Source organism: Schistocerca gregaria, chromosome 9 (assembly GCF_023897955.1).
Source record: "Schistocerca gregaria isolate iqSchGreg1 chromosome 9, iqSchGreg1.2, whole genome shotgun sequence".
Classification (NCBI taxonomy): domain Eukaryota; kingdom Metazoa; phylum Arthropoda; class Insecta; order Orthoptera; family Acrididae; genus Schistocerca; species Schistocerca gregaria.
The window spans coordinates 196,767,409-196,905,686 of NC_064928.1; the positions used below are offsets into that span (position 1 = coordinate 196,767,409).

A 138,278-nucleotide genomic window follows, 5' to 3' on the forward strand; every position below is an offset into this window, starting at 1 on the left:
GATGTCGCATTTTCTACCAATAACTTATAACGGAATTTCGTTTGTTTCAGCAATAACGATTATAATAAGCTATTGCAATCAGGCTTTTATATATTGAAATGTAATTACAGCCCTATGTAATATGCCGTCCTCTGACAGTGGTAAAAGCTTTCTTATGAACTGCTCATTACTGCGATTTCCTCGTGTGCCCGACGTCTTCAAGTGGAAGAGTCAGCGTGCTTTAACAGTTTGTGGTAGACTCCCGCAACCCAAGAAACATTTACTCTGGAGAGGTTGGTTGCAATTATCTACGTCGCAATATAAAACAATCAATCGATCACAGCACGTAATTCTACTGAGGAGAGAATTATGTACGTCACGTATGAAATTCGGTCTTGTCGACCAAGGAGTTCATGTTCTTCAGTATTAAACTAAAGGAACTTTCACACTGATGTCTGAGGACTAGCCTATCACAAACAACTACGTACCACAGGTCTATAAACGGAAGACCATCTAGAAAGACTCGTTGGGACAACTTACAAGATCTCTTCGTAGCTGAGAGTGAGAGTGTTGTAGACGTATTAACTCCCACTGTTGATGGAAAAATTAAGAAATTAGCTTTTTTTCCTAAATCAGCCGTTATTCGCCAACAGCAGACAGTTACTGACAACTGAACAAGTCATCTCGCCAAGAATAAAAGATGTGGATTGATTTAGAACAAGTTGGATAATGAACGTATGTCTGGAACAGAAGGAAGTTAATTGTCTAATATGAAAATGCCTTGCGAATAACTTCAGATAGAAATCCTACATCGTACAAAATGTGTAATACATCCCGTGAGAACGAGAAGAGAATGAATGTCTTAACGCTACTGTAGCAAATCGGTAAGTGAAACACAGGTAGTACAGTCGAAATTTAGCATTTTACCTTATAACGGAGAAACCTGAAACTAGCAATGAAGTAGCTAGAGCAAAGGTGAGGTAAAATTTTGTTTCTTTAGAGGAAAAACCCCTTGCGCAGGAACCTGTAGCAAGATATCGCAATTAAAAAATGGTGTAGGATGAGGCTATTTACAAAATCGATTATGGGCAATGTGAAAAGTTCCGTCTAGGTCGAACCGTCAGATCTTTTAGTGCATGGTGTAGAGCACTCATCCAGAAACGACGGGATAAACGTCTTGTCACACAGATCACCTGAGAAACTCATGATGCTCCAAGTGTCGATAACTGAACGCCTGTCTTTCACAAAGTGAACGAAGGGAAATTTATTTACAGCCTTGCCGAGATCCATAGCTTTCTCTGACAACCCCATGAACAGACCGAACTAAAAGATTCCCCACGAAATTTATCGGATACTCCACGCCTTGCACACTTTGCAGTTGACATGAAGAGAAAAATTAAACCGAATTTCCTGTTCAGCTTCACCACAGTTCAGTGTCATGACACGTGACCTAGGGTTCCGCGTTCTTTACCATTTCCCGTGCTGCCTCTTTGCTAAACAATGATAGTAATGGTTGGTTGGTTTGTTTGTTTGTTTAAAAGAGGGAAGAAAGGGACCGAATTACGAGGTCATTGATCCCTTGTTCCTAATGAAACAATGCCACAAGTGTGAGAATAAACCAGACGAGGCACATAACAGAAAGAAAGGAAAGACCACAAGAACGAAGGAAAGGCAACGGACACTAAAAGGAACAGAAGAGGACAAGAGAACAACCGATATGCAAGAAACTGTAAAAAGAGAGTAAAACAAGGAAGCAGATTACAGTGGCTGGCCGATCACGAAAGTGAAAAGGAAAGGCCAGCCACCCTGAAACACATTAAAACCTTCACCCTAAAAGCACTAGGGTGGAGGACACAGAGGGACAAAGGACACGTGCTAAAACTCAGATTGAATGATAAAACCCACCCTCACGCATGAAACGTAAAACCAGATCAGAAAATTGTCTGCTAAAATCAATGATAACGAGTCCAGCAACAGAAGATGAAGTCACAGGGCAGCCAAAGAAGGACATAGCAGAAGAATATGGGTCACTGTCAACCGGGTGCCACACCGACATTGAGGTGGGTCTTCAAGGCGCAGGAGGTAGCCGTGGGTTGCCCATGCATGGCCAATGTGGAGCCTGCAGAGAACTACAGGGTTCCTGCGAGACACACTCATCGAGGACTTCCACACATTCATGGTCCCCTTAATGACTCGCAGTTTGTTGTGCGTACTGAGATTTTGCCATTCTGTCTCCCAATGCTGAAAAACCTTGCAGCATAATAATGAAACCAGGTCAGTTGCAGGGATGCCCATCACCATAAGTGGTTTCCATGTAGCCTGTTTGGCCAGCCTGTCAGAAAGTTCATTTCCTGGAATTCCGATGTGACCAGAGGTCCAGACGAACACAACTGAATGACTGTACTGTTCCAGAGCATAGATGGACTCCTGGATGGACGCTACCATGAGTGTAGCACTGGTCAATAGTTTTCAGGTTGTTCAAGGAATCAGTACATAAAAGAAACGATTCCCCAGTGCATGAACGGAGATACTGAAGTGCACAAGAAATGGCCACCAGCTCTGCAGTGAACACACTGCGGCCATCGGGTAAGGAATGCTTTTCAGTATGGCCGCCGTGAACGTATGCAAAACCAACGCGGCCATCAGCCATTGAGCCGTCGGTGAAAACCACTTCAGAGCCCCAGAACATCTCAAGAGTCGAGAGAAAGTGGCAGCAGAGAGCTGTAGGGTTCATGGTGTCCTTTAGGGACACATGAAAGGTCCAGACGAGGCTGCGGCGTACACCATGGAGGCGTACGTGAATGCACCGCAAGTAGAGGTGATAAAGCAAAGGACTCTAGTTCAGTGAGTACATATGTATCCCCAAAAGAACTGTGGGTGTTGGGAATGCAGAAAGACAGAGGACAGTGTACATAATGTTCAGTCAGAAAGATTCCCAACACTCATCAATAAAATGATATTTATTAAATATGAAGATATCCTCAATTTAAATGATGCTTCTTCTTGTGAAATGTGCAGCACAATCAGATGTTTGAAATTATTACAAGTCATCGAAGATATTAAAGTCCTGTCACTGTGCCTCTGAGTGACACCTACATAAACTCCAGAGCTGGCCTACGATGCCTACAGAGCGAAAGTCTCAGAGGCAATAGACGAACACTGCAGTTTGTAAACTCGTCATTAACTGGAGACTGCACAAAAATTGGTACACTGAAGAGAACTGCCCACCATAGCTCAGTGAACCTGTAATTAACGACGAGTCGTTTGATCACTACCCACACACGTGATACCCACAGGTTGGCAGCTGCTGCTCCTGGTGGACCTCAGTGTAGTTCATACTGCCAACCCAAACAACTGCTGCGCTATGCGACTTTCTAGCACAGTTTATCGATTGTAGTGCAGTACTCTCCAGAGTCACGAGTATCATCAACACATCGGTCCCCTGGGGGATCACCAACCTTAAGGGCTTCCACAATGAGGAGAAGTAGAACAGCTGCTGGGCAGAGGGGAGAAGGCAGACAGCCAGAGATTAACGCAATGCATATGGGCTGGAAAAGTCTTCCAGAAAAGCCCTACAGCTACGAAGCATGGTCTCCAATGAGACAACCAATGATTTTTCGTAAGAAGGCATCCAAATTATTATTATTGTTGTAAAAAGTAGCTGTTTTACTCATAACATACATTTATGAAGTAATCTAGAAGCAGTTAGCATAAAATGCTGTTACAGTGTAGATATGAACCTGCAGCTGCAAGGGGATATGCTTGCAAGCAGTAAGAGTGGCTGTTCAAAGGGTAGCATGGAAGACAAATGTAATATGGCTAGTCATATGTAATGCTGTGGCAGCACACAAGCAGAGCAGAAAGATATGTTTAAAATGTTATATGTTCAATAGAAGGCAAATGATCACAAAAATTGCTAACACTGGATGTTGGATTTAATTCAAAAAACATCTGTTTGGCATGATGCATTCAGAGTAATTAAAAAACCAGGGCTTTTCTGCATGACATGGAAACAACAACTCAGCTGAACTCGCAGAAATACACCACTTATCAATCAAGCAGAGAAAACCTGAGAGATCAGACAAATGGAGCGACTACATTTAATGATTATTGATGGGATTGATGCGTAAAGCTAGATGCAGTTAATGTTTCACTTCCTACCATTCAATAATTTTAAATGTGTTGCAAATAATTTATCATTTTTGAGTAAATGGCAATTGCGGTAAAATTCTGTATAGATTCAAACTTTGTGAACAATAACAACACGAGTGTTCCAATTTTCACCCTTTAACACTGTTACTTTGAACCACTTCCTTATGGCCTGTGCCCCACTTTTTTAGATTCCCAGCTTTGTTTTACATTTACTTGTACTTATGAGGTGGCCACATATCTTACATGAGGCACAGAGTAGTTCCTTCAGTGTTCTATTTCGTGTACTCTGCAAATACAGTTCGGTCTTTATGTTACACATTGTCAATGTGCTACCCTTTTCTCACACCAACAACAAAAGTCCTGGAACGTCTTTGCCTGTTCCATAGAGTAAGCAATTTTTTTCCCACCTTATTTTCTGCTCCCTTTTTTACCTATTATACACTGACATTGTATGCCCAATTAACACACACTGTATCTCTCTGTTTACTTTGGGCCTGCCTTCTTGTATCCCACTATGCTGACAGTTCCCAGTATTCATCTACATACATACTCAGCAGCCACCATATAGTGTATGGTGGATGATTCCTTACACTACCACTAATCATGTCATTTTCACTCCTGTTCCACTCACAAATGGAGCAACTGTTTATACACCTCTGTAGGAGCCCTAATTTTGTGGTCATTGTGTAGTCAACCTCAAATGCCAGTTCTCTATACTTCACCAATAGTGCCTAGCACAAAGAAAGTGGTCTTCCTCCGAGGATACCCATTTGAATTCACGGAGCATCTCTGCGATACTTTCATCCTGACTGAACCAAATAAATCTAGCACATCTCTCAATTGCTTCAATGTCTTCCTTTAATCTGACATGGTCTTTTCCCTTGTGGACAAATCCACTCTTTCCTCTATTAATACAAAAATCTATTGCTTGATGGGAACTTATTTCTTTGGCTTGACTCTGTACCAGACTCTGAATTCGATCACTGTGCAATCCTTGTATGAAATGTGTTTATCCTACAACATATAATAATTGCAGCACATCTAGTATTAGCTAGGATTTCATAACTTTGGGTTAATGCTTCTTGAAAGGATCTTGATGCTTCATCTATTCCATTTTCCCATGATGCTATTTATTCCTGGTGACCCACCATTGATGAAAACTTATGGTATATGTAAAAATCAAACTCTCAGGACTCTGGGCTGGCCAGCCCATTACAGGGATGTTATTGTCATGTAACTACTCCGCCACAGGCCATGCATTAAGAACAGATGCTTTACCATGTTGAAAGATGCAATCGCTGCCCCAAATATCTCTTCAGCAGTGGGAAGCAAGAAACTCCTTAAAACATCGATGTAGGCCTGTGCAGTGATAGTGCCATGCAAAACAAGTGGTGCAACCCCCCTCCATGAAAAAGACGACCACACCATAATACCACCACCTCCAAAATTTGCCGTTGGCAATACACACGCTGGCAGATGACGTTAACCATGTATTCGCCATGCCCACACCTGGCCATCGGATCACCACATTGTGTACTGTGATTCGCCACTCCACACTTTCCACTGTTCAATCGTCCAATGTTTACACTCCTTACACCAAGCGAAGCATTGTTTGGCATTTATCGGCATGATATGTGGCTCATGAGCAGCCGCTCGACCATGAAATCCAAGTTTTCTCACCTCCCGTCTAATTGTCATAGTACTTGCAGTGGAGCCTAATGCAGTTTGGAATTTCTGTGTGATGGTCTGGATAGATGTCTACCTATTACACATTATGACCATCTTCAACTGTCAATGGTCTCTGTCAGTCGACAGAGACAAGGTCGGTCTGTACGCTTTTGTGCTGTTCATGTCCCTTCACATTTCCACTTCACTGTCAGATTGGAAACAGTGGACCTATGGATGTTTAGGAGTGTGGAAATCTTGCATACAGATATATGACACAAGTGACGCCCAATCACCTGACCACGTTTGAAGTCTGCGAGTTCTGCGGAGTGCTCCATTCTGCTCTCTCACGATGTTTAATGACTACTGATGTCACTGATATGGAGTACCATTTCAGTCAGTGCTTCAGATATAGGGCTGCCACAATGGTCCTCCTGATAACAACTCTTAACATATTTATAGGAGATGGGCGTGCTTTATTCTTATTCCTATGTTGAGCAGGAACTACGTTTTATGGCACTGAAGGAGACAAAAACTTCTCTTGCAGCTTGTTCTCCAGCTATATAAATACGGTGCAAACTACTGCAAAGTGCACAGCGGAAGCCTGGTACCACACGGTAGGGTTTGCAGGCAGAACACAGGAAGAATGACTATTTTAGTGCTTCTGTGTGAGCTGTAATTAGTTTAATTTCGCCTTCACAGTCCCCATGGGAGTGATACATATTGAGCTGAAGAAAATCTCTAGACTTCTCATCTAATACTGAAATTTTGTGAGTAGGCTTTCATGGGATAATTTGCATATATCTTCAAAACCTACCAATTCAGGTTTTTAAGCATTTTTGCGATGCTCTCCTGAGTCAAACCAACCTGTTACACTCCGTGCTGCCCTGCTTTGTGTATGGTCAATATCCCCCACACACTTCAGCAATATTCTAAGATGGGTTGAATAAGTGATCTGTAAGCTGTCTCATTTGTAAACTGACTGCATTTCCACAGTATCCTGCCAATGAACGACAGTCTGCCACCTGCCTTAGCCACAACTACGGCTGTGTGTTCATTCTGTGTCATTTCTCTACAAATTGTTACACCCATTTAGTGAATCACCGATATATTGTAGTCACGGAATACAATTTTGTTTTGTTTTGTAAAATGCGTAATTTTACACTGCTGCTCATTTGAAGCAATCTGCTACTCTGTATACCACTTTGGAATCTTAAGAAAATTCAACTGAATATTTGTGCAGCTTTTTTGAAAAAACAGATACCTGCATCTTTTGCGAAAAGTTTGAGGTTACTATTAATACTGTCTGCCGGATCATAACATACTATATAAAAAATAGGGTAGTTACTTCTACTTCTGTCAGTGACTCTCCACCTAAGAAAACATGCTGTGTGCTGCAGACCGAGATATCCTCAACCCATTCAATTACTAACACTTTTAGATTCTACCTACAGAATGTGTGAGAAGTGTTCAGTTAGACTTGTTCCAACAGGCAATTTAAGTCGAGCCAAGTAAAAAGCTAAATCATCAGGTACCTATCAGTACTGGCTAAGTCAGATCTGCCTTCTACGGTCACACTGTTGGGAACAGTTGTCTGTCACCGGCTGGACCTCTTGGGACTGTATCTGTCCTCTAAGCAACACAATCTGCCTTTCCAGGGTTGAGATGGTCCATTTCACATGTGTGTCTCGTGTTATGTTTAAAATGTGTGCCTGGCTCAGCTTTGAGAGTCATCACAGAAGAGGAAACTATCAACATACTGGCCCCTCTCACAAAATTTCCACTAGCATCTTGCACTCTCGACAGCAGAAGATTCTACGATTCCTTGTGTATGTCAGGTTCTGCTCGCCATTTTGTGCATCTGATCAATTCTCAGTTTGAGGAACATAATTGTAATTAATGACTAATGTTATCTTACGGCTACTGTTACTCGTTTATGGACTCCTCTAGTATATAATGGATACCTTTCCATTCTCAAAAATTTAAAATTTGTTCATTGCTTTACTACTGGGGATCACTCATTTTTTTCTCTTTTTTTCCAGTTTTGGTGAAGTTAGATGGGGCCACTGCATTGACTTGTTTGATTCTCCATTGGCAATGGATGTCCAAGATTTGTTTTCTATAACATGCAAAAAACTGATGAAACTGCATGGTGACTGTCTATATGATTGACTCTAACAGGAGAGATGTCTTTCCACCTCCTCCTACATTTAGGTAGGTTCCTCTCACCATGTTATCTGAGAGATCAGCCTCTCCATTGCAACCCTATCCAATTTCCCCCCCCCCCCCCCCCTTTCTTGTTTTTCCCGTCTTAATCAGGAATATATCAGGTATATATCAGGAGTCAGTATGTAAAGTGTCTGAGATGTCTAACATCACATTTACCAACAGTTAAACTAAATACTCATTGTACCTTGCAAGCCATCTCAAAATATCCTGGCAGAGACTTTTGTCATTTAAACATTTTAACTCGCAGTCAGCGAAATGGCAGATGTACCTAGACAGGATAGAAGAGGCAAGCATTCTAGCAGACCTCATGCCATTGATAATGAGAGAGAAATAAAATTATAAATCACATCGAAATTTTTCCATGGTACACATCACAATATAGTAGAATGAAGAATCTGAACAAGTCTTACATAAGCTCTGTTCACTCGATTGCTGGAATGTATCATTTGTACTGTGAATATCTTAAAAATACAGATGAAGTCCCAGTGAAACAACATGTGCGGGCAACCATTCTCAACACAGAATATAATACTGGTTTTAAATTGCTGTTGAGTGATACTTGTCATATTTGCGATTTTGCTAAGGCACATAACACCACCGAATCCACAGATATCAAACTACACCTTCAGAAAGCTGAAGCTGCATATAGTGCTCTGAAAATTGACTCAAATGACTCAGAACAGGATGTAAGTGATGCACTCATTTTGTGCATGGACTTAACAACAAGCATTGCCAACACCATATATTTTGACGGAAACAGTTTTTTATGAGAGACAACTTTGGGCATAAAATTTCTGTATTCACCGTTTTAGTGATGAGAAGGTACTGATGTGTTGCATCTAGACGGGCCAATGAAGTAGCTAGCTGCATTTTAGAGGCTTGAGAGATGGTGAAAGAAGAACGTCATGGAAGGCTCATCATTTATTCTGATTCATGGTTGAACAAAATAAAAACTATATTATCCTAGGTCTGTGGTTGTACCTCCTAGATAAAAAAATGTTTTGATGTGGCTGAGCACAAATTTCTCTGCCCTGATCACACATTCCTGCCACATGACAGAGACTTGGAGTTATTGAGAAGCTGAAAAAAAAGACACAGGCTGTGTACGCTCCAGCAAAATGGGCTGAACTTATAAGAAAGAGCAAGCAAAAGAACCCATTCATTGTGGTTGAAGAAAGACAACTTCGTGTCTTTGTCATCTATAATGAACAGTATCATCGAACATAATGTTTCTGTTGACAAAAAGCCTGCAGATATCAGAAACGGAATGGTGTATGGATTAGTGAGAAGTGAACATTCTGTATATATATCAGATATTCACACACACAAACTGAGAAACCTGTCCAAGTTAGTTTACAGAAGTGTCACGAATGATTTACAAAGCTTGCAGACTGACAGTTAGTTCCTCCGTATCCAAATGGATGTCAAAGTAAGTCAGCAAAGTTCAAGGATCTTCAAAGCTTACTGCAATTTGTGCCTCCAATATAGTTAAGTTTTTAACAGTCACTGATAAGTGATGGTAGTGACGATACAGTGGAACAGGAAAACATTGATGAAGAGAGTGACTATTAATGGCGTGCAATGTAACAAGTCTACATGTCAAGGATTTCATTTTCTGTACTTTAAATTATAATAAAGTGGGCTAATATTAATAGTATTTGCAAAACACCAACTAGTTACTGTAACAACTGTTGGTATCACAGCAGGAGTTCACATTACTATACAAAATCGTATTTCCTTCATTCCCATTTCCTGACACAACATGCTCTGGTGGCATGTGCCACTATCCCACCGGGGCCTTCAAGTATTATGAACATTACCTTCTCTGAAACATGTGAGAAAAGTGTTGATAGGGAAAGTAGGCAATAGTTTTAATATGCACCATGCACAAAATTAGTCCAACAATGGTATACTTTAGTCTTTCTGGGAAAATACATTATGAAGTATGAAGCATTACATACACGACTGGACACAACAGTTATACGGTGGGAACATAGTTTGAACAGAAACTTCTTGGCAATTAAAACTACAGTCCAGACTGGGACTTGAACCTGGGACCTTTGCCTTTCAAGGGCAGGTGCTCTAACAACTGAGCTATCCACGTGTATGACTCACAACCAACCCTCACAGCTTTACTTTAGCCAGTACCTTATATCCTACCTTTCAAATTTTGCAGTTCTCCTGTATACCTTGTTGGGCTAGCTCTCTGGAAGAAGGGATACTGTGGAGATATAACTTAGCCGCAGCCTGTGGTATGTTTACAGGAAGAATTTTCACTCTGTAGCAAACATTTCAAATCAGCACACATTCCAATACAGAGTGAAAATTCATTGTGGCTTCAATCTATTGCAGCTTTTCTGCTACGTTGAAGTTTAATGTCTTATGTTACTGCAGATTCCTTCATAGTGTCTGTTGTTGTATCACTAATACTGAACTAAGTATCAAAAGAAATTCTGTTTCAGATGTGAAAATGCCTTCAAATTAGATTTGGTGCACTACTACATCAAAAACAAGGTCAGGTAAAAATCACAGTTCAAAACTTACAGAACTGCTGTCTCTTACTTGTGTCGGTTTATGTCTTTCTTATTATAAAATGATGTTTGCCATAGGAGAATGTATTGGATCATCCCTTGAAAACAAGAGACCTATTATTATTTGTGCTCATGAACTTCACTGGTTGATGCTTATTAAGTCCCCTAAGGAAATCACCACGTCTAATTTTATCTTAAGTTATTGTCTCTGTATGTTGTTCTTCTTCTTCCATATCCGGATGCACCAATTATATCTTCCCTTCCCAGTAATTAGCAACGTAGTTTGCTTTGTCTCTGACTTTCAAAATATCATCTTTAGTGCATGTTATAGACATATCTGGGCAAATCAGTAGGTGGTCTAAGTCCTGTATTGCTCCGCATTCACACCTATCGCTATCACTGTAACCCCATTTAAATAGGTTTGATTTGCACCCAGTTACTCCAGTACGCAGCCGGTTTAATGACCTCCAAGTTGTAAAAGGTAATTGAAATCCTGCAGATCCCTCCTCAAGTAGTTCCATTGTGGAGTGTGGCACCATTTCTTCCCAAAGAGATAGCCGCCTTGCGGCGGGCTTGGTGGCGAGCTCTTCAGTAGTTTCAATGAAACTCCTGCGGGATTTCAGCCGGACACGTTGTTTTCGGTGCATATGCAATGGGTGTCGGGGATCATTCATTTGTTTTGATCTTTCTATCTCGGCGGCTACTTGTCTGCGGATAGTGGGTGGTGCTATGCCTATGATGGGATAAATGATGTCTGTGGGAGTTGGTTTGAGGCATCCTGTGGCAATACGTACAGTTTCGTTTACGGCGACATCAACTTGCTTATGTATGTTGTAAAATCTAATTATTCATGTCTCTAACCTTCTCCTATTATGTTGGACTATGTCCACGTCTCACTTCTGTACAACAGAGCAGGTTTTGAGATGATGTGTGTTTTGATTTAAAGATCTTTTACGTTTCCCAGGAGCCTACTGATGCAGTCATTCAATTTGTTGCATTTACGGGTATTGTTTTCTACATCAGTACTAAACTTGTCAACAGATAAACCCAAAAAGTGCTTGCTACCTCGTATGAGTGTCAAAATCTTCAATGCTTGGTTCTCTGCAGCTTTCAGATATTTATTAAAAGACATCATCTATGCAACATAAACCTCGTATAAGGTTTTGTAAACACACTCAGTAAACAGCAAAATTTTCTGTCTTTTTCGTGTGCCTCTCCACTGCCTTGACTACATGGTGAGTGATTATCTTGATTGTTTCCATTATTTGTAATCCACAAAGGACTATTCAGTATCATATAAGTCATCTAACAGAAAAAGACAGACTTAGATTTAGTATTATCACTGAAAAACAAAACACAAGAAATATACAAACACACAATGAAATATTTGATCATGTTTTATATGGTTGTAAATGTTTTATCTTGAACATGCATACAGGTCAGTTAAGTACCTATTATAAATACAATGTGGTGTAAAAATAACTCCTCCTGGGGCTATCAAAATTTTCTGATTTCTCTTGCTGTCTACAAGATGATATACACAAGTCTATTATAAGAAAAATGAGTAAAATACTTTAATATATGATACTCCAGTCTGTACATACGTACAAAATAGCTGCTCTTGAAAACAATACTGTCAACAATATTAACAGACAACTTTCATTTCTACAAATGCTTAAAGCTATACCACAATAAACGTAACTGAGGCTAAACAAATACATAAAATATACAGCCAATGCGACAAACTTCACAGTCACAAATAATATAAAGTTACTCTGGCCCACAACTCAACAAATATCTACTCAATGATTTGGCAGGGATGATTCTTGTTTTCAGTTAAAAATCACTGCCAGCTTATTACACAAGGAACCTGCACATAGACACTACTTATTGCTGCTCACTGAACAGTAATCGTGGGAAAAAATTATGGAAGTAGTTTGATTCTATCTTTCACTTGTAATCTGGAGCACTGAATCATAGCAGTAATTTACACAATTTAAAACCTTATATTGGTACAATGATTACTTTCTCTTCTGCTCTTCACGGGATGTTCACCGTGTCGATCACCTGTGACACTAAAAACTATCTGCCAGACCAGTAGTCAGAGGGGTGGGGGGCCTTCAACTTAAAATTGTAACTTCCTATTCCACCCTCAGTGGCAACACTGGGCCTGTATTAAAAGGAAACTATCCACTGCATCCATTGCCTGGGTGTGATGTCCACTACAATGTGAGAAAGCAACAATACGGAGTTTAACAAGACTGAAAAAAGTTAGAGACAAGTTAAAACTTATGATTCATGAGTAGTGGGAAGGGGAGCAAAGGGGTGTGTAATCAAAATGCAAGTACATTGCCAGCACGTGAGTGGAAAATATCACAGGTTTGAGTGTCAGTGCAACACACAGTTACACAGTTTCAATTAATTGCAACCATTATGATTAAGGAGGTACATTTAAGGTATTGTAAAGCTTAATGAGTTATTCTGGTAATCATTTAATAAATAATTATATAAGGTGAGGGTGGAAGTATCCTGGAGGAGGTGAGTAGCTCTATCTAGAGCTACAATATCTTCCTCTTCACAAACAGGAAGAATAAATGTTTGACAAATTAGTATACTAAACCTGCACACGTTTGTGGTCATTGTCGTTAATGGTAAAATATTTTGTGTCATCAGGCTGCATCATATTCCTCCCCAAACTTCTCTAATGCTTTATGTTTTGGTAAATTTGCTGGGATCTTCTTCAGGATTCCACTGGTGTCCTAGGATATCTGAATATTTTTAAAAAAGTGTTGTATTCACTTATAAAAGGCTACTTTCCTGCAGTTTTGAAAGAAGTGGAGTTACAGAGTAAAACTCTTCAGTGGTCAAAATATTGAAGAATAAGTACAGTTTTAAAAGAGATAGCAGTTACAGGTTTCCATATTTGTGGCTACCTGCTATCACAGGAGTAAACAAACAACAAAGGTGAATGGGGAACAACCTAGGCAGCACAACAACATTATTTTAGATTCTCACCCCCCACCCCTTTTCCTCAGTATTTTCTCAATGACTGCACGGCAATAGCAACCTGAAGATTTTTATTGGTTAACCCCCATTTCTAAAAATAAAATTAAATAAATAAAACAGAAAGAACTTCCACATGGGAAAAATATATTAAAAACAAAGATTCCAAGACTTACCAAGCGGGAAAGCGCCGGCAGACAGGCACATGAACAAAACACACAAACACACACACAGAATTACGAGCTTTCGCAACTGGCAGTTGCTTCGTCAGGAAGGAAGGAAGGAGAGGGAAAAATGAAAGGGTGTGGGTTTTAAGGGAGAGGGTAAGGAGTCATTCCAATCCCGGGAGCGGAAAGACTTCCCTTAGGGGAAAAAAAGGACAGGTGTACACTCGCACACACACACACATATCCATCCGCACATACACAGACACAAGCAGACATCAATGCTGTGTCTGTGCTTGTGTCTGTGTATGTGCGGATGGATATGTGTGTGTGTGTGTGTGTGTGCGAGTGTACACCTGTCCTTTTTTTCCCCTAAGGGAAGTCTTTCCGCTCCCGGGATTGGAATGACTCCTTACCCTCTCCCTTAAAACCCACACCCTTTCATTTTTCCCTCTCCTTCCTTCCTTCCTGACGAAGCAACTGCCAGTTGCGAAAGCTCGTAATTCTGTGTGTGTGTTTGTGTGTTTTGTTCATGTGCCTGTCTGCCGGCGCTTTCCCGCTTGGTAAGTCTTGGAATCTTTGTTTTTAAATTAAATAAATAAGTAAATAAAATAAAATAAGGGAACACAACACTATCAACAGTGTTCAGCCATCCAGAGACAGCAGTGGAATCCTGAAGAAGATAACACCAGAGAGATAAAAATATTAAGAACAGAGAAGTTTGAAGAGGTGGCATAATGACACAGAAGATTTTATCATCAAACTTGCATACTGGTTGGCATGGTATGAGTATGGAAGATTGAAATTTATAACAAATGTGACTTTTTATGAGTGGCACAGTACTCAGTGAGAACTGCAGAGAAATAGAATAGTTCATCCATCTCCTATTGTGTGGCTCGATGGATTAAGTACTATTTGTAAACACCTCCTTAAATGTTCAGCTTGTTAATCTTTGCCTGCTACAAGTTTGACAACTTTGGGACAGTCATGTCTTGCTGCAGCCACATCCAAGCTTTGTTATACAAAATTTCTATATGTAGTAGCATTGTAGTATCCATTAGCAACTGCCACAATTTTGAGAACCAAATGTAATTTGTAGCAATAAGTACAGTAAGTGAACAGGTCAATAACACAATTTCAATTATGATGAATGTTTAAGCATTTGCAACATCTGAGTGTCACTTCTACTTTCATAAAAGGCCTGCACAAAGCACAGGTATAATAACTGCAGTGCACAAGGATGGTGGAGTTTGCTCCTTTGGCACAGCACTTCTCCAGCTGAAGTCTACATGCTGAACAGAGTTTGTTACCACCACTCACTCATCCTGACCCATAAATATGTGTGAAAAAGTTTACATGGAGTAGTTATCAAGTGGCAGGAAAAAAGAGTGGGAGTCAATATTAGACATTCATTGACACCCTCACATACTTTCTAAGTGAACTTACAGCTCCTGTTTTGATAAATATTTCTGCACCGGAAAATAGTCATGAGGCAGGCCCATTAAACTAGCACACCTCCCTTGCTCCGTCAATACGCAAAGTGCAATGACGTCCACTGTGCCCCACATTAATCATAAGGAGGACCTAATGGATGATAATCAGTCAATAGACAGTGTCTGCTAGGAGAACTGAGCTGGCAGAGGAAGTGATATTGAACTTTTGCCAGAATACAAATTTCGATCAAAGCCTAAATAAAGACTGGCAATGCAGTAAAGAGCTCAGAAGATGAGCTGAGTGTGCTTGAAACATCTTCAATAATATGAAGAATCTCCTTCACAATGATATCTTCAATTTGGATGTAAAGCTCTGTTCGTCAGGTGCTAAAAGTATCCCACATTCAAGCATAGGATGGGAGGGTAGGCCTTGACCCAGATCAAGTGCAAGATGTTGTGTGCATCATTTGTAGTGCATTTCTTGGAAAGAGAGGGTCAAGGACGCACAGGTGTTATATAGATAAACTACACAGGAAAGATGTCACATTTTCCTATATACAGTGGTAAGTGCAGTATTACAGTTGTTCAATGCAACACAGAATTGTACAGAATCTCAAACTTGACAGTGCAGAGGAAAAAAGAAGGGCAAAGATGGTGTGATTTCAAGGCTGAGGAAGTCTAAAGGAATGATACAGAATGAAAATATAGTCCCTGTCACATCCCATATCTTCAGAAAGTGTGATAGTTATACATGTCAGAAATTACTGCTAGGAGATTGCATAAGAAGACAGAAGAAATAGTTCAGCCTCCAACCACTACAGAAGAGTTGCAGCAATCTCTCAAAGCTTTCAATTTCTTGTCAATAATGCATACGCTCAGTCACACAATTATAAATTACATTAATGTGACACACACATTTCAAAACACAAGGTCTTACCACAATTGCCTTACACTTAAAGCCAAACAATAGGTTTTAAAATTGTCTGTTATCTTATTAATCAATTGCTTGTGGCCTACCAGAGGATAAGACATCAGAATACACTACTTTTGTATGCAAAATTAATCACTTAAAGTGACAATTACAGAGTTAATGTCCAATGCATTACTCAATAAGAACCTCATGTGCTTCATCTGAAGGGTTTAATGTAAAATTATACATGTGCTGAATGTCATCCTGCATGTGGTGTTCAGGTTTTCAGGTACAGTTCTGGTCTACCACAAAATCATTGACTGAGAATAATAATTACAGCACTACTCATATGCATTATTGCTAGTACAATTACATAATTAAGACATGTATCTCATGCTACAATACCTAATACATAGGATGTTACTGAGAAATGTGTAGGATGTTGACTACTATCTACTGTTATCACTTTTGTCATTGAAGTTACTAATGTGGCATGTAACACAGTTCACTCTGTTGCCTTCCTACTTAGTAGAAAACAGTATTTATTTGCGTAACAAATTTGGCTGAAATCAGTGTGTCCACCACTGAAACATTGACCACTATATCTGCAAGTGTTTGATTACTGGCACAACATAAACTGAACACATACCATATTCCAGTGTTACATGTGAGGCTTACAAGAATATTGTATGAAAAACTTGGATAGTAGTTGTGTGTACTGCTGGGATATACACTGCTTGATGGTGGAAGTATGTATCTTAAAACTAGTCATATAAATTAACCTACTTTCAAATGGTCTCAATGAACAGGTGTATTTATGGATAATAAACTTAGATTGTTGATGAACAGGAAAACTCACTTGAGGAAAATATAAAAATTTTTAGTTCAGCCAAAACCGTGCATATCCAAGCATTTTGAACTATTAAATCCTTCCTTGGGTAGAGAAGAGGGATAGTTTGGGGAAAGTTAAAAAGGAGGACCAGGACACTCAGAAGCACCCACCTCCGCACGAAAGGTGGATCCTCATCACTCAGTGGTCTAACTGCCCTGGCCTTTGTTTTTAACTTTCCCCAATCTATACCTATTCTCTCACAACGGATCATTCAGTCTCAGTCCTCTTAACCAACTCTTAATTAGACTGAGTCACTGGGTTACAAAAAATGGCTAAAGTGAGGTCAAAAAATTGATCACAAGAATGATTACTGGTAAAATGCTAACAAATTCTGAATAACAAACGGCCACACTGAATAAATAAGGAATATTTTATGTTACACTTCATCTTCTAATTTCCATAGTAATTACAAGATTCAAAAACCTAGTCAAATACAAAGCCATAAATAAGTAACAGCTTACAAATGCTGACAATATGTTCTTTCTTCTGGGCAAGACTCATCAGGCAAAAAGCAATTGGCAAGTAGTGTAGTAGATAATAATGTGTGTTTATGTACTATACAACCTACCTTCGAAACAAATGCAAACGTGTTAACAAAAAAGGGAGAGAGAAAGAAGACAGGTGGACGGCAGGGTTCTCTTCATTTAGGTAAGGTACTAAAAAATGGACAAGTTGAGTATTATGAGACATCACCAATGTAACATTAATTAACACACAAAACTGTGACAAGTTTCTTCCGGACACTTGTTACAAACATTAAATTTCTCTCGCCAATAATTAAAATAGAGGCAACTGCTACAACATGAATAATAAATACAAGAATATATTAACTTCTGAATAAACTATACAAAGTCCATAGTGAATACTGTTAGAAATTTAAGAAATAACAGTTAAAACATTTAAATCTCTTCTAATTCTCAAACAGCTCCTCTGAAGAGAAAGACCTACTAAATATGCAGCAACTTCACAAAAAATATGCCTTGCATGTTTACCTGTACCAAAACTAATCTACAATAAGAGCACTTCATTCACTATTCACTTCAATTTCCTGTTCACAATTTTGCTAACACACTTTCAACATTATGCATATGGCGATCAGTAAATTAAAATGGTAAACAGGAGGCAGAATGTAATTTATAATCATAGCCTGCATGTCAGACAAAGTGTCACTTGAACAAGGTATCAAAGCTTTATCCATTTTATACTGAACAGACAGGATTAAAATACCACGCCCACTTCACAGTTTTGAAATAAGGCAAAAACATTATAATCAACTTAATAAATACTTTTGGCTAAAGAAGACCACTCATCAAAAAGCTGGAGTGTTGAGTTTTTGATAGGTACACAGAAAAGAAAGAAAACTTGCTGCTTATGGAGTTATTCTTTGATGAGCTAGAGTACACACACACACACACACACACACACACACACACACACACACACACACACACACACAGAGAGAGAGAGAGAGAGAGAGAGAGAGAGGCCAGTACCGTGTATTTTACACTAGCTTCTGCTTTCCAGTGAGTGGTCTCATTCAATCCACAAGTGTTTACATTCTACAAGAACTTTCCTATAGTATCCAATGAACTTTGCACCAAAACAAAAATTCTAGAGCAAATAAATTGAGGAGACCAGAAACAACACTTCTACTTTGTAGAGTGGAAAAAATCCACATGGAAACCTTGTAACAATTATAGACAAAACCAAATAATTTTATTTTAATAATAATACACCCCCCCCCCCCCCCCCTCCTTTGCAAAGGCATTAAAACTATGAAATGACACATCATCTTCAAGTGAGCATTCTGAGGTTGGAATATTTACACTCAAACCTTTCTGTTACTCAAAATGTTAAATCAATCATACCATTCTAAAATCCATGCTGCATAAAACATGCAGACAGCTGTTCTGTAAAAAAAACATTCAGTGTTCACTTTTTATAAATAAATTAAAGAACATTACGACTAGCAAAATTATTTTCTTTCATATATACATCCGGACTCTTCGCATGACATACAGTATTACTGATGAGTGCAAACATGTGGATATTCAATTAAAAACTGACTTGAATCCACTTTTGTAGAAATGTCTATAACATTATTATCTATGGGAAATGCAATTCAGAAGGAATTGCATGAACAAGTTAATGTGCAGATTATCTTTTACAAAACATTTAGCCAATAAAATCACAGAAAACTAAAATAAAGAGTACTGAACAATCTGAAGAAAAACTGTCATATTACCTTTTGAGAGTTAGTAGATTTTTCCATTTTATGTGACACAGCAAGCAAATACAGTACATCTACATACTCCAAAGAGGGATATTTAACAATAAAATTTCACCACTCTCCTGTTGCCTGCTCTACATTTTAAAATGTATTTAAAATGATTATTCATATAAAATAACTGGATACATGTGTGTTGAAGACAAGAGCAACAACTAAACGATTCTCCCTCAGAAACATTAATGAGAGAGAACAGCACAATATCTTAGCAAATATCTCATAACACCACCTTCATTTACAAATATATTTCATTACTTTTGTAAATAATTTTTTTTTGTCCAAACAACCTCTTGTAAAAGGATGCATCAAAAGTGTAGCCAGTCATCCAGAAAAGCTTAGTTTTGTCACAGTGGATCAAGAGGGAATCCATCACAGGAAAATTCATGACTGTTGCTTATGGATGCAGGCAGGAGGTGCACATGCCTGAAATTTGCTGACTATGAGGTGAATCATCACAGCACATGGATAATGGCACATGGGAACAAACTGATCTTTTTTCCGTTTTTAGAACATAACATGCTCAGCTTTTAGTAACAGTGGAGAACTGAACCACTTTCCCACAAAATTTTACCCCCCCCCCCCCCCCCCCCCCCCAGAAGGTGCTTGTATAAAAACTGGCGATTCAAAATCTAGGCAAGGTTCTTGTAACAAAACAAGATAGTTCTGTACAAATGCATCAAATCACAGAGAAAGGGAATAAAATGTTATGGGAATACACTACAAGTGGACGCATAATTACAGCTCTGAGATTAATATATGTTGTGTGGCAGGTACACTGTATTAGAGAAACTTGCATAGAATGAAAGGCATTGAAAGACTAAATGTAATATATTGAAATGGTAATCACAATGCAACAACAACAACACAACTGTTATTAACATAATAACAGGATCAAGTGCACTGTCAAATTTTGCTGCCAAAGAAAATGCTTCAAATACATAATCAAGATCGCCAAATTACTTCTGTTAAGTATGACAAAAATTAACTCTTGTTAATATACACAATGTCTGAGATAATATAATTTATCATGGCCAAACCTAAATGAATCAGTGTCTGAAGAATTCAACATCAAGTAAATTTAATTTTAAAATTAAACAGCTCTCTCTCTCTCTCTCTCTCTCTCTCTCTCTCTCTCTCTCTCACACACACACACACACACACACACACACACACACACACACCTGTATGGCTACACTGTACCAGCAAAATACACAATGCCAAGACTGCAGTTCAGCAGACACACCATGGTAGGGGGTGGTGATTGTTGACGGCTGGCGTGGGTGAGGTGAGAAAAGTGGCGGGTAGCAGGAGGAAGGATTGGCAAGAGTGACTAATGGCTCGAGGGGTGATAACAGTTGTGCAAGATAGTAATGTGGGGGAGAGAGGTAGCAGCTGCACAGAATAGGAAAGCAACACACAGGAATTGGAACTGTTGAGTTTGTGCACTGCATGATGATACGGGGGAGAGGATTTCAGGGAGGAGGAGGTTGGGGGGGGGGGGGAGGGTGACAGGACAGAGGAAGATGAGGCTTTGGGAAAGAGGGTATGGGTGCAGGCACCTGTTACTTCTCTCTCCCACATTTCTATGCCATATGCCTGCTGTCACCCTCCCAGCCACCAGCCCCCACACGCCCTCCTCCTCCTCCTCCTCTCAATCATTTTCTCGGCTGTATACGTGTGAGTGTGTGTGAGGGGAGGGGGGAAGATGGGAGGGGGGAGGGGGAAGGGGGAGGCGGAGAGGGGAGGCAGTGTGCACAGGGGTATGTATGTATTTGTCCGAAAGCTTCAGTCTTCCTTATGTGCCTGTCAGCAAATATGACACCATCCAGATGCAATGAGAACAGCCCATATAAGCTAAATTCAAAAATAACCAATCAACTGACATGCTGCAACATGAAGACAACAATACATTTACATGAATGGCTAACAACTAACCCCCAGTCTCTCTCATCTTACGCTTTCTGTGACTTCCCTAAACCATTCTATGGGAACATAAGGAAGGTTTCCTTCTGCCAGGGCAGTGCTTAACTGCTACAAAAATACTGTCTTAACTCATTGTATGCAAAGGCCACTGAGATACTTCATTTTATCCTTTCATTAGGAAACACACATTTTGTTTACCATACACCTTAAAGACTGCACAACTATACAAAGATAGATGAGTTGCAACAAATTTCAATCAATTAATTACTAAATGGGAAGAATTTACTGTACCACATACAAATCATTGTAAATGCACTTCTAGTAGTTAAAAGAACTCTGTCACAGCTGCCTTAGAGCATTGTTTCCTATTTGCTGCACACAACTTGATAAATAAACCTTTCAATCAAGCAAAGATGATGAACACATGAAAATTTCCACATGGGTTTTTCACCTAATGAACATATATTTCCAGTCCAGCATACATCTTTCACTCTACACTCGAGTGTACGCTGCAATGAAACTTCCCGAGAGAATAAAAGTGTGTGCTGGACCAGATCTTTTCACAAAGATCATTGGTTTTCACAGGAATTCTTCTATTGAAGTCTGTAAAATGCAAAGCTTGCACACAGTTTTAGTCCCTTGGGAAGTTCCATATCAGTATTACTGCTTAATGTTGAATGTTCTTGAAGCGAGATAAACTTAACTATTTTCTTGTAAATACGTTCAAGAACTTGCACTAGATACCAGCAAACAGAAATACATTTTTATTTCCATCCTTTGATCCAATCTTTGGAAAGCTTTAATAACACGTACATACATGAAGGTAGATTCTTGCTGTTACTAATGCAGTATCCTATTTACTTCTCAAAAAGTCTCATTTACTGCTACTCACTAATAAAAATATTATATAAAATTCCGGGTGCTACAGTACACAATAAGTACATTTTCAACATCTGTATCTAGAAATTTTGCCCACATAATTCCACATTTACTGGGCAATAATCATTAGCTGAGGTAAATACAAGCTCAATACCCTTAACAACAACATATGGAAACTGACCACTATACACAGGCAGATCTCACCACAGTATCAATAAGTTCTTCAAAATGACGATGAAGAGATAAACGCACAAGCTGCCAAATCCACGAATATAGTTTCCCACTTTGTGTTCAACCAGACCCGTGTTAAAAAGGATCACTTTGTGATCATTTTGTGGTAGAATTAGGTAGATGTGCACTGGAATGGCACAAACAGGCACTTGACTGTGTAACATACACTACTCGGGTTACTGTGTGAGGTCGGCTTCTGCGGCTAGCAGCTGCTGTGGCGTGAGCCTCTCATGAGCGGCACCAGGAGTGCCGGGGAGCCCGCCTGCCTCAGGAAAGGGTGCTGCAGCAGCTCCGCCGCTGTCGCCCTCTGCGCAGGATCTCGGACAAGCATCCTCTCCAAGAATCCCTGCAGCCTCGGTGATACCTGCAATAATGGTGCACAAGTACAGGGCTAAAATTCCCTTATTCTTTTTTTAACAGTGGTTGTGCAGCAATACAGGCCACAAAAGATGAGTGATGCGTATCCCTACATCATCTTGCTAATGAATAATGCTCGCAACCAATAGTTACCAATATAAATAAAAACCAATGTTTCTTTGGATGTTTATCCTCAATGCATTCCTAAAGCATTCATCTGACTGCAACAGAACTTTGGTGATTTGTTCTGCCCCCCCCCCCCCCTCCCCAACCCCACCCCAAAAAAAAGTATTACAAATAGTTCAGGAGATATGGTATCATAAAGAATGTGATGTCAGCACACAAAAATATCCATATTTATGTATCCACTATTTGTGAATGACAGCACTTCGTGACTGACAAAAAAATTGACATAATTTGTAATTTTAAATCATTACAAAAAAGATTCTCACTGACGTCCCTCCCCACACACAAATTGATGAAAAGCAAAGGTATCGCTTACAACATTTTTGCTGTATTTGTCGTAAAACTACTACATCAGGCTTGATGTTTTAATGTAGTACTTTGTAATGGCTAACTTTATTTGCAACATGTTTGCATATGGTATTCACATATCTCACTAAGAGTGCTGGCAAATTTATGTCATTGTACAACATATGGTTCAGGTGATATGACATCATAAACATTAAGGTGCATGAGAAACTGTGGTGCCAGGTATAACATTTTGTTTTATTACTTCTCTGCTACTGAAGTTATTCGCAATATGTATCACACGCACATATATTTTTTAAAGTATATTACACCATGGGTGTATTCCAGTGCAACACTGGGATAAGATTTCAAATCAATCAGTCAGAACTTTCGAAGATTTGCAATTAGGAACATTTACGTTTTCTATTCAGTTGTCCTTCAAAGCAAATATTGGAAAATTCTTGACTTACTGGTTTAAAATTTTGACAAAACTTTGCATTCTGTAATGAATCAAGGTGTGTTATAAATAATCTGACTGAATTCTTGAATTTTTCAGGCATGCTGCCGCACTTGTTGATATTTAAAATTGACATGCCTCTCATTTTGCTCAGTCCACCAGAGGTTTGCAATGGTACCAGGCCTGCAGTGAAAAAGATAATGAACAATATCATCGAAGCTAGAATCTTAAAAGGGAATTTTAAAGGAGAAGATGAACTATTACCACACACCCCAATGATTTCAACAGATATGCCATTTGAGTTCAAATGCTTCAGTTTCCAGTGTGACTCACATTTGACGCCACCAACATAGCGTAGGGACAATCACTACAAGTGGGTGACCTAAATTTGAAAAATCCTTGCTTCTCACATCGAGAACTGTTCATGGCTTGCTCTTACATTGGGAAACATCTGACTTTTTCATGTAGGCACCAGACAGAAAAATCAAAAATATTGTGTGTTCAAAAGCACTTCAATAAAAAGATTATAAAACAAAACACGTTTTTTTCTTTGTATCGCAATGCAACACATGCCAATTACAGCTAGTTTACATGAGGTCTGTTCAAAAAATTGCACAACTTTGTCTACAAAATTTTTCTCTGCTTACCTTTTACTTATTGTACATGATCTCCTTCGAAATACTTTCCTCCACGATTGATACACCACTTTCAACACCATTTCCAATTCTCGACGCCTCTTGCTGGATCGTACAAAGTGCTGTCTGCGAATTTTCTTTTATCTCATCTATTATTGCTAATCTTCATCCTTTCAATGGGGTTTTCAACTTTGGAAATAAGAAAAAGTCTGCTGGGACCAGGTGTGGAGAATGTGGAGGATGAGGCAGAACAGTGATTTCATTTTTTGTGCAAGAGTCACAACTAACAGGGATGAATGTGCAGGTGCGGTACTGTGATGCAAGAGCCATGAATTGTGTCAGCACATCTCAGGTCATTTCCTTCTCACATTCTCTTGCAGCTTCGCAACATGTCCCGAGTAGTACCATCTATTAATAGTTTGTTCCACTGGCAGTAATTCATAATGAACTTATCCTTCAAAGTCAAAGAAAAGTATCAGTATGGCTTTGACATTTGACCTGACCTGACAAGCTCTTTTTAGTGTTGGAGAATCTTTCCTGACCCATTGTGAAGTCTGAATCTTTGTCTTAACATTAAAACCACAAAACCATGTCTCAATACCAGTTATAATTATCTTAAGGAACTCTTGTTCTCCTTTGCATGATACAAAAGTTCTTCACAGATAGCAAGGCAAGGGTTTTTCTGGTCTTGACTCATGAGCTGTGAGACACACACTTGGCAGCAACATGATGCATACCAAGATGCTGTGTCAGGATTTCATGACACGATCCAACTGAAATGTTACATTCTTCTGTAATCTCTCGGACAGTCAATCTTTGACTGGCACATAAAATTTCATTGACATTCCTAAGAAACACAGCTGGTATATGTCGAGTGGCATCCTGAACGAAGGTCATCTTTAACTTCCAGCAGACCATTTTTAAATTGTGTGAATCATTCGTACCACTGAATATGGCTTAAGCGCTCACCATCATCATCTGCATCGTTTGGTGTGTGTCTGTAACAGTTTTCTCAAGTTTCTCGCAAAATTTAATGCAGACGCATTGCTCCCCTAACTCTGCCATCTTGAAATTCACAAACTGTGTGACACAATGATCTACTCAATACTGCACTGAACAATAACAGACATACAACAATGGAATTTCCAGCAATTACATGTTAAACAGAGGCTTGTGCAAGGATGCCAACCGCATTTCACTCCGACATGCCATTGGCACGAAATTATGAATGTTCTGGAATTTTTTTAAACAAACTGTATATAATAAAACTAACTATTTGGCTTGGCTTCGCAGGAGTAGTATTAAGTGTCTATAGCCCGATGGCTTGTCTGGTGTAACGGTAATTTTGTTTATGGACCACTGCATAGAGTTAGGCTCAAAATTCATAGAGTGATGTTGGGTAACCAAAAATCATCACTTTCATATAACTGAAATGATGTAAATAAAATAGAAAGAAACTTCCACATGGGAAAAATATATTAAAAACAAAGATTCCAAGACTTACCAAGCGGGAAAGTGCCGGCAGACAGGCACAATAAAATAACACACACACAAAATTACGAGCTTTCACAACTGGCGGTTGCTTCGTCAGGAAAGAGGGAAGGAGGAGGAAAGATGAAAGGATGTGGGTTTTAAAGGAGAGGGTAAGGAGCCATTCCAATCCCGGGAGTGGAAAGACTTACCTTAAGGGGAAAAAAGGATAGGTATATACTCGCGCGCACAAACACAAACACACACACACACACACACACACACACACACATCCATCCATACATATACAGACACAAGCAGACATATTTAAAGGCAAAGAGTTTGGGCAGAGATGTCAGTCGAGGCGGAAGTGTGGAGGCAAAGATGATGTTGAATGACAGGTGAGGTATGAGTGGCGGCAACTTGAAATTAGCGGAGACTGAGGCCTGGTGGATAACGAGAAGAGAGAATATATTGGAAGGACAAGTTGCCATCTCCGGAGTTTGGATAGGTTGGTGTTGGTGGGAAGTATCCAGATAACCCGGACGGTGTAACACTGTGCCAAGATGTGCTGACCGTGCACCACGGCATGTTTAGCCACAGGGTGATCCTCATTACCAACAAACACTGTCTGCCTGTGTCCATTCATGCAAATGGACAGTTTGTTGCTGGTCATTCCCACATAGAAAGCGTCACAGTGTAGGAAGGTCAGTTGGTAAATCACGTGGGTGCTTTCACACGTGGCTCTGCCTTTGATCGTGTACACCTTCCGGGTTACAGGACTGGAGTAGCTGGTGGTGGGAGGGTGCATAGGACAGGTTTTACACTGGGAGCGGTTACAAGGGTAGGAGCCAGAGGGTAGGGAAGGTGGTTTGGGGATTTCATAGGCATGAACCAAGAGGTTACGAAGGTTAGGTGGACGGCGGAAAGACACTTTTGGTGGAGTGGGGAGGATTTCATGAATGATGGATCTCATTTTGGGGCAGGATTTTAGGAAGTCGTATCCCTGCTGGAGAGCCACATTCAGAGTCTGATCCAGTCCCGGGAAGTATCCTGTCACAAATGGGGCACTTTTGGGTTTCTTCTGTGAGAGGTTCTGTGTTTGAGGGGATGAGGAAGTGGCTCTGGTGATTTGCTTCTGTACCAGGTCGGGAGGGTAGCTGCGGGATGCGAAAGCTGTTTTCAGGTTTTTGGTGTAATGGTTCAGGGATTCAGGACTGGAGCAGATTCGTTTGCCACGAAGGCCTAGGCTGTAGGGAAGGGACCATTTGATATGGATTGGGTGACAGCTGTCATAATGGAGGTACTGTTGCTTGTTGGTGGGTTTGATATGATGTAAACGTGCATGTGAAAGATAAAACAACATGGCTGATGTAGATGTACAACTAGTGACCGCACTCCTCTAGTAAATCTCATTCTGCACTGACCCATTATTCAGACTCATTGCCACAACTCTTTGTCACATACTCTTTGTTGTAGACCCTCTTGCCCTGCCACAGAAAGAACTACATCTGCATCTTGATTTGATTTGCAGAAAGCCGAAAATTGAGTCATCTGCTGTGCTGTTGAACTCTGAAGTTAAGCAACTCACTATGGATTATTCAAATAATGTGCAGTGAATTATGAGTGCGAATGGTGATTCCCTTTCAAAGTCTTCTGTTCTCATCTGCAAGGAATTTCTGAACACAATGTCATTCTCTATTTTTAAGGAGTCAAGAAGATCATGCCCAAGTCTGTTAATTCCTTTTGAAGCTCACAAATCCACCAATGTTTATGAGCGATGCTGCTATTTTTCTGCTGGTGCAGTTTATTGTGCAGTTACGCAGAGCGGTGCTTCCAAGCGTTTCTGCCGTTCACTGTTAGATGGCAATGGCACCGTTTTCACAGTACCAGATGTCTAACTCAACATAGTTCGGCCAATCTGCATAAAAATCCCTACAGTAGTTTCTGACATTAACCCAAACCAACAGACAAAACCGCAGGAACCGATTCTATTTAAAAAATTCTGGAACATTTGTAATTCCACACCAATGCTGTGTTGGAGTGAAATGTGATTAGCCTCCCTGCACACGGTTGTGTTTAATATGTAACTGCTGGAAGTTTCATTGCTGTGTGTCTGTTAGTTATTGTTCAGTGCTGTACTGAGTAGAGTGTTGTGTCACACAGTTTGCATATTTCGAGTTGGCAGAGTTAGAGAAGCAATGCATCCACATTAAATTTTGCTTGAAACTCAAGAAAACCTTTACAGAGACATACCAAATGATGCAGGAAACCCACAGTGATGTAGCCACACTCAGTGTTATGAAGGTTTCACATAGTTCACTTGTGTCTACAATTACCCTCGTTCAGGATTCCCTTTGACATCTTCCAACAATGCTCATGTCAGTAACATTAATGAAATTGTGCATGCTAATCAGAGACTGACTGTCGAAGACGTTGCAGAAGAATGTAGCATTTCAGTTGGATCATGTCATGAAATCCTGACACAGCATCTTGGAATACATCATGTTTCTACGTTGCTGCCAAATTCATCTCATGGCTCATGAGTCAAGACTAGAAAGGCCTTCGCCTTGCAATCTGTGAAGAGATTTTGGATTACACAAATGAAAACAAGTTGTTTCTTACAAGAATAATAACTGGTGATGGGACGTGTTTCTACAGTTATGATGTCGATACCAAGGTTTAATCTTCACAATTAGATGAGAGAGGTTCTCCAAGACCAAAAAAAGCTCATCAGGTGAGATCAAATGTCAAAGCCATGCTGATAGTAATTTTAAGGATTAGTTCAGTATGAATTCGTGCCACAGGGACAAACTGTTAATTGATAGTACTTTTGGGATGTGTTGCAACACGTGCATGAAAATGTGAGAAGGAAATGGCCTGAAACATGCTGACACAATTCATGGCTCTTGCATCATAATGACGCACCCACACATTCACCCCTGTTGGTATGTGACTCTTGCACTAAAAATGAAATCACTGTGCTGCCTCATCCTCCATAATCTCCAGACCTGGCTCCAGCACTTTTTTTTATTTCCAAAATTGAAAACCCTGTTGAAAGGACGAAGATTTGCAACAACAGACAAGATAAAAGAAAATTCGCAGATGGCGCTTTGCGGGTTTCCAGCAAGAGGCGTACCAAGACTGCTTGCAGAAGTGGTGTATCAATTGTGGAGGTAAGTATTTTGAAGGAGACCAGGCACAATAAATAAAAGGCAAGCATAGAACAATTTTGTGGACAAAGTTCTGGAATTTTTTGAACAGACCCCATATATATAAAGGATACAAAAAAGAAACATAAAACAACATACCAAATATAAAGGTACAGATATTGTGAATTTCTTTCACTTTTATTTTTGCACATGGTGAGCTTTATCATGGGATGACACATGCCTCCATCAAGAGAAGGTGATTGCAGTGACTCAGAGAGGAAATACCTGCTCGGAGGGATAAAGATTATTCCGCAGATTGCCATTTACCCCTGGAGATGCACAGACTTCCAAACCACTGTCACATTAGCAGCAGAATGTTGTAAAAGACAGAAAATGAAGTTTTGACAGAGTACTAATATTCAGTATACTGAATGATGAAGGTAGTCACGTAATGTGGTTAATGTAATGAGTAACGATAGAGAGAACATATGATTTGTTAAGTCAACTCTCACGTCACAAGTTAGTAACAGAAAAGTGGTGTAGTAATTCTGGATCCTGAAGTAAGTGTAATGAAATTGTAGAAGTAGTTCGAGAGAACAAAACTGAGAATAATCTCTACAAACAGCTCACAAGAAAAAAAGGCATTCATTCAATGTACGTTACAATATTGCTGGCAATCAAAATTGCGAAACCACTTGGAACAGCAAATAATGAAAATTTACTTATTGTGCCTGTACTTATAGTAGGGAAAAAACTGTAGTTTTACACATACTGGCAGTAACAATGATATCTAATGTGCCTGAGCAACATCAGGCAGGTATTTGCATTATTTTCAATGTGTTTATGTTAGATTTATTTCCAGATAGTCACACAATTTTGTTTCTTGACAATACAGCATCATTCTTCTCTCTGAACAAGGTGCTTTGCAGTGCAGGCCACCACCACATTTTAGCCAATGGCTGTAAGACGATGGGATCTGCTTTTCCGAGAACCTCACAGTGCTTCATTACAACAATTAAAAATAAATGAAATGATGCTTTGTAATTGAGCCTGTGATTGATACAATGAAAAGGTTAGTAGCCATTATGAATCAGTTGATGGCAGATGTGGTCGTTTCACGCTGCAAATATTTGTATGTTCGCAGTCAGTGAGGAATTTAGCCACGTATCTCACAACAAAATCATTGGTATGAAGAGTTCATTGGAGAAAAATATGTGGGATTTCTGTGTATTTTAATTCAAGAGCACAAAATATTCCAGGTCCCTGTGTTTGAAATTAATGAAGTACCACACAAATGCAAATGTTACGTACACTGACTGAAAATATTATTCTCAGATATCTCTGAATTGAGAGTGTATTGTCATTGAGCAATATAGTCATCTCTGACTAAATAACTACAAACAACTACAGCTTAGATCTTCATGGCAAATGAACCATTACACCAATAACCTGAAAACAACTTTCGCATCCTGCAACTACCCTCCCGACCTGGTACAGAAGCAAATCACCAGAGCCACTTCCTCATCCCCTCAAACCCAGAACCTCCCACAGAAGAACCCCAAAAGTGCCCCACTTGTGACAGGATACTTTCCAGGACTGGATCAGACTCTGAATGTGACTCTCCAGCAGGGATACAACTTCCTAAAATCCTGCCCTGAAATGAGATCCATCCTTCATGAAAACCTCCCCACTCCATCAAGAGTGTCTTTCCGCCATCCACCTAACCTTCATAACCTCTTGGTTCATCCCTATGAAATCCCCAAACCACCTTCCCTACCCTCTGGTTCCTACCCTTGTAACTGCCCTTGGTGTAAAACCTGTCCCATGCACCCTCCCACCACCAGCTACTCCAGTCCTGTAACCCGGAAGGTGTACACGATCAAAGGCAGAGCCACGTGTGAAAGCACCCACGTGATTTACCAACTGACCTGCCTACAATGTGAAGCCTTCTATGTGGGAATGACCAGCAACAAACTGTCCATTCGCATGAACGGACACAGGCAGACAGTATTTGTTGGTAATGAGGATCACCCTGTGGTTAAACATGCCTTGGTGCACTGCCAGCACATCTTGGCACTGTGATACACCGTCCGGGTTATCTGGATACTTCCCACTGACACCAACCTATCAGAACTCTGGAGATGGGAACTTTCCCTTCAATATATTCTCTCTTCCTGTTACCCACCAGGCCTCAACCTCCGCTAATGTGAAGCTGCTGCCCCTCATACCTCACCTGTCTTACAACAACATCTTTGCCTCTGTACTTCCGCCTCGACTGACATCTCTGCCCAACTTCTTTGCGTTTACATATGTCTGTATATGTGCGAATGGATGTGTGTGTGTGTGTGTGTGTGTGTGTGTGTGTGTGTGTGTGTGTGTGTGTGTGTGTACCTGTTCTTTTTTCCCCCTAAGGTAAGTCTTTCTGCTCCCAGGATTGGAATGACTCCTTACCCTCTCCCTTAAAACCCGCATCCTTTCATCTCTCACTCTCCTTCCCTCTTTCCTGAAGAAGCAACCTACGGTTGCGAAAGCTTAAATATTTGTGTGTTTTTTATTGTGTCTATCAACATACCAGTGCTTTCTCGTTTGGTAAGTTACAGCATCTTTGTTTTTTATATAAATTATTTAATTGGATAGATAAAAAAGCTAATCACCAAGTGGCAGCAGAACACACACATAAAAGACAGTTGTCCAACAATCAGTCTTTCCTTCTCATCCCATACAGTAAGTCTCCCCTGAACTGAAGTTCTGGGTGACTTTCCCGAAATCTACCCCTTTTCCTAGACCTCTCCAGTCCTTTTCCTTCACCCCTCTTCCTTCCCCTTCAACCCTTCTGCCTGAAGGAGGAGCCACTGGCTCTGAAAGTTGCCAATTACAACCATCTTTTATGCACGTGTTCTGCCGCCACTTGGTGAGCAGATTTTTTATCTATTCTATTACATAAATAATTACCAAGTTTGATTCTACAAGTGCAATTAATTAATACTGTGCTCTATTCAGAATTGTCCACCAGACCTGCATATTTATGAGAAGAATGTGTCGATAGTATTGGAGAGCTAATATTTTTATGAATACAAAGACACGATAATATAATTAAAAAACAGCTTCAGATATGTGGTTTTTCTTCGAATTTCCTACAAGTCTGATGCCTATAAGTTTACAAATGCTTCAAGAAGCACCAAAATCAATTTTGAAAGAAACACAAAAATATAAAATTAAATTTACAGATCATTTGAGGGTACACAAGATGTGAAGTTCAGTATACACGGAGCTGTCACTTTGATTGCGTCAATGACTCTAATCCGGCTGAGCACCAAGCTGAACTGAGCTCGGATGACATGTGGGTATGTCACTTCATGCTGCTTCAACTCTACAGCAGATTTCTTGGCTTCAGTATTAGCTGCTGACAAGTGATGCATGCCAGGATCTCAGCAACCTGTGATCAGATGTTTCCAAAGGGTTAGATGTCTGTACAACATCCCAGCCAGCACAACAGAAGGATGCCCTGTGTATCAAGCTAGGTCAACATGCAATCTTGCAGTATATTGTTGAAAGATAACATCACGGAGACATCAAAGACAAGGGTACACATCAGATATTTAATGGCTGTTCGCTAAACCACCACCTATGTGGACCAGAGGTGACCATCCCCCCTCCCCCGCCACGATGTGAAGCCATTTTAGCTGATGACCATGAATATCCTATTTGAAACTACTGAATCTGTGATGCTGGGCACTGCAAATAATTAGTGTGCTTTAAGAAGAAGAAGGAGGAGGAGGAGGAGGAGGAGGAGGAGGAGGAGGAGGAGGTCACCAAGGATCATGACTGGCTGGTCACTAAACTTAAAAGTCACAGTATCAGTTAAAATATCTCCATTGTTACAGAGGGAAAACTAAAAATATGCCTAGGTACAAAGCTAGAATACACCAAAAAACTTACCTTGTGAGTGTTCTTCAGTTTTGGAGGAGGCATATCCCTTATCCGGCGCATTGCTTGCAGTGGTGGTTCATTGAAGAAAGGAGGTTCACCATCAACCATCTCTATCACCATAATACCTAGAACAACAAGGGGCTAAGATTTAAATACTGATACAAGGTTTATCCTCAATGTTTGTTTAAACTGTTAGAATCCTGTTTTGCCTGAAATGATTTAGAGAAACCAAGGAAACATTAAACCAGGATAACTGGACGGATAACTGCAAATTGCTACTACATACTGTAAGTGCAGTCTCATAACTGCTAAGCCATCTCACTATGTATTAGGTGTACCCAGTCAACATAGACCAAAAAAGGCTGACTGGTCAAAAAATATGTGTAGTTACAAATTTCTGCACAGGGTGTAGGGTGGGTGGAGGGGAAGGCTGTTTAGAGATAATTTTTTTATGTTTTTCTCACATAACTTGAAATCCACAGTTTCTAGCAAAAGTGTTTTCCAGTAGAAAATTAAACTATGTAAATTTTCCTACAAAAAATGTGAGGGGGAAAAAAGAAAGAGGGGAGGGATGAAAAATCTTAGATTATTAAAATATTGTTTTCAACAATATAAAATTAATGTTTAGCTTTAAATGAAGTTAGTTAAAGCAAGTATTAAATATGTGCACCACATCTAAGTGCAATAGAGCTGTATTAAGGGATAAATTGTGCTATGGTGGTGTAACAGGATGAAGGAGGGGACGTGTCATATACGAGCATGAGGAACAGACGTCCATATAGATGACATAGTAATAAGCATTCCTGGCGCAAAGAAACAACTGAAAGACTTGAAAGTAAATAAATCATCAGGTCCAGATGGAATCCTAGTTCAATTTTACACAGAGTACTCTATAGCATTGGCCCCTTACTTAGCTTCCATTTATTGTGGAACTCTCACCCAGCACAAAGTCCCAAGCGACTGCAAAAAAGCGCTGATGCCTCCAGTCTATAAGAGGTAAAAGAACGGACCCCCACAAAATTACAGATCAATATTTCTAAATTATGTTTGCTGAAGAATCCTTGAACATATTCTCACTTCAAATATAACAAACTTTCTTGAGACAGAGAAGCTTACGTGCACGAATCAGCACAGTTTCAGAAAGCATCGTTCACACGAAACTCAGCGTGCCCTTTTCTCACTATACAGGGTGTCCCAGCTATCTTGTCCACCCAAAATATCTCTGGAACAATAACAGCTATTGGAAAACGACTTTCACTGGTATCAATGTAGAGCTGGGGCCCATGAATGTACATATTGGGAAACATTCTAAAACGAAAGCATATGTGTTTTTTAACACAAACTTATGTTGTTTTTTTTTTTAAATGGACCTCCTACATTTTTTCTTCAGCAATCCATAGCATGACAAAGCACATACACAATGGCGTTGATTGCATCGCAATATTCCCATTACATCCCGAGAGATTGAGACGCGAAGTTGACACTTGAAACACCCGATATGCGCTGCTAGCACACGTCCTGAGGTTCAGGCGTGAACCCCATGCTGCCCGTAATCGCGATGTGATTGACATGTGTAATCACACCTCCATACTTATCAAGAGGTCCGAAACAACGGTAAAACTTTTAGTCCACTTGCTTGTTTCACTAAAACCATCAACATGAATTTTACTATTACGAGTGAATGATTAACTGTCACTTGCCCTAGATCTACCTTTTTAGTAATGGATTAATGATAAGCGAAGTCAACTTTATGACTAACGTTGCGGTACACAGATATGTTACAGAACCGCATCACCCCTAGCCCATGGCAGCAGACCATATTCGTTTCGGACCTCTTGGTAAGTATGGAAGTGTGATTACGCATGTCAATCACATCCTGATTACGGGCAGCCTGAGCCTGAGGACATGCGCTAGCAGCACATGTCAGGTGTTTCAAGCGTCAACTTCGCGTCTTAATATCTCGGGATGTAATGGGAATATTGCGATTCAATCTGCGCCATTGTGTACGTGCTTTGTCATGTTATGGATTGCTGAAGAAAAAATATAGGAGGTCCATTTAAAAAACATAAGTTTGTGTGAAAAACACATATGCTTTCGTTTTAGAATCTTTCCAAATATGTACATTCATGGGCCCCAGCCCTACATTGATACAGGTGAAAGTCGTTTTCCAATAGCTGTTATTGTCCAGAGATATTTTGGGTGGGCAAGATAGCTGGGACACCCTGTATACTGAGCACTATGGATGATGGGCAACAAGCTGATTCCATACTTCTAGATTCCCGGAAAGCATTTGATACGGTGCCCCATTTCAGACTGTTAAAGAAGGTAAGAACATATGGAATAAGTTCACAGATATGTGAGTGACTCGAAGAATTCTTAAATAGTAGACTCCAATACGTTGTCCTCGATGGCAAGTGTTCATCAGAGACAAGGGTATCGTCGAGAGTGCTTAAGGGAAGTGTGATAGGACAGCTGTTTTTCGCTATATGCATAAATGATTTGGCTGACAGGATGGACAGCAATCTGCAATTGCTTGCTGATGATGCCGTAATGTACCGTAAGGTGTCAAATTTGAATGACTGATACAAGACGACTTAAATAAAATTTCCAGTTAGTGTGAGGAATGGCAGAAAGCCCTATATGTGAAAAAATGCAAGTTACGTGGACGAGTAGGAAGATCAAACCTGTAATGTTTGGATACAGTACTACTAGTGTCCTGTTTAACACAATCAAATAATTTAAATATCTGCAAAGCAATATGAGGTGGAACTGCGAGAATTGTGGTGGGGGGGGGGGGGGGGCAAACTGTTGACTCTGTTTTATTGGGAGAATTTTAGGAAAGAGTGGTTCACCAGGAGACCGCATATAGGACACTGGTGCGACCTATTCTCGAGTACTGCCTGAGTGTTTGGGACCCGTACCAGGTCAGACTGAAGGAAGGCATCGAAGCAATTCAGAGGGGGGCTGGTAGATTTGTTATCAGTAGGTTCAAACAACACATAAGTGTTACTAAGATGCTTTGGGAACTCATAAGGGAATCCCTGGAGGGTAGGCAAAATTCTTTTCCAGAAAAATTATTGAGAAAATTTAGAGAACTGCCATTTGAAGCTGCTGCCGAACGATTCTACCGCCGCCCACATACAATGCACATAGGGACCATGAAGATAAGGCACAGGAAAGGGAATGACAAGTAGTGGTACAGGACACCCTCCATCACACATCGTACGGTGCTTTGTGGAGTACCTATGTAGACATAGATGTAGATGGTACAACCGGGATTGTGTTCATGCAGCTCCCTCTGACATAGGTCTGCAAACTGATAATTGAGCATATGATCCCCCACTCTATCTACCCCCACACTATAAGGTGTTTCACAAAGTTTCACTAATGTTCTGCAGCGTGTGTTACAAACCAGTGGTACAGTGAGACGATGTGCAATGACAATTCAGTAAAGTAATCAAAAATAAATAAAAAGTAAGGGGAAGAGGAAGAGGGGCACATGGGGGTTCACCTGTACGAGTAGCTCCGAACTGTCTGCCACGGCCAGTATGACATAATCTATATGTACTGACAGCTGAAAATTTGAGGTAGAAGGGTGACTCAAACCTGGATCTCCAGATCATCAGGAGAAGTTGCTGTAACTGTTAGGCTATCAGAGTACACCTCTAGACAGGACTCAGTCATTCATTGTCACCAAAGTTTCCATTTACAATTTCTTAACACTACTACTTCCCACACAGGAAATTGCCTTTAGAGATTTCTGACCAGTTTTAACTACAAAACACTTGAGTTAAATAACACAGTTATCAGGACCTGAGTACGCAGATAAAATTTAAAAAATGTGAAGCCGGCAGTTCATGTCTTGTTGGCAGTAACTTTATTCTTTACTTTTATTTCAATTCCATATTTATTAATAAATAGAGATATTGACAAACAAATATTGGATCATCATTTTTTTAATAAAAATGATATATTTTTATTATTAATCACAAGAAAAGTGAGTATCAGAATTTGGTATAAAAATGGGAAACACCAAATAGAAAATATAATATTTTCATATTTCTAGAGATTGAACGGTCTTACTGATATGCTGTATGCAGTCCTTTAAGGTCAGTAACTGTGTTATAAATACATAACTTTTTCATTTCTCAACAAGGCATTTTGCACGTCAATCAAATTTGGATATTTCACATGATTCATAATTTAAAAAAGATAGACGTTATTTTTATTTAAAAAATTACGATTCAATACTTCTTAATTACCATTTTCATTTATTAATAAACACAGAATTTAAAGAAAAATGCAGTTACCACCGAGATTTGAATTGACAATTTAGCGTTTACTAGACTTTTATGCTACGCATTCAGCTATTGGCAACTATGTCAATCAACTCAAAATGTTTTGTAGTTAACAGAAATCAAAAATCTTTTATTTTCAAAGGTGTGCTTCTTTTTTATACCACTTTAGGGAATTGATGCTTGCCCACCCTGTAAAGTGGAATAGGCAGCAATTTATGGCTGATTTGATGTGTTGAGTGGTTGATGAGTAATAAAAAGAACTGAAAACATTGTTCTGTTTTCAGACAGTGTCATTTATCAAGGCTAGCCAAAACAGAAACAACAATATAATGAAATGTCAAACAATGGAAAATCCAGACTGTAATATAACAATATTATGAGAAGGAAAGTTGCTACTCACCATATAGCGGAGATGCTGAGTCACAGATAGGCACAACAAAAAGACTCTCACGATTATAGCTTTCGGCCATTAAGACTTTTGTCAACAATAGACACACATACGCACACACTCATGCAAACACAACTCACACATGCAACTGCAGTCTTAGGCAACTGAAAACATACTGCCTGAGACTGAAGTGTGTGTGTGTGTGTGTGTGTGTGTGTGTGTGTGTGTGTTGTTGACGAAGGTCTTAATGGCCAAAAGATATCATTCTGAGAGTCTTTTGGGTGTGCCTATCTGCGACTCAGCATCTCCGCTATACGGTGAGTAGCAACTTTGCTTCTCATAATATTGTTAATATAAGGAAAAGAATAGACTGCTATTCACCATAAGGATGACACATTCGGTTGCAGGCAGGAACAATGGAAATACTGTCACACGTTTAGCTTTTGGCCAAAGCCATCTTCAAAACAGAAAAGACAGACACATGAGCAAGCATGTCTCACACATACATGACCACCACCTCTGGTAGCAGGACTGGAGCAACTATCACATTGAAAGAAAGCAGCAATCTTGACAAGGTAGAGAAGGGAAAGGGATGTAGGGCACAGGTGGGGGAAGAGAAGAGCACTGTCTGCTTTAGCCTGCAGGAACTGGATAGAGGCATGACAAAACTGCCACGTGCAGCAAAGGGAGGCTGTGAGGCACAGAGGTAGAGTGGCGGTAAATGAGGAAGGGGGGGGGGGGGGGGGTTGAAAAAGGAAGCATCCATTCAAATCAGCTGCATGTTGTGCCACATACGGGTCTATTTTGCTCTGGGCCACAGTTTGGTGGTGGCCGTTCATCCTGGTTGGCAGCTGGCAGATAGTTGTAACAATATAAAAAGCTGTGTGACAAATTGCAGCAGAGCTGGTATATGACATGGCTGATTTCACAGATGGGCCAGCCTCTGACGAGCTACCCTGCCAGGACGAATGGTCACCAACAAATTGTGGATAAGAGCACAGCAGACCATACTGTGGTACAACATGAAGCTGAATATAAAAAGCTTGATTTAAATGGTTGCTTCACAAACCAGGCCATCTGGATCCACCCCTCAACTACCAACTTTTCTGAATTGTGCACATGGGAGTTATCTTCACAACACATTCTCTGCTCCCAAAATATTCCCATTCTCAACCTACAGTGATCTACTGTCCCCATATCCTCCACCCAACAGTTTCTGCCCCCCCCCCCCCTTCCTATAACCTCCCTATTCTCCGCCCCAGAGCCGTGTGTGTGTGTGTGTGTGTGTGTGTGTGTGTGTGTGTGTGTGTGTGAGATGGCGCACGGGAGCGTGCGTGCCACCCTCTGCCAACGCACCCGCCCATTTCTATCCATCCCAGCTCCACTCCTTTTCCATTTCCCATCCCCACCTGTCCTCACCTCCCTGCCCCACAGCATCCATTTGCTGTGCCTGGTAGGTTTGTCATGCCTCCATCTAGTTCCTGCAATCCTACACTGGACAATGCTCTTCTCTCTCCCATCCATAACCTGCTCTCTCTTCCCCACCATGTCCAGATTGCTGCTTCCATTCAACGTGACAGTTGCAGTCCAGTTTGAGCTGCCACAGATGACGGTCATGTGTCTGAGAGTTATGTTTGCTTGTGTGGATGAATGTGTGTGTCTTTTCTTTTCTGAAAAAGGCATTGGCCAAAAGCTAAATGTGTAACTGCCTTTTCATTGTGCCCGTCTACAATTCAACATGTATATTTATAGTGAGTACCTTTTCCAACCTGGAGTTTCCATTGTTTAAAACAGAAACGGAAACACACACACATGCGAGGTTTTTGTATGATTCATAACTCGAATAAAATAATTTTGTGACTGACGGACTCCAAAGCCATGGATGGGAGGGGGGAGGCAGTTTTGTTGGCATACAGCTAGCCATACTTTACAATGTTCTGCTTATCTTTGAAATTGGTAACACAGCAACCAGAAAGAGTATGGTCGGCTGGTCCCTACCACTTAAACCACTTAAATCAGTCCCCTCCTCAAAGTTACTATAACAGTAAATTTTTCTACAGCAACATTACCTGGAAAGTTAGCAACATTTTCAGTTTTGTTTATGTGACTACCAACTCCTCAACAGGTCAACTACTGAGAGTTTTTATCTGTACTCCTTCCATTATTTGCATTCCACTACGACTTTTCATCCTCATACTTGTAACTGTCTTATTAAGGCCACAGATACCATCGCCGGCAATCGCAAACCGTGTTTTTGAACTACTGTGATCAGCAAACTGTACTGGGAACAGAACTGCTTTCTCTTTCAGTGCTCATTCTGACAAAGCTGGTTTGCAAGTGTGTGTAGTGCAAATAAGCAGATGAGCTGCAAACAAAGATTAAAACTGGAAGGAATACTATAACAGTAAAATAACTTACCGAGTGACCATATGTCAACTTCTGGCCCATATGGAAGCCTAGAGATAACTTCTGGTGACATCCAATATGGTGTTCCAACAAGTGATTTTCGTTTTGGAAGTTCTTGTGAAACTTGGGCACAGAAACCAAAGTCTGACAGCTTTACCTGAAAAAAGTACACATGTGCCAAATAACATGTATCATTTCTCACAAAATTTGATGTCACCATTCAATTTATGCAGTTTTTCACAGCTGTCAAACTGTTCCATTTATAAGGCAAAACAAAAGTTCTAACTGCAACCCTGTAACAATTACTTTCTGGCTTTATTCCCTTCTCATAAAGTTGGTATCATGTTTATGAACTCCAGTGGTATCTCTAAAGTATATAAGTGCGACTGTTGTTAATATTGTAATAACTGTTGCATATTGCTGCAATGGATTATTCCACCATTACACCTTAATGGATGATCAGTCAAGTTCTGCAGTCAGTGGCAAAGAGAGCGTTAAATAGTATCACACATCTGTTTCAACAACATGTAAATTATAGACAACACTGACAATCATCAATCTTTTCTTTGCAAGAGGCTGTTTATAAATGTAAATTGTGACTCATAGGTCTCGTACAATATAATTTTTAAAATAATTAGTTTTTTATATAGCAAATGCATCAAATTTATAATGAAACATAACTTTTTCACTAAAGAAGTAGAATGAAAAGTTTACATTATTTGTCTGGTACTGTATCAACATCATTTGCAGTTATTACAATTTTCATTTAAACCTGAATATACGATTTCACTGTCCAAATCATAACACTGTCCTCATCAAATTCTTTGTTGAAACTCGGGCATTTATCTACTAAAAGGTTACAGAGAAATGTTCTCTGTATATTGAGCTACATACTAATATATGCTCCAAACTTTTACTCTATTATACACTGGTGAAATATGCTGAAAACAAGAGATTTGAAATGATCATCTCGTGTAATTTGCACTCTCTCTGAGTTTGGTAACAACATTGATTTCAATCTGTTAATTTCTTTCTATACTAAGGCAATACACCTGTACAACTATATAGCAAGTGCTTTCAACAGAAACACATATGTGAGATGTCTGGAGATGAATTTTGTAAATTTGGAACCACCAGTCCATAGAGAACAAAAAGTTATGCTTAGCTGGCTAGTGATATACACAAGACAGCACACAGGCAGACAGTATGTACTTTTTCAGGCATCAACTGTAATATATATAGATGTCTGTCTATTACACATTACAAACCTCTTCAACTGGTTGCGGTCTCTGTCAATCAACAGACAAGGTCGGCCTGTACACTTTTGTGCCTTACGTGTCCCTTCACATTTCCACTTCACTATCACATTGGAAACAGTGGACCTATGGATGTTTAGGAGTGTGAAAATCTCACATACAGACATATGACAAGCGACACCTGATCACCTGACCATGTTCGAATTCTGTGGAGTGCCCCATTCTGCTCTCTCACAATATCTAATGAATACTAATTTCATATGCAATAACTAATGTAAATATTAATGGAAAAATACTGAATTACAATTTTTAATAAGAACAATGTAATTTTAATTACTGGAAATATCAAAATATATTAAACTTTTATATAGTTATGCAGTACTGTATTGTGGTTATTAGGTAAAAAGGGAAGTAAAAGTCAGTGGATCCCAAAAAGAATGAACCACCAAAGATGAATGAGTTTGCCCATCTCTAGTTTCTGTACAAGTTGTAAATAAAATTTCACTGCCTGTATTTTATCCCTGCTACCCTCAGAATTTCAATGAGTGCATGCAGTTAACATTGTTAAAAAGCTTTCATGCAGGTCTGCATTTCTTCAACCTGTCTTCTGTGATGAGTTACTGGATCGGTACTGTTTGATGTGTTATCACATTTCTCCAGTACCCAACTGATCTTTCCCTAGGTCAGCTTCTACAACACTCTTCATTATTCTGTAAATAATTAGCACAATGACTTATTAAACTGGTAATTTGGTAGTATTAACACCAATCAACAACTGCCTTCTTTGGAATTTATTTCATTCTCTCTCTCTCTCTCTCTCCCTCTCTCTCTCTCTCTCTCTTTTTTTTTTTTTTTTTTTACACATGAAGGTATTTTGCCCGTATCATACATTTTGCACATCAGCTGGAATAGTTTTGTCATGGCTGGCTGGCAATGTGACAGAAAACACTCAAGAGTACTTCGTGTGAAGATAAGCAATACAAGGGCACTTAAAGTGTACCACAGTTTCTCCATTGCATTCTACTGTTGGTAACCATTGGCGCAATGAATAATGGGAAGTGACCATGACAAGTCAGTTGTCAGTAGCCAATGAAAATGCTGGTTAGTAATTCTGTACAGTTCATAAATACGGGTATTTGGTTACATTAGGTTATAATTAAACCACATCATAAAAATTTTTAGCAAGATTGGAAATATGGTGTACAAGTAGATTATTGCAATGATGAAAGTATATCTCAGGCTGCACTCCATGTCAATCTACAACGACAATTGTATTTTCATTATGAAGTTAACTGATTTCACCTCCTCAAAACAAAACTGTCATATTGCAACATAACCTTATGGCTCGGGCTACACTACACGTCAATTTGTTAACACATCTACTTTACATTCTGGTCTCAATATTGTAAAAAGTCAATTTAAATGTTGCGCCAAAAGAAATCATTAGATTCTCATCAGTTACTGTATATTAATTTCCTGACTGGCTGTGACTAACAAAAACAAACTGCCAACAGAAGCACATAGTGGAAGAGTCTGATACACCATAAGTGCACTTTAGTCAAGCTGTCTTCCATCCGCTTTAATTACCATGCTATGATGATAATACCAACAATAAAAATTCAAAAATACAAAAACCAACTTCAAAAAGTGGACTGAAGTAGTACAATTAGTGGCCGTTAGTGCTAAATAAAAAGTAGTGCCAACTCTTCTATTCTACAAGCTATACATGTTGGCATAAATCGGCAATCTTAGAAAGTGGTCTGAAGATGTCATTGTGTGTAAATGTATAAACAGTTCAACTGGATGAATTTGTCTGAGCCCTTATGTTCTCTGATGATGTCTCCAGCATCAGGTGGAGAACATTAGGCACAGAAATATGTCCCATGCTACAGCCATACAACAGGAGGATACGGCAAACACCCAGGCGTTTGCAGTGCAGATTCCACTCACCCTCCCATCAGCAGCCAGCAGAATGGAGTCGGACTTGATGTCACGGTGGATGACACCCTGTGAGTGCAGATAGGAGAGGGCGCGCAGGCACTGCCGGCACACCGTCGCGATCTGCTGCTCGTCCATGCGTTCGTGCGTCACGATGTCAGTCAAGGCGCCCCCCTCCAGGAACTCCATCACCACCCACAATTCGTCCTGCACCAGGAAGCTGTCGTACATCTCCACGATGTTGGGGTGGTGGTAGTCACGCATTATCACCACCTGGGATAAAGGAGTAATGCTTTACTTCAAAAGGCCTGCTAGAAATGTAAATTCTGTCACAACACTGTTTTAAACTGTTTGAAGGTCAACACTAATTCAGTCACACAAATGGAAAGATGGTTTTTCGATAAATAATGACCCACAATTTAATTCTCAGAACACATTAATTCTCGAGAGTTACAGTTTGGTGACATTTTCACATCATCATTTCTTCAGCATGAACTACTTTTTTTTCTTTTTTTTTACACAGTCTATCTTATTTTATGGCTTTTTGCCACAGCATTGTTTATTTCCTGTTGGTGAGAGGTCTCATCGTATGCCTGTAGCATGTTTTCACTGCTGTTATTATTGCTCTCATCATGTTCAATAAACATCCCTTGAAGAGAATACTTACATGGCCCAAACAGATGGAAGTCTGCGGGCACCAGGTCTATCCTATAATGTGGTTGAGGCGATAGTGTCCAACCCAATTTGGTGATTTGTCCCTGGGTTCTGAGACTTGTGTGAGACATGCATTGCCATGTTGGGACGAGATCTGTTTGTATTCTAGTTCAGACCAAACATGTCAGAAATGGCTCTACAGTTTGTTTGGAGTCTTATGTTATTTATTTATTAAACCTGACTTGATTAGCGCCATTAAGACCTCTTTCACACTGCACCAGGGCTTCACACATACAGTACCTTTTTTTACATCATAGTTATCTGTTGTTGTGGTCTACCCACTGTTGTGGTGTACCTACTGCCACCTACAACCTTCTGAATCTGCTTGGTGTATTCATCTCTTGGTCTCCCTCTACCATTTTTACCCTCCACACTACCCTCCAATACTAAATTGGTGATCCCCTGATGCCTCAGAACATGTCCTATGTACCAATCCCTTCTTCTAGTCAAGTTGTGTCACAAATTCCTCTTCTCTTCAATTCTATTCACTACATTCTCATTAGTTACGTGATCTACCCATCTAATCTTCTGTAGCACAGCATTTCGAAAGCTTCTATTCTGTTCTTGTCTAAACTATTTATTGTCCATGTTTCACTTCCATGCATGGCTACACTCCATACAAATACTTTCAGAACAGACTTCTTGACATTTAAATCTATACTCGATGTTAACAAATTTCTCTTGTACAGAAATGCTTTCCTTGCCATTGCCAGTCTACATTTTATATCCTCTCTACTTCGACCATCACCAGTTATTTTGCTTCCCAAATAGCAAAACTCATCTACTACTTTAAGTGTGTCATTTCCTAATCTAATTTCCTTAGTATCACCTGATTTAATTAGACTACATTTCATTATCTTCGTTTTGCTTTTGTTGATGTTCCTCTTATATCCTTCTTTCACGTGTCCATTCTATTCAACTGCTCTTCCGGGTCCTTTGCTGTCTCTCACAGGGTTACAATGTCATCGGCTAACCTTGAGTTTTTATTTCTTCTCCACAGATTTTAATTCCTACTCCAAATTTTCCTTTTGTTTCCTTTGCTGCTTGCTCAATATACAAATTAAATAACATCGGAGGTGGGCTACAACCCTGTCTCATTCCCTTCCCAACCACTGCTTCCCTTTCATGCCCCTCGAGTCTTATAACTACCTTCTGGTTTCTGTACAAATTGTAAATAGCCTTTCACTCCCTGTATTTTACCCCTGCCACCTTCAGAATCAGAAAGAGAGTATTCCAGTCAAACACTGTCAAAAGCTTTCTCTAAGTCTAATCTATCTTCTAAGATAAGTCGCAGACTCAGTATTGCCTCACATGTTCCAACATTTCTACAGAATCTGAATTCATCTTTTCCAAGGTTGGCTTTCACTAGTTTTTTCCACTCATCTGTAAAGAATTCGTGTTTGTATTTTGCAGCCTCGACTTATTATCCTGACAGTTCCGTCATTTTCACACCTGTCAACGCGTGCTTTCATTGGGATTGGAATTATTAGATTCTTCTTGAAGTCTGAGACTATTTCACCTGTCTCATACATCTTGCTCACGAGATGGTAGAGTTCTGTCAGGGCTGGCTCTCCCAATGCTATCAGTAGTTCAAATGGAACATTGTCTACTCCCAGGGCCTTGTTTCGACTTCAGTCTTTCAGTGCTCTGTAAAATTCTTCACGCACTATCGTAACTCCCACTTCATCTTCATCTATGTCCTCTTTCATATCCATAATATTTTCCTCAAGTACATCACCCTTGTATAGACCCTCTATATACTCCTCCCACCTTTCTGCTTTCCCTTCTTTGCCTATAACTCATTTTCCATCTGAGTTCTTGATATTCATACAGGTGATTCTCTTTTTCACTTCCTATCAATTTCATTTTTGAGACATTTGTATTCCTTTTTGCCTGCTTCATTTATTGCATTTTTATATTTTCTCCTTTCATCAATTAAATTCAATATCTCTAAACAGACGAACTGTCCGCCTAGGAGATGTCCAATACCCAGTAGCGGAGCATGCCCTCCAGCATAATTCTAGGGACCTAGGAACCTGCTACACCGTATGTGCCATTTGGATTCTCCCACCCAACACCCCACAAATACCCCACTCATACGGTTATAGTTGGTGGGGACTTCAACCTACCCTCGGTATGCTGGCAAAAATACTTGTTCAAAACCGGTGGTAGGCAGAAAACGTCTTCCGAGATTGTCCTAAATGCATTCTCCGAAAATTATTTAGAGCAGTTAGTCCACGAACCCACGCGAATTGTAAATGGTTGCGAAAACACACTTGACCTCTTGGCCACAAACAATCCAGAGCTGATAGAGAGCATCATGACTGATACAGGGATTAGTGATCACAAGGTCATTGTAGCTAGGCTCAATACCATTTCTTCCAAATCCATCAGAAACAAACGCAAAATAATTTTATTTAAAAAAGCGGATAAAGTGCCACTAGAAGCCTTCCTAAAAGACAATTTCCATTCCTTCCGAACTGACTATGCGAATGTAGACGAGATGTGGCTCAAATTCAAAGATATAGTAGCAACAGCAATTGAGATATTCATACCTCATAAATTGGTAAGAGATGGAACGGATCCCCCGTGGTACACAAAAAAGGTCCGAACGCTGTTGCAGAGGCAACGGAAAAAGCATGCGAAGTTCAGAAGAACGCGAAATCCTGAAGATGGGCTAAAATTTACAGACGCGCGAAATTTGGCACGTACTTCGATGCGAGATGCCTTTAATAGGTTCCACAACGAAACATTGTCTCGAAATTTGGTAGAAAATCCGAAGAAATTCTGGTCGTATGTAAAGTACACAAGCGGCAAGACGCAGTCAATACCTTCGCTGCGCAGTGCCGATGGTACTGTTATCGACGACTGTGCCGCTAAAGCGGAGTTATTGAACGCAGTTTTCCGAAATTCCTTCACCAGGGAAGACGAATGGAATATTCCAGAATTTGAAACACGAACATCTGCTAGCATGAGTTTCTTAGAAGTAGATACCTTAGGGGTTGCGAAGCAACTCAAATCGCTTGATACGGGCAAGTCTTCAGGTCCAGATTGTATACCGATTAGGTTCCTTTCAGATTACGCTGATACTATAGCTCCCTACTTAGCACTCATATTCAACCGCTCGCTCACCGATAGATCTGTACCTACAGATTGGAAAATTGCGCAGGTCGCACCAGTGTTCAAGAAGGGTAGTAGGAGTAATCCATTTAACTACAGACCTATGTCATTGACGTCGGTTTGCAGTAGGGTTTTGGAGCATATACTGTATTCAAACATTATGAATCACCTCGAAGGGAACGATCTATTGACACGTAATCAGCATGGCTTCAGAAAACATCGCTCTTGTGCAACGCAGCTAGCTCTTTATTCGCACGAAGTAATGGCCGCTATCGACAGGGGATCTCAAGTTGATTCCGTATTTCTAGATTTCCGGAAAGCTTTTGACACCGTTCCTCACAAGCGACTTCTAATCAAGCTGCGGAGCTATGGGGTATCGTCTCAGTTGTGCGACAGGATTCGTGATTTCCTGTCAGGAAGGTCGCAGTTCGTAGTAATAGACGGCAAATCATCGTGTAAAACTGAAGTGATATCAGGTGTTCCCCAGGGAAGCGTCCTGGGACCTCTACTGTTCCTAATCTATATAAATGACCTGGGTGACAATCTGAGCAGTTCTCTTAGGTTGTTCGCAGATGATGCTGTAATTTACCGTCTAGTAAGGTCATCCGAAGACCAGTATCAGCTGCAAAGCGATTTAGAAAAGATTGCTGTATGGTGTGTCAGGTGGCAGTTGACGCTAAATAACGAAAAGTGTGAGATGATCCACATGAGTTCCAAAAGAAATCCGTTGGAATTCGATTACTCGATAAATAGTACAATTCTCAAGGCTGTCAATTCAACTAAGTACCTGGGTGTTAAAATTACGAACAACTTCAGTTGGAAGGACCACATAGATAATATTGTCGGGAAGGCGAGCCAAAGGTTGCGTTTCATTGGCAGGACACTTAGAAGATGCAACAAGTCCACTAAAGAGACAGCTTACACTACACTCGTTCGTCCTCTGTTAGAATATTGCTGCGCGGTGTGGGATCCTTACCAGGTGGGATTGACGGAGGACATCGAGAGGGTGCAAAGAAGGGCAGCTCGTTTTGTATTATCGCGTTATAGGGGAGAGAGTGTGACAGATATGATACACGAGTTGGGATGGAAGTCATTACAGCATAGACGTTTTTCGTCGCGGCGAGAGCTTTTTACGAAATTTCAGTCACCAACTTTCTCTTCCGAATGCGAAAATATTTTGTTGAGCCCAACCTACATAGGTAGGAATGATCATCAAAATAAAATAAGAGAAATCAGAGCTCGAACAGAAAGGTTTAGGTGTTCGTTTTTCCCGCTCGCTGTTCGGGAGTGGAATAGTAGAGAGATAGTATGATTGTGGTTCGATGAACCCTCTGCCAAGCACTTAAATGTGAATTGCAGAGTAGTCATGTAGATGTAGACCAGTCCCTCTGAACTGCGGAGATGGGAACTTGCACTCCAACACATCCTTTCGTCCCGCCATCCCCCTGGACTGAACCTACGTTAACCAACCTCTCTCCCATTTACTCTTCAGTCTTCTCCTCTTTCCCTTTCCTCTTTAGCCATTCATGCATCTTTTCATACTACATCTTTATACTATATACCTCTTTACTTCTGTATGCATCCTCTTTGGTTTGAAGCTGGCACAGTCCCTACAGTAGAATATCTTTGGCTTCCCTCTGACAACCATGCCTCCATCCTTGCTACCCTCCCTGTTTTCCTTTCCCTGTTGCTTCATAACCTGGGTTGTGAGTAAATCCACTTTCCTTTCTTCCCTTTCTTTCCCCTCTCTCCTCCCTGATGAAGGAACATTTATTCCCAAAGTTAGGAACTTAAATTTTCGGTTGTTTTTTGTGTATCTATCGGCTGTACTGAGCTGAGGTAAGTACTGGCCAGCCCCTCTATCTCTTGTTAGTATTTGTTTCACATCTTTATATAAGATTTTCCATTAATTATTTAAATTCAATATCTCTTCTGTTACCCAAAGATTTCTACTAGCCCTCATCTTTTTACCTACTTGATCCTTACTTGATCGTCTGCTGCCGTCACTATTTCGTCTCTCAAAGCTACTCATTCTTCTTCTTCTTCTTCTGTATTTCTTTCCCCTGTTACTGTCAATCATTCCCTAATGCTCTCTCCGAAACTCTCAACGACCTCTGGTTCTTTCAGTTTATTCAGGTCCCATCTCATTAAATTCCTTCCTTTTTGCAGTTTCTTCAGTTTCAATCTGCAGTTCATAACCAATAAGTTGTGGTCAGAATCCACATCTGTCCCTGGTAATGTCTTACAGGTTACCTAAGAAATAACAATTTTAATATGACAAATAGTATTCAATGATTTGAGTGTTGTAAATAAAACTGACTATGAAATGGTTGGTCCTCGCAGTAGTTGTACTACTGCATCTGTAATAAAACTGGTTATGGTGAGATAAATGTACCAACCAATCTTGCATCATATGAAGTGACCCATTCCCAAGTTGAAGTTTCAAGGCACAGAAATCCACTACCATATATCTACATGAGAATGTATAAACCTCAACATATATAAACATTTAATGTAATTACGATGATGATTACGGACTTCTTAAAAAGATAAACAGTGATGAACAATTATTTGTTCTTTATTTTTGAAAATCATGTCTGGTTCACTGACAGTTTGAAAACAGACCAAGGTGCTGGGGCCGGGGTATACGGAGTGCAGCCAAGGCTAAAGGGTGCAATCTCTCTAGGGAAGATGGCCATTGTGTTTCAAGCAGAAATATCTGCTATCGGGGTGTACGTGGAGGAGAATTTGTGGAGATGCTACAGAGGTTGTAGCATTTTCATTTATTCAGACAGTCAAGCAGCCCTGAAAACACTGGCAGCCTCTGCAACAAGATCAAAGATTGTGGCAAAATGCCACAAAATCCTTGTGGAGCTAGGGAAAAGCAATAGGGTAAACCTATTGTGGATCCCTAGTCACTCAGAGATTAGTGGCAGAGTTGGGGTATATCAATCGTGAAAATTTTAAACCTGTTACCGAATATATCACCAAGTTAGCTTCGCGTGATAATGATCCAATCACTGAATTCACCAACTAGTATCTGGCCATTAAGATAGATATCACATTTGGTGTCATTAAGTCATTCAGGTGCACAAAGCAGTTTGAGAGAAATTACGTTTGCTTCAGTTGGGGAATTTCAAAAAACACCTACATACAATGGAGATAATAGAAGACCTCAAAAGTAGGATGAGTGGTGTGGGCAATGAAACTGTATCACATTTGGTCTTTGAAATCAAGGCATTGGAGATTAAAAGACAAAATATTCAGATCAACCAGACCTGAAGAAATTGTATGTAGCAAAGCACTGGTAAAGGATCTCCTTGCACTCTTCAAGGGCACTGATTGGCTTTACTAGAGGCACAGGGAACACTACCACACAATAAACTCTGTTTCGTTGCAGGCAGCAACAGGCTTGACCAATGTTGTTTTTGGTTCCCTGATAAAATCAGATCAAATCAAGTCTCCCATTTCACTGATTCATGTTGTAAAACATAATATACCAATATAAGAAGCATGAGACTACAGTTATTTCTGTCTCAATATTGCAATAATGGTATTGTAAATTGAGAGATCCATGACAAATTAATAGTAATGGCAAGAAAACAAATAAATGGACCAGAGGGTACAAACTACAGTGGTACAAATGTTAGGTCTATTCAAAAAATTCTGGGACATTTGTAATCTTGTGCCAATGGTATGTTGGAACAAAATGTGAATGGCATCCCTGAAGAAGCCTGTGTTTAATATGTAACTAAAGGAAGTTTCATCTTTGCATGTCTGTTATTACTTATTGTTCAGTGCTGTATCAAGTAGAACATTGTGTAACACAGTTTGAGAATTTCAAGGTGGCAGAATTAGACGAGCAATGCAACTGCATTAAATTTTGCATGAAACTCAAGAAAACCTTTACAGAGATACATCAAGTGATGCAGCAAACCTAGAGTGATGAGTTTTTAAGCTGTACTCAGTGTTACAAATTGTTCACATGATTTAAAAATGGCTCGGCAGAAGTTAAAGATGACACTCGTTCAGCATGCCCTTTGACGTCTACATACAACGCTCATGCCAGGAATGACAACAAAATTGTGAGTGCCAATGGAAGACAGACTGTCTGAGACATTGCAGAAGAATTCAGTTGGATCATGTCATGAAATCGTGACACCGCGTCTTGGAATGCATCATCTTGTCCCTAAGATTGTCCCACACCTCATGAGTCAAGACCAGAAAGATCTTTGCCTCACAATAAGTGAAGAGCTTTTGGATCCCACAAATTAGAATGAGATGTTCCTTTAGAGAACCATAACTGGTAATCAGATGTGTGTCTATGGTTACGATGTTGAGACCAAGGTCAAATATCAAAGCTGATAGTTTTCTTTAACTTTGAAGGATCAGTTCATCATGAATTCGTGCCACAGGGACAAACTGTTATCAGGACGTGTTGCAATGCCTGTGAGAAAATGTGAGAAGGAAAGAGACAGAAATGTGTCAAAGCAATTCATGGCTCTTGCATCACAATAACTCACCCATGCATTCATCCCTGTTGGAGCATGTCTACTGCACAAAAAATGAGATTACTGCACTATCTCATTCTCTGTACTCTACAGACCTGCCCCCCCCTTTTTTTGTTTCCAAAGTTGAAAATCCCATTGAAAGGACAAAGATTTGCAACAACAAATGAGGTAAAAGAAAATTTGTAGACAGCACTTCATGCAATCCAGCAAGAAGCGTACCAAGACTGTTTCCAGAAATGGAAAGGGCATTGGGAATAGTTTATCAATAGTGGAGGAGAGTATCTTGAAGGAGACCATGCACAATACATAAAAGGTAAATGTAAAAACATTTTGTGGACAAAGTTCTGGAATTTTTTTGAAAAGACCTTATAGTTGTAACTGTTGCAAAATTTACATCCAAGTAGGAAGAAAGGAAAGTAAGGATTTAATGTCCCTCCAATCACACAGTCATTAAAGGCTTTGAAACACAAGTTCAGATGAGGAAGGACATTGGCCATGTTCTTTTTAAATGAAGCATTCCACCAGCTGATTAAAGCAATTTAGGGAAATCAAGGAAAAACACAAATCCGGATGGCCTGAAGGAAATTTAAATTGTTGTCTTCTCAAATACAAGTTAAATGTACTAGCCAGCCAAATGGGTGGTCAATGGATCAAGGAAGCTTTCTGCTGGATTGCAAAAGATAAGACCAAAGCAATGAAATGATGGAAGTTGGGTAGGGGGCATGCAGGAGTAACATAACTGTGTATGGCTGAGGAATGCAATGCATGGAGCAGGCCTTTATTCAATTGTGGATGTGAAACATCTGCTGCTGCTGATGATGATGATGACAAATATCAATACCATCCAACAAACAAAAATACAAAAACTTGCCTCATTGAATAGAAGTTCCCGCCGCTGCTGTTTCCGGAGATCCATCTTTTTGACAGCAACCTGGCGCCCTGTCGACTTCTCCACAGCAATGCACACAGTTCCTGTAGAGCCTTCACCAATTTTGGTGAACTGCTCCAGGTTTTCACGTGGATCACCTGGGCTAACCACCATTTGAAGAGCAGCTCTGAACTGTGACAAAATGAGAATAACACCTGACATTAGCTTGTTACACCAAATTATGCTAAATAGCAAGCAATAAATAGTAATAACAGTATTAAAGATTATAATAATTTTAAAAATCATGGAGATACAAATTTGCACCCATAACTGCGAAGAAAGGTAACTCTCTTTCCTTTGCAACAATGTGGAGAGTGGTTTATACCATTTTTGGTTAGATTTCAAATAATGACTATGTCAACAGCTCAATTATTATAAATAAAATTGATACAGGCAAAGGCAAGATCATTGTGTCATTTACAAACTTCCACATTTTTCTTGAATCAGATATTAGATACAATATTGCATAGTAATTAAATATGCTGCCTATATAAAAAGTAAGACATAATGAAGAAAGGAAATGATCTAAAACGTTTAATAAAATAAAAAAGGGAAACTTAAGGTAAACATGAACACTACTCAGGGATTAGGCATTAGGCCTATCACAAGTGGACATCTGCTGCCTAAAAGGTAGTACAAGTAGCAATCTTCAATAGTGGAACAGGTGATCAGCATGTCACCAAACCCTCCAGCATTTGTTGCCAGTAGATGAATCCTGGAAATGCTGCTACTTTTGCAGCTCCTCATCTGGTCTTAAGAGGCTCAGTAGGCCATGCTTCACACCTCTCTACCTGAAAAAAATCTCAGGTGGTACAAGGAATAGAACATGGGACTTTCCACAGAAATATATTGTTTAACATTGAGTCCTGAGGGCATTAAAGATGAAGCACAAATTCAGATAGAACAAAGATAATGAAAGAAAACCTCAGTATCCTTTTCAAAGCAACAACCTGACATCAAGTTAGTGAAACCACTAACAGTCTATATCAGAATGACTATATAGGGAGCTAAGCTCCACTGCTCCAGAAGAAAGGTCCAATGCTTTAACCATGGCATCACCTCAACGGTAATAATGTTTGTTACGCACGTTCAGAATTTATATCCCTACCAATAACTGAAGGTGGACAGACTGAGTGTAACAACAACTTTGGAGGTGCATTCAATAAATTGAAGTTTTATCAACAGAACTATAAGTTTTCATCAAATGTAAAAATCAGTTAAGAGGATGGAATCTTATCCATACATTCATTGAGGCTGCAGTTACCTATGAAATGTTATCTTGAGAGAGTAAATTAATGGAGTGATGGGGTGGGGGCATCTAAATCTACCTCTACATGCATACTTTGCAAATCACATTCAAGTGCCTGGCAGAGGGTTCATCGAATCACCATCACAACTCTCTATTATTCCAATCTCATATAGCACACAGAAAGAATGAACACCTATATCTTTCCGTACCAGTTCTGATTTCCCTTATTTTATTGTGGTTATCATTCCGCCCTATGTAGGTCAGTATCAACAAAATGTTCTTGCATTCAGGGGAGAAAGCTAGTAATTGGAATTTTGTGAGAAGATTCCATCGCCAACAAAAACGCCTTTCTTTTAATGATTTCCATCCCAAATCCTGTATCATTTCTGTGACACTCTCTCCCGTATTTCGCGATAATATGGGAGCTGCCTTTGTTGTTGTAGTCCTTCAGTCCTACCTGGTAAGGATCCCACACCACACAGCAGTATTCTAAAAGAGGATGGACAAGCATAGTGTAGGTAGTCTCCTTAGTAGTTCTGTTACATTTTTTAAGCGTCCTACCAGTAAAATGAAGTCTTTGGTTAGCCTTCCCCACATCATTTTCTATGGGTTCCTTCCAATTTAAGCTGTTCATAATTGTAATACCTAGGTATTTAGTTGAATTTACAGCTTTTAGATTAGACTGATTTATCGTGTAACCGAAGTTTAACGAGTTCCTTTTAGCACTCATATGGATGGCCTCACACTTTTCGTAATTTAGGGTCAACTGCCACTATTTGCACCATTCAGATATCTTTTCTAAATTGTTTTGCAGTTTGTTTTGATCCTCTGATGACTTTATTAGTCGATAAACGACAGTGTCATCTGCAAACAACCAAAGACGGCTGCTCAGATTGTCTCCAAAATCATTTATATAGATAAGGAACAGCAAACGGCCTATAACACTACCTTGGGGAATGCCAGAAATCACTTCTGTTGTACTCGATGACTTTCCGTCAATTACTACAAACAGTGACCTTTCTGACAGGAAATCACAAATCCAGCCATGTAACTGAGACGATATTCCATAAGCATGCAATTTCACTACGAGCTGCTTGTGTGGTACAGTGGCAAAAGCCTTCCGGAAATACAGAAATACGGAATCGATCTGAAATACCTTGTCAATAACACTCGACACTTCAAGTGAATAAAGAGCTAGTTATGTTTCAGAGGAACAATGTTTTCTAAACCCATGTTGACTGTGTGTCAATAGACCATTTTCTTTGAGGTAATTCATAATGGCCGAACACAATATATGTTCTAAAATCCTGCTGCATATCGACATTAATGATTTGGGCCTGAAATTTAGTGGATTACCCCTACTCCATTTCTTGAATATTGGTGTGACCTGTGAAACTTCCCAGTCTTTGGGTACGGATCTTTTGTCGAGCAAACGGTTGTATATGGTTGTTAAGTATGGAGCTAATGCATCAGCATACTCCAAAAGGAACCTAATTCGTATACAGTCTGGACCAGAAGACTTGCTTTTATTAAGTGATTTAAGTTGCTTCACTACTCTGAGGATATTTACTTCTATGTTACTCATGTTGGCAGCTGTTCTCAATTTGAATTCTGGAATGTTTACTTCGTCTTCTTTTGTGAAGGCAGTTCAGAACGCTGTGTTTAGTAACTGCTTTGGCAGCACTGTCTTCAATAGTATCTCCATTGCTATTGCGCAGAGAAGGCATTGATTGTTTCTTGCCACTAACATACTTCACATACAACCAGAATCTCTTTCGATTTTATGCCAGGTTTCGAGACAAAGTTTCGTTGTGGAAATTGTTATACGCATCTTGCACTGAAGTCCATGCTAAATTTCAAGCTTCTGTACAATATAGCCAATCTTGGGGATTTTGTGTCTAATTTAATTTGGCATGTTTGTTTCGTTGTTTCTGCAACAGTGTTCTAACCCTTTTTGTGTACCAAGAAGAATCAGCTCCGTTGTTTGTTAATTTATTTGGTATAAATCTCTCAATTTCTGCCTATACTATTTCTCTGAATTTAAGCCACATCTGGTCTGCACTTACATTATTAATTTGGAATGAGTGGAGATTGTCTCTCAGGAAGGTGTCAAGTGAATTTTTATCTGCTTTTTTGAATAAGTATATTTTTCACTTATTTTTTGAGGATCTGGGGATTACAATATTCATTCTTGCTACAACAACTCTCTGTTCACTAATACCTGAATCGGTTTTTATGCTTGTTATTAACTCAGGATTATTTGTTGCTAAAAGGTCAAGTGTATTTTAACAACCGTTTACTATTCGCGTGAGCTCATGAACTAACTGCTATAAATAATTTTCAGAGAATGCATTTAGCACAATTTTGGGTGATATTTTCTGCATACGTCCAGAATTAAACATGTATTTTCACCAACATATCAAGGGTAAATCAAAGTCACCACCAATTATTATCATATGAGTCAGGTACATATTTGAAATCAAACTCAAGTTTGGTAAAAGGATCCAATTATTATTTTATTCTGGTTGCCAACAATGAGCTCTATCCATACTAATTCACAGGAAGTATCTACTTCAATTTTGCGACAAGATAAACTACTTCTGACAGCAACAAACATGCCACCGCCAACCGTGTTTAGCCTATCCTTTCGGAACACTGTTAAGTTCTTTGCAAAAATTTCGGCTGAGCTAATATCCAGTTTTAGCCAGCTTTCAGTGCCTATAAGGATTTTAGCATCAGTGCTTTCTATTAGCACTTGGAGCTCTGGTACTTTCGCGACACAGCTACGACAATTTACAACTGTTATACCAATGGTTCCTGTATCTACGCAGGGCTGGAGGTGTGTGTGAACAGAAATCAGCATAGTCTCACGCTAGGGGGGTAAGAAGGATGTGTTAGGACAATTCCAATATGAGAAACTCAGAGAAACTGCTATGGGAGGGGGGATACAGGATGCACAGGTTACCAAGCAGACTTAAAAGTTGAGTACATTACACTCAGGAGCATGTTCCACCCCTGGGTAGTCAATTCTGCACTCAACCACAGTCAGACACTGGTAGTCCATTTTTTGGTGGTTGTGCCCACACGAAGGACTCTACCAAAGTTAGAACATAGCTATAGTTCAATTCTTTTATCTTGGCGGTTCGCGCATGCCCGCCCAGACGTGGGAGATTGCTGCGTTGCCAGTTGCACGCGCCAATAGAAGCAGCGCCACAGTATAGTTCACAAACTTATGTTTAGGGGGGAGTGCGCAGTTTATGAAGTAAAGCCACCATGACTGCATTAACCCTTTCGCTCCTACAGAGACATGCTCCCCGCATTCCGCACTGTGCACAATTTTGTCATCACTGTGCTGCTCGCCTGTGCAGACACATGGTGTTTCGACTGGTTTGACACACTTACCATTCTATTTCACAAAAGTTATTAGGCCCAAAAATTTGATTTTGACACATCTTCTTGACTGATACCTTCTCTCCATAAATGACTTAATTTTGTTTCGATGTTCAACGCAGTTATTGTGATGCATTAGATGTAGTAAACCATTGCACGAAGTTTTGAAGAGTTTGCAGAGGTATAAGTCCATAGCGTATAGCGTATACCTTCCGTATGGTCGATTTTAGTTGCCACTAGAAATTTCAAAAAATTACATTCAAACGAATAAAATTCATGAAGTAAGACACTTCGATATTGTTTTTACATAAAGAAAATATTAAGAACCGTACAAGATTTGAACTCAGAATCTTTCACTTAGCAGCCAAACACTTTAACCATTACGCTGACACAGCTCGTCATTCAATGGACCTTCTGTAGGACTTTAAACTCTCGCACAAAATACCGACAAATACCGTTGCTGTGACTATGAATTGCTCACGTTTCGTCAAAGTACAATAGCAAATAAACAATTATCGCTGTTCTTCACTGCAAAAAAGCGGTTAGTCAGAATGATACAAACACCATTCCTTGCTATTGCCTGAATTATTGCTTGTTTGGTTTAATTAATTAATAGAATATGAAGCAATTGCTATAAAGAATGCTTTTTCCAAACTTTCTATAAAAGAAAGTCTGCTACCAAGACATTGCTTTTGTTCAATTACTTTATTTATGACTGAAAGTTTCTAAAACTGAAGACACTCGTCCGTTCTCTGCACTGCAGTCAAGCTCTGGCAACGTCGTTCTCTGTTCATTGGCCGACTGTGTTTTGTGACGTCAGATGCGCACAACGAACCTAAACTCGGCCGCCGTCGTAAATGACGCACACTTTAGTATATGACGTGACTCTTTTCGCAGGCAGCCCCAATCTCAGGCGAGACATGGTAAGCCTGTAACAGGACAGGAGTAGGACCTAACGGGTGGGTGCACAGAACAGGTCTCTTACACGGGACTTCCACAAACACGGGACCTGCCGGATGAGAGTTTAGAAGCACGTGCGGCACAAATACACACAGGTGGTATCACTTCACTGAAATTACCTGCTCATGGGTGAGCCTCTGTTGCTCGTGCTGTGGCGGTTTAGCTCCTCCCCCACTGCCGGCAGCAGCAGCCTGGGGGGCGACACCAGACGACGGTTGTGGTGTGGCAGCAGTGGGCGGGAGCTGCGCCTGTGCTGGCGGTAAGTGCTGCTGTGAGGGTGGAGGCGGGTGCTGCTGCTGGGGCGACGGGCCGAGCGGCGAGTGGTCCCTGCTGCCCCCCACCGCAGGCCGCACGTGGCCGTGGCCGTGGTTGTGGTTGTGATTCCTGTCACGATCCGCCACCGCGTGCGGCTGTGCCTCGCCAACGTTAGGGGTAGCGGCGTGGTGCGACGTTCGTCCGTCCGTGGGGGGCAAGTGGCTGACCTGTGAAACAGAAAGCTTTCATTCATCTGTGAAGTCAATAAAAGAAAAAAAAGAAAACTCTGAGTGGCAACACCGTGATGTCAGTAAAGCAAATTATACAAACCTCTGCCATGTTTTACGTTATTAAAACCCATGGGGCATGGAGTAGGATAAGTACATCTGATCTCAACTGAAACTTTGGTTTGGACAACATTGGTTTACTAACCACGGACCTACTGAAGGTGGTATGCCCTTACACATGAGAATTTTCATCTTACTTGAAGGGCCGGAAATGTGCTAAATCCCATGTTTCTGTACGAGTCTACCAATCTTACCAGATAATGGGCCAGCATAAGGTAGATACTCGACTACTGGATTCTCGTCCCCAGTCTCAGCCTCAGTCTCAACCTGTTTCTCTATCAAAATAAAAAAAATCTGAAAACATAATAAATAGGGACAGAGGTTTCCATTAAAATAAGGCTTGCGGTCGAACACTCAATTTCTTAAGATCTCACCAGCCATCACATTCACCAGACCTGGAAGACATTAAGAGAATTTGCATTACAAAGCGTATCCAGTGCAGGCTCTGAAAAACAAAGGAGCATCAAAGGGCATTTGGGCATCAGGAATGGAACCTGTCTACAAGTAGCACTGCACAAACAACAATAGTTCACAGTTTGGTTGAATTTTTTTTGTTTATGTTTTGCTTTAGGGGGCAAAACACAACTGAGCACATAAGCACCAGGTCAAAACTATAGAACACGAAGACAGAGAAGAGTTAAACGACTATACGACAATCCCAATTGACATAATAGAAGACAGCTAAAAACAAGTACATGGAGAAAGGGCTAAAAAATACACCATACAGAAACTGAGGCCCAAAACTAAAAGTTAAATGGCCTTTGCCATATTGCTTTGGCGGATAAAAAGCAAAACGTGGTCGACAGCCCGCGTGTCATTTGCTAAAATGTCTGATAAATTAGATAGCAGACCCAAGCAGGAACATAAACGGTTAATAAATGGGCATTCCATAAGAAGTGGTGGACCATTAAAACCTGGGCACAATGTGTACAAAGAGGTGGGGTAGCACCACTCATCAAATGATGATGGCTAGAAAGGCAGTGCCCAATAGGCAGCCTAGTTAAAATGACCTCCTCTCAGCGGGAGGGCCAAGAGAAGATCGTCCAAGCTGTTGGGAGAGGCTTAATAAGACAGAGCTTATTCCTGTGAAGGGAGGACCATTGGCGATGCCAGAGGGATACCACCTGCTGACAAACAGCAACACAGAGATCATCGGAGGGAATATAGGTACTCACGGGCTGAGGTATGAGGACTGCAGTCTTGGCAGCAGCAACAGCAGCTTCATTTCCTGGCAGACCAACATGACCAGGGACTCACACAAACATCACATTGGGTCCACCAAGAGTGAGCAGTGACAGTGTTCCTGAACCCGCTGCATTAAGGGATGGGCGGTGTAAAGACTTTGAAGGGCGCTGAGTGAGTCTGAGCGGAGGACACAATTGAAAGGCTATGTCGCCAGATGTTCTCAGTGGCCTGATATGAGGTGAAGAGCTTGGCTGTAAATACTGAGCAGTCTGCCAGAAGTCGATACAGAATGACACGGGTGCTAATGATGAAGGCACACCCGACCCCACAGTCGGTCCAAGAGCTATTAGTGTATACAAAGGTACTATCGTGAAGTTCCTTGCAAAGGTCGTGAAACTGAATTTTTGTAGTATACAGGAAATTTGGGTCTTAACTTATTCTAGCCTTTATATACCTTTCCTTTTCCCTCTTACGTAAGATTTTAATTCTCTTAGTAACCATGGCTTACTTTTATATGGATATTCTGGATATCTCTTTAAGACAGCGGCTTTCAAATAATGACACAAATTTACTGTGGAATGAACTGAATTTGACCCTGGCCTCTCTTTCTATACATACCTAATCCCATACTATCCCTTTCAACTTATTCTGAAAACTCCTGTTCTCATTAATAAGCCTCACTGCTTTTGGTACAAACCTGCCTCAGGGCTGTAAGGTGTTATATTGTTTATTTCCATTAAAGGTGCACGATGATCAGGTAGTACATTAACAACTGGGTACACGGTAATTGTTCCAGTCTGAGCACTGTCTATAAAAATGTTATCCCTTCAGTGTCCTACTATCTGGGTGCACTCTAGTAGGAAACTGACTACTGAATTTAGGTTGAAACACTCGAATAATGATTACAGCTAATTTTTACTGTCTGTATCTTTTAAAATTTCAACTGAAATCTCCTCAAATTCCTAAATGTTTCTTGTCTGACAGGTAACTCAATAATGCATCTGTATTTCTCTCTAGAGGGGCTCTGCAAACTTACAATCTCCACAGAAGTATTCTGCAGTACGAGCTTACAAGCACTCGCTGTCCAACTTTCACGTATGTCCTTTCTCCGTGTTAACTTAACACAAAAATGATGCTGGTCTATATTATCACTGATGTTTAACTTCACCACCACTCAGATTACATAGTGTTCAGAGAAATAGAGAACATCTATCACTTCAGATTTTTTCACATCTTCTACATATACAAGAAGCTCCTGTATGTTGTTTTCCAACCCCTTAATGTTATGGAGAAACAAAGTACTTTTATTCTTCTGGAAACTGTTACATATATTATGGTCCTGTTCAGCACTACTTTCTTTTGATACTGTCTGTCTGTAACCTCATTCTACACTAAAAACTGTATCTCTCAGACTCCGGTATCCACTAGGATTTTCTTTTATGTGCAAGTGCTCCCCAACAAAGAGCCCGCTGCAACACGTTTTGTGTTGTTTACGTGGAATCATAGGTCTTTGTACTTAAGGAGATGACGTTGAGGACTAAGCATATTATTCATATGTGGCTGTGATATTGAAAATCTTCTCTCCCTTTCCCCACCAGTTGGTAACATCAAGAACAGAAAAATTTGTTCAAGAATTTAATTCTGGAGTTATTTGAGCGATTAAAGGATTTTATCGACATAAAAAGACAACTGCCAAAAGACCATCCTCAGGATGGATATTTCTGTCCCCTGTTCGATAACAACTTCATGGCTGTAGTTGCACCCAGCAGATACTCCAGAGTGTCCATGTCCGTGTCGATGCCACTCATGCCTGGCATGGGAGGAGACCAGTAAGACATATTAGCAGCTACCCAGCCTTATTACCATCCACAACATTCTCACCAAATGCCAGCAACACCTGCACATTCCCACACACAGCACGTGCTACCAGATAGACAATTCGGTTATGGAGCGTTCGGAGCCGTTTGGGCGGTGACGGACCCGAGGGATGGGCGACATGTCGCGCTCAAGAAGTTGCCCAACATCTTTCAGTCGCTCATCTCGTCCAAGTGCGTCTTCTGGGAGCTCAAAATTCTTTGCTTCTTCAAGCATGAGAACGTGCTGCCCACAACGGACATCCTTCAGCAGCCTAACCTGAACTTCTTCCAGGAAATTATGTGATCACGGAACTCCTGCAGAGTGAAATACACAAAATATTCTCCCCAGTACCTGTCTGCTGACAATATTGGAGTCTTCCTCTACCAGATCTTCAGAGGTCTGAAATATCTGCATTCTGCAAGCATCTTGCACCACAACATAAAACCGGGGAATCTAACTGTCAACAGCAATTGTGTCCTCAAGATATGCGACTTCTGGTTGGCACGCATAGATGAGCCAGACCAGTCAAAGCACATGGCTCAAGATGTGGTGACACAGTACTGTCTGCATTACCCCCTGCCAATCTGTCCTTCCCCCTTCTATTTATATGCAGGCCCAGATTTGTGTATCCCATTCTCTCCGTTGCAATGAGACTGTTTTAGTCAAAACCAATCCCCTCAACTCTTCGTTAGCCCAGGTCTGGTCATGGTACTGTAAAACCTCCACTTCAGTGACTGCCCTTTCTCCTTCTATACTTTTCTCTTATCCCCTTCGCCCCTCCCTCAGCACAGCCTCTTGCAGCAGCATTTACAGCCCTATTCTGTCCCAGGTCCTTGCATGTTCCTACAGGCAGCACTAGCATCTTTCCCCAACCCATATCATTTCTGTGCACACACCACCCACTCCCACTGCTCACCTCAGACACTATCACAGTCGGTCCTTAGTTCCTGAAGACAGCCGTGACTGTGTGTGTGTGTGTGTGTGTGTGTGTGTGTGTGTGTGTGTGTGTGTGTGTGTGTGTGTGTGTGTGTGTGTGTGTGCGCGCGCGCGCGTCTGTGTACGCGCCCAAGCACGCTTGTGTGTGTGTGTGTGTGTGTGTTTAAAAAATACCACCCTGGACTGGAACAACTGAACCACTTCTTTCCTCAGGGCTTTTATTATCTATTATAATGCCCTGGAATGAGGTAAATCGTATTCAAGAACAGTGTTCTGCCGCACACTCAACCTCCACAACAACCTACTCCCTCCCTATGCCACTTCCAGTCCCAACCCCATGCAATAGGTACCATGGTGAGAAGCAACTTGTCCTTTTCATAATAAATTCCAACATGGACTTTTCACTGTTTGAGCTATTCATATTACTGTTATTCCATCTTGAATTTTTCACTGTTAGATAACTATTTAACTATTCATTTTTTGTTGTGATACATATATTTCCTGACAGCAAATTTAGGTCATCTTACTATTTAGCACTTAGAAAATAATCAATTATTGATAATATAATATAAACAGATAGATAAAAAATCTGCTTACCAGGCAGCAGGGGAAAACAAACAAACAAACACACACACACACACACACACACACACACACACACACACACACAAAAGGATTTAAATAAACTTTCAAAGCCAGTGGCTCCTTATGGCAGAAGAGTTCAAGACGAAGGAAGAGGGGTGAAGGAAAAGGACTGAAGAGGTTTAGGGAAAGGGGTACAGTTTAGAAAAGTCACCCACAACCTGAGTCAGGGGAGACTTATCGGACGTGATGAGAAGGAACGACTGATTGTTGGGCACTGTACCGGATGTGATTTGAAAACCTCATAGCTTGAAGGTGGAAGACAGGGTAATATGCAAGACAGAGATTACTGCTAAAACATCATGCATGAGTTAATAATAAAAGCTAAATGCATTGTACGTAACAGAGGTCAGAGATGGGGATGGCAAAAAATAGATGAATCAGAAATCAAAGATGTGGGAAACTAAAACAGAGTGAAGAAAGAAGTAGTTACTGTGAATAAATGCTGAGATGGAAGGAATTAACATAAATTAAGGCCAGGTGGATGGCGAGAACAAAGGACCTGTTTTAGTGCTAGTTCCCACCTGTGGAGTTCTGAGACTGGTGTCTGGGGGAAGAATCCAGATGGAGCGTTTAGTGGAACAGGCACCGAGGTCATGGCTGTCATGTTGTACAGCATGCTCTGCAAGAGGATATTGCGTGTTGCCTGTAAACATCCTCTGCCTATCCCCATTCATGCTCACTGATAGTCATCCCGATGTGAAAGGCTGAACAGTTTTTGCATAACAGCTGATATACGACATGTCGTTTCGAGAGGGCAAGTCTTGCACGGGGGACAGTCACAGCAGTAAGAGCCACAGGTTAGGCAAATGGGTGCAGAAGGAGCATTGGGTCTGACAAGGATGTTCTGAAGATTGCAACGAAAAGCTATTCTAGATGTGGTGGGCAAAATATCAGATTGAAATGATCTCATTTCAAGGCACGATTTTAGGAAGTCATGGCCTTGTTGAAGTAGCTGATTGATACATCCAGACCAGGATAATACTGGGCGACAAGTGGTCTGCTCTGAAGTTGTTTTTTGGAGGGATCAGCAGTACCAGCATTGGATGTGATGGCCTGGGAAATCTGCTTTTGAATTAGGCTGTTGGAATAATTACAGCCAGTGAAGACGGAAGCAAGAGTGGTAGTGTGTTGCTGTAAAGAGCCTGCATGCAAACAAATATGTTTGCCTCAAATGCCAAGGCTGTATGGGAGGGAATGTTTGACATGGAAAGGATGGCAACTGTCAAAATGTAAGTACTGTTTCTAGAATGAAATTTTCACTCTACAGCGGAGTGTGCGCTGATATGAAACTTCCTGGCAGATTAAAATTGTGTGCCAGACCGAAACTCGAACTAGGGGCCTTTGCCTTTCGCAGGAAAGTGCTCAAGTCTTGTAAGTACTGTTGTTTGTTAGTATGTTTGACGTGGATGGAAGTGTGTAGCTGGCCTTCAGTGAGGACGAGATCAACACCAAGGAAAGTGGCATGGGATTTGGAACAGGAGCATGTGAAGTTTAAATGGGAGAAGGTATTTACAGATTCCAGGAATTTTAACAAGTCAGTTTCACCATGAGTCCATATGGCAAAGATGTCATCAATGTGTCTGAACCAAACTAGGGGCTAAGGGCTTACGGATCCCAGGAAAGCACCCTCCAAGTGACCCATGAAAAGGTTGGCACAGGAAGGAGCCATGCTAGTTCCCATGCCCATATACCTTATCTGTTTGTATGTCTGTCCCTCAAAGATGAAGTAATTGTCGGTAAGTATAAAGTTGACTAAGATGAGCAAGAAGGATGTCATAGGCTCAGAATCAGGTGGACATTGACTGAGGAAATGATCAGCAGCATAGAGACCATGTATATGGGGGATGTTGGTATACAGGGAGATGACATCAATGGTGACAAGTAAGGTGTGTGATGGGAGTGGGATGGGCACTCTAGGCCAGCAACCACTGGACAGCCAGGATGTTTGGGTTTTTGGATCTAAGGAAGAAGGTAAAAGGTGGGGGTGCGTGGTTTGAGTGAGGTAATATGTTATATGGCTTGAGGAGTAAGTAAATTTGTATAGTCAGATGTGTGTTATCTACACAAATGAACGCTGTAGGTTTTACTATTTCCAACAAATGAAGCAAAAGCAGGTTGCAAAAAGAACATTGCTACAAACTCTAAAACATCCTTTTTACATGGCACAAAAATGTTCTCCCATAGAATAATTTCACACATAATCTGCTACAAAAAAATCACCATCCGTAGGTTTTGAAACTTGGGACCTTCAGCACAGCAATCCGACACTCTACCAACTTAGCTACCACAGATCTCCATACTCAGTACTCACAAATACGGTCTGCCTCTACTCCACAGTTCTGGTGTTACTTTTAGTTACCGTTTTCGTATCTTCTACTGAATGACAGCACAAAGCACAAACTAAATCAGTGTTTTGGTTGATACTCTTAGCAACACACAACATTTGGTACTGATCTGAGTGTCTGACATCATCTGGAGGTTTGAGTGTCAGACTCAGCATACTTGCTGAACAGGCAGAAAGGAAGGTGATACAGCACTGACATAACAGCAGCACCATGATTTATAATATATGCAACCCTCAACATTAAAGTCTCACTCACTCACTCACTCACTCCCTTTGTCTCTCCCATACTCGGGCGCGTGCCCCCCCCCCCCCCCCCCCCAGCATTAATCTCCTTTTATTATTTTATTTTAACTTTCTGTCACTACAGTCACCAGCTGACCTACAAGAGGAAAGTAGTAACGTCACCATCTGTCTGTGAACTGTGTAAACTTTGTACTGTGTGTAATCATATTTTGACTCTCTGTGCACAGATGATCATTTGACCAAGTGAGCATGAAAAGCACTAAAACACACTCAGGCTGGCCAGTACACATATTCGGGCTCATCTCCTCCATTCTAAAACCTAGCGCACTGCACATTCAGCTGTACAGGCATACCTGTGACTAGCTGGTAGCAGCACAGTACGAGAAGAGAGAGCACCGCCCACCTTGGTGTTTATGTTGTGGGTGTGGGGCGGGTGCTGGTGGGGCGGCTGCTGATGCCACTGGGGCTGCTGGGGGCCCGGTGTGGCGGGCGACTGCGACACAGGCGGGCGGTACGCCCCCGTCACGGGTCCCACCGTGGGGGAGGTGGCAGCAGGAGGTAGGTTGCCGTTCGCCAGGTTCTGCTGGTACGCCGAAGCCGGCGTGCCGCGGTAGTCGCCACTGGCCTCGGCAGTGCGGCTGCTGCCGGTCAGCCAGTCTCCACCTTCTGGTGAGGACTGCTTCAGCTGCCATAAAAAGCAAAGTGTTCACTGTCAGGCTGGAAACACGGTAGCATGTATTTAGATCAAAAAGGGTCATGAAACCGTTTAATAGTTGGTGCAAAAGTTCATAGCGTTTCTGATTTGCATGTTGGTATTTCTGTTGCTATGGGTTTATTATCGGCTGTCATTTACTATTTGTCACTCACCAATACTATTTGAGTTTACATATTGTCATTTGGAGGTAGTGAGTGGAGCTGTGTGTGCTAGAAAACTGAGTGCCAAGCAGAGAAATCTGAACATTTGCAATATATTCTTCGGTTCTATTTTGGTAGAGGGGTGACAGCAGCAGAGGAAGGCAGAAACATTTGTGCTGTATATGGGAACAATGCCATGGGACACAGCATGATAAGAAAATGGAAGGAGAATCATTTGGACACTAATGACTATTCATATTCAGGAAGAGCTTTGGGGCTCGATGAAAATTCTTTAAATGCATTAATCCACAATGATCCATATCACTTAGTCGAGAACTGGTAAATGTTATGAAATGTGATCATTCCACCATCGTGAAACATCTCCATGCAATGGGGAGACTTCAAAAATCATGTGTATTGGTACAGCATGCTCCAAGCCAAAATCACAAAAGTCAGCGAGTGGTGATATGTGCACCTCTGCTTGCTTGTCTTCAATTGGGCCCTGAACAACAGCAACTCCCTGTACAAAGAATTGCGTGCATCCACAAAAGGTAATGTTATGCATCTGGTGTAACTGGGACAATACGGTGTACTAAAAATTGCTTCCCCAAGGTGTAACCATCACTAATGACATTTATTGTCAATAACAGATACATCTTGCAGTTACAATCCAAGAACAATTACCAAGAAGACTGCGTGAAGTGATGCTCTCCACGATAAAGTTCGCTTGCATTCTGCTAGACTGGCAAAAAATGCTATACAGGAGTTGGGTTTGAAAATCATCCCACACGAACCTTATTTACCTAATCTTGCACCCTCAGATTTTCACTCTTTCTGCTCTCTATCAAACAACCTTCAAGGAACTTTCTTTCTGATGAAAATGCTCTCTGAACAAGGCTCAACAAGTTCTTTGATTTATATAATCACGAAATCGAGAATTTACCCCAGCATTAGTATATTGTTGTAAATAGTGAAGGAGAATATATTATTGATGACTAAAGTTTCTGTTAGGTGTCTCTGCAGTGTTTATTAAACTTATGGAAAAAGCCACGAACTTGTGCACCAACTCAATACATACCATGTGTCCCAAGGCTTCACAATCAAAATAAACACACAATCTATAAAAATCATTATCAAAATTACAGACCAATATATGAGACGCCAATTTGCTGCAGAATTCTTGATCATGCTGTAAGTTCGAATATAATAAATTTCCTCAAGGAACAAAAGCTTATATGCATAAACAGACACGGATTTAGAAAGCATTATTCATGAGACACTCAGCTTGCTTTTTCTCTGTACATTAACTTGCACACCACAGATGAAGGGCAAGAGCAGGTGACATATTCCTAAACTGACACAGAACGACAATGCAAACTTGTAACAAAGGTCTCAGCAAACGGAATAAGTTCTCACATGTGTGGCATCATGAATAAAAAATGAAATATAACGTTATGTCTTTAGTGAAGTTAAATACATTAAAAAAACCTTCGTTTCCACAGGATATTTCTACATGGAAAAGATATTTGCAGCAGAAAAAAATAATTTAAGCAAGAGTCAACTGAAATAAACACTAGAATGTGGTAACATGCTCACTGGTGGTATAGCAGAGGTGCTCCTAAGAGAACAGTACAATTATTAACACAAAAAGAATTACTCTTAAGTTGCAGGGTGCCATAGGAGGAAGTTACTCATATAATCAGTCAGTAGCATTGCAGCAAGATAAATTCAATCATTTCAGATCAATGTCACCTTGCACAATAGATATATGGAATTCTTCTCAGAACAATTGCTTGGGCGTGTGATGAACTTTTTATAGTACACTTTTTAATACAGACTGCAAGACCACAGTGTACCAGGGACACCTAGCTCCTCGTTTCAGTATAGCCTAGTACACTCTCAACACCAAATGCAAAGGGCTTGAAAAATCAGCTGAACAGGAAGAACAGTATCTTGAAAAGAGGTTATAAGATGAGCAGCCACAAAAGTAAAAAGGTAGTGTTGTGTAGTTAAATAAACCCAGGCAAGAAATTAGATTAGGAAACGAGACATTAGCAGTAGAAGTTGGGAGTTACTGCTTGGGAAGCAGAACAACTGATGATGACAGGTGTAAAGAAGATATAAAATGAAAACTTGCAATGGCGACAAGATCTTTTCTGGAAAGAGCAAGTATGTTAACATTTTCTAAAAGTATTTATTCAGAATGTAGCCCTAGATGGAAGTGAAACATGAACAATACACAGCACAGACAAGAAGAGAACAGAAGCTTTGAAAATGTGGTGCTACAGAAGAATTCCACAGATTAGATGGGAAGATCAGACAAGTGATGAAAATATACGAGATAAAACTGAGAAGGAAAGAGCATTATAGTAAAGTTTGATTAAAAGAAGGAATAGGCTGACAGAACACATCGTGATGCAGCAAGGAATAGTTAATTCGATGCTAGGCATAAAAACTGTAGAAGGATGCCAAGGCTCGATTACAGTAAGTAGGTTAAAGTGGATGTAGGCTGCAGTAGTTATGTAGAGATGAAAAACTTGCATAAGACAGACTAGTGTGGAGACCCACATTATTCTTCCAACTGAAGATGACAACAACAAACTTTAATGCTCACGACTACATCTAGTAGGCTTCTCCAAAAAGTAATATTTTCTGCATAGGCTGACACTGATGTTTCTTGCAAGAAACATATAAGGATAAAGATACCGCAACCATTGTTGGATGAATATCAAGATAGTGAGAGCAATGTTATGGTCTACAGAATGTTTTCATAGCATCTCTAGACTCTTCCATGTGCAAGGCAATATTGACGTATCTATATTGTTAATCAAGCCCTGGAGACCATTTGCACACATATACAGAAAATTTCATTCTAGGTGAGAACAGAATCTTTACGCATGGTAAGCTGTTTTCACAAACAATAACTAATTAGTACTGTACTTAGCTCGGAAATGAGAAAATTTAACTGAACAGCAACAACATACAGCTGGTTGCTCACAAATAAAATCAGCACAAAGTAGAAAAGTTAAAGAAAAATGATGGGACAACAGATGTCACAAAAGAGATGCGACGTAGGTGGTTATGTAGATATTACACTCAGACCAATAAACAAAACAATCATGGTAGTAAGCACAGAATAAAGGGCATAATGATTAGATATGAAAGAGATAATTGGGTACTGGAATAGAAAATAAAATGATAAGATACAAACAATACTTTAACAAACTTTATAATTGCCAAGGAGAAATGAGGCCAAATGAAGCTGAGGTTCTGGTGTAAGACATTCATAGGTGACAATGCTATACGCTTTTCTGAATTTCAAGATAGCTTTGCATGAACTCAGACAACTTACTGATTAAATATCAATGGAAATATTGTGGCTTCTGTCACAGTGTGTGACTAGAACTGAACCATCTTGTAGCTGAAATTTATGTAACTGGGCAAATTACATTAGATTTTTTAAGAAAATCAAGAAAACACAAAGTGCCTTTATAGATTTGTAAAAACCAAGGAGGAATTTGGAAGGAGAGTAAAGTTCAGGGAGAAGAAACAAAAACTTCGAGGTCTACCTACGATACTGTAATTCCATCAGAGACAGAAAATGACCTGAAAGAGCAGTTGAACACAATGAACAGTGCCTTGAAAAATAGATTTTAAGGTGAACATCGACAGAAGTACAACATAGATAATAGAATGATGTCAGAATTAAATTAGACGATACTAAAGGAATTAAGAAAATAGGTGCTAAAGAAAAACGCTGCAGATTATATGGTACACAATGCAAGTAATGAGGAGGTAATGAATCAAACTGAGGAAAAAAAAGAAATTCATGATACAACTTGCCTATAAGAAGCAATCGGTTGATAAGACAAAACCTGAGGCATCATGGAATCATCAACTCGGTAATGTTGGGAAGTGGGAGGCAGGGAAGGTGTAGAGGGAGACCAAAAGGCAAATACAGTAAGCATGTTGAAGTAGACATTGCAATACTTATCTGCAAAGGAAGAGACTTTCATGCAGGGTGGTTGTAATTTCATACATACGAGGATCATCCACAAAGTAAGTTCCATTTCTATTTCTATCCGCGGCAGCGCTACGATCGCAGACCCGAGCACACGCGGCAGTTACTCTGACTCAATGAGAAGACATGTACGCCAATTTCAGATCTCTGCTGCCGACATGTGCTTTGTAGTGCTTCTTTATAATGTCAACCATAATTGAAAATGCCGCCGCATATGAAATCAGATCTGCGATTCATTTTCTAAATGCGAAGAAAGTTAAACCAAAGGAAATTCACCGGCAAATCTGTGAGGTTTACGGACAAAATGCTATGAGTGATTCAATGGTTAGAAGGTGGGTCAGACTGTTCAATGAACGACGTGATCAAGTGTACGATGAAGAACGAAGTGGACGTCTGTCTGTGGTTACTGATGAAGTGGTTCACACAATTGAAGAGAAGATTAAGCACAACAAGTCCTAGCGACTTTTATCTCTTCTTACACCTAAAATCTGTTCTTGGTGGTCAACACTTCAACGATGACAATGAGCTGAAAGAACATGTTACCACATGGTTGAATACACAGGCAGCAACATTCTAGGAAGAAGGCATACAAAAACTTGTGCCACGCTATGACAAGTGCCTACAAAATTTTGGAAGCTGTGTAGAAAAGTAGTTTAACAGTTGTAGATTTTTGTACAACAAATATTTTTTCTGTATCTGTACATGTTTGTTTCATATAACCAAATGGAACTTACTTCGTGGGCATACCTAATATATAAAAAAAGGACCACCCTGCATGTTAAAAAAAAAGTAAAAAACCCAATAATACTTAACCACATTTAATTATGGAAATTTCATTAACATACAAAATGTTACATAGTTAGCATTATATAAATTAAACGGAGCCATTACATTCAACGAAGGCAACTATTTACTGCAACAAAAAATCATTTTATTAATATAGTGTTTTAATTTCCCTAGCAATATAAGAAAGAGAGCTAAACAACATTTACAGTTCTATAAAAAAATTTAACTCAATGTAGAACAATTTTTTGGAAGCACTAGAAGCATGCATTTTAGAGCTCCACTAATTTCTGAAGTCTTTTCTATCCTAAATTATTTTTTAATTTTGACCACACAAGCTCGTAGGTGGTGAAGATTGTCTCAATGGATGTAGTGCTGGCAGGCAGGCAAGAAAAGAGACACTAAGAATGTAGTTGCGGCAATGGGTCAGTGTTTCAAATAAATTAATCATAGGCATTTAAATGGAATTATTTAATTGTCAACACAAAAAATAAAAAATAAACCAATAACCCATAAAAACCCAAATTTCCCACCTGGGTTTTTTTTATTTTTAACAACTGGGTTTTCCAGAACCCTGCTTGCACAAGATAGTGTACTGTGAAGGGTTGCACCACATTAGTCTTCCGACTGAAAGCCACAGCAGCAGCAACAGAGTTGGAGAAGCCTACTCGTAATGTGGTATGGAATAAAACACCCATTGTTAGGTCACTATATACCATCTAGATTGATGAAACGATACAGAGGCAAAAATCAGGAAAGATGTAAGGCAGGATTGGTTATTGGCATGCCTGATATTTAAACTGTACCAAGATTGGTTAGTTGGCTGGATTAAAAGAGGGGGAAAGGGACCACTCGGTGAAGAATGGGCTGCCATTCCGCAAGAAACCTTCCAGCATCTGACTGAATGTATGCCTGAGAGAGAGAAACATGTCATCAAGGCTAAGGGTGGGCCATCACCATACTGAATTCCAGCATTACCTATGGAGGGGGCCACAAACTTGTAAATCATTTTCAGCGAGGTGTCCGGATACTTTTGATCACATAGTATATGTTTTGGACACATTGAGAACAGAGAAAACAAAAATGAAACAATTAAAAGTCTTTGAAATACGGTGTGAGTAATACTATGAGTTGACAAGAAAGTGTCTAGAAAGAGAAAAATGAAACCAGATTTAACAGTTGGATAAATAAGCTATCTGGTGGAAAGTAGTCTCTGGACACCTACTAGTGGAAATTAATTTAGGAAGTGTCCATACTTCACTTTTATGACAGCTTGAACTCTGCTGTGGATATTTTCAATGAAGTGTCTGAAAGTCAGTTGGTTGATTTGGAGGTGGGGACCAAAGGAACTGTCCCGGCATTTGCCTGAAGCAACTTAGGTGTCCGAATGTCTGTGGAGGAATGGCAGCCCATTCTTCACCAAGAGCCGAAACCAGAGAAGGTATACCCAAGACCACTGAAACTTTGCACTTGACATATGTGTTTGAAGTTGGCCACATACTACTTTAATAAGTGGTAAGTGAGGAATGAGAAATGTGAAGCACTAGGTGTGGGATACGAACTGATTCCATCACAGTTATCAATACCAGTAGTGAAGCCGGATGCTGTGGAACGCAACAACGTCGATGTTCTGACCAATCTCGAGTGTGTTCCATCGGGTTCAGATTGGGCCTCCGGGCAAGCTTTTCAGGGATGTACTGTCCACAAACCATTGCCTCACAGATGCTGCTTTGTGACAGGTGATACTGTCATTGTGATACAAACAATTAGCGTATCCTGTACCATACACAGTACACTATACTGTAAAACAACTTCACATCCTTCTGTTATTAGCATTTTCCTAAATGTAATAAGAGGACTACACCTCAACCACGGAAAGAAAAACACCACACTGTTACACCACCTCCTCTGTACTTCACTGTTGTCAGTACACAACATGGCAAGTAACATTCTCCAGACGTTTGACAAACGTTTGACCCTCCACTGAATTGCCACAGGGTGTACCGTGATTCATTGCTCCGAATCACTCATTTCCAGTCATCCACTGTCCAGTGGTATTGCTCTTTACATCCCCTCATGTGCCGCTTAGCACTCAATCACACATCACAATGCTCGATAGTCCTGTATGTCAAGTGTGTGAAGTACGCCTGGCCTCAGTTTAGGTAGTTAAAATCTTGAACGTGTCTTTAAACAGCAACTGTAAAGTAATAGTCTCCCAACCAGTTGCCTGACACAGATTTATTAGAACCCTTAGACCCACGATTCACTAATTATAAAAATTATGTTTTTCAGAAGGAGATGTAATGCTTCTTACATCTTGTGTTGAAAAGGTATGTTAAAATAAAGCCATATGGCTTTCGTAAAGTAAAAATTCGTCTCAAAAACAATAAAACAGCACGTTGTGGCAATCAAATAACATCAGTGTGAACTTCACAGATAAAACTTGTTGACCGAATATACTAGGCCTACCACGTTAATAAGTTGACAAATATTATTTTTGAGGTTCACACTGTTGTTATTGATGGCCATGGCCTGCTATTTTATTGTTTTTGAGATGAATGTTTTACTTGATAAGAGCCAAACAGGTTTATTTTAACATACATTTTAAACACAAAATGTTTCACAAGTATTACACCTCCTTCTGAAGAAGGAACCTAGATCAATGGTTCTAATAAACTTGGTTCACACAACTAGCTGCCTAGATTCTTTCATCCTTTCCAAAACTTAGCTGATCACACACCAAAAGTCAACTTGGGCAGCTCTAGAAGGGTTTCTTACCCAAGTGACATCCAATGACCAGTTCATGTTTGAAGTCACCGAGCTGTCCCAACTGACCCATTCTGTGGTTACTGCATTTATACTGACAACACGGCACTCCCCACTCACTTTTATACTGGTGGGTCTGCTTCTTGTGACATCTAGCAGTCAATTTCACATTACAGAAGGGTCTCCAGGTACTTTTGATCAGATAACATATTACAACAGAAGTCGTCACTGAAAACAGCGGCTGAAGGGACGACTCGCGTGTAACCGCAGGGGCAGACCCACTCGTGAGTACATGAGGCAGATCGTTGATGTTGTGGATGTGACATTTATGCTAATGTGAAGAGGTTAGCTGGCAGGACAGGTGGGTGAAGAGCTGCACCACACCCACCTCTGTGTTCAAGATGAAAACTACAACATGGGACGAGTGTCTTTAAGTGGTATGTATGCAAAGTATTTTATTGGCCTCCCAAGTCCCAGGTCTTACCCTAATTGACCATATGTAGGAGCACATGTTGATTTCTGAATCCTGCAACTGGAATCCTTAACACAGATGTGGCAAGCATTCCGGACAGCATCATTTTAGGTTTGGTTCTGTGGTGCTCTAAAAGTGGATGTGCTTGTAGACATTATTACAAGAAGGGGTTCCATTTATTTTAACAAAACACCAATATCTCTAGGTGTTCCTGCCCATAAATTTTTCAGCACATTCATGCCTTCAGAGGTTTGTCATTATTTTATTCAATGACTGAAAAATATAGTGCTAACAAAAAGTTTAGGGAGAGGTCTAAATTTAGTCGAATCTGTTTTCATCTATGAAGTGACAGCATTTTAGTCAATGTTTTAAAATATGTTATTAGACATCTTAACCACGGTTTTAAGGTAAAATTTCACTGTACTGTCTCTAATATGCTTGGAGATGGACTGTTTTTCCCATAAAATGTATACTTTCTTGTAAACAGGCAGTCCTACAGCTATGAAATTTTTATTGCCATTTTATTAGAGTATAGCAACCACAAAAATAACTACACAACATATGAAAAAATTTCTAGTCATCTGATCACCTCTCTAACAAACTTTTTTTCCTCCAGTAAATTGTGTGGAAAAATCAGGCAGTTTCACTCTGCAATACACTCTGATTGGCAGCTTTGGGACCTATTCTGACTGTGCTGTTGTTTTCTCCACATCTTATTTGCGACCGAACCAGTGCGAGTGCTTCTGAAACTCTTGTTTCAGACCATTCATTATAACCTCGCTACATTTTTTGCTGCTTTGTGTAACTAAATTCTGTGAAAATGTGGTAATTACCTGTGTCTGAAGATACCATATGGCTAATTATCAGTACATGCAAATGCAGTAACATGTACTGATTACTGCACATAAACCTAATGTGGCTAAAACACTTGTTAGTAATGCAGTGAGACATTTTAAGGAAGCCAGCAATGGTAATTAAGCTCTGCGAAGAGGAAGACCATGCAAAACCCTTTATCATCTGGATCAGAAGATTTTAAATGAGGGTCACAAAAACTTAAATGACAAGTTATAATGATTAAACAATGGAATGTAACAATTTTGTGAAAAGGAAAGTTGCTACCCAGCATATAGTGGAGACGCTGAGTCACAGTTAGGCACAACAGAAAGACTGTCACAAAGATAGCTTTCGGCCAGCAAGGCCTTTGCCAAAATAGACAGCACACACACATACACCCTCACGCAAACGCAACTCACACACCCGACTGCAGTCTCAAGCAACTGTGGTCACACTGAGTGTTAAATGCAGAAGGCAGGAATGATGATTATTAATTTCTATTAAGTAGTTAGATAATTGATGTGTACTGCCAAACTGCACACTGAGTGAGGCCTCAGTTGCCTGAGACTGTGTGTGTGTGTGTGTGTGTGTGTGTGTGTGTGTGTGTGTGCCATCTATTCTGGCAAAGGTCTTACTGGCTGAAAACTGTATTTGTGACAGTCTTTTTGTTGTGCCTATCTGTGACTCAGCATCTCCTCTGGTCTGGTGAGTAGCAACTTTCCATTTCACAAAGTTGTAATGATTTATTTCCTGTTTTGAATATAGAAGTCAGAAATCTCAATATTTCTGTTCTGCAAGCCTTCAGCAAACAGTTGTGGATGCTTTCTAAATGATCTGAGGAAACAGAGATACAAAATTTAGTCTAAAGCTTGATGTGGTGGTTAAAGAAGTCTCGGGAGCATGGTATCTTCTCACATGAAAGCCGCTTTGAACTGCTTTTTAGGCAAAGAATCAGTGTCCAGTGAACAAAAACTGAAAAATTTCTGCCTGCTTGTACCACTATGGCAGTTCAGACCATTGGTGAGTGTGATGATCTGGGCTTCCGTCAGATCTGAGAGTATGGGGCACCTTTCTTTTGTTCAGGAGACTACACACACTATAAAATACTGCTGAAAATGTTGGAAGTCATGCCACCACTGGCTAAAAAATTGCTTAGCGAAAACTTTATCTACCAGCAAGACAATGTCTCACATCACTCCTCTGCTTACACTAACGACTGGTTTTCTAAGCATGGTGTTAAGCTCCTTCAATGGCCAGCAATGGGCCCTGCCCAAACCCTACTGAATACATTTGGAACATGATCGCTCCACATCCAGCCACACAAAAACCTAAGGAGTTTTTATTTTGGTGCAAATTTAGGAGAGCACAACTCCATGCTAAAGCGCACTGCCGGCCACAAATGGACCAAACTGCACAGAGCCACATGTGCAGGCAGCGTGTAGGCCTAGGCTCAGTCTGTCTTGGTTTTGCTTGGTCATCCATGCAAGTACCTGGTACATTGCAACATTTCTTTCATTTCTTTTAGTATTGCAGTGTTGCATTTTTTGGTTGGCATAATGCTCTTCAGTTCGGCAGAATCATGATGTCAGTGCCATTTACACTTAGCTATTTGTTCATGGTATGTAGGAAGCTCAAAGGTCCCATGGCTGTTTTCACTCTACTGATCTAGTGCCACAAGCCATTAAAAATGAATGGAAATGCAGAAGACAGGCATGAGAATTACTGAATCTATTAAGCAATAAGATAATTAATAGCACTGCCAATTTGTTATGGAACGACATTAAAAAAAAGATGTAGTTGACAATAAAAGAGCAAATAATTACAACGCTCAACAGATGAGATTCATAATTCTGTATATCAAGAAGCATTTTGTGCAAACTTTACAGGCATGGAGACTGTCAGTTCCAACAGTTTTTTATGGAAATGAACAAAGAGTATGGAGATTTTATATACTACTGCAAAGTATGTTGGTTAAATCTAGGGGAAAGCCTGGAAGGATCCTTTCTTTTTTTTTTAAATTGAAACTCATTAATGTTAATTTATGAAGGAACAAAAAAGTGCAGGAACCAAAATTTGAGCATCTGGAATGGATCACTGACTTTGCATTTTAAGTGGACTTTACTGGACACTGCCACAGTATCTGCAGCAGGTGAGAAACAACTTATTTCTAATTCAAGGGGATGCATTTAAAAAGAAAATCACATTGTATGAAGGAACAACTTCTGACACATCTCGGTTCCAGGTGCTAGAGAAAACACTGATTTTGAAAAGTTCATTGTGGCCTTGAAAGAGTTACAAGGATACTTTTCTACCCATTTTGAGGAAACTGCCAGTCTTACATCTGTTTTCAAGACCATTGCAATTTCAGTTGAAAATGTACCTGTGCATGTGCAGATGTAGGTGATTCATCTGCAATATAATTCCCATTTTAAAGACAAATCCTATTACGTTAAAGCTGTCCAGCACAACTGCATTGTTTTCCTCGGGTAGTTTCCACATCTCCATAATGAGGTTGCAAAAGTGCTACAATATTTCAATCAACTTGTGTAAAAGATATTTTCTGATTATGAAGGTAAACAAGTCATGATTACAAGGCAACCTGAGAGCGAAAATCTGTGAAATTGTCCGAGTCTGTCCGTATGCTGACAGTTTGTACCAGATAAAAATTATATTACGTCTTCAGTGTGACTTAAATAATAAAATAATACTGAAAATTTGTTTTTGACAATATAATGTAAATGGAGAGACAAAGAAAAAGGCAGCATGGACACACACACACACACACACACACACACACACACACACACACAAGGTTTTAACTTGGTTTCTTCTTCTGGCAGAAGAGTTGAAGAGGAGGGGAGAAGGGTGAAGGAAAAGGACCGGGGAGGTTTAGGGAAAGGGGTACAGCTTCGAAAAGTCACCCAGAACCCCTGATTAGGAAAAACTTACCAGACGGGATAAGAAGGAAAGACTGGCCTTTGGGAGTAGCTTCAAGGGAAAAGAAGGTTTCAAGAAACAGAATGTGAGACTTAATTTTGTTAGTGCAAAAGCATGTTTTCGAAAAGAAAGGCTGTAATGGGATTCATTATGGCAAGAGAGAACGATTTGGAGAGTTAGAAATGCTAAAAATGATAGGTGCAGGATGGAAAAAGATAGAAAAATGGAAGAAAACCTAGGAAAAAATTTGGAAAAAATACACAAAAATTCACACAAGAACCATGAGAATAGACAATGGTTAACAGGAGGCAATGAGTAGGTGAGAACCCCTCACTATAAGAGTGGTCTATATGATAGAAAAGAAGATTGGAAATTAGAAAAAAAAACTTATAAGTCGTGAATGGAGATGAAGTATTTGTGAAATTTTTTAAAACTGGTCAGACAGAAAGAGAAAGTCGCAAGAGATAAGTAAACTAATTTGCTTCAGTCTTCCCTTCTCATCCCGTCTCTGAGGTCTCCCCCTGATCCGGGGTTCTGGGCAATTTTTCGAAACTGTACCCCTTTCCCTAAACCTCTCCAGTCCTTTTCCTTCATCCCTCTTCTTTCTCCTTTGATTCTTCCACCAGAAGGAGGAGACAGACTCCGAAAGCTTGTGTAAGTTAAATCCTTTTGTGTGTGTTTCTCTGCTGCCACTTGGTGAGTAGATTTTTTTTTCTGTACATTTCCATTATATTGAAAATTGTTTTGTTTCTGACCTATGTCGTTGAGGAATATGAAACCAAGTTGTATGTACTGCAATTACACTGCGATCTATGTATGGTGTATTCGCAGTTTCCCCCCCCTTCCCCTTCCCCCAACTCTCAGAGTGTTTTGCGTGGCAGTGGAGGAAGTGAGCAGGCAGGCTGAGAGTTACGGCATGCGAGCACACTGCTTGCAAGCCGAATTCTTGGCTGCTCCTGTCAAAGAGGATCAAGAAGTGATACAAGGCTAAGCAGGCCCTATTAATTATTGAAGCTATTGTATGTAGATTACATAATTGTCTTCTTTTGCTTCATTAAAACTATTTTTTCAAAAGTTTATGGTTTCCAATCCCAAAGAAACCAGGTGTTGACAGATGTGAAAATTACCGAACAATCAGTTTAATAAGCCACAGCTACAAAATACTAACACGAATTCTTTACAGACGAATGGAAAAACTAGTAAAAGCCAACCTTGGGGAAGATCAGTTTGGATTCTGTAGAAATGTTGGAACACGTGAGGCAGTACTGACCTTACGACTTATCTTAGAAGAACGATTAAGGAAAGGAAAACGCATTTGTAGACTTAGAGAAAGCTTTTGACTGTGTTGACTGGAATACTCTCTTTCAAATTCTAAAAGTGGCAGGGGTAAAATACAGGGAGCGAAAGGCTATTTACAATTTTTGCAGAAACCAGGTGGCAGTTATAAGAGTCGAGGGACATGAAAGGGAAGCAGCGGTTGGGAAGGGAGCGAGACAGGGTTGTAGCCTCTCCCCGATGTTATTCAATATGTATATTGAGCAAGCAGTAAAGGAAACAAAAGAAAAATTCGAAGTAGGTATTAAAATCCATGGAGAAGAAATAAAAACTTTGAGGTTCGTCGATGACACAGCAAAGGACTTGGAAGAGCAGTTGAATGGAATGGACAGTGTCGTGAAAGGAGGATATAAGATGAACATCAACAAAAGCAAAACAAGGATAATGGAATGTAGTCGAATCAAGTCAGGTGATGCTGAGGGAATTAGATTAGGAAATGAGGCACATAAAGTAGTAAAGGAGTTTTGCTATTTGGGGAGCAAAATAACTGATGATGGTCGAAGTAGAGAGGATATAAAATGTAGACTGGCAATGGCAAGGAAAGCGTTTCTGAAAAACAGAAATTTGTTAACATCGAGTACAGATTTAAGTGTCAGAAAGTCGTTTCTGAAAGTATTTGTGTGGAGTGTGGCCATGTATGGAAGTGAAATATGGACAATAAATAGTTTGGACAAGAAGAGATTGGAAGCTTTCCATATGTGGTGCTACAGAAGAATGCTGAAGATTAGATGGGTAGATCACATAACTAATGAGGAGGTATTGAATAGAATTGGGGAGAAGAGGAGTTTGTGGCATATCTTGACAAGAAGGGACCGGTTGGTAGGACATGTTCTGAAGCATCAAGGAATCACAAATTTAGCATTGGAGGGCAGAGTGGAAATCATAGAGGGAGACCAAGAGATGAATACACTAAGCAGTTTCAGAAGGACATAGGTTGCAGTAAGTACTGGGAGATGAAGAGGCTTGCACAGGATAGAGTAGCATGGAGAGCTGCATCAAACCAGTCTCAGGACTGAAGCCCACAACAACAACAATGGTTTTTTAAAGCCAAGTCCCACAACTTTCTCTAAGCACTGTACAAAACCTTTTGTGATCACAATCCTGTTTAGAAAATTTGGCTTAAACAATTTTGTGTCTACTTCGGTTTTTTATTTTTCCCTTATTTATTTATTTATTTATTTATTTATTTATTTGCCAGGTTCTGTGGAACCATGTGAGTCAAGGCTAATCCATAATGGAATGAATCAGTAAATAATGAACAGAATGCTGATTAGAAAATTTATAAACAAATGCTTAATAAAAAAAAGTCAAAAGAGTGTACATCATCAATAAATAACACGTTACAGGGAAAAATTCTCCGTTATTCTGAGGAACTCTGTGCAGCATAGAAGGAGTATGTCACAAGGGAATGTTTCAAGTTACATTTGAATATCACTCAATTTTTTTTTCCCCCGCTGTGTTGGAAGCTGACTGAAAACAAAACCTGCTCTATAGTGCACACCTTTCTTTACAATTCTTAAACTAGTGTTCTTCAAGCACCCGTCATTTTTCCATTTAGTGATCACTGAACAAATGTTTCTTACTGAATGGGTCAACACTGTCAACAACTAATCCCATGATGGAGTATTTGTACAGAAATGTCCGAGTTTGAATCCCAAGACACCTGAACAATGGCCTATATGTAGTTGGAAAATAAAAAAGAAGCCTCTAACACAAAATTCACAAAGGCAGCACAAAAATTCCCATACAGAATGATACCGGCATTTACAAAATTTCGTGTGGCACATGCCACAAATTCTACATAGGGCAAACTGGTAGAAACTTCAAAATTAGATACAAAGAGCACACCAGAATCAGTGAAAACAATCCATCCACATTTTTTCAACATTTACAAACAGAAAAACATGACATAAAACCTGTAAACGAAGCACTATGAAATCCTCCATATTACGCAGAAGGGAACATTCGTGAACATTCTCAAGGAAACAGGTATATATTCACATGCATACGGCAACCTGACAAATTTACTGAACGAAGAAACTGACCTAAAGAACAAAAGGTACACAGAAAACTTTGTTCACACTATAAGAAAAGGGGTAAAGTAATAAATCAGAGATGCTAAATAATACATATCTGTGGTAAAAGCGATAACAACATGACTAGTGTAAAACAGAGACATAAAACCAAGATAAATCAATAACAAAATTATTAAAAAAAAATTAAAAATGTAGAATAAAAATCTCAAATAAAACCGATACAAACTCTATGCAAAAACATAATTAGAACCAAACCTATAAAATTAATAAAAAAACAACTGAATTTCACACATCACTTATTTATAATGGTAACTACTTTAAAAAAATGTAATATCACTGAACCACAGTCATCCAAGCTGTCAGAAAAGTAGCATATATGGAAACCAAGTAAAATCTGATATACATCCGTGTACAGCCAAGAGAGAGTAATAATTCTAAAAAAGACAGCGCAGGACAGCAACAATGTTACTTGTAGGGTAAAAACACTTGATGATGTATTATAGTTTTTCAGATCATAGTTACAAGACCACTACATTAAGACCATTGCTTACTTATGCATTTACAGAGCACCCAATGATGACAATACGCTGAAATGGACTCATCGTGTATGATATAAAATATAAACAATTTACATAATAGTGCAGCTGGCTATTATTCATAATTATAACGTCATATAATGAATCCTCTACAATATAATAATGATCAGTAATTAAGGATAAAAACAAAAATCACAACACAATGATTAGGTCTAACTTTTATCTGGGAATCAAGATATAAATAATGATGCACTGATGATGGCTCAGACTTTCTGAAACATGTTTGGACAAAAAGACCGAGAATAGGTATGTTATTATACGATAGGCCTAGCTGGGCAATGAATCCACCTTCTTCAGTGTGAATGCACAAATATGTCCAACCTCCTACAGGCATCTCGGAAGAGCCAATATGGAGGAAATGGAAAAGGGTTGCGGATAGGTGGCGATCGATGGAAATATGGATCGGTCATGAGGCGAGTGATAGTCCATGCAGCTGCGATAACGCTGTATCCCGAAGAGCACAGTGGTTATGGCACCAGTCTAGTAAACAGGATATCCTGGATTCGAATCGCAGTCCGGTGCACATTTTCACTTGTAGCTGCCGACGCCATGTGATGTCCCAATGCAGCTGACAGCAGTGATCCCTTCCCTTCCCTTTCCTTTCCTTTCTTCCCCTCCCCACCTTCAATTTACATATATGTGTTTTATATGAGCAGATGGAACCAAATCTTACAATAGACTTATCAGTCAGTACCTGACTGACACACTTCCAGCTGTCGGCGAGCTGCAAACAGCAACTGTTCTAAACAACAACTCGTGGTCATAATAAGGTTATTCCAGGGTGTAAATGTGGCATCATTTTTTGTGCTGCTATGAGATTGGCCAAATCAAAGAGTCTACACATGCAGGTAATTAAGTATGTCTTACATAGGGCTGGTGCTTCACAGACCCGCCAGGGCCAGGAGGTCCAGCTGTCGGCCCGCCCCCACTGTAAAGCTGCTGCTGGTGGGGCAGTGGTGGCATCACTTCCCCCTCTGGAACTGGTGGTGGCACACCAGCAGCAGCCTGGCGGTACTCCCCGCGCCTCGACAGCCGCGGCGGGCTCGACGATCGCAACGAGTTTGATCGGGCTACATTCGAAGTTTTCGGAATGCCACTCAGCCGAGGATCACCACGAACGATTGTCTGAAGAATGAAAGTGAACACAATTAGTTGACTTCAATATTTAAATACCAATATAAATAAGGCCATTAAAGTAAGAAGTGAGGCAAGTCACTATAAGCATGCAACTAGCAAACAATTGGTGAAAGTCAGAGGGCAAATCGAAAGGATTCGAGTAACAGGCAATTGTCAGAGAGAAATATTTTAAAGCAATTAGCAAAGAAACAAGTTACATGGCAAATTATCAAATGGATGAGCACATATTTTATTTGTAGCAACAACCAAAAATGTTGGAGACACATGGCGAAAAATTTCAGAATATACTTTTCTAAAATAGTTTTTACTGAAAAAAAAGTTATTTGTGCAATAGGACAAATAATTTTTTACTGTTTAAATCACTAGGAGTAACACACAAAATAATGAATTTTAACAAATACTGACAACATAGAATGTTACATGCCCACTGAAATTCCTTGGGCTTTCAACTAAAATAGCTTAGTGTTAAAAAACAACAGGTTTATGTAAGCATCCATAAAATACTTCTATTATGCAGATGGTACACTATGCTAAATATCAACCACACATACAATATTAAAATGACGGACAAAAATTCGTGTAACAATTTGTTTTCCCAGAAATGGTTGCAATGTATTAGGTCTGACATTTTTTTCCAGACACACCAATACCTATTCCTCCCGTGAAGCAGGAACATTGGACCCAATGGAAGAGCCTAGGTGTCCTCAATAAGCAACATTCCAATTTCAATAATGTTGAGCCAATTTTTAAAACACTTAGTATCGATGAATATTCATCAGTCTGGATGCAGACAGTATTCATTTGCTTCACAGGTTCACAATGCTGACACAATCTGTGAGCTGTTCTATCTGGGAATGCGCGACAGGTAGAGGGAGAGGTGCGAGTTGGACATCAGATAATTTTTGGAAAAACAAATTTTAAGACAACTGGCAAAAAGCAAGTTATATAGCAAAAGATCAGTGGGATGAGCAGTTAATTTATTGTTAGCAATAAGGAATAGCTCAATTTAAGCAACCAATGAGAGAATGGTAGGCAGATGTGTTTTGTAGCGATGATATGATAGCAATGTCTCATGTCCCAGTAACACCATTAACAAACCTTACATTTAGAAAGGGACATATTGGAACCTTCGTCAGTTGCCATGGAGCTTTTAAAGCATGGCTACTTTTGTAGTGATAACATAAGCTAACCTCTCATGTACTAATACAGCCCCTTTGCCAACCTGTGAGATGCAGTTGGTTGTGATCGACTCACTGGCATAAACAACCAGGTGTCATATGCAACACCCCTAGTAACAACCCATAGGTACTATGTACCTACTCACTGAGCTTGATGTCTGACCTATACTAGAAACCCTGTTTTTGCCTAAACTTCTGTTACAGAATGAAGTTCCTCAGAGCTTTCCTCCACTGATCTGACACTAAGCTTATGATAGCACTCCTGTTCCTGACTTCATAGCTGTATGCTCTCACCACATGCTATCAGCGAAAGTTTGAATAACACTGTGTAGTAAAAACACAAAATCAACTTAACCACAAATTCGAAAGAGACAAAAGGTAAGCACTCATCAAATAGGTGAAGCTCTGAGCAATTGACAGCAATATAAACAGAAACAACTGCTAAGCTTTTGCACAATGATCTTCCTCAGAGAGAGAGAGAGAGAGAGAGAGAGAGGGGGGGGGGGGGGGGGGGGTTATCAACTGGTCAGTGGTTCAAACACAGTGCTTTGGTAATGGCAGTATCCGCTAACTTTTCCTGTCCCAATGCCTTGGGAGGTCCAGTAGCCCTGTAATTCTCAAAGCCTAGGGCATAACTGTAAAACCTGTTGGAATTTATACAATCAATAAAAGTGGACTTACAGTACACCCAGCTATTCTGTTGGATGCTGCAGTTGTTCACTGTTTGCGTGATGAATGATGAGAAGTGAACACGATGAATCATAAATCAGTTGTCAGCAGATAATCAACATGCTCGCTCATAATTTCCAAAGTTGTACAAATAAATGTACCTGGTATGAAATTTCCTGGCAGATTAAAACTGTGTGGCGGACCAGGACTCGAGCTCAGGACCTCCCGAGTTTGAGTCTCGGTTCGGCACACAGTTTTAATCTGTCAGGAAGTTTCATATCAGCACACACTCCGCTGCAGAGTGAAAATCTCATTCTGGAAACATTCCCCACGCTGTGGCTAAGTCATGTATCCGCAATATCCTTTCTTCCAGGAGTGCTAGTTCTGCAAGGTTTGTAGAAGAGCTTCTGTGAAGTTTAGAAGGTAGGAGACGAGGTACTGGCAGAATTGAAGCTGTGAGGATGGGTCGTGAGTTGTGCTTGGGTAGCTCAGTCAGTAGAGCAGTTGCCCGCGAAAAGCAAAGGTCCTGATTTCGAGTCTCAGTCCAGCACACAGTTTTAATCTGCCAGGAAGTTTCATATCAGTGTACACTCTGCTGCAGAGTCAAAATCTCATTCTGGAAATGTACCTGGTAGCTTGTTCTATTGCGTAAACTGTCACTATTTTCAGCAAACTCATAAATAAGACATACAAGTAGGTTATATGATGAATGTGTATCTTGAGCTACCTTATATGTTGATATAATATGACAATCTTATTTTTGTGCTCAGATTCATTGCTTTCACCAACTTACAAGCAAACTGTCACATTCCAAACTGTCCTTGGCCAAGCGCTACATTACTGGTCAATCCGTCAGCATGCACAGTTTTTTTTTCCCCAGCCACAATAGTTGGCTTTGCCAACTCAACCAAATTAATTCACACATTCCAACCTAACCTGTACCTTGGGTTACTCTGCAGGACAGCCCCTCAGCACATCTACTTTTCTCCTCATTCTCCATATCGAAAACCAATGTAATCACATCACATCTTCTCCCAAATCATGCCATTCAGCAATTCTCACCGGCTGCCGTACACTATCACCTGAACACTTACAAGCAACAAAAACAGCAGCATGCAGCATAAGAGCCTCATACATCATATGTGGACTGTAGCTACACAACCTCATGTTCCAAAGTAATCACGACATAAATCAAGAAGTACAGATAACCGTGAATAACAACAAAACTTCGCATTTTCATACTAAAAATTCCATGCCTGTTGTTTTGCCTATTGTTGTGTATCAAACTAGCTTCAGATTGGCTACAGGAAAGTGAAATACCACCAACATAAAGCAGTAGAGGGTAAGTGTTCTTATCGGAAATGGTCCTCTCTTTTGCTTCAGGCCCCCAAACAAAGCATGGTTCACTGAACTGTTTAGGTACATGAAGTGTTTCAGATTGGCTTGGACTGTGTGATGGTTTGTTATACTTTACCACAAGCACAAAACAATAAAATAAGTTGCCACCTAAACACTCCTTCTTGTACAATGATTGCTTCTTACTGAATACCTGCTTCCCATTAAGTATTATTAATCAGGGTCCAGTTAGTCAGTGCCCTTAATCCGTATGCCTTCTTTCTCCAACCTGGTTCAGACTTCACCTTGTTTATTCTTCTTTATTTGTCCAAGAGTCATTTTAGTACACAGTTGGTACATGTGATATAGGAAGGTGGTAAACCTAGTTAATTTACCATACAGTAGTCATTTTGACTACATTGTTGACAAAATCAAAATGCATAATAATGTAGTTTGGTGTAGTACGTTGCTTCTATATGTGATAATAGCAGTTATTAAGTGCGATGAACATGAGAAGCACAGCATAAACTATATTATAAATTGACAATTAGTAAAATTTGGCAAATGAGGTTTACAAATTATGATGCTCCATAAATTCAGACAAAGAATAGAAGCAATGGTCATGCAAGAACTGTTTTAACTTTATTTTAAATGCATTTAATGTTCGTATGCATTTTAGGTAACAAGGCAAATGGTTGTATAAGGTAGCTTCAGTATGATACACTCCTCTTTTGCATAAGTTTGTATTTACTGTGTTCATACGTAGGTTCATCATCTGCTTGTTTCATACATGTGTATATCATACTTGTGTCTGAAGAGATTTTCCTTTTTTTAAATGCTCCCTTTTGTGAAAATTAGTATTCCATTTACATACAAGCAAGGCAGAGGCTATATTTTGAGAGGTGTAAATGGGATTCTACAGGATTCCTTGCCTTTAATTTGTTTTTATCACCCTGATAACCTTTTTCTGTATTTTAAATGATTTTGTAGAATTTGTGAAATTCCCCCCAAAAATTTATTCAGTACATACGTATTGACTGTATACTATAATGGTACATTGTCAGTACTAATGAGCAGTTTGTATTCTGAGTGGGGATCCTAACAGCATATGCTGGTGAATTCGGTCTCTTATTTAACTTGTTTAGGTGCACCTCCCACTTTTTTGTTTCAGTGTCTTTGTGTTTTATTTCTGTGATCTGCTGATGATTACTGAGGTATGACTGAAGCCACCTTTCAGACTAGCCTCTAATTCCACAATTACTTAATTTACGTAAGAGAATGCCATGACCAATAACATCAAAGGCTTTACTTGCATTCAGAAATATCCCAGATACATGTTGCTTATCATCCACTGCTTTTAATATTTTATTTAAGAAGGCAAAATTTGCTGTCTGAGTTGACTTTCCAGCTCTGAACCAATGTTGGGAGTCACTTATCAGCTTCTCTTTATTTAAGAAGACTTAATCCTTTAAGGAACCTTTTTTCCATAATTTTGCTGAATCCTGACAATACTGAAACTGGCCTATAATTAGTAATATCACTTTTTGCACCCTTCTTATGCAAAGGTGTTACTTTTGCAGTTTCTGGATTATTTGGAAACACACCACTCTCAAAGGATGACTTTACTATGTCTGTTAGCGGTTCCACAATAAATGTTGTGTTAGCTTTGATAATAGCATCTGGTATCTCATCAACACCCACTGAAATTTATTAGGTAATTCTTTTAGGATTCTTACAGTTCCTCAGGAGTTGCTGGATACATGAATAATGTGTTTGAATGAATTTTTTGATCTGAGTTACTGGCTGGCTGTTTGCCATGGCATGCTATATGAGAGAAATAATAATTGCTGAAGCACTAGCCACATGTTTGGGGTCAGTTAGTTTATTTTTATTCATAATCAGCTCTACATTACTGTGAATAACTGCCCTGGTGCCCATTTTTTTCCTTATAATTTGCCAGGGTGCTTTAGTTTTATTCTTGAAATTACACAATATTTTGTCATTTTCTAGTTTTTTTGCTTTTGAAATAACTCTTGTTAGTATTCTTATGTATCTTTTGAAATATGTAATAAAGTAAGGATTATTATTATTATGCTTGGATTAATCTTACAATCTCCTTTTATTTTGACATGATATCCTCATCCCTTTTGTAATCCACTTGTTTGCTTTCCAAGTAGAGTTAAATGTAGTTATTTTCTTGGGAAAAGTCATTTTAAAAAAAAGTTTGAATGCAGCCATATCATATTTCTTATTGGTATTGTTACAAGTCGTATACATCTTTACAACTTATACCCTTTAGGAGAGAACAAAACTATTCCACCCTTTTTTTTTTTTTTTTTTTTTTTTGAAATTCCTTATTGTGTTTTGTATTATATGGGGAACTGAGTGCCCTGAAATATTCATTTCAAGAACTTAAGCATTGTGATCACTAAAACCTGTGTTTACAACTTGTTTGTTATAGGTATATTTGCACGTAATTATAAAGATCTGATCAATGATAAATGCAGAGGTTGGTGTTTCTCAAGTTGGTTCAGTTACAGTTCCACTGATGTTGAACGATTGTAGTAGATTTATAATGTCATCTCTGAATTTATTTAATTTCTAGAAATCACTATTAAAGCTCTCCCCCCCCCCCCCCCCCCTCACCTCACCCAGAGAGTGAATTTCTTCTGAGAGTTAGTCCATAGGATTGTAAAACACTTTTCTGCCTCCATCTGGTGACCTGTTTACACAAACAATAACTGTATTTTGCCTTGGTTGGTTGGTTTGTTTGGGGAAGGAGACCAGACAGCGAGGTCATCAGTCTCATCGAATTAGGGAAGGAAGTCGGCCGTGCCCTTTCAGAGGAACCATCCCGGCATTTGCCTGGAGTGATTTAGGGACATCACGGAAAACCTAAATCAGGATGGCCGGAAGCGGGATTGAACCATCGTCCTCCTGCATGAGAGTCCATTGTCTAACCACTGTGCCACCTCGCTCGGTATTTTTTGCCTTGGTAATTCACCTATAGAGTGTTCTATATCTTTTTCACAGGACAGTTTATAGTGTTAAATAGTTACACTATTGAATTCAATATTTTCTCTAACATATACACAGGTACCCCCATGAGTTGATAATTTCCTACAAAACATGCCTGCAAGTTCGAACAGAGGAATGTATGTTTGCTGTAATATATCTTGTTTGAGCCAGTGTTCTGTAAAGTGTAGTACAGAAATATCACTTAGGTCATTTAACATTATTTCTATTTCATTTAGTTTATTCAAGAGTGATTGAACATTTTGATGGAGTAATTTAAAATTAGGTGTAGGGAGTAAATCACTTCTCACTGGACCACTTATCTCACAATTTGAGCTAGTGTACTTAGTGGGGAAAAATCCTAATGTTTTGCAGGGCTGGCATACATGGTGTTTGACATATGGTTTGCTGGTTCGCTATATGTGGGTTCCTGCCTTTCTCCTGTTAAAATGTTCCCGATTTCCACTTCTTTTGTCCTTTATCACCCATCTGTCCATTAATGACTGCCTTGCTGCTGCATTTGATGGCTTGAAATTTAACCTTTTAAGTGTGTTGTTGTGACTTTCTTTGAGGTTTTTTGTCATATATTGCTCCATAACTGTCTGTTTTTTCATGGGTGGCACTTTCACTTCAAAACTGGCACTTTTTATCTGATTGTCCATTTGCATATGAGTTTTCCCTATACTGGTACTTCGTTTTTCAGTTTTCACCATGTGTATGAAAGAAGCAAGCCTATTACAAATGTGAATCTTTCCTTGTTTGTTTAGATGCAAACGATGAGTTGTATATTCATTTCTTTTCAGACGTTCAATTTCGAAATTCACAGATAATCTCTTCGTACATACACCTGTGGCAGTGTTGATTTTTTTCTAACATAATGTGATTTACAGATGTGATTTTTTCATTTAGACCCTGTGCGTCATGTCTAAGCGGTATTGGATGAATTTTTACGTTCGTTTCATGCATCACTTTACATATATATTCCAAGGAATCTATCATGTTCTTCCAAAATTCTTCCATACATTTTTCAGTATCATTTGTGCCACCAATAACAATTCACATATCGTTAACAGAGAAGTTATCAGTTAATTTGGCTGAACTTTTAACCTAATTTGAACTGTAGTATACTCCCACAGTTTCTGCCATGAGTGTCACTTAAAATAAGCACTTTTTCTCCTTTCCTAGCAGTTGTTTGAGGCCTAACACATTGTAAGTTTTCACATGAATACAGGCTGCAGATAATGCTGCTGAAAATTAACTTCTTGTTCTCATTCACTCCACCACATTTATAAGAAGTGAGAATCAATTCATCTTCTTATATTATCTTCAAAATTACAACTCAATATGTGATAAAGGAGGACAGCTACTAATTCATATACTGCCTCTCTGTACTAAGTACATAACAGTTCTGATATTCAAGTTAGTAATTAACCATTACAGTACATTTATCATCTTTGAAACTTCGTGTTCTTAGATTTCACGGGGGCTCTTTCTTCTGCACCACCCGCTCCATGGAACTCCAGTCTCCACCTCAGCAGGTAGGATCTTCTGACTGCTACCCACTTTTTTCTGTCACTGGATCGTTAGCACTGGTATCAGCACCTACGATTTAAAACAGCTCCCAACAGTGGGGTGCTCACCACTTATTGACTACTCCCAGTCATAAACATATCTTCTTTGACATATGTATTTAAGGAAGTGATACCTCTCATTCAAGGAATGGGCTGTACCACTACATATGTACATTACTGTAATCACTCATCCACCTAAGTCACGGAGTGTTATACAACGGCACATCACCCAACCACCACAAAATGTCTCAGTTGGCATTCATCTAGAGCATCTAACCATATAGCACTCTGTAGCTCTATAGCAATTATTCCTTGCAGTGTTGGTATTCCACTGACAATGCACTCTCACTACAGAAAATGCAAACAATTCACCCCCTCTCCTGTCCACCCCCGGTAGTTGAGTGGTCAGCGTGACAGACTGTCAATCCTAAGGGCCCGGGTTCGATTCCCGGCTGGGTAGGAGATTTTCTCCACTCAGGGACTGAGTGTTGTGTTGTCCTAATCATCATCATTTCATCCCCATCGACGCACAGGTCGCCGAAGTGGCGTCAAATCGAAAGACCTGCGCCAGGCGAACGGTCTACCCGACGGGAGGCCCTAGCCACACGACATTTCATTTACCCCCTCTCCTGCATGGCCAAAGCAAAGCAAAGCAAATCAAATCAGAGGCCTTCTAGGGCCTCATTCATATGCTTCCTTAAGCTCATGAACCAGCTCATCACATGACACAACAGGAGCACTCCTAGCACAAAAATTCAAAACTATAGTGCCTGTAACATTAATGTTTGTTGAGTAACATACTGTTATGAATGGCACTTCTTTCCCATCAAAACATGCTTGCAAATTATGCCTCGAAACTCATACTTTTGAGAGTAAACTCGTGTTACCCCCTTCTTCAGATGTTTACATTTATTAAGTGTTGTAAACATTATTTTTTTTTTTCCTTTTGGCAATTAACAACAGCTGTGTATAAAAACTTCCATTGCAAAATTCTAGAATGCTGTTAGTAAATAAACAATGTTCACAACAAGTAAATAAATGTAAACATTCGAAGATAGGGTGCCAAGCATCCTGAAATGTCATCTTGGAAAAATAAATGCTTATACAAGCTACTGCTTGCAACTAATTCATCATAAATCACCTTCAGTTTCAACAGTTTCCGCATTCTAATACATTCGCAATGGACTACAATTATTTACTGTTGTTAACAGGAGAAAGAGCAGAAAAACAAAATATGGCACTGTATCAGGCAGTCCCATTCAACAAGCAATTTGGAGTAAGTTAGCAATTTTCAGCCATGGGCAGGTCATTGGAGCTACTTAAAATTTAGTGTGTTAATATCCACAAACACTATTAGTAAGCATGTATTAAATATATGTGCAAAAATACTCTTAATGACTGACCACATGTACATGGGCTGTTTCTGCAATACTAAACGAATTAAGCCATCAATTCTTCGTTCATTTTAAAAAGTTTTAAAGTCTGAATCACCAGTATGCAGAAATATGTCACAAGCAGAGTACAATGCAAGCGTCTCGCTCTCCCATGAATTTCTTCTGCAGGTCTGACTGAAACTGATCATGGGCCAAATTTTGCCCACAAGCCACCTGTTGCCCACTCCTGTCCTAAGCAGTCTGATCAACCAATTTTTTTTTTTTTATCCCTGACTCAGTGAGTAAAACACATACTGATAACGTGCCAATCTGCTTCCACTGGTGCTCAGATGGGAAATACATCTTGGACATCACATGGCAGATATCAAATCCTGGAAGTTAAAAGCGAGCACCCTCCCTGAGGCACTAGATCTGAGATGTAAATACCACACCAGGTAATAGTTTTCTCTTTGTTTCTGTGTAACATTTAACTTCAGTAGACAATTTTGGTGGTGATTCTTTCTTCTAATCCTTTAATCATCATTTAAACATATCACAACCTCAACAACAATCACTACCACTACCACCACCACCACCACCACCACCACCACCACCACTGAATGAAGGAATCTAGATTTTTCCATGTGTTCCCAGCTTAATCTAACCTAAGCTATACAAATATATATCACATCCACATATTTTATGTTATTATTAGGCCATAATACCTGTTTTTTATGTCTTGGGATTGAACAAATACAGTACCAGATCAAAAGTATCCAGACTCCTACCAGTGCACATTAATATGGAGTGTGTCCACCATTTCATCTTTATGACAGCTTGAAATCTTCTGGGGCTGTGCTGAATGAGATATCCAAATGTCAGAGGAGGAGATAAGTGTTTAACATCCCATTGACAATGAGGTCATTATAGAGGAAGCACAAATTTGGATTAGAGAAGGATGGTGAAGGAAAGCAGTTGTGCCCTTTCGAAGGAACCATCCCAGCATTTGTCTTCAGCAATTCAGGGAAATGACGGGAAAACCAATTCGGGATGGCTGGATGTGTGTTGGAGCCATATTTTACCCGAATCCAAGTCCAGTGAGCCAACCATTGCATCTGTAGAGGAATTCCAGCCCATTCTTCCTAAAGAGCTGAAACTGGAGAAGGTAGTGATGCTGGACACTGCAAGGGTGATGTTCTAAATCATTCAGGTTGGGGCTCAGGGCACACCAACCCACTTCAGGAATGTTACAATCATGGTCTCCAAATTATTCCTCTACTGTACACAGTACACAATGTCAAAAAGGTGTCCATATCGTTTAGCATTTAGCATTTCCTTAAGTGCTATAAGGAGATCACAGCCTAACTACAAACAACAGCCTCACACTGTAACTCCACCTCCCCCCTAGTTCACTACTGACACTACACATGAAGGTAGATAACATTCTCCAGGCATTCACCAAACCCAAACCCTTCCATCAGATTCCCACAGGCTATAATATGAGTCACTACTACAAATTTCTCGTTTCCAGTCATCCATTGTGCACTGGCACTGCTCTTTACGCTACTTCAAGCACTGCATGGCACTGACTATAGAGAGGAGTGGTTTATGAGAAACTGTTCAATGGTTGTACCCCATTCCTTTGATCTTCCTAAGCACAGTGTTGGTAGCACTTTGGAATTCACAAGTGATTCATTCTATTGGTTTCATGTGATTTCTTACAACTGCCCTCTCCAATTCTCGATGGTCCCTGTCCGTCGTCGTATGAGGTCTACCTGGCCTGGGTTTATCTGTGACTGTTCCTTCAGGGTTACACTTCACAATGACATCTACATCTATATATGAATATAGTAACTGTTCTCAAAAGAACAGATACCATTGATGGCCGTGCAGCTTCTCTAGAGTAAATGCTATCGTCGTTGCTAAGGGTAAAATCCTCAGCCGCCGACAGGTATTGTTGACATACCTTGATGGGGACAGCTGAAAATGTGAGCCCCAATTGGGACTCGGACCTGAGATCTCCTGCTTACATGGCAGATGCTCTATCCATCTGAGCCATCGAGAACACAGATGAATAGCGCAACTGCAGGGACTTATCCTTTGCACGCTTCCTGTGAAACTCACATTCCCAACTGTCCGCAATCTACATACATAATATTCCTAATAGATACTTTGCCCATCCACTCGTTACTCGAGCCCACCAAGGTGATGATTCCCATAAGAGTTCGGGCAACCTGTGCGCATTTGCACAGACGAAGGTCAATTGCCAGGTAGCCATTTAACACAGAAGATGCCACCATATTATAGGAGGAGAAGGCGTACTCGTCTTACAGTGTATAAAGCAATAGACAATATTTCTGTTAATACCCAGAACAATGTAGGTGCACAAATCATTCTGCATGGTCTATCAGTGTCCTGTGGTGGAGTTCTTAACTTTACCCTTAGCAACAACGATAGCATGCAGCAAGGTAATGGGTAGGTAACCATAGCTCTCATTCATGGCCCTAAAGTCGATAAAGTTGCAGGGGTAGAAAATTTTAACACCTGTGACATTATTACTCATCAGACATTTCACATCGCAGAGGTCTAAAATAGAGATATGGGTACATCGTATTACTTTTCTATGATGCCGTTGGTTCTCAGGACTAGGAATCATCGTAAAATAAATGAATCTGAATCTGTGCCAGTCTGGGTGAAAGCTAGTGCCAACATTAAAAAATTAAAGTCATCAATGATATCACCCATTATTATAGAAAATAAATAAATTGTACCCTTTCCCTTATCCATACCAAAATACTACACACTGATCTTGCCAAAAGCAGAGAAGCGATACTACCCAGCCATTGACCTTCACCTGTGCGAATGTGCACTGGTTGCCCGAACTCTTACGGGAATCATCACCTTAGTGGGCGTGAGCAATGAGTGGATGGGCAAAGTATCTATTAGGAACATTACATATGTAGATTGTGGACAGTTGTGAATGTGGGGTTCACGGGAAGAGTACAAGGGGTAAGTCCCTGCAGCCACGCTACTCATCTGTGTCCTCAGTGGCTCAGATGGATAGAGCATCTGCTATGTAAGCACGAGATCCCGGGTTCGAGTCCCGGTCAGAGCGCACATTTTCAGCTGTCCTCATCAAGGCATGTCACCAACACCTGTCGGAAGCTGAGGGTTTCAATTAATTATCATTTAATCTACATCTATGCCAGCAAACTGTCAACTTGACTTTAGAAGGGTTGAAATATCCCTGGTGGATTTGCTACTCAAGCAGATCCAATGACTAATCCCCAGTTGTGGTCACCGAGTTCTCCTGACTGACCCACTCTGCTGTTACCGATTCTCTACGGACAACATGATACTCCTCACTTCCTTCTAATATTGGTAGATCTATTCTCTTGACATCTAGCAGTTAATACCCTAATACTAGGTCAGTGCGTAAGTTCGCAGCATTTTTCCATAAGTTTAATAAACACAACAGATACAAATAACACATACTTTAGTCGTCAATAATGTATTTCCCTTCACTATGCACAACAGTTTGGCACTGCTGGGACAACTTTTACCCTTCATGACTAAAAATTGTGGTTTTAGGCAAAGAATTCGTCAAGCCATATTGGGAGTGGATTTTCATCTGGAAAGGAAGTTCCTTGAAGGTTGTTTAACAGACAGGAGAAGAGGTGAAAATCTACAAGGGTGCAAGATCAGGTGAATAAGGTGGGTACTGAATGACTTCCAAATCCAAATAAAGTGTTTTTTGTTCATCTAACAGAATGCAAGCGGGCGTTAACATGCATTAGCATCACTTCTGATTTCTGAACCTTTGCCACTGCTTGTAAATGTCAGACAATGGTGGAATGATCACAGTTAATAACATCTGTCTGTTATCAAGTACACTGACATGAATCATTGTGGATTCATGCATTTAAACACTCTTCATCAAACTCCAAAGGTCTTCCTGAATGTGGAGTATCTAACATTAAAACAATCCTCCTTAAAACAAGAAAACCATTTTCTTGCCATGCTCTGTCCAATGACATTATCCTCATAAACAGCGCAAATATTTCTGGTTACATCTGCTACTGTCATTCCTTTGCTGAACTTAAATGCGAGAATACATCAGAAATACATTTGGCATTCCATTTTCTAGTTTTCACACCTCCACTCCCTATCTCCAAATGGCAAAAATTACAATATCCAAACTCAAACAGCAAAAGTGAGCTACAAATAAAAAATGACAATTGATAAATAAACTCAAAGCAATTGGAATACCAACATGCAAAACAAAAATGCTACGATCTTATGCACTGACGTAATACAGAGGGGTGTCTGGACACTTTTAACCAGATAGTCTACTTCCTTGGTCCATTCACCTTCCACTTGCCTTGTTACATGTCCAGCCTATCTAAATTTCATTTTCATTGCTGTCATACATGCACCTTCCACTCCAGTCTCTTCCATGACCTATTTTGCAGTAACTTCTATTAATTTCCTAAACATATGTATATCACTGCTCATTGAGCAGCATTTAATTTTCAAATTATTTTTGCATTGAAAGTCCTCATGTCACTGTCAAAAGCAAAACCTGTTAATACACACTGAATGTGCACTTTCCTGTACTTCTGCAAATCTTATTTACTGTATCAAAAATAAACTAGACTACTTTTCACTCTTTTTGTAATATCTTATTTCCCATCCCGTCAGCATCTTCGACTGCTCTAAATACAAACTGGTTCAATGGAAGTTGACCCTCTACATAAACAAATGCAACATATTGCACATAAACATGTAGAAAGACCCATTACCGTAAGGTTGCAAGACCACGGAACAATCACTGCAAGGAGTTTCATCCTTTAAATAACTAGGAATATAGGTACAGACCAATTTACAGTGGTATGACAACATAACACTAATCACAGTTAAGTCAGATGCCAGAATGACACCCATATAAGATTCCTCAGAATGTATCAGTCATCCACATGGAGAAAGCTTACAAAATCCTTGTCCAATGAATACTTCATATTGCTCATCAGTTTGGGATCTGTACCAGATAGGACTGATGAGAAAATACAGAATACACAAGGAATAGCAGCATGTTTCATTATAGTTTCATTCAGGGAGTGTGAAAGCGTCACAGATGCACTGGGCCAACTCAAGTGGCAGACCCTACAGGAGAGGTGTTTGCATTACAGTGTGGTTTACCAATAACAATTTGAGAGTGCACATTCCAAGAACAGTCACCCAATATAATGACACACATTTGTTGGACCATGAGGACTATGGGGTACCAGTGTATTGACCACATGTGTCACATACAATTACAACAGCCAAACATATCTGCTACTACAGAACTTTGCCCTGGCATCAGTCATCATAAGGAATTTAATAACAGGGATATTCTGGCATGCACTTTCAGTTATTGGGATTGTGTTATTACAGAGACAGTGGATATTAAATTAGCAAATGACCTTATACTAGGGATGGAGGTTTTTGCTTAAATTCTGCATGGACTCCTGCTCTCTCCCTTGTCAAACAGAAGAACAGAGCTAACGTTTCTTCATTCACTGGTAATTAATATTCACTGTCGGTAACTTCTGACGGTCATTTTATTTACTTGTCAAGTTCCATAGGACCAAATTGAGAAGCAAATCCACAAGGTCATGGAACGCGTCAGTATGTGAAACAAAAACATAAACATAATAACAGTTAAAAAGATATGTTCATGAACCTTAAAAAAGACAGTCCATAAGTTTAAGTAAACGCTATCAGCAATACAATAAAAATCAGCTTAATTTTTCAAGGAACTTCTCGACAGAATAAAAGGAGTGGTCCATGAGGAAACTCTTCAGTTTTGATTGGAAAGTGAGTGGATTACTGCTAAAATTTTTGAATTGGAGTGGCAGTTTATTGAAAATGGATGCAGCAGTAAACTGCATACCTTTTTGCACAAGAGTTAAGAAAGTCCAATACAAATGCAGGTTTGGTTTCTGCCAAGTATTAACCAAGTGAAAATTGCTTATTGTTGGGAATAAAGTAATATTGGTAACAAGAAATGACAGTAAGGGAGATACGTATAGAGAGTCCAATGTCAAAATACCCAGACTTGTGAACAGAGGTCGACAAGAGGTTTGTGAAGTAACACCACTTATTGCCCGAACCGCCCATTTCTGAGCCAAAACTATTCTTTTAGAATGGGAAGAGTTACCCCAAAATATAATACCATATGACAATAGCGAATGAAAATAAGCAATGTAGACTAATTTTCATGTTCAATGATCACTCACATCAGATACCATTCGAATAGCAAAAATGGTAGTATTAAGTCTTTGAACAAGATTCTGAACGTGGGCTTTCCACAGAGCTTACCATCTGTCTGAACACCTAGAAATTTGAACTGTTCAGTTTCACTAATCATATGCCCATTCTGTGAAATTAAAATGTCAGGTTTTGTTGGATTGCGTGTTAGAAACTGTAAAAACTTACTCTTACTGTAATGTAGTGTTAGTTTATTTTCTACAAGCCATGAACTGAGGTCATGTATTGCACTATTTGAAACCGAACCAATGTTGCACACAACATCCTTTACTACCAAGCTGGTATCATCAGCAAACAGAAACATTTTAGAGTTACCCATAATACTAGAGGGCATTTCATTTATATAAATAAGGAACATGAGTGGCCCCAACACTGATCCCTGGGGCACCCACCCACTTGACAGTACCCCACTCAGACCTCACATCACAGCTATTATCAACATTGTGAATAATGACCTTTTGCTGCCTGTTGTTAAAGTAAGAGGTGAACCAATTGTGAGCTACTCCCCGTATTCTATAATGGTCCAACTTCTGGAGTAATATTTTGTGATCAATACAATCAAATGCCTTAGTTAAATCAAAATATATTCCAAGCGTTTGAAACCTTTTGTTTAACCCATCCAGTACCTCACAAAGCCGAACTGTACATCTGATAGCAAATCGTGTGATACAAAATGATCAATTATCCTTACATACATAGCCTTTTCAATAACTTTTGCAAACACTGATGGCACAGAAATAGGTCTAAAATTATCTACGTTACCCCTTTCTCCCTTTTTATGAAGCAGCTTTACTACTGAGTACTTTAATCGCTCAGGAAACTGACCATTCCTAAAGAAAAAATTACAAATATGGCTAAATACAGGGCTAACATGTGCAGCACAATACTTAATATTCTGTTAGACACTCCATCATAACCATGAGAGTCTTTGGTCTTCAGTGATTTAATTATGGACTCGATCCCCCCCTCGTCTGTATTACAGACGAGTATTTCGGACATCAATATCAAAAAGGCATTTGCAAAGAAAGTTATAAGATTTCCTGTGGAAACTAAATTTTTATTTAATTCACCAGAAATGTTCAGAAAATGATTGTTAAATTCTGTACATATATCTGATTTATAAGTAACAGAAATATTTTTACTGCGAACTGACATTACATCATCGACCTTGTGCTGCTGACCATATGGTTTCAATTTTATCCTGCGAATTGGCTATTTTATTTGCATACCACATACTCTTTGCCTTCCTGATAACATTTTTAAGAACCTTACAAAACTGATTGTAATGGGCTACTGTAGCTTGATTGTGATTACTTCTAACATTGTGATGTAATTCCCGTTTCGTTCTACATGATATCCTTATCCCACTAGTCAGCCACCCGGACTGCCCATTACTGTTAGTACCCCGTTTAGAATGTTCTAATGGAAAGCAACTCTCAAAGAGCATGAGGAATGTGTTAAGGAAAGAATTGTATTTATCACTGATGTTATCGACACTATAAACATCCTGCCACTCTTGTTCCTTGACAAGGTTTAAAAAACTCTGTATTGCTGTTGGATTAACTTTCCTACATACTCTGTAATTAAATATGACCTTGGTTTGAGTACAAAAGCCTTTTGGTATTAAAATTTGTGCAGTATGGTCTGAAAGGCCATTCAGATTTTATAACAGAATGACCATCTAGTAATGAAGAATGAATAAAAATATTGTCTATGGCTGTGCTACCGCTCTCCTGCACCCTAGTTGGAAAAAACACTGTATGAATCAGATCATATGAATTTAGGAGATCTACCAACATCCTTTTTCTTGCACCATCATATACAAAATTTATATTGAAGTCACCACATATAAATAGTTTCTGGTACTTACTACAAAGTGAATCTTTGGTTATGTTGTAGCATTAGTGTTTACACTGTATGCGTGCTCTTTTTCAGCATATGCCCTGCATACTTAGGTTTTAGATTTCCTTGCACAGTGTGCTCTCATTGCATATATGCCTTAAAAAATATAGGGTGTACAGCTGTTTAAATATTGATGGTTGTTGAAAATGTGACCCGGCTGCGTACCCATAAGTTGTTTGAACAACTGTGATCCGATTGCAGCATGTTTCTGCGGCTCAACACTACATTTGAATTGTAGGTGGCTGCCTGTTCATGTATTTTGTTTTAGACTAAGTCATATAGTTTTTGTGATTAGAAGTTTACATATAAAAAAGAAAAATAAAGGTTAGTTAGCCCATTGATGATGAGGTCATTAGAGAAGAAACTCAAGCTCAGTTTTGTTTTGTTTTGTTTTGCTTTAGGGCGCAAAAAATAAGTGCGGTCATACGCGCCCGGAGAAAGGGCTAAAAATGACAACATACAAAAATGGAGGTCCAAAACTAAAACTTAAATGGCCTTCACCATACTGCTTTAGCGGATAAAATAGTAAAACGCGTTCGACAGCCTGCACGTCATTTGCTAAAATGGTTGATGACTCAGACGGCAAACCCAAGTGGGAACATATACGGTTCAAAAATGGGTATTCTGTCAGAAAGTAGCAGACAGTTAAAACTTGGACACAATGTGTACAAAGTGGTGAGTTAGTGCCACTTATCAAATGAAAATGGCTAAAAAGGCAGTGCCCAATATGCAGCCTAGTTAAAATGACCTCCTCCCAGTGGGAAAGCCAAGAAAAGATCATACAAGCCACTGGAAGAGGCTTAATAAGCCAGAGCTCATTCCCGCGAAGGGTGGACCATAGGCAATGCCAAAGGGACACCCCCTCCTGACAAACGGCAACACACAGATCATCGGAGGGAATATAGGAACTAGAGCGCTGAGGTGCTTGGCAGCAGCCTCATTTCCTGGCAGACCAACATGACCAGGAACCCACAGAAACATCACACTGGCTCCACCAATAGTGAGCAAGTAACAGTTTTCCTGGACCCACTGCACTATGGGAGCCTGAGCAGAGGACACATTGAAAGGCCTGTGTTACCAGATGTACTCCATATTCTGATACAGGACGAAGAGCTTGGCTGTAAATACTGAGCAGTGTGCCAGAAGCTGATATCGAAAGACACATGTGCCAATGACGAAGGCACATCCAACCTCACAGTCAGCCCGAGAGCCATCAGTGTATACAAAGGCACTATTGCAAAGTTTCACGCGAAAGTCATAAAACTGAAGGCAATTGAGCGAGGCTAGAGTAGTGTCCTTAGGAATCAAATGAAGGCCAAAGTTAACACAGGCTGCTTCACGAAGCCACAGTGGAAAAGGGTTCACACCTACCGAGAAAGTTGCAGGTAGTGTGAAGTTCAGCCGCTGTAGCAAGTGCCGAAAGTGGACTCCAGGAGGTAACAGAGAAGAGGAACATGCCTCATACTGGTGATCAAAGGAATCATCGAAGAAGGAGGCATAGGATGAGAGGGTATGCATGGCTGACAAACGGCATACATACCTGCTGAGGAGAAAGTCACGGTGGTAGAACACTGGTAGTCCAGCAGTTAAAATATACAGACACTCAACCGGGCTAGTGTAAAAGGCACCAGTGACCAATCGGATGCCACGATGGTGGATAATGTTGAGACGGCATAAGAGGGATGGACGTGTAGATGCATAAACAAAAGTACCCATAGTCAAGTTTCAGACAGACAAGTGACTGGTACAAACAGAGGAGGGTGGTTATGGTCAAATGTGTGTGACATCTTATGGGACTTAACTGCTAAGGTCATCAGTCCCTAAGCTTACACACTATTTAACCTAAATTATCCTAAAGACAAAAAAAAACACGCCCATGCCTGAGGGAGGACTCGAACCTCTGCCGGGACCAGCCGCGCAGTCCATGACTGCAGCACCTTAGACTGCTCAGCTAATCCCGCGCGGCAAGGGTGGTTAGATCAACACCCCAGCAAGTACCATTGAGGACACATAAGACATTGAAGAATCATGTACAGATGTACAGAGGTCTGCCAGGTAAGACACTGGGAGGACCAAGAGTGTTTCCTATTGAGCATGAGCCCCAGGAATTTCATAGTTTCAACTAATGGAAGGGCAACACACCCAAGATGTATAGATGGTGGGAGAAACCATTTGCGCCACCAGAAATTCATACAGACAGTTTTGTAAATGGAAAAACAAAAGCCACTGTCAACACTCCAAGAGAAAAGACAAACAACACATCACTGAAGACGCCGCTGAGTGAGAAAGGTCCGTGAAGAACTGCAATAGATGGCAAAATTATCAACAAAAAGGGATCCGGAGATGCCAGGTGGTAGACAAGCCATTATTGAGTTAATGGCAACAGCAAAGAGGATGATGCTCCTGACAGAACCATGAGGCACACCGTTTCCCTGGACAATGGTGTCCAACAAGTCAGAACCCACACGCACCCTGAAAACTCTGCCTTTCAAAAATTCCTGAAGGCAACAGGGCAGGCAGCAATGAAAGCCCCACGTCTTAAGAGTATGGAGGATATCAGTTCTCCAATAAGTGTCTTAGGCCTTCTCCAAATCAAAAAACACAGACACAGTCTGAGATTCATGACATGTGAGGACAAAGTAATGAGATGGTCAACTGCAGAATGCTGCGTTCGAAATCCACACTGTGCATTTGTCAGTAAATTGTGAGACTCAAGTCACCATACCAGCTGGGCATGAATCATATGTTCCATCACCTTGCAAATGCAGCTGGTAAGAGAGATGGGCAGAAGCTAGAAGGAAGGTTTTTGTCCTTATCGGATTTAGGTTTGGGTATGACGGTGGTTTCACGCCAGCATCCGGGAAATGTGCCCTCTGCCCAGATGCGGCTATATGTCTTAAGCAGAAAGTGCTTGATCATACAGTAAATATTTCGGCGATCAGACATTTTGCCATTGTCAGGTGCGCTGATGAACTGAGCTCGTGAGGGTGGGAGGCCATCTTAAATCCCCTTCCCTCGCAAGGTGTTCTCTCTGCAGTCCACACCCACGCGTCAGTGGCCGGTAAGACGCTGGTGTCGGTGTCGGTTGTGGCATCAGTGTAACTGCCTTGTATGCCAAAGTCGCCGATTTGTTTCCTTTATTGAGCATCTTTTTAATTAGACTCAATGCTGGTTCCCATGCCCTGCTGAGGTTGTAGCCGCAATCTCGGTTGATGAGTCCGTCCCTGGTACAAGTTTCGATAGCCTCTCTAATGACGCTGTTCCAGTATTTAGATGTCTGTGCAAGGACCCTGGTATGTTGGTAGTCCATTTCGTGATTTTCGGACAAACAGTGGCCTGCGACCACCGACTTCTCGGGGTACCTAAGTCGAGTGTGCCTCTGATGTTCTCTGCAATGATCTTCGATGGTATGCACTGTCTCTCCAACATAAGTCTTCCCACACTGACACAGAATCTGGTACATGCCAGCCTTCCGCAAACCGAGATTGTCTTTGACACTTCCCAATAATACTCGTGTTTTATTTGGTGGACAAAAGACAGTTCCTACTCGGTGTTTCCTCAACATTCGTCCTATTTTTCCCAATAGTCAGTCAAGAGGGCACCTCTCTGACACATCCTGGAAGAACCCCAAAGCGGATGATGCGCATTAAAGTCACCGAGTAACAAAAATGTGGGAGGTAGCTGCCCAATAAGCTGAAGGAAGTCTGCCCTGGTGACATCGAATGATGGAGGTACATAAATGGTACAGAGGGAAAAAGTCAGGTGGGGAAGGAAAAGGCAAACTGCAATAGCTTGAACATGGGTATTCAGAGAGGTGGATTGGCTATGAATGTCATCCCTTATGGACAGCATGATGTCCCCATGAGATGGAATGCCGACCTCAGGGGGAAAATCAAAACGAACTGGTAAGAAATGCGAAAGCTCAAAGTGGTCATAAGGGCGCAATTTCATTTCCTGAAGTCAAGAGTACAAGGGGACACTGTGATGATAAAAGCAGCCAAAAATCCGCATTGTGGGACCAAAACCATGAATTTCCATAGGAGAGATGTACGGGTGTCACCTCAGTGGCCTCCAAATGAGAAGCCTGTGAAGAGTCACTATTACAGGGCACAGAAGCAGAAGGATCCTGCTCCGTGGCGTCCACAGAAGCATTGGCCTGCTTGTGCAGTCGGTCTGTGAAGTCCAACGCTGAAAAACAGTTGGTGGCACGCACTGGTGACACAGAGGCCGGGCAGGCTAAGGTATCAGGTGGCAACACCGAGGAAGAGAATCTTTGAGTCGACAAAGGAGAAGACTGTTTGCCTTGGGTGGGCTTCTTTAAGACCTTCTCGTTACAGGAAGACTCGGGTGGTGTTTGGCTGGAGGGATGGAGGATGTCTTCACAGGAGTACTCCTTCTGTCCTTTCCGGCCTATCGGTTGTGTAGCTGGTGGCTTCGTCCCCTGACGCGAGAGTTTGATGGCTTGGTGGGGGATGGTGATACTATCTTGAGACTGGGCGATTTCACAACCTCAGAGCTGAATTGGAGGTCGCGTTTCTGTGTGGCCATGTCCTTCATGGAGTGAGGAGTAACAAGAACAGAACTATAGGTGTGCATCCCTACCACAGGTTACACATTTGGATGGATGTCAACAAGACATTCTAGTGTGGTTGAAACGACGACACTGGTACCAGTGTATCCAGTTCGGAATGTACAGCCGGACTGTATTAAGTTCATAGCCCACTCTTATCTTGAACAGAAGCATCACTCTATAAACGGTGAGAAAAAAAGAGTGCAGGTGGATACTAAGGAGGAATCTACCTTTTTCATTACACAATGGATGGCTATGACACCCTGATCAGAGAGGTAACACTGGATTTCAGCCTCGGTTAGACCGTCGAGCAGCCTAGCGCAAATTACACCACGGGAAGAATTAAAAGTTACATTGGCCTCGACACAAACAGGGTAGCCGTGGAGAATCAAGGCACTGAGCAGTTGTTGGTCTTGAGAATAAGTAGTAATCTCCAAAAGCAAAGTGCCATTCCACGAATGAGAGCGGGATTTCACAGTACTGGCAATTGCATCAACACCTTTCTGAACAATAAACAGATTTACCGTGGGCAAGGACTGACCGTCTGCAGTAGGTGAGACCAAAAGGAACTGTAGTGCAGTGGGAAGGATATTCAAATCACGTTTATGTTTTGTAGAAATTGATTGCGAAGATGATTGACTCATTGAGAGAAAATCTGCAGTGATTGCCAGCATCTCCGATGGCGTGCTCCTTCCAACTGGGAGCCCCCTCCACAAGGATGTGCACCGTCCTTAGATGATTGTTCACACCTGTTATGTGTCAGACACATGGAGCAGCCTTCAGGAGTGCTCAGGGAGGAAGGAGAAAAAAGAGGAATCTCAAATGCCGAAGCGGAGGAACAAGAGGAGAGGAGAAACAAAGAAAGGAAAAGGGAGCAAAAAACAATGGTGAGACTGTTCTTACGTCAGTGACCGACAATGCAGAACATTCTCAGTAACGCTACAGACATGTTCCCCAAGGGAAGGGAGAAAGAATAGCAAGAGGACAGACACGCAGCACGGAGGGGGAAAAATGCTGCAAAGGCTGGGGTCCCGTGGTAGCCAAGCATGACCCGCCAAAGAGTGACAAGTACTCTGGGGAACTCAAGCTCAAGTTACGGAGATATAAGGAAGGAAATTTGCTGTACCCTAACAAACTCAACTTGCCTTTTTATCAGATGATTTACTGTGAACTACGGATGAGGATGCCCCCCCCCCCCCCCCCCCCCCCATGAACCATGGACCTTGCCGTTGGTGGGGAGGCTTGCGTGCCTCAGCGATAAAGATAGCCATACCGTAGGTGCAACCACAATGAAGGGTATCTGTCGAGGGGCCAGACAAATGTGTGGTTCCTGAAGAGGGGCAGCAGCCTTATCAGTAGTTGCAGGAGCAACAGTCTGGATGATTGACTGATCTGGCCTTGTAACACTAACCAAAACGGCCTTGCTGTGAAGGTACTGCGAACGGCTGAAAGCCCGTAATTTTTCCCGAGGGCATGCAGCTTTACTGTATGGTTAAATGATGATGGTGTCCTCTTGGGTAAAATATTCCAGAGGTACAATAGTCCCCTATTCGGATCTCTGGGTGGGGACTACTCAAGAGGCCGTCGTTATCAGGAGAAAGAAAACTGGCGTTCTACGGATCGAAGTGTGGAATGTCAGATCCCTTAGTAGGGCAGGTAGGTTAGAAAATTTAAAAAGAGAAATGCATAAGTTAAAGTTAGATAGAGTGGGAATTAGTGAAGTTCGGTGGCAGGCGGAATAATGCTTTTGGTCAGGTGAATACAGGGTTATAAATACAAAATCAAATAGGGGTAATGCAGGAGTAGGTTTAATAATGAATAAAAAAATATGAGTGCGGGTGAGCTACCACAAACGGCATAGTGGACGCATTATTGTGACAAAGATAGACACGAAGCCCACCCCCCAACAGTAGTACAAGTTTATATGCCAACTAGTTCTGCAGATGACGAAGAAATTGATGAAATGTATGATGAGATAAAAGAAATTATTCAGATAGTGAAGGGAGATGAAAATTCAATAGTCGTGGGTAACTGAAATTCGATAAAGGGGAAAGAAAGAGAAGGAAACGTAGTACGTGAATATGGATTGGGGATAAGAAATGAAAGAGGAAGATGCCTGGTAGAATTTTGCATGGAGCATAACTTAATCATAGCTAACACTTGGTTCAAGAATCGTGAAAGAAGGTTGTATACATGGAAGAACCCTGGAGATACTAGAAGGTTTCAGACAGATTATATAATGGTAAAACAGAGATTTAGGAACCAGGTTTTAAACTGTAAGACATTTCCAGTGGCAGTTGTGGACTCTGACCACAATCTATTGGTTATGAACTGTAGATTAAAACTGAAGAAACTGCAAAAAGGTGGGAATTTAAGGAGATAAACTGACAAAATCAGAGGTTGTACAGAGTTTGAGGAAGAACGTAAGGGAACAATTGACAGGAATGGGGGAAAGAAATATAGTAGAAGAAGTATGGGTAGCTTTGAGGGATCAAGTAGTGAAGGCAGCAGAGGATCAAGTAGGTAAAAATATGAGGGCTAGTAGAAATCCTTGGGTAACAGAAGAAATATTGAATTTAATTGATGAAACGAGAAAATATAAAAATGCAGTATACGAAGCAGGCAAAAAGGAATACAAACGTCTCAAAAATTAGATCAACAGGAAGTGCAAAATGGCTAAGCCGGGATGACTAGAGGACAAATGTAAGGATGCAGAGGCTTATCTCACTAGGGGTAAGATAGATACTGCCTACAAGAAAATTAAAGAGACCTTTGGAGAAAAGAGAACCACTTGTATGAAAATCAAGAGCTCAGATGGAAACCCAGTTCTAAGCAAAGAAGGGAAGGCAGAAAGGTGGAAGGAGTATACAGAGGGTCTATACAAGGGTGATGTACTTGAGGACAATATTATGGAAATGGAAGAGGATGTAGATGAAGATGAAATGGGAGATATGATACTGCGTGAAGAGTTTGACAGAGCACTGAAAGACCTAAGTCAAAACCAGGTCCTGGGAGTAGACAACATTCCATTAGAACTACTGACAGTCTTGAGAGAGCCAGTCCTGTCAAAACTCTACCTTCTGGTGAGGAAGATGTATGAGACAGGCAAAATTCCCTCAGACTTCAAGAAGAATATAATAATTCCAATCCCAAAGAAAGCAGGTGTTGACAGATATGAACATTACCGAACTATCAGTTTAATACGTCTTGGCTGCAAAATACGAACGCAAATTCTTTACAGATGAATGGAAAAACTGGTAGAAGCTGACCTCGGGGAAGGTCAGTTTGTATTCCATACAAATATTGGAACACGTGGGACAATACTAACCCTAGGGCTTATCTTAGAAGATAGATTAAGGAAAGGAAAACCTATGTTACTAGCATTTGTAGACTTAGAGAAAGCTTTTGACGGTGTTGACTGGAATACTCTCTTTCAAATTCTGAAGGTGGCATGGGTAAAATACAGGGAGCAAAAGGCTATTTACAATTTTTGCAGAAACCAGTGGTTGGGAAGGGAGTGAGACAGGGTAGTAGCCTCTCCCTGATGTTATTCAATCTGTATACTGAGCAAGCTATAAAAGAAACAAAAGAGAAGTATTAAAATCCATGGAGAAGAAATAAAATCTTTGAGGTTTGCCGATGACATTGTAATTCTGTCAGAGACAGCAAAAGACTTGGAAGAGCACTTGAACGGAATAAACAGTGACTTGAAAGGAGGATATAAGATGAACATCAATAAAAGAAAAACAAGGGTAATGAAATGTAGTCGAATTAAGTCAGGTGATGCTGGGGGAATTACATTAGGAAATGAGACACTTAAAGTAGTAAAGGAGTCTTGCTATTTGGGAAGCAAAATAACTGATGATGGTCGAAGTAGAGAGGATATAAAATGTAGACTGGCAATGGCAAGAAGAGAAATTTGTTAACATTGAGTAAACATCATGCGTCAGGAAGTCGTTTCTGAAAGCATTTGTATGGAGTGTAGCCATGTATGGAAGTGAAACATGGACGATAAATAGTTTGGACAAGAAGAGAATAGAAGTTTTTGAAATTTTGTGCTACAGAAGAATGCTGAAGATTAGATGGGTAGATCCCATAACTAATGAGGAGGTATTGAAGAGAACTGGGGAGAAGAGGAGTTTGTGGCACAACTTGACTAGAAGAAGGGATCGATTGGAAGGACATGTTCTGAGGCATCAAGTGATCACAAATTTAGCATTGGAGGGCTGTGTGAAGGGTAAAAATCATAGAGGGAGACAAAGAGATGAATACACTAAGCAGATTCAGAAGGATGCAGGTTGCAGTAGGTACTGGGAGATGAACAAGCTTGCACAGGATAGAGTAGCATGGAGAGCTGCATCAAACCAGTCTCAGGACTGAAGACCACAACAACGACAACAAAAACAACGGATGAGCCAGATTCCATTTCTACACTTCCAAAAGTCATTTGATACAGTAGCCCATTGCGAACTACTAACAAAATTATGAGCATATGGAATAGGTTCCTAGACATGTGAGAGTTACTTCTTACATAATAAGACCCAACATGTTGTCCTGAATGACGAGTGTTCATCAGAGACAAGGGTATCATCAGGACTGCCTCATGGAAGTTTGATAGTGATACTATTATTGATGATCTGGCAGAAAGGGTAGCAAGCAATCTGTGGCAGTTTGCTGAAGATACTGTGGTGTACAGGAAGGTATCATCATTGAGTAACTATATGAGGATGTAAGATGAATTACCAAAATTTATAGTTGATGAGTTGAATGGCAGTTAGCTGTAAATGTAGAAAAGCCTAAGTATATGCAGACGAGAAGGAAAAACAAACCCATAATGTTTGAACAAAACATTATCAGTGTACTGCTTGATACAATCGCACTGTTTAAATATCTGGACATAATGTTGCAAAGTGTTAACAAATGGAACAAGCATGTAAGGAGTGTAGTAGGAAAGATGAATGGTTGACTTTAGGAAAATGGGGTTCATCTATAAAGGGGATCACATATAGGAGATTAGAGTGACCTATTCTTGAGTACTGGTTGAGTTTTTGGGATCCGCAGCTGGTCACATTAAAGGAAGACATCAAAGAAATTCAGAGGCGGGCTACTAGATTTGTTATCAGTAGGTCAAACAACAAAAAATTATTATGGGGATGCTTCCTGGAGGGAAGGCGATGTTCTTTTCGAGGGACACTATTTAGAGTACTGGCATTTGAAGCTGACTGCAAAACGACTCTACTCCCATTAACTTTCATTTCACATAAAGCCCATGGAAGTAAGATACAAGAAATGAGAGCTTGTAAGGAGGCATATAAACGGTGATTTTTCCTATAGTCTATCTGAGAGTGGAACAGCGAGGGATTTGATAAGTAGTGGTACAGGATACCCTCCACCATGTACTGTGTGGTGGCTTGCAGAGTATGTATGTATGTAGATGTAGAAAGGAACCATCCCAGCACTGACATTACGTGATTTAAGGAAATTACACAAACCTTAAATATGGATGGCTGGGCGGGGATTTGAACTGCCATCCACCTTAAAACGAGTCTAGTGTCTTACCAGTGTTCCAGTTCACTTTGTAGTTTTTACTACATATGTTTAAGTGTTGTGGAGACAGTAAGCATATTGAAGATTGCTGAAATGTTATTCTGCTTTTATCAGTGATGGTGCCACTGGCACCTTGTTTTTAAATGAGGTTGCCATGACAGACTGAACTGTAGTGTAGCCCAAAGCATAGGTTAGCCTGTAAGCTACTGGCTTGGTTGTAATTTGTTGAAGCTAATGACAGCCAACTTTTAAATGTACATAATGCATCCCATAGTTTTATTACCATATATTCCTGATGAAAATCATAACAGTCACTGTAGTCTGATGTTTTTAAGTTTTTAGCATGTTTGAAAGTGTTGCTAACAAGAACATCCCCATCCCAAACCCACAATTATCATTGAGGCCCTGTTAGTTTTTCAGTTTTTGTTTTACTGATGGGTTTGGATTGTTAGTGGTGCCATCCTGTGATCATTTCTTGAGAATTTAATCTATGCCACATTAATGATGTCATCAGTCTGTCGGTGTAGTACCACACTGTTTCCTAAACTCCAGAGTGCATGAATTTTGTATGATAACATACATTATCACAGCTATGTAATAAGTAATGTAATGACATACGAAACAAATGATGCAATTATGGATCTTAGTGTTTTCCCAGTTTTGATGTTTGTTGAGCATCAATGTTATTATAAGTGTTGCCTATTTGTACATGATGTGCAATTTCTTTTTTCTCCAAAAAATAGAATGGATACTTGAATACAGATGAAAGTTCAATGTGATTTCTATATCTCGGACTAAGAAAAGTTCAATCTGTCGCCCTCTCCTCTCTTGGCTTCACCAACAAACAATAGAACTGTAGATATATGCACCAAAAGGTGGCGTGAAAGCATCCATTAACTTTACAGAACCAGTCTTACCCAATGACTTGTTTCAAACATTCCTCTTGATAAGTATACTTTGCATGGGCACAAATCACATGTAGAGCTGTAGGTACTACAGTTATTTATTCTGGATAGAACAAAGACTTGTGTATCAAACTACCCCATTAGCCTCTAGTTTACTGTAAGGTATAATCACTAAAATATTACATATGATATTTGGCTTTTTAAGGTATTTAGTTGCAAAACTTTTTACTGGTAATACAGTTTCCCATAAAAGCTTACATAGTCATGTTGTGGCTTCATTTACACATTATGTTCAGATTTAAACAATTGATAAAAACTACAAGAAGTTTACACTGTAATTTGCTTACACTTCATTTCAGACAGTTTCTGTTAACAAGCAGTGTAGAAAGCGTTTATTTAATATATGACTGTTGAACTCAAAATTTAATGCAGCACACTTGACACATATAGAATGATAGGAATAAAAGTAACAAGTCAGCAAACTGTTGACATGTCTTCATGCACACGTATACAAGAATGAGAATGTTACTTTTGGATTAATCCTTCTCCATACCTATTATTACACATACGCTACCTGCTCGAAAATATCTGGACACACCTATGTACGCGGAAATGATCGCTACAGGTCACAAGATGACGACACTCCAGTGTACAAGGAGGCTTGTTAGTAGACAAGTGGTAACAGCAGAATGGGTCACTCAGGAGAACTTAAGTCATTTCGGAAGTGAACTAGTCATTGGATGTCACCTAAGTAACAAATAAATCAGGGACGTTTCCACCCTTCTAAAGCTGCCCATTCCTCTGTTGGTGATGTGACTGAAGTGGAAAGTGGAGGAACAACCACAGCTGAACAAAGACCAAGCAAACCTCATGTACTGATGAACAGGGACCACCAAGCATTGCAGATGATGGTTCTAAAAAAAATACAATTAAATAATGAAAAAAATCACTTGTGAGCTTCAAAATGCTACCAGCCATCTGAAAAACACAATGACTGTGTATAAGGAGTTAAAAAGGAACGAGGTACAATGGCCGTGTAGCTCCTCATAAGCTACACATTTTTCTAAGCAATTACAAACAACTCTGTGGTTGGGGCATCCACAGCTGCGCTAATACATTTTGTAGCAAGAGCTGCACAAACAGTCATCTTAATAAAACTGGTTCAAAATGCAGCTGTTTGCAGAGTTCTAGCTAAAAATCTGAGCAATACTTTAAGGGGTGTAAAGAGTGATGCCACCAGACAGTGGATGACTTGAAATAAGTGTTTTGGAATGGTAAATCATGCTATATGCTGCGACAATTCAATGGAAGGGCTTGGGTTTGTTGAACGCGTGAAGATCATTACCTTTAGTGCCATAGTATGGCGGCACATTTTGCAATTAGGGCGTGATCGCCTTATTTCGCTTAAGGAAATGCTAAATGTGGAATTGTATGAACACATTTTACAATATGAGATTTTCACTTTGCAGCAGTGTGTGAGCTGACATGAAACTTCCTGGCAGATTAAAACTGTGTGCCGGACCGAGACTCTAACTCGGGACCTTTGCCTTTTGCGGGCAAGTGCTCTACCAACTGAGCTACCCAAGTATGACTCACACCCCATCCTCACAGCTTTACTTCTGCCAGTACCTTGTCTCCTACCTTTCAAACTTTACGAAAGCTCTCCTGCAAACTTTGCAACGTAGGAGACGAGGTACTGGCACAAGTAAAGCTGTGAGGATGGGGCGAGAGACGTGTTTGGGTAGCTCAGCTGGTAGAGCACTTGCCCACAAAAGGAAAGGTCCCGAGTTCCGAGTCTCTGTCCGGCACACAATTTTAATCTGCTAGGAAGTTTCACATTTTACAGTATTGTATACTGCATACAGTGGAGGAACACCTCAGAGATGATGATTGACGGCATCAGCACGATGATGCACCCTGTCATAAAACAGCATCTGTGAGGCAATGGTTTATGGGCAATAACATTCCAGAAACACACTGGTCTTCCCCGGGTCCTGATCTGAACCCAATACAAAACTGAACTTCGAAACCAGTTGGAACTTCGATTTCACTCCAGACCCCAGCATCCAACATCACTACCTTCTCCAGTTTTGGCTCTTGAGGAAGCATGGATTGCCATTTCTCTGCAGACATTAGATACTTCACTGAAAATGTGCCCAGAAGAGTTGAATCTGTTACAAAGGTGAAGTGCGGACACACCCCATATTAATGTCCACCAATAATTGTCGAGATACTTTTGATCACATAGTGTACATATCCAAGTGTTAGATCTGGTTTCATTTCATTCTTTCTAGAAATGGAGATTCATGGACAGATGTAGGAGTAACTTCAGGTGTGCACTAGGGAAGAGTTTTCGGAGCCTTGCTGTCGACAATGGTATGGCAGATAATAATAATAATAACTTCATAACTTATGCAACTAATTAATTTATCTTTAATGAAGTAGGCATACTGCCTATAAAAGTTGCACACACACATTCCAACACATTGTGGTACAGTTTCAATGCTATGCAAAGACCGGCAACTCACTTTCAATATTCAGAACTGTAAAATATACGCAAAAACATAAATAAACAAACAATTCTACAAATACACTATCTGTGAGTCAAAGGTGGACTCAGTGAACTCATACAAATACACACAGGTACCATTTTATTGGAACATGAAAAATGATCACAGAAGCTCAGGTGTATGTTAAGCAGGTGGCAGTTCATTGGTATGGTAATGGAAAATGTGCTTGCAATACACTATGGCAAACAAGAGTGTTTAAAAGTGTGGAACGAATATCAGATAGGACTACCAACGGATGCTGAATGTAGGACAAGACAAAAAAGTGTAAACAAGTGATCACACATTTATCTGACCAAAAGGAGAGCATCACAGAAATGCTGATAAACATGAACTGGCAGACACTTAAAGATAGATGTCAACTATCCCACAGAAGTCTACTTATGAAGTTTTGAGAACCAACATTAAGTGAAGAATCTAAGAATATACTACAATCCCTTATGTAGAGGTAGAGATATGTAAGCCACACACCGTCAGGTGGCTTGCGGAGTATGGATGTAGATGTAGATATTCCGAAGACAACATTAGACTAATAATAGAATTCTTGAAGGAGTTAAGAAGTCATTCTTTGTGTGTCCCATATATAAAGGGTGAAGAGAAGGACCCTAATACATGGTACTATGGGAAATACTCTCCGTCATGCACTTCACAGTGGTTTGCAGTGTATGGATGTAGATGTAAATAAAATACATGACAGACAATCTGGAAGCAATCAACATAAACAGTTAATTCTTTGGTATGTGCCTAAGGCCTACAAATAATACAAGTGACAAAACTGTTGAGAATGCTTGTTGGGCAACACAAGCTTGAACAACAAAGTATGAAAACTTTCAGAAAAATGTAAACAAGCCTGTTCTGCTCTGAAAATTATTTCAAAAGTATACGCCACAAAAGTTGCCCTAATGGAATACAAATGGGACCTACATTGTCTATTGACTGCTAATGTGGCTTATGACATGGTATTTGGAGTAAAAGCAAAGGTTGTTGAAAATACTTTTCGTGTGTGTATGGGGTGGGGGGGGGGGGGTGAAAGGGGGGAGGAGGTTAACCAGAAACTGGTTTAATGAGATGCACCACATGTGCTGCTTCTGTGTAGATCTCTTAATCCCAGAGTAGCATTTTCAGACAACATAGAAGACTTATTTAAATGATGATTACACTCTTCCTACAAACACAATGAAAGCTACAATTCTCAAATTTAAGCATACTTATTGTACCTTCCCTACTGATATGTAAGGGCTTCTTCATAATCTTGGGTAGTACACACCACAATGTAAACAACTGGAGGGTTTCCAATTGCAATTAGTACAAGTAATCCAACGACATCAAACACAGAAATTTAATTTACATCATCAATATCTTACACAAACATCATGAAGTTGGAAAAGAATGAGAAATTTTGAGCTACAGATCACTCTATGACTACAACCAAGGTTACAGTAGGAGGAGAGGTGGCAATACACCTACATCTACCATACTCTTGTGGATATAAGTTTCATATAAGCAGCATGTATGCACTATTCATTTTCTGGTTTGTATCTTAGAGGCGAACATGAAATACAGCAATTTGCTGAAGTAAAATTGGCAAAAATAAAGGGCTGAAGTTTTACACAGACCAAACGTCTCATACTTTCTACTTTCCTTTGTCATTGCAACTCAGAAATCACGACTAATATATCCACACAGAAACGATGGTGTGCAAAACAGCCATTTCTAAGCACCACAGAAAACATTACAATTTTTAAAAATGCAAAGGCATCCACTTCATTTTTGCAAAACAATAGATTTTACTTACTTTTAAGTCCAAAATCTCCGTTGGTGTTATTTCAGAAGGGTCGACCAGAGGTAATGGTCTGTTTGTACTCTTCAGGATTTGATTGTTTCCAACGATGCTCGCCCACTGTAGTGGAAGCCCCACATACCGCCCCTCCCTCTTGTCGAATCCCGTGTGAACACGGTGTTCAAAGTTTGTGGGAGAGGAAATCTGCGGTTTCTTTTTCTTCTTAGCAAACATACTTCAATCACTACTCGGAAAAGCTTTCTCACAACGTACCACTGTTGATTCAAAAGAGTGTATCAGGAAATGCCTATTGCCTGTCGATGAATTTTTGGAATTTCACAGCACCATGTCACATTCATTTCAAAAGTTTAAGCGAACAACTATTATAAGCCCCGTTGATTGAAACGGGGGTAGTACGTTGGTGCACTGGGCGTCAAAGGGCATTCACTCTAGCTCTCACATCGCTGTTAAGACCGACACTTTGCTTGGAAATGACAGTTTACTACTTCGCCACCACAGACAAGTCTAATTAAATAAGTACTCGCCTTTATGGAACTCACTTTTCAACAATAACTTGCTTTGTCTGGACACATCCAAATTTGCAAGTTTATGTTAGTACTTCACAAACGAGACAGTATACATTCACACCATACAACATTCAAACACCATGTTGAGTATTTAACACGCGCAGAGCCTCTAGCGGCCAGTTAGGTCGTCGATGGAATGCAGGTGACGTCACAAATAGGCGTAGTCGCGCAGGCCGGGGGATTAAAAACGGACGCGTGATCTTCATAAACTTGTGCCACAGAACAATGTTGATTTTAGTCCTGAAATATTATTTTATTGAAAACAACAACTCCCCTAAGCATTACGTTACATTATTTGTATCACTTTTTTTAAATTTCATGGGTAATATAGTGTTTCGGTAAACTGGAGGAAAGTCCGTGTATGAGCTTGTAGTGCTAGTGATTGCCCTCTTCATTGTGAGACCTGAGCTTCTCCTGGCGTAAACTATGTTCAAAGTACTTACGGGCATTCAGCCAGGTTGAATTTTCGACAACTGCCGAAATTTCGGCGGATGCATCCTCCGGCAGTTGTCGAAAATTCAACCTGGCTGAATGCCCGTAAGTACTTTGAGCCCTCTTCATTATTGCGCATCTCGTTATTTCGGCTGAAACTCGGTCTCTAGCTGCGATAGTTACAGGAAGAGTAAAACTGCATAGCATCATCAACTGGTATTCGTTTTTGCTAATAACAAGAGATCTAATAGCAGAGTTCCTAATAACAGATTTCTCCCTATAACTTCTCAGCAGTTCCGAAACGCATTTTCGTGGGATACGTGAATACAGATAAGCACATCTAATTCCCTAGTTACTAATTCCCTACACCGAGTCGTTAAGCTCTCTGTGTGAAAGTACGAGAGCGGTGAATCTCTTTAATTCGATAGAAAGCAGATTTCCCAAGGCCTCGCGTTCACATATCATCTCTTATACAATCGGGAACTTCTAAATAAAGTGCGTTTGAGTCTAAAATTTATCGACCCGTGAGCGCACTGTTACAGTTTTTGCCATAGATGTTGGAGTGCACTGCTTTTATTTCTATTACGTCTATTGTTCTCAAAGAGTCAGAAACTGTAATAAGCCAGGGAAATAGCAGTAAATTCAGAACATCGCCAAGTGTCTAGTTATTTGTACGATACACAAGAAGGAAACTCTTCTAAGAGGTGGGACTGGTAGAGCCATTTCTTGTAGATGAACGGGAAATAATAGATAAACTCAATCTTTAAAATCGACATCGTTCCATTGTAGCTGCTGAAATATGCAATAAGTCCCAAAGATAAACCATTTTTATTATGTATGAGAAACCTGTGTTATAAAGCATAACCAAATCCTCCCTCGCCGCCACAGGTGCTGCGTAAGGCAGTACGAGTTACAAAGGCAAAAGGTATCAATCTCACAATGAACATCATGAAATAGTGCACCTCTTACGAAAACAAACAAATACAGAGTGATAATTATACAGAAGTGGAATATATGGGTTCTGTGAAATGTTGCTGGGAGACGTATTGTTATCAAAACAGCAATCGTTGGCAGCGCTGTTGATGAAACGGATAACTGTTCTCAGAGAAAAATATGGAGTCCCATAAGGATTTCTGCTGGGACCATTCTTATTTTTTGTCTGTGCCAATTCATTACATAATAAAGCTTTGATGTGCACTGATGACACAACTTTTATCACATCACATAATGATGTGAATGGTATATTGAACAAGTTAACAACTCCACAAAGAAAAAAAGGCAGCCTAGTTTTTCAATGGAAATATGTTGACATTAAGCAACAAGAAAGCTAGACACATCCTCTTGCCCCTTAGAAATATTAATAACGGACAAAATGAACTCAAACATTCTGTAACATTATTGGGTACATACCTGGCTAGTAAATTATGCTGGAATACCCACAAAGAAGATCTCTGCAGTCAAGCTTGCAAGAGTTTTATATCTCCTAAGACAATAGAAATAATGGGTGAGCAAACAGCATATGTTTATGCATACTATACCTTTTTCCACTCCCACATACATACAAAAGAAGTTTTCCTCTGGCAAAAGAAAGCCATTAGGTGCAATTTTAGTTTCAGTAATTAACTTTTTGCAGGCAATACTTTATTGAGTGTAAAATGTGTACAGTTCCCAGTGTCTACATACTCACTAAAATACTTACTAAACAGAATGGAAGAAAAAAGGTCCTATGAACATCTGTCTACACATGCATCATTGCCATTACTGAATGGCAGTTCCTCTGATGGTGTGCCATGTGTTCCTCGTATGGAATTAGATAAGATGTGCACTCATCTGAAACCAGAAATAGAAACAGAGACTGAATGAACATTCCTTGGACTCAATTAACTAAAGCCAAAAATAATTTTTTACGGGCTGGTAAAATATTTTTCAAGAGTATACCATATGACACAAGGGAACTTCACAAAAGTAAATTTAAAGTAGTGGTGGAGCTGTGGTTGAAACATAATTTATGTATATGAACAAAAAACTCTGTATTTTTGTTTTAAATGTGATTGTGAACAAACAAAATTGTAACTTATAGCATACAACCTGATTTGTAGTCTAACTAATGTGTGTAACAAAAGTAATTATGTGACGAGCATAAGACGATGAGTCTGTGTAATAATATTTATACAGGGTGAACCTTAATAAAACTGACAAACTGCAGGCATGAATTCATAACTGGAAATGGAAGAAAAAAGGTCCTATGAACATCTGTCTACACATGCATCATTGCCATTACTGAATGGCAGTTTCTCTGATGGTGTGCCATGTGTTCCTCGTATGCTGCACGTTGTAAGATTGATGCAGCATATTGTAACCAGCAGAACTGTGTGGTATTCATGTCAGTAACGAGCCGAGATGGGGTCTGTGTGTGGTTAAGCAGATGGAAACAGTAGAAAGACAGCAAGGCTATAACAAAACAAGTACCCTCACAGACACCAACCACATCACATAACATTTCAAGCCCTTTTAAGATGTTGTTTGTGATCACACGCCGTCTCAGATAGACGAACATACAGGGAGGTGGCAGAATGCGCTTACACCAGATTTGGGGGACTGGGTTTTGTGGGATATTGAGATGAACCCTAACAGAAGCTCCAAATCTGGTGTACTCAAAGGGAAAAGATTCATCAAAAACCCAACAATGTTCCAAATTTTGTTTATGAGCTTACTGGCAACTCGACACCTCAGCTATATGGTTAAGTTGTTACCTTTAGTACTTCCATTATTTACATTCCGCCAAGAATTCCATTGCAATAAGAACTAAATAAATTCTGTTATCACACCTAAACTCACCAACATAAGAGCTGTTCTTTAATTTCCATCCTACTTTTGGTTTAAAATTTCCCATCAGTACAACTGTAATGAGATTTGCTGCCACTTATCAGTTCTTGTGACTCCACCTCGACTTTAAAACGTGACCTGGTTGATGCATAGACGTGACTAATTTCCATGAAATATCTTTTATTTATTTTTAAAAACAAGTCTTTCTCTTGTGCCTGAGTAGCCATGCCTACATCTGCTCTGTGTAAATCACTGCGAAGTACAAAGCAAAGAGTGTTTACCATTGAACCATAAATTAGGGTTTCTTTATTTCCTACTATCTGAATACCCAGTGTTGCCTGGGTATGTATTTATTCCAGACTTCTATCAATCCATTTTCTCCTTCTCCCACTCTCTGTCCATCTCATTCCTCACGCCGTCTCTGCCAAAGATGCATGTTCCCTCCCTCAAGTTGTTGAATGTGCCATCCCCCTCCATGCTGTTACCTCCCTTTTGTGTTTTTGTGTTATGCGTCAATGGGAAGAGGAGTGGCTGGCAGTCGGTGAAAATAAGCTGCGTCTGGTAAAGGCCACCACACGGCCATGGCGTACGTCCTACCAGTCATGCAGGCGGGATGAGGTTCCCCTCACTCGCCTCCGCATCGGGCACAGTCCCTTAACGCATGGTTTTTTACTCCAGCGGGAGGATCCCCCAATCTGCAGTGCTTGTGGCGTCCAGATTACTGCCAACACATTTTACTTGACTGTCCTTTATTCTCTGACCATAGGGCGGCGGTTTCCTTGCCACCGGATGTGCCCTCTATTTTGCAAGACAACACAACAACTGTGGTTAAGGTCTTACGGTTTTGTGTCCTGTCCAATTTGTTGCCTCGGATTTTAGGGACAGGATTTTAATGTGCTTCTGAGTGACTGGCTCACCCAGGTTTTAGGTAAGAGGTCTGCCAGTCACGATTACCTACTTGTTTCACTTCGATTTCTGTTTTCTTTTCCTTGTGTTTCCTTTCCTTTTTTAGTGCATTTCTTCTCCTCTCGTTTTGCCTCTGTATGTGAGGATTTGGAACTGCATCAGGTCTGTGTCTTTTAGCCGTTCTCCTTGTACGGTGTCCGCCTTCGTCCCTTCACCGGATGTGTTCCTGTTTCTATGCGTTTGGGCGCTGATGACCACGCTGTTTAGCGCCCGAAAACCTCAAACCATACACACACCTCTGTCCATCTCCTCTACCCTCTCTCTGTCCTTTTCCTTTTCCCCTTATTTTATTTTAGTTATTTTTATTGCAATATGTATTCCATAGATCCAGATCTGCATGTCAATGCATGGATGTGGAATGAGTCAAAAACATTTAGTTCATTATTATGTTAGGTTCCATAAGGACAATAAACAAATATTAATAATACAAGTTGGAAACACAATTGATAGGATAAAATTACAGTTACAAGCAGAGGTCCAGATGCAACATTCTGATCTTGTCCAAACAATTTTTTACAGATCACCAATTAATCTGATTAGCACAGCAAGATATATTGTGGCAGGAAAATACAATAATATTTGGGAAATAAAATCAGCTATCTCTGCTATAGAATTGTTCTAGAGAATAGAAACTTTTTTCAAGCAAGAACTCCTTTAGCTTATTTTTAAACAGTACTTTTATATCTCGTAGACACTTTATGTTACTTGAGAGTGCACTGAAGATTTTTGTGCTTGTGTATTTCACACCTTTTTGCATAGTGTTGTCACATTTCCTCCTTGTGTTATGTGCTGGTACATTTCATTTGTTTCATATTGAGAATGATTGTGAAGCATGAATGTCATGATTGAAAAGAGATATTGTGAAGTAGTGGTTTGGATCCCTATTTGTTTAAAAAGTTTGCAACATGAGATTCCTGGAGGCACTTCATACAAAATTCGGACAACCTTTTTCTGACTTGTAAAATTTTTTTTCGATAGTGATGAGTTGCCCCAGAAGATTACTCCATAACACATAAGTGAATGAAAGTAGCCAAAGTAAGCAGATTTTGAGACATTGATGTCTCCAATGTTGGTGATTATCCGAATGGCAAATGTTGCTGAACTAAGCCTTTTCAGGGTTTGGTTGATGTGCTGTTCCCAGTTAAGCCTGCTATCTATAAATATGCCCAAGAATTTCAAACAGTCTGCTCTCTCTATCTGCTGGCTCTCATGTGTAATGTTTATTTCCTGTGGACATTTGTGACCTGGATGGAAATGAATATAATTAGTTTTGCTGAGGTTTATTGATAGAGAATTTACTGTGAACCAGTTCAGAACATCTTCAAGTAAATGGTTGGCATTTAATTCTAGATCAGAGGGTATCTTACTGTCTATCACAATACTTGTGTCATAAGCAAACATTGTAAAATTACTTGCTTTGTTTGAGGACAATGGTAGGTCATTGATATATAAAATAGGAAGAAACTTCCACATGGGAAAAATATATTAACAACAAAGATTCCAAGACTTACCAAGCGGGAAAGCGCCGGTAGATAGGCACAATAAATAAAACACACAAACGCACACACAGAATTTCTAGCTTTCGCAACCGGCGGTTGCTTCTTCAGGAAAGAGGGAAGGAGAGGGAAAGACGAAAGGATAAGGGTTTTAAGGGAGAGGGTAAGGAGTCATTCCAATCCTGGGAGCAGAAAGACTTCCCTTAGGGGGAAAAAAAGGACAGGTGTTGAGTGTACTTCCATTTTTATAATATGTATGGATTTTTGTAAGGAGTGTGAGAAGTATGACTGCTTAAAGGCCTGTGTAAATGCTGTAATTAGTGAAACTTTGTCTTCCCCATCCCTACTTACTTAATACTGGTACTGGAGCTTTGTATGAAGGTATTCATAGGCTAGTTGACATCTGTCTTCAAGCGTCTGCCTGTTCATGTTTCCAGTACTTTTCCGTTGCTCTCCCATGACTCAAACAACCCTATGACCGTCCTTCTTTGTATGCATTCAATATTTCCTGTTACTCCTGCCTCATATGGCTCCCACTAATGTGATAAGTAATATTCTATGATGGGTCACACAAATATTTGCAACCAATTGTAACAGTCCAGGCTTATGGTTACCACCCCTGCATTATGTATTACTAGATCAATACTCTTATATTTCCAGCTATAATTAAATTCCATTACTTTTAGATAACAGGAAAAAGGTTTTTAGAAAAATAATAGCAATTCCAAACAATAGTAGTTACAATACTCTTTGTACCATAAACAATCAAAATCAGATTCAGGAAATTAATGTATGGAAAATGTTTAGATAAAAGAATAATATATTTCATTCTTATCATCTGCAAATGATAGGAATTAAATCTTGAGCCTAATTAACAAAATAAAGATAATTGATTGTTTAGCATTGTTAGAATGCTTATTTCTACAATTTCAATTTTAATGTGATTTTTGTGTGTTTAGAAAAAGTTTTTAAACTTGTTCTAGCAAAGTAAAGAATATTATAGAGTATTTGATAATGTTGTTAAACTATTTCATATTATAAATTATGTTTTCCATTATTATAACTAGTAGTACATTGTAGGAAGAGTATAAATACTCGGCCTCAAGTATTGTTATGGCAGATGAGTGTTGGACCCACTAGATGACAGATCTGTGCGTACAGTTGAGATAAGTTCTTGGTGCATGATTCAGGTTTGGATTTACAATAGAGCAACTTATGTATTGGACATTGTCTAAAACAGCATATTAGAACAGTGAAGTGATAGATTATTTCTGAGTGTTAAACAGTTTGATTTAATATCGCAAAAGCCAGAATGATATGTTACTTTATGTTCGTACTTTGTTGAGTATTAGTGTTGAACAATGCAATGGACCTCACACATGCATTTATATCAAATTACTGCATCTGGACTATTTAATATCGCCAGTGTAGTATGGGCTACCATTGGTTAGCTGTAGTAGTAACAGCAAGGCTTATTACACTGAAAATTGATCATGAGCTCATAAGATACAGATTTTGAAGTGAATAAATCTAAGTACTTACTTTGCTTCAGTTGTGGCCTACATCATTGTAGTGAAATCCATTATGGTATCCTGTATTTATTGAATAAGCATATTTAGCTCATGTATGCAGTCATTGAGGGACACCGAAGGCAAGATATTCACAGGCATTTAAACCATTTTCAACTACTCACTAACCGGAGGGACACACAATCTCCTCAATATGTGTAATGATGTTTACAGTTTTCTGGTTAATAATAAAGCCTATATCTGAATATCTGAATTTCTTCATTGCTCTGTCCGTCTGCAATTAAAAAATAAAAAAGAAAACTTGATTTTAAATGTATTTGTTCTTCTGTTTTCCTTTTTTGACGTATCTGCCACAGTATAGCTACAGCACCTCATATTATTTCACTAAATATCTCTTTTTGCTTCAATAACAAGTCTTTAGATCCTAGAGCTCTGCAGTTCATTGCACCTAAATAAAAAGACAAGGAAGCAGTTGGGCCCATGTTGTTGCCTGCTTAGTGAAACTTTACGTAGCGAGATGTGAACACGCAGTTAGAAGGGTGTCCCCCCATTGACCTACAGCCATGTCAGTTAATCCCAATACTCTTTACTGTTTATGTACAGTAGCCCCCCCCCCCCCCCCCCCTCTCTCTCTCTCTCTCTCTCTCTCTCTCTCTCTCTCTCTCTCTCTCTCATGCGCTCGCTATGCACGTCAACTCAGTGAGAGTGATGATGAGTGGTTTATGAGACATTTTGATTTTATTAGCTGAATTACTAGTCAGACCTCTTGAGATTCCAGCATGGCAGTTGGCTAAATTGCTGGGCAAGGAATGGAATTAAGTCCACACCATATGCCACAGAGTTTTACTTAGTGTGGATCTCAGTAACTTTGCAGCATGCAGTTGGTTTATGAAACCTACTTTATGCCAAACTGTGCCACCAAGTTGATGATCAGACGAGGAGTAACATGCTTCTGGCATCACAGGAAGTGGTCATGAGAAGGATAGTGACATCTCGCAATGCTCAATGCAGATGCTTGTCCTGTCACGAGTTGTGTCAATTTTCTTTACGTATCAAGGTTTCAATGATACACTCTATGACAAAAAAAGAAAATTACAAAACACAAAGGATTTATCTGGATGGGATGGAAATTGTTAGATGTGATGTACATGTACAGACAAACAAATGATTACAATTTCAGAAAAATTGGATGATTTATTCCTGAGAAATAGCTTCACATATTGAGCAAGGTAATAACACATTGGTCCACTTCTGGCCCTTATACAAGCAGTTATTCAGTTTGGCATTGACTGACAAATCCCTCCTGAGGGATATTGTGTCAAATTCTGTCCAATTGGTGTGTTAAATCATCAAAATCCTGAACCAGTTGGAGAGCCCTGCCCATAACATTCCAAATGTTTTCAATTTGGGAGATATGTGGTGATCATGCTGGCCAAAAAATGGTTTGACAAGCACATAAACAAGCCACAGACGTTCTCACAGTGTGCAGGCATGCATTATCTTGCTGAAATGTAAGCCCAGGATGGCTTGCCATGAAGGGCAACAAAATAGGCCATAGAATATTGTCAACATATGCTACGCTGTAAGGGTGCTGTGGATGACAACCGGACAGCTCCTGCTTCGAAATAAATTGACATGATGGACCATCACTCCTAGCTGTTGAGCTGTATGGCAGGCAACAATCAATTGGTATCCCACTGCTGTCTTGGGCCTCTTAAGACATGTCTTCTCTGGTCATTGGGGCTCAGTTCGAAGCAGGATTCGTAACCAAAATCTATTCTGTCCCAGTCAGTGAGATTCCAGGGTGAAGACATGTCTGGAGATGACACAGACAGTGGTGCGATTCCAACCTTACTGCTGCCTTCCATACGTCCCAAAGACCAGTAGTGATGGTCTAGGGTGTCACTTCATGTCACAGCAGGAGACCTTTAATTGTCATCTGCAGCATCCTTACAGCACGGCAGTGCATCAAGGATATTCTATGCCCATTGTGTTGCCCTTTATGGCAAACCATCCAGGGCTTATACCTCAGCAAGGTAAAGCCTGCCCACACACAGTGGGAGTTTCTATTGCCCGTCTTCAGGCCTGCCAAACCCTACCTTGGTCAGAAAGGTCACCAGAGCACCAATTGGACAGAATGTGGCACAATATGTCTCAGGAGGGCATCCAGCAACTCCATCAATTAATTCCAAGCAAAATAACTGCTTGTTAAGGGCTACAGTTGGATTAACACATTCTTGACCTGCTCAATTTGTAGAGCTCTTTTTCTTGAATCTGTGCTGTAACAGTACTCAGTGCAAAGGTACACTTTGGTGTTTGGCCATTCTGTGTAATGCCTCCCTAAACTATAATTACTGTGCCATACTGGCGCTATTCATTAACATTTTGTGGTGTGTAACATGTTACCCTCTAACTGGTGCCCAGAATCGCTCACCACAGTGAAGCAGGATTTGTCAGAGAACATCACAGTGGATCACAGTTGGTGACCCCAAGCAACACGTTCTATACACCAACATTCTATTTCTTGATGTTGGCATGTTTGAAGTGGGATACATTCAACAGGTGTAATTGTTGTGAAATGGTTCTAGTGGAGACAAGTGTACCAGTAGCAGTTGCATGGTCTGCAGCAATTCATCTTGGAGAAAGATTTCTGTTCCTTTCCTTCTCACAGCAGGACTACATATCTATCCTCTTATTGTGTGGTGGTCTGTCTATGACCACCATCATGCTTCCATATAGAATTTACACCTTCAGCATCCAATTTTATTCATGGAATGACACTTTTGGACACACACATTACTGTGGATACTGTGTGACTCTTTGGCCTGCTTTGAGCCTCCATAATTGTAAGCACTCCAATGTTGTCTTGCAGACATGTTGCCGTTACTCAAAGAATGCCACACTAATTGGTTCCACAAAATACCTTCATCAAAAAACATACTGCATGAACTGTCGAATACAGAGTGTTCGTGCGCAGGTTTTGTTGCAGTTAGTGTGTCCTGCCCTCTGCATTAGCTTTTTTTTACTAACATCAATTGAGTGTTCTGTAGCAACTGTCAGTTCTTCTGTAACAACTGGCTGTTATCAAGTTTCAGTTGCCCCTTAACAATTGTCAAGCAGTGTATGTGGCTTTTGTAGAATGGTTGATGTCATCCAATATCTTCTTCCTCTCCTTAATAACTTCCTCTTATAAGAGTATTGTGAGCATGTAGTAATTTTTACTGACGGTTCAAATGGCTCTGAGCACTATGGGACTTTATTGCTGAGGTCATAAGTCTCCTAAAACTTAGAACTACTTAAACCTAACCAACCTAAGGACGACACACACATCCATGCTCGAGGCAGGATTCGAACCTGCGGCCGTAGCGGTCGAGCGGTTCCAGACTGTAGCACCTAGAACCGCTCGGCCATACCAGCCAGCTTTTACTGACGGATCTAGGCACAGGAACAATGTCAGGTGCTCTGTTATCTTACCTCATTGTATCATTGTATTGTTGAAACTCATGTACCAAGCTAGTTCTCAATGTACTATGCAGAGCTTTGGACAGTCAAGAAGGCACTGGAGCATACAAGATTCATTGGTGGAGGGAAGTTTTTTGTTTGATCGGTCTCTCTTAGTACTCTACAGGCTGTTCAGAATATGTACCCAGCAGAGAGGGTAGTTAGATGGCCCAGGACACTATCCACCTCTTGCACAGCCAGAGGGAAGAGGTGGCCTTCTTTTGGGTACATGGAAACTTTGGAATCAACAGGAATGAGGAAGCTGCCTGCCAGCAAAACATCACATTCCACCATAATGTCCATACAGGCTATCGTATCACGGGCAAAAGCGTGACGGTGGGGTGGGCAAGGAAGTTGTTCGACATGGCCCACAATGAGCAGTGGCCGACGAAAAAAAAAATTCAGCACAAAGAAGGAGTTGTGTAACACAAACAAAAGTTGGTAGGCATGTTTCTACATCTGCCAGATAATGTCTATTCACATTTCATGCCAGTTGCACAAATGTGGCACTGGTAGCACTACTATTGGGATGCAAATTAGGTTTGCTTTAACTACATGCTGCAACAGTCGTGAGCATTAGTTGGTCAAGATTGCACCTGATCAGTTGATGTTAGTCAAGAATACCTTTGAGGCGACAAAGATGCCATTATCAGCACCTCACTGAGTTTGAATGAAGTTGTGTAACAGGGCTACAGGAAGCTGGATGGTCCTTGTGTGGTACTGCAGAAAGAGTTAGCAGGAATGTAGCCACTGTACACGATTGCTGGCAGTGACGGTCGTGAGAATGTACGGTTGCGAGAAGACCGGGCTCCAGATGGTCACCTGGCACTACCGAGACGAAGACCGTAGTGTTCGGCATATCGTTCTAACCACCTGCAGCAGCAATTTGCGCAGCAGTTGCCACCTCAGTGACACACAGAACTGTTACAAATCCGTTACTTCAAGGACAGCCCCAAGCTAGTTACCCTGTAGTGCGCATTCCACTAATCCTAACCACCATCATTTGGAGCTTCAGTGGTGTCAAGCAAGAGCTCATTGTAAGATAGAGTGGAGGTCTGCTGAATTTTCTGAAGAAAGCTGGTCCCGTCTCGGTGCCAGTGATGGCCATGCGTTGGATAGGAGGTGGTCATCTGAGGGCCTGCAACCAACCTGTTTGTGTGCTAGATACCCTGAACCTACAATTGGAGTTATGACCGCAGGAGCACTCTCATGGTTATCCCATGTACCTTGACTGCAAATTAGTGCATCAGTCTGGTGATTCAACCTGTTGTGTTGCCATTCATGTACAGCATTCCAAGGGGTGTTTTCCAACAGGATAACACCCACCTACATACCACTGTTATAATCCAACATGCTCTATCAGAGTGTAGACATATTGCCTTGGCCTGTTCAGTCACAAGACCTGTCTTCAGTCGAGCACATATGGGACATCACTGGATGTAAACTTCAGCATCATACACAAATGGCATTAATGGTCCCTGTATTGACCAACCAAGTGCAACAGGCATGGAACTCCATCCCACAAGCTGATAACCAGCATCTGTACAACATAATGCATTCAACATTCTGGCAGTTACACCTGAAATGCCCTGCTAAACCCTCAGGACAGGACAGATAGATGGAATTGTGGTAAGGGGCCAAAAATGAGCGACTGTCAGTTAAACTCAAACACATATAGCTCTATTACGTTGCCCAAACACTACAGCACAAATTTCCAAGCTTAACTATCGGCTGAATATGTCACACAATCTTATGGCTTAAGGGCACAACCTCTTTAATTTTTAAAATGGCTGAGGGCCCATGATTTAAAACTACAATAAATTTTCAAAAGGCAGATGGCCCAAAGCTTTATACAGAAAGAAAATATTTTAAATGAGAGTGAAGGTTCAAACAATGAAAGACTTGACAAGTAAGGAACTTCCAATTTTAAAACGGCTGAAGGTCCATTATTTAAAACCAAACTAAAAGCATTCATTATTTATGAAATATCCAGGTGCACTGCTATGTAAGTTGTTTGTGTTTTATTTTATTCACAATGAGCCCATTTCGGCAACTTGCCATCGTCAGGTGCTCTTACATGTGACATCGTTGCTGTCATGTCCTGTCTGTTTTGTAATTATTGATTCTTCCAGGTGTAGAGTGGACATATAAATCAGATGTTACTATGTTACTTTTCTGACAGTTAGATGACAGTGGGTCAGCGATGTCATATGTAAACATAAGACATCGCTGACCCACTGTCATCTAACTGTCAGAAAAGTAACGTAGTAACATCTGATTTATATGTCCACTCTACACCTGGAAGAATCAATAATTACAAAACAGACAGGACATGACAGCAACGATGTCACATGTAAGAGCACCTGACGATGGCAAGTTGCCGAAATGGGCTCATTGTGAATAAAATAAAACACAAAAAACTTACATAGCAGTGCACCTGGATATTTCATAAATAATTATGTCATTAAAAGACATATTTCGCGCTGCGGGCCCCAAAGAACAGAAGTTAAAAGCATTCAGATTCAAATCATCGGCTATGAGCCATTAAAATACGCAATCAAACACCAATAAGAAAATGCAGTACAGCCAACAGCACTCAGAAGCTTCCATGGTTTGGTCTGCACTTGAAATATTAACATTCGCTTAGGGGAGACAGTCAATCAGCTCAACTACATCTGATCTGCCGGCAACCCAACCAAGAGACAGTCAACGGACCCACCGACAAGACAACTTGCTTCCCACCAGACCAGTACACAAGGAACTACAAAGCCAAAATGTAAAAGGCGTAGCCGCCCACAACCAAGCATGCATAAGCTGTCAAAACTACACACACGTGTCGAACAGCGACAACACGGTGAGGAAAGGACACTGCCAGAATTTTACGTCAGCGGCCAGTGCAGGTAACTGGAAAGCTAATGGCCAGAAGGCAGAAGATTCTGCTGGTGGCACTTGGACATCAAATAACCAAAATACAGTTAACTCCACTGGATGGTAGCCAAACTTTCACCAACTCGAACACTCACTGTTGCTCATGGGGATACCCCCAAGAGTCAACCGTGAACACCAACGGCACGATGTGAACAGACTGGCTTCGGTAATTAAATCACCACTCAATTTCGATGTCCTGGGTCGGTGAGCCACAAACCTTGTAGGAATCGGAACAGCTCCCACACACTCCGACTCCACATAGGGACTGCCAGCGGGCCTGCCCCACAGAGCCGCGTGGAGACTTCCCGGCTGATCCACATCAACAGACCGACTCCCACACATCAGCACAGAGACAGCACTAAAATAACTGAACAGTTGACATCACAGGCTACACACAGTTTCATGAACACTTGCATGAAGGACTAGACAATACTAAAGGCAGTAACTGTGCAGTAACAAGGATGAATCACAAGTCGGCACACGAGGCAACCAATAAGGGATCGCCGGCAAATTATAGACGTCATCCGACAAGATGACCGACCGACGACCAACCGAGGTGGTCCGTACTCAAGTGATATGTACCGACAACTATCAGGTGAGTCACGGCTGTCCAGACCTCAATGGAGCTGCGCTCCAACTGAACTTCTGCCGCGCCCTAAGTCAAACACTGCCAGGTCTGAACTGCACTGCTAGTGCCTCCCAACTCACTGGCAGATCCGAACTAACTCCAAACACATGACAACTGGGAAGTAATAGCAGTCAGCAAAGATAATATGCCAGGGCTTATATCGATAACTGCTGCTGGTGTTGCTCACAGGCAGGCGAGGCAGCAACTCGGTGACACCAGTAACTTAAATTAACATAACAAGGTGGTAGTACAGTAAAAACAAAATGTCAAATGAGATACGGCACGAACACGAGCCATGCACAGCTCAACACCAGTTATTAACGTGCCTGCATTTCACATTTGCAATAGCGTATCTCATGCTTACATTAATCTCTGATCTTGCAATGTTAACCACTTGAAACTTCATTACTCTACATTATTTATTTTTTGGTGCTGTGATTTTTTTTTCCATCGACGTATCTGACTGTGGTGCACTTCCTTTCGAATTCCAAGAAGGGATGAAGTGGTCCTCACTCACCTTGTGCTGGACATTGTCCAATATTACTGGACAGAGATTTTAATGGGCTTTTGGGTGGCTAGCTCGTCCTATTAATTACACAATCAGCAAGACATATTTACACCTGTGACTGTTTTATTAACACTATTAACATATGACAAAGATATGAACAGATATACTGGAAAATATATGTAGATTTTTTTACTATTGTGCCTGTAGTTATATGGCCTTTGCATTTTGTTTTAATAAGAATGACTGTTCAAACACCAGTACCTCAATCTAGAGAAAGGGCACTGACGACCTCATGTTTAGTGCTGGACATTTTTAAATCCATTCATCCATCAACTTGTTCCTCATTAGTCAAAAACTTAGGAATTTTTCAGAAGTTTGAAAGCAATGGAATTTGTGCAGAGTCACATACCTGTGCTGATTGCAGAGTAACAGTTTCGCCAAGCTGCCTGAAGACTTTGAAATGGATGAACTAGCTGGATGGCAGATTGAGGTCATAATGTCATTAGTCCATTCTTGATGACCATCATAATGTTCAAAAATTATCAGTTGACCATACAGCATCCGGTTAGCCTTGCAAATCCACTGTTTCACCAGCTTTCTTTGAGGCATTGTTTGATTAGTTAGTGGAATCTAGCTCAGAGAGTTGTCACTGGAGTGTATAAGCTCATCTCCGAAGGAAAAGAAGTCCTACTCCTTGGTGGAATGACGTTGACCTTAAAGGCTACTTGTTCATCTTCATTCTTAACTGTTATCCTTCTTCCGCATCAGAATTTTCTTTTTTTTTTTTAAATCAAACATGTTTTGCCAGTCATTTTACATATCTTCAGTGAGTTCTTTTTCTCTCCTACCTATGTGGGTCTGTTAGCTCCATAGAAAGATAGATCCCTTATCATTTAGCTACAATATAGCAGGTCAGCAACGGGAAGCAGTTAATTCCATAAATTATCTGGGAGTACGCATTAGCAGTGATTTAAAATGGAGTGATCATATAAAGTTGATCGTTGGTAAAGCAGATGACAGACTGAGATTCACTGGAAGAATCCTAAGGAAATGCAATCCGAAAACTAAGGAAGTAGGTTACAGTACGCTTGTTCGCCCACTTCTTGAATACTGTTCAGCAGTGTGGGATCCGTAGCAGATAGGGTTGATGGAAGAGATAGAGAAGATCCAACAGAGAGCGACGCGCTTCGTTACGGGATCATTTGGTAATCGCGAAAGCGTTATGGAGACGATAGATAAACTCCAGTGGAAGACTCTGCAGGAGAGACACTCAGTAGGTCCATACGGGCTTTTGTTGAAGTTTCGAGAACATACCTTCACCAAGGAGTCAAGCAGTATATTGCTCCCCTCTTCGTGTATCTCGCGAAGAGACCATGAGGATAAAATCAGAGAGACCAGAGCCCAAACAGAGGCATACCGACAATCATTCTTTCTACGAACAATATGAGACTGGAATACAAGGGATAACCAATGGAGGTACTCAAGGTACCCTCCGCCACACACCATCAGGTGGCTTGCGGAGTATGGATGTAGATGTAGATGTTAACCATTGTGTGTGTGTGTGTGTGTGTGTGTGTGTGTGTGTGTTCTCCAATAATATGGCACAATTGTGTCAGATAACTGCTGTGTCTGAATAATTCTAAAGCTCCATACACAGAGCACAATACAGATCAATACTGTTCAGAATAACACAGAATGAATTAAAGAAGAGAATCTACACATTCGACATGTGGTAATGTGAGAGGATGCTTAAAATAAAGAGTTCAGTGTAAGAACTAGTGTGAGTGAAGAGATCAGCAAAGGAGAGGAAAATCTGGTGGGCCACATCAAGCCAGTTAGAGGACTGAGACTGATCTTTTTTTCCTTCTTTTTTTTGTGTGTGAGCAGGGGCCATGGGGGAGAGATTTCTTCTGGTGTATCACAACATTGCTTGGAAGTAAAATATAAGAGGACCTGACTGTTTCCTGCCTCATCAAATATATGAAGGTAGATTGAAAAGTAGTGTACAATGCCTGTTAAGCACGAATGATTCAAAATGGGTCAAATGGCTCTGAGCACTATGGGACTTAACATATGAGGTCATCAGTCCCCTAGAACTTAGAACTACTTAAACCTAATTAACCTAAGGACATCACAAACATCCATACCCCAGGCAGGATTCAAACCTGCTACCGTAGCGGTCTCGCAGTTGCAGACTGAAGCGCAAAGAACCGCACGGCCACACCGGTCGGCAAGCATGAATGAAATGACCTTGAGAAATGTGATGGTTGTCAAGAGTACACAGTTTGAATACATTGTGTTCATCTCTGTATTCCGAGTAGAGGAAATATGGAGACATGTTATAGTGCTATGTCAACATGAGTTAGCAACGCACTGTTATTGAATGTTTAACGACTAGTAATGTGACTCCTAGTGCGGTTCCCGATTGTTTAAAGGCTGTTTATGGTGAAGATGCTATTTATAGGTCTAGTGTAAATCAATAGGTAGCAAAATTTGGTGAATCTCAGCCCAGAAAAGCCGTAATTGTTGATGAAACTTGAAACGGATGTCCAGGCCCTGCCACAGCTGATAAACATAAAAAGCTCATCAACAATTTGACTCAAAATCACCGGTGAATCATTGATACTTTATCGCCAACCAAACTGGAATATCTGAGGAATGTGTCAGCTTTCTTACTGAACCATAATCTTTCAACATGATAATGCTCATCCTCACACCTCACATGCAAATGGAAGAGGCTCAGCAGAACCTGAAGTCTGAGCTGATTACACATCCTCCTTGCTCCCCCAGTCTGGCACCTTGTTATTTTTATTTTTTTCATCTACCCATGAGAGACTAGTACAATCATTACGCCTGAGATGATGAGATGAAGGTAACTGTCATATCACAGATTCAAGGGAAGCATTTTTCAGTAACAGAATGAAAAAAAAAACTTGTGACACATTGGGAGAAATATATTAGTCTTACTGGTGCCTATGTTGAAAAATGAAGACATGATTTTGTAGTTTAAGAGTTTCTACTTGGATGCATTTTTACGCTATCTTTCTAATCATTTTTGTTCATGTACTACAACCTCGAGGTTCCATTGATTTTTCTTGTGTACATTACTGACCTCTCATCTGTTACATTGCCAATGCTAAGTTTTGTTTTGTTAGCAGATAATACAGACATTGCAATAAGTAGCAAGACAAGTACAGATTTAGAAATAGCTGCTAATCAAATTTTCACCGACATTAATAAGTAAGTGGTTTAAAACTTATTCACTGCCATTAAACTTGGAGTAGACTCACCACATGCAGTTCAGAACCTGCAAGAGATTTCCTTCCAGCGTGTGTATAACATGTGGAGACATGCAGATCAAAGGGGTTGGCAGTGTTAAATTTCTGGGATTACTACTCGATAATAAATCCAGTTGGGAAGAGCATATCACAGAAGTTTTTAAGCGCCTAAACAAATCTGTATTTGCCGTTAGAATAGTGTCAGATGTAGGAGATATAAATATAAAAAAAACCTTACATTCTTTGCTTACTTTTATTCTGTTCTGTCATATGGGATAATATTCTGGGGCAACTCATCAAACTGAGCAACAGTTTTTAGAGTGCAAAAGCATGTGATATCATTTTTGGTGTAAATTCAAGGACATCTTGTAGAAACCTATTCAAGGAAGTTTGTATTCTAACTACTGCTTCTCAGTATATTTATTCCTTAATGAAACCTGTTGCAAGTAATACATCTCTATTTCCAACCAATAGCTCAATGCATAGTATCAATACTAGGAATAAGAATAATCTATATAAAAACCTAAAATCACTTACCTTGGCCCAAAAATGGGTCCAATATTGAGGAACACACATTTTAATAAATTGCCAGCAACCATTAAAAACTTGGTTTCAGATAAAGTATGGTTTAAACAGAGTTTGAAAGACTTTTTGATAGGCAACTCCTCCTAATCTATAGATGAATATCATAACAGAGACTGTTAAGCCAGCTTAAGTAAAAATATCTGTTAGATTTAAGTTTTGACAGCACTTGGTCACAGCTGCAAAGATTAGGTATTTTGTATATGATAAATTTATTAATAGTGCATAACAGTGTTTAATTCTGACAGTGTGTTAATTCTGTAAATATTAGCTGTTCCAGTTTACTGCATTGTACTAACCTATTTCGACTATCTCCAGACATATGACCAGGATAGAAGTATTATGTACAAATGTTTTATGCTTTTTGTTACACTTTCTGATATGTTCCACACCCATGAGAATCATCTCATTTTTTGGGTCTATGGAATTAAAACTGAATCTAATCTAATTTAATCTAAAGCAAGTGTGCATTACTTTTCAGCCTACCCTTGTATGTCTACATACTGTCATCAGTCTTCTAACTGATACGGTCAATCATTTGATGGATTTATACCAATCTCCATCTCCTTACAATTTTTGCTATCTACAGCTCCCTCTAGTAGCTTGGAAGTTATTCTCTGATATCTTAACACATGTCCTGTTACCCTGTCCTTCCTCAATCAAGTTTTCCAAATGTTCCTTCCATTGCCAGGTCTACAGACAACCTCCTAATTCCCTACCTTATCATCCAACTAACGTTCAACAGTCTTCTGCAGCGCATCTGCAATGCTTCAATTTTCTTCTGTTCAAATTACCTCAATTTCTATGATTCACTACCATACAATACTGTGCTCCAAACGTACATTCTCAGAAATTTCTTCCTCAAATTAAGACCTATGTTTGACACTCTTAGACTTCTCCTGGCCAGGAATGCCCTCTTTGCCTGCAATAGTCTGCTTTTACGCCCTCCTTGTTCTGTCCATAATAGGTGATTTTGCCTCCAAGGTGGTAGAATTCCTTAACTCCATCTACTTCATGATAAACAAGCCTAATGTTAAGTTTTTTGCATCTCTCATTTCTACTACTTCTCATTACTTTTTTTCTGGTTTACCCACAATCCATATTCTTTACTCACTAGACCATTTACCCCATTCAACAGATCCTGTAATTCATCACTTTCACTAAGGATAGCAGTGTCATCAGCAAATCTCATCATCGATATCCTTTCACCCTAAATTTTAATCCCATTCTTAATATTTCTTTTATTCTCGTCATTGCATCTTCACTGTAGAGTTTGAACAGCAGGGGTGAAAGACTGCATCCATGTCTTACATAATTTTTAATCTGACTATTTTGTTCTTGGTGATCCAATATTATTGTTCCCTGTTAGTTCTTGTACATATTGTACAATACCCACCTTTCCTTGTGCTTACTCCTGTTTTTCTCAGAATTTTGAACATCTTGCACCATTTTCCATTTCCATTTATCTAGGTTGACAGATCCTATGACTGTCGTGAATTTTCTTCAGTCTTGCTTCCATTAGCAAACACAATGTCACAACTGCTTCTTCAGTGGATTTACCTTTCCTAAAGCCAAACATTGCCATCTATTCTTGTCAGCAAGTTGTATGCATGAGCTGTTAAACTGACTGTGTGACAGTTCTCACACTTTGCAGCTCTTGCTACCTTCAGAATTGTATCAATGTTTTTCTGAAAGTCTGGTGGTCTGTCATCAACGTGTAGATTCTACACATCAACTTGAATAGTTGTTTGGATACCACTTCCCCAGTGATCTTAGAAATTATAATGGAACATTATACGAGGCTGTTCAAAAAATTCCGGAACATTCACAATTTCATGCCAATGGTGGGTTGGAGCGAAATGCAACTGGCATCCCTGCACCTACCTGTGTTTTATGTGTAATGAAGTTCCATTGTTGCGTATCTGTTATTGTTCAGTGCTATACTGAGTAGAACAGTTTGCAAATTTCGAGATAGTAAAGTTAGAGGAGCAACATGTCTGTAAAGATTTTTATGAGTTTCAAACAAAATTTAATGCAGACACACACCAAATGATGCAGGAAACCTACAGTGATGAGTGCTTAAGCCATAATCGGAGTTACCCATGCTTCACACAGTTAAGAAATGGCTGGACAGAAGTTAAAGATGACCCTTGTTCAGGATGCTCTTCGACATCTACCGACAGTGCTCATGTCTAGGAACATCAATAAAATTGTGTGTGCCAATTGAAGACAGACTGCCAGAGAGATTGCAAAAGAATGTAACATTTCAGTTGGATCATATAATGAAATCCTGATACAGCATCTTGGAATGCGTCATGTTGCCAACAAGTTTGTCCCACAGCTCACGAGTTGAGATCAGAAAGATATCAGCCTCCCAACTTGGATCGCACAAATGACAATGAGATGTTCCCTGAGAGTATCATAACTGGTGATGAGATGGGGGTCTATGGTTATGATATTGAGACCAAGGTTCAATTTTCACAATGGTTCGGGAAAGGTACTAGATGGCCAGAAAAAAGTTAATCAGTTCAGGTCAAATGTCAAAGCCATGCTGATAGTATTCTCTGATTCTGAAGGAGTAGTTAATCATGAATTTGTGCCACAAGGACAAACCGTTAATCAGTGGTATTGTCAGGACATGTTTGGACGCCTGTAAGAAAATGTGAGAAGAAAACGGTGTGAAATTAAGTGAGACAGTTTATAACTCTGACATCACAGTAACACACCTGCAAATTCATCCCCGCTGATGTGTTATTAACACACAAAAAACAAAATCACTGTGCTGCCTTATTCTCCATACT

At 40.1% G+C, this 138,278-nt stretch overlaps 1 protein-coding gene across 1 annotated transcript; it reads right to left on the reverse strand.

Moving 5' to 3' along the window:
- Positions 1–19,818: 19,818 nt before the first annotated feature.
- Positions 19,819–116,936, reverse strand: LOC126291989 (serine/threonine-protein kinase PAK mbt-like). The gene is made up of 9 exons (XM_049985762.1): positions 116,232–116,936; positions 83,223–83,480; positions 66,124–66,405; positions 58,028–58,390; positions 52,253–52,441; positions 43,049–43,309; positions 39,855–39,999; positions 32,760–32,875; positions 19,819–22,642 (listed from the first exon to the last, which is right to left on the reverse strand). Exons 1-9 carry the CDS (start codon positions 116,448–116,450, stop codon positions 22,481–22,483), a joined length of 1,995 nt encoding a protein of 664 aa, XP_049841719.1. The 5' UTR covers positions 116,451–116,936; the 3' UTR covers positions 19,819–22,480.
- Positions 116,937–138,278: the final 21,342 nt, after the last annotated feature.

Excerpts from the sequence above, each read along its gene's own strand:
- LOC126291989 (XM_049985762.1), bottom strand. The coding sequence starts at position 116,450 with ATGTTTGCTAAGAAGAAAAAGAAACCGCAGATTTCCTCTCCCACAAAC. Across the intron at positions 52,442-58,027 it reads AGAGGCTCACCCATGAGCAG|TTCAGAGCTGCTCTTCAAAT; the intron begins GTAATTTCAGTG and ends ATTTTGTCACAG. Across the intron at positions 40,000-43,048 it reads TGCTGGCTGCTGATGGGAGG|GTAAAGCTGTCAGACTTTGG; the intron begins GTGAGTGGAATC and ends TACTTTTTTCAG.